Raw genomic sequence first — 144,179 nt, forward strand, 5'->3', positions numbered from 1 at the left:
TAAAAATGTTTTTGATGTTTTCCAAGTTTTATATAAAATTATTGACTTTTGCCAAATGTATATCTAGATTTGTGTAATGAAATATTTCAAGGATGAGATGACAGAATTTAAGAAGGGAAGGCATATTAATCATACTCTCACCACATTTTCTCAATCACACAGACCTGGAAACATTAGGGGATTCCTGGAGTCAGTTCCATCAGATACCATTAGAGCTGGGACTACAATCCAAACCTTTGGGTCCCTTTCCCATCTGTTTTCCACAGAGTCTAAAGATTAACAACAATCTTCATAAATTTGCACCACTCAAATTTTTTTTTTAGTTTTATGAAATAGTCTTTTAAAACTGGTATTTTATAATAAATTTATAAGAGGTATCTACTTGCCATTCCACAGCCTGCTGGCCTGCAGCCACACGCTCATCACCTGGACAGATTCCCTTAAGTATTCTGTCTAATGCCTGGGTTCCAAAGTAGACTTTCCCCTCTCCCAATTCCAGATTGCGTACCAGGTTCTAGATTCCCAGGTCTCCTGGGTCTCGCCTACTTGAGTGGTATATTTAACCTGCAGTCATAGATTTCTACCAGCATTCCTAGTATTCTTGCCTTGTTACTTAATCTGCTGTTGCCCATTGTCTGAGCACAAACATCTAAAAACCACCCTGTTCTTTCCAAGGGTGTGTGAAGACAGACTTCTGAAGCACTGAGTGAGAAACTGGGGCAAGACTCAAGTCATCTTCCCCCTCCCTCTTTGGAGCTATTGAGCTAGAATGAAAATGCCTAATGATTAATTCACTCAATCACATAAACGTCTCATCTACAAATAAAAGCGAAATACACATTTCTTAGTTTTTTTTGCATATATTTACAATATAAATACTAATGTTTCCAAAGTACATATTCTTTTAACAATCTGAGAAAATTATCTAGCATAGGACAGCAATTTAATGTAAAGACTCTATAGTAGTGATTAAGGAAAAATAGAACTGTTTTGGGGATAAGGAATCCTGGCTATGAATGGGCATGATGATCTGAACTTGCAAAGGGAATGTGAAGCAGCTTAATCCACATTGCACTGCTAATACAGTATGTTAAAGGGCTACTATGTGATATAGCAACCTGGATATGGTTTTATAAAAACTAAACTTGAGAGATATAAAAAGTACACATGCTTGCATAGTGCGTTAATTTTAAAGAAGCTCAACATTTCATTCTCATTTTCAATAACTTAAAGGAACAGCACTTAAAACACATCACACAAAATTAAAGACTTGTGCATATATTTCAGATTTCAACATTAATGTCAAAAATACATAGTATGATTTTACACAGGATTTGTGCTACATTAGAACACTAGAGACAAACATCACTTGAGTATTAAGGAAAACATTAAATATTAAATAACTGAGAAATAAAATGTGTAAACACTAATCTAACTGGGGGTTTTGCTATTGCAACACGTCCAATGAAGTGGTTTCAACAGTACAAAAAGGATTAGGACATGAGTTTTTCCAGTCTACATGGAAAATATGGATTTCATTTCAGGAATCCTTTCATAAAAACTGGTCCAGGATAACAGGAGAGGATCTACTCTCCTGATTGTTAATTTGGTACACTCCACTCTATGCTAATTTTTACTTGCAAACTTGGGTACTGAGTAAATACTTTATATCGTCACTCCTTATCAACATCTTGGTGAAAACTGAGGGTTTGTTGGCGATTCAGTGTAAGATTTGAGTTCATATGCAGCACCGCTATCAACCTCCATTGACTTTCTAGAGAACAGGAGCCGTACATCTCTATGGAGGTAGATCTTTCCAGATTTAGAACTCTGGAACCTAAACAAATAAACAAAAAGATAAAACATTTCAGGGAATGAGTATTTAAAACAAACTAGAATAATTAAAATTTGAAAGCAGGAAGAGCTATTCTTACTACAGTATTAGGTCAACACTAACTCTTTAACATGATATTTAAGACCTTTGTAACAACCAAAGCATATGCTTTTATTTAAATGTTGCTCTCCTACCATTCCCCAAATACCTCATATTCCTTTTTCTTCTTACAATGCCTGAGATGTTTCTTCCTATAAATATGAGTGTCAAAAACAATCTTACTTTTTCTCCCAGACTCCACAGTACATGCACCTTTCCTTGTCTGCAGGTTCATGAGGCAGTTCACATTACTCAGTAATATTACATTTGGGCTCTGTAGCCCTAGCATTTTCTGCCTACATAGACTGACCCATTTCACACAACGGCCTCCCATGATTTGGGGTAGATGATAATAAAATGCTATAATAAACAATGGCTAGGCTAAGCAGAACCCAGCCACCATCAAAGTCAAGAGAAAAGTTAGCAGTAACATGAAAATGGCTATCAAAACTGTATATGAAACTGTTTCGATCCACTGCTAATATCTGTAATACAGTACAGAGATTTGGAGTCCTCAGTCACATTAACTTACCTACTAAACAGATGAATGTACCCTGTAGTGCTAATTTCTGTTTTTCCCTCTGGGTTTGTGGATTTTACTCCTGAACTAGCTGAAAGATTTGGTGGTTACAGTTCTATATGTTAAAGCAGACTGGCTCTGACTGGCTCACTCTTCCTTCCTCTCTGAAGTTTTCCACCTTCCCAATCTGAAGGAGAAGATTCTTTGGGAAGTATACCATTTTCCCCAAAAAGGTTTCTTTAAAGTGTCCCGACCTTATGTGGGGATTATAAAAGCTAAGGTGGCTGATTTTTACTCTGGCCAATATTGGTTACAAATAGCTATGGTTGTTAAACTTCAAGAAGAATGGTGTCAAATGCAAGTTTAACCAGAGAGGGCTGAATCTTCTAGGCTGGGAGGTATTCTTATAGTCTGCTATTTCATACCATGTTATTTATTTATTTATTCATTCATTTGTTCATTCATTTATTTTTGAGACAGAGTCTTGCTCCCTTGCCCAGGCTGGAGTGCAGTTGTGCGATCTTGGCTCCCTACAACTTCTGCCTCCCAGGTTCAAGCAATTCTCCTGCCTTGGCCTCCCAAGGAGCTGGGATTACAGGTGCTTACCATCATGTCCAGCTAATTTTGTAGTTTTAGTGGAGATGGGTTTCACCAATTTGGCCAGGCTTTTCTTGAACTCCTGACCTCAGGTGATCTGCCCACCTTGGCCTGCCTAAGTGCTGGAATTATAGGTGTGAGCCACTGTGCCCCGACATACGATGTCTTTTAAAAAAAGTTTTCCAATTCTGTTTTTCATAGATTTTTATTCCCACAATCTGTGTAACATTTCCCATAAGGCTTACATCAGGTTTGGTTTAAATTGTGCTGGCTCAACATGTCTTTTGAGCCAGCACAATTTAAGACCAAGATGAAAGAACTAATTAAATAGTGCTTTGGGGGAGAATAATTAACAGACTTTCATGCATGGAATTTAAGTGTACAGCTTGCTGCTTATTCACTCCAGATCACCACTGCAATATCAATAAAGATAGCAGGTGGTCACCATCAGCAATAAGAGATTAAAGAAGTCTTCTGCCTGAACCCGAGATGAAAGGTGATTCCTCCTGATGAATAACACTCCTTATTACAACGAGTTAGACTAAGATAAATGTCACTGATGTGACTGACGACTCTCTATGGAAGGGACCAGAAAATTATTAGAAACAGAGTTATAGGCAAAAGTCTACTGAGCCCTCTGTTAACCATCACTTGCTCATTGATCCTAAGAGATAAACTAGGAGTTCAGGGCTGAAAACATTACCCTAGTAAACTGACAACTTTGACCTCAAGAGAAAACAGGTGGCTTCTCACAACCTTAAACTATGAGTTGGGTAGTAAAAGTTAGCAAGAAAGATATTTATAACAGAAGGACTAGAGTATAAGCTCTATGAGAGCAGAGATCTTGTTACTGCTGTTTTGCTAGTGTCTATAAGTATGCCTGGCCCATAAACATTAGTTGAAGAAATGAATAAAGTTTAAGAATTTCTCTTTCCAATACAGTAGCCATTAGCCATATGTGGCTATTGAGCATTTGAAATGTAGCTAGTTCAAATAAGTGTAAAATACATACTTTATTTCAAGGAGTCAGTGATATAAAATATCTCATTGATAATATTTATATCAGTTACATATTCAGATGATAAAATTTGGATAGGCTGGGCTAAATATATTAATTTACCTACATACTACTTTTTAAATGTGGTATTGAAAAATACAGAATGATCTATATGGCTCATATTATCACTATTGTTTTTTGAGATGGAGTCTCACTCTTGTCACCTAGGCTGGAGTGCAATGGCACGATCTCGGCTCAGTGCAAACTCCACCTCCCCGGTTCAGGAGATTCTCCTGCCTCAGCCTCCTGAATGGCTGGGATTACAGGTGCCCACCACCATACCCAGCTAATTTTTGTATTTTTAGTAGAGGCAGGGTTCACCATGTTGGCCAGGCTGGTCTAAAACTCCTGACCTCAGGTGATCCGCCCACCTCAGCCTCCCAAAGTGCTGGCATCAGAGGAGTGAGCCACCACACCCGGCCCTCATATTACATTTTTAAACAGCATTTGTTTAGAAAATGTGTTTCACTGCCCCACATGCATTTGTTTTGGCATAAAATATTTTACATTAAGCAGTTATAAATGAAAACCTCCCTAATTCAACAAGTAATAATGACAGGAAGGTATGCCATGTACTTTCTGCATCTTGGCACATCATCAAGACTTCCCAAGCTAAGCAAAGTCCCAAGGGACACTGGTCTAGTTAAAGTCACAGTTAAAAACAAAAACAAAAACAAACGAAAAAAAACAACTAAAAATTTTAGAGTTGTTCTAAAGTAACATTTTCCTATTAATCTGAAGAATTACCTCAGATGTATGAGGTAGCGTAATAACCGTTCTTCTGTGTGTCGGATGTTCTCCTTATTAACACTTCTCTTCATTTCTTGTTTAACAGGTACAGAAAAAGTTCTCTGTCGTAGGAATGTCTGATGATTGGCTGGCATATCTCGTAAATCATATATCACAACAAACATCTTCACCACAGTCTTATTAGGATTAAATAAGGTCTGAAGAAACAATGTAGAAATTATTCTTTAAAAATAATGATTCTTTGATGTGACTCAGAATGAATGTGTCAATAATCAAATAAGATTTTAAACAACAAGGTAATACCACTGAATATAATTCAGTTTCAGGGACTACAATTAACACAATTTCAAAAGTTTATAAAATAATATTCAGTATTTTTAAAAGGTTCAATTTGATTTTTTGTTTACAGTAATGTAAAGCCCTGTAACAAATCAAAATCTTTAGTCACAAATTCCATATATATAAATTTTACTCCTTGTTCAGAGGAGTAACTTTAAGGAATAATTCCACTAGCTTAAGCAAAATACATCTTTATTAGGTTAAAATATTCCAGTTCAATTATTTTAAACATATTAGCTTTGCTAAAGAGTATCAACTTCAAACTTCTCAAAATAGAATTTTAATTATTTCTCACATTTTAATAGCGAACAAATAGAATATTTCAAATAAAAATACAAGCTCAGTAAATTAGCATGTTTGATGTCTTAGGTACATATGATTACTATACAATTTAAAATAGGTGCTCAAAGAAGAGATCTTTTCATTTCTGGACATTTCCCCAAGTTTAGAAAACAAAGCTCAGTATTAACTAGATCTAAAGTGAGCTAATACTTCATTTACTCATACATAGAATCATTTCAAAAATTGCAGCAACACTAGGCTTTTTTAAAAAGAATCCTCAATATCATCATAGATCAAAATATGTATCCATGGTGAAGACTGAATTAAGTTCAATTGTTGCTTGGTTATGAATAATTGAAGGAATATTAAAGTATTAATTTTTAAACAAAACCCCAAGGTGCTGATCTGACTTTAACCAAATTACCAACACATCAATAGGTAACTTGGTGCCCATGCTTTCAGAAGCTCATCCGTGGCACTGGACATCACTGAATCAAAATGAGAAATATATCAATATCATAATCCAATTTTTGAAATCTAGTGAGTCTTAAGATTAAGGCGAATACATTCAACAACCACAACTCATAAGCCAGGAGTTCACGTTTATACACAGTTAAACTGTATACGGAATAGAAGACATACCCAAATTTCGTACTTATAATTAGCTACTAAAGTTGGCAGTCTCCAAACAAGAGGTGAATGTGTTGTCTCTGGGTTTATGCCTCATTATTATGTCAACTGACAGCTAGCTTTCCACTGACCCACACTTTCTCATGAGCTACACAGCCAAAGGCAAGAGATCACTGTCACTCCTTTAGTTCTAGAATTCAGTTTGATATAAAATACTTGTGGTATTCTTGTGGTAATTCTTCCTTAGCAAAAATTATATAAATATGAATTACTATATATATGTATACATCGACACACATATACACATATATTGCATAGTTCTGTTTCATTCCCGTGTGATATGAAACAAATGTACAGACTCTTTGCAGTATTGGAACAATGATGATGAGTAAAAGTGATCTGACAAAGTACTGAACACACTGAGGTCAAAAGTCATAAAAAGGCTTGTTGGATTAGACCAAATCTTGAGTATGAGGAGGAAGCCTAGGCTAGATTCTCAGCCTGCAAACTCTGTAACAGATTGGAGGGCTTGCAGGATTATGCTGGATGAGACCTAGAGTGAACTCAATTTCAAGCTAGACTTCATATTAAATTATTCTTCTGAGAACCCTGGACCAGGGATGATGAAAGACTGTTCTGGGATAGAAGGACTCTGCTGAGTCAAAAGGACATCAATGCCTAGACCAAAAGGAATGATGCCTTCTCTGCCCTGATATTTGTCAGACTACATTTCCGCTTTGTGTGATCATCTTATTAAATAATTTTAGAAATGATTACAGTAGAGATAAAATAATTTGGTTTTCAAGTTTTCCTGCCAAAGCAATACTAATATTCGGGGTCTCCTTTTAAACAGGTTCATCTCAATCTGGTTTATTAAAAAGAAGACACCAGTAATATTAAGTTCTAAATACACTGAAAAGAGCCCTATTGAAGTTATGCAAACTGTCATATGCTATTTTTCTTAAGTATTCACCTTGATTAGCTTATTAATGCTTTCCTTTTATGGAGGTCCCCAAGTGGTCATTCCTGGGGCAGAGCAGGGAAACTCCAAACAAGGCTGCAGCCCCACTGTTACTTACCAAAGTTGTTGCAGCAGCAGTAGCAGGAGAAAGGGCTAAGTTCTATATGTATGTGAGAGAATGATTATTGCAATTGTAGGCTATAAAACACATACCACTTGTATTGTTCCTGAAGGAGGTACTCGATAACCCCTTTTACCAAGGGACTCTAAAGTAATCACACCCTTGAAATAAAAGAAGACAAATTGAGTACAAACTGATACATATGTACATAAAAGACTAAAATAAGACTAACTCATGTAATTTACTAAAATTTCAGAATTTTATTTCCATGAAAAAACATTAGAATTGAATTAAGAGATATATTCTATGTTTCTACCCTTAAAGAAATACTTTACTGTTCTTCCTGGTGATATTGCTATAAAGAATATATAACATAAATAGCCACAACACTTGAAATTACTATTAAGATACAGGAATAAAAGTCAGAAGTTCCTAACTACAAAGGAAATAAAGGAAGGTAATAGGACCCTTTCCATGTATCTTGAGGGAGAGGAGAAGTGAAGAAGCAAATATTTTATTGATCTTTGGGCCTGTAAAAACTCACAGGTATAGGAAAATAAGTCATGGCCAAAAATAAAGTCAATTCTTCAGTCTGGGAGTTAAGTTACGTATCTGGATTTCAGAATAAAGACAGAAAAAAAAATAGAAAAGGAATTTGGAAGTCTGTAGTTCCTGCCTGGTACTACTTTATGGGATAAGAGATGTTTTAAGACAAAAAGTGAAAAATGAAGGTTAAATCAGCAACTTTCAGGCTGTGAAACGTTCTATAGTAAAGCTATAAAATCTCACTTTTATAAAGTTAAATATTTCTTCAGAAACAACCTTATATCATGTATCTTAATCCAGATGTTAAGATATTTTGCTTTTGTTTGGTTATTTACTTATTAAGGAATCTAAGAATCAATATTGATTCTGAATCAGAACACAATGGATTGAGGGCTGATTTGAGTCAAGGTTAAAGCTAAATTAAGGTCATTTCATTAGAGATGTCTAAAGGAGGATATTAAGAGTTCTCCAGTTAGTTCGCTGCTCAAGGAATGATCCTTAGACGAGCATGATCAGCACCACTTATGAACTCCTTAGGAATGAGAAATGTCTGGCTTCTTCCCAGACCTACGAAGTCAAATACACATTTTAAAAAGATTCTCCATATGATATCAATTTACATTAAAGTTGGGGAATCACTGCTCTAGTACATGAAGTAGTTTTTCTCATTATGCTTTCATTACTGCAAAAATCCAGACAATAGGGAAAAAGCGTAAGTTAAAACAAGGTAAGTTCAAATTGAATGTGCAACAGTTTCTCAATAACCAGGATGACCAGATAGCTATAGGCAGTAATTGTGATACCTAATTATTATTTTTGAGATGGAGTCTCATTCTGTCGCCCAAGCTGGAGTGCAGCGGTGCAATCTCGGCTCACTGCAACCTCTGCCTTCCAGGTTCAAGAGATTGTTCTGTCTCAGGCCCCCAAGTAGCTGGGACTACAGGCGTGCACCACGACACCCAGCTAATTTTTGTATTTTTAGTAGAAATGGAGTTTCACCATCTTGGCCAGGCTGCTCCCAAACTCCTGACCTCAGGTGATCTACCTTCCTTGGCCTCCCAAAGTGCTGGGATTACAGGTGTGAGCCACCGTGCCTGGCCTGTGGTACTTAATTCTTAAACAGCTTTAAAAAATGAATGCTGATTCATTTATTTTAACTGGGCTAATACTTATCTTTCAAGTAGTTACAGAAGTTAAGGATAACAGTATGTTTTATATTTTGTGATTCCATTATTATACATTATACATGCCAAACTTGTGTAAAACCAAATATAAAACAGGACTGTTCTCTCAGGTGACAACTCTCTGTTGGGTTTGGAAGTTGGACCAGGGTTAGGAAGTAAAAAGGAGTGGATAAAGGTAAAAGGGAAAGCCACATTCTGACATATGAATTCCTTAATTCCTCAACTTCAAGTGAACAACACTTGACAGTGGCTTATTAAATTAACACATTAAGGTTGGGAAATGTTCATGGAAATGGGCACTGAAAAGATATATATGATTCTCGTGAGAAATCAGATTTGTCACACGGTCATTTAAAACATGTGAAAAGCACATCAACAAACTGCAACTCTAACCAAAACAACAATAAAACTTTAACAATTTATCCCTTACAACCTGCTCTACATGCCTAATGAGGTACTCTGCATGCCACTCTTAATGAGCAGAGTGTGGCTATTTACCCTACATGAAAAAGGTATGGTATATTATACCCCTCTTCTTCCTAGTTTCAGAAAGAAAAAGTAAAATATACCTAAATAATAGCTCTCTTTAAAATCACATAACTACATGTAATAAATTATGTTTCTTCCTTGCCAGCCATCTGCCTCCCCAACAAATACATACAGTAAAACTGGTAAGACAACTACTAAGTTTATACTTGTTTCCTTTAATACATTCAATTACAATAGTTTTTAGAACACAATAACAGTAACTAAATCAATTTATTTTAAAAAATAGCTTTTTGAAAATAAAAATTTAAGGCAACAATTTAAAACAATTTCTAAGCAATGTTAAGACTAGTAGCATTGGCAAGTTAGGAATTTTAGAAAGGGACTGGGAAATTATTTGGAATTTTATTATTCATCATTGTAATAATTTAACCATTTTAATTGATCAGCATATTAATATTTATATCTACAAAAAGTTAACATATTTAAAACAAAAAACACATTTTCTTCTGGCATTTTTATTTTTATTTTTTTGAGATGAAGCCTTGCTCTGTCATACAGACTAGAGTGCAACGGCACGATCTCAGCTCAGTGTAACCTCTGCCTCCTGGGTTCAAGCAATTCTCATGCCTCAGCCTCCTGAGTAGCTGGGATTACAGGCACCCACCACCACACCCAGCTAATTTTTGTACTTTTAGTAGAGATGAGGTTTCACCATGTTGGCCAGGCTGGTCTCAAACTCCTGACCTCAAGTGATCCGCCCACCTTGGCCTCCCAAAGTGCTGGGATTACAGGCGTGAGCCACTGCGCTCGGCCTTTCTTCTGGGATTTTAACATGAAATAGTAGGGCTTAAATAAATATGGTCAAAATCTTATATAAAAACTCCTCAAATTATTATGTAATAAACAATATGCACAAAGAAGTGGAAAATTGAAATATATCTTGATCTGGTTAATCTCAAATGAAAGGAAATCGTACATGGCTCTGATAATATTATAATGCAAATCATACTCTAAATTTGCTACTGGCCCAACTGCCTTAGACATTTCTGCCTGGTTTCACTATGCAACAGTTTCTAAACAGGTAAGTGTTGTCATATAACACGTGGAGAACATTTTAACCACTGAATCCAACTGGAGAATGACATTATATAGCTTTGAGTTAATCTTTAAGAAATTATTTAATAAGAAGTCCTATCTCACCTCTATACCATAAAGACAGGATTTTCTGTGCTATAATTTTACCCTTGTGAGTCATTTGTATAATCTGTGATAAGAGGTTCCCAAATTATTATTACGGTAACAAGGTTATTATAAAAGTAACAAACGGGAGTTTTGTGTCTTTGCCCTGCTGGCCTGTGGTATGTATAATCTTATCAAAACATAATCAGTTCTTTGAAAACAGACTCAACTATAAAAATATAGAGACTATTTCCTGAGGAACAAAATTAATTCAAAGCAGGAAAGATTTGTGGTCTAAGATTTGGATTGGGTCAGTTGCAAAAAGAATGCATTCCTAAGTAAACATTTTATAGAAAAATATAGACTATTTTTCTATGAAAATACTCTAATATTTTCATAGGAAAAACATAAAAGGGATAGTTTGTTGAAGAATGTTATAAAAGAAAGTCAGAGATTCTCAAAAGTATAGATTAAACTCAGTAACTTAATTTATACCCTTGCCAGTATCTATTCAACAATATGCGATCATCTGTGTGTACGTTCCTAGTACTTTCTAGAGTGACAAAATCTTTTATCTCCCAGTCCTTCATTTTTTAGGTATCAACTAAGGTGAAAGATTAATATTGTTTTTCCTTTTGAGACAGTCTGGCTTTGTCACCAGGCGCCAGGCTGGACTGCAGTGGTGCGATCTCAGCTCACTGCAACCTCCACCTCCCAGGTTCAAGCAATTCTCCTGCCTCAGCCTCCCGAGTAGCTGGGACTACAGGCACATGCCACCACGCCCAGCTAATTTTTGAATTTTTAGTAGAGATGAGGTTTCACCATGTTGGCCAGGATGGTCTCCATCTCTTGACCTTGTGATCTGCCCGCCTCAGCCTCCCAGAGTGCTGGGATTACAGGCATGAGCCACCGCGCCCGGCGTTGTTTTGCTTTTTAAAAGTATAGTTCAAATTACCTCTTGCTCATTAATTTCCATCAAAGATATTTATATGAGCAATTTTCAGCCAGTTTACCCTTTCATCTTGTTTCCAAGCCAACCTAATGGCCAACAGGGACTCTGTTCACTAATGATAGATCACAGTATTTTATTTTATTTATTTATGTTGAAATGGAGTTTCACTCTTGTTGCCAAGGCTGGAGTGCAATGGCATGATCTCAGCTCACTGCAACCACCGTTCCAGCAATTGAATCCCAGGTTCAAGCAATTCTTCTGCCTTAGCCTCCTGAGTAGCTGGGATTACAGGTGTGTGCTACCACACCTGGCTAATTTTTTGTATTATTAGTAGAGATGGGGTTTTACCATGTTGGCCAGAATGGTCTTGAACTCCTGGCCTCAGGTGATCCACCTGCCTCAGCCTCCCCAAGTGCTGGGATTACAAGTGTGAGCCACTGCACCAGGCCAGTTCACAGTAGTTTAGACCTTATCTTTCCATCCTCTATTATTGTGTGCCAATAAAAGGTGTGAAACTGATGAGATTCTTGATGTCCTGGTAAGGCAAAACAGGCTGTTGCTATATTCTCATATTGTAAGCATTCGAGTATGATATGCATTTATTCTTGTTTTAAACTTATCTCAGTGGTAGTTTCCATTTTATTAATTGTCCAAAATTAGCAGTTATTTTTTCAAAATAACTCTGGAAAAGTGGGTGCATCTTTATGGTCAATGAACAGGCGGCATATGTAATAACCGGGCAGATTTGTGCAGTGGGGGGCCTCTGCTTTTGAATAATAACCTATGTTGGACATCTTCACACTTGTGACGCACAGATGTGAACGTTGTTTGGGAAAGAAAACTTTGAATAAATAAGCAGACACCACTATGCTCTTTCTATCAAGGCGTGAAACACTGATCAAGGTCTTCACTAAAAGCTTTACCCTTAGAATGGAGTAAACCTTCCTTGAGCAAACTGGGCCAATAATGAGTAGGCCATATACAGGTTCCTAAAAAAGTAGCTTCCTTTTGTCTCTGTTGTTTCTCAATTATATAGATGTATGTAGATGCCCCTTTTTACAGCTTTTATTAATAACAAGTCACTGTTGCTAATGTCCTTGAAAACCTAGAAGGATGGGGAGAGGGGTGTTTGGAGAGGAAGCAGTTGGGCCAGGTGGTAAGTTAGAAAATTCAAGCAGCAAGACTAGGCTGTAAAGTTCAGTGCCTGTAATATACATTTCTCAAAAGTAACACCTAACATGAAAATCCAGATTTGACTTCATATTTAAAACCATCTCTGTAAACTTTTTACAGAGCTGCATGGCAAGCTGCTTATCCCTCTTAGTCTTTTGGAAGAGGGTTGATACTAATCATATTCCAGCACTCATTATCATTTTACAAATGAAGACTAATATTATCCACAAACTATTGGAATAAAAAAAATGGGAAAGGTGAAATCTTAAGATTGATCTTAAGGCTCAACACTACACTCTATCTCAGAGGTGTCCAACCTTTTAGCTTCCCTGGGCCACGTTGACAGAAGAAGGACTGTCTTGGGCCACACATAAAATATACTAACACTAGCAGTATCTGATGAGGTAAAAATAAAAGAAGAAAAAAAAAAAATCACAAAAATATCTTGTAACATTTTAAGAATGTTTAGGAGTTTGTGTTAGGTTATACTCAAAGCCTTTCTGGGCTGCATGTGGGCCGCAGGCCAGACAAGCTTGCTCTAACTCCTCTCAGTTATCTTACTCTCCATTAAGACATTAGCATGAGTCTGAAGTAGCTAGTATTCTAAAGAACTCTAGGATTAGACCAGTTGTGGTGGCTCATGCCTCTAATCCCAACACTTGGAAGGTCAAAGGGAGCTCTGTTTGAGGCCAGGAGTTCAAGACCAGTCTGGGCAACACAGAGAGGCTGTGCTTCTACTAAAGATAAAAATTAGCTAGGCATGGTGGCACCTATCTGAAGGCCCAGCTACTTAGGAACTCTGAGGCAGGAGGATGGCTTGAGGCCAGAAGTTTGAGGCTGCAGTGAGCTATGACTACACCACTGCACTCAGCCTAGGCAACGGAGATCCTGTTAAACAAACAAAGAACCCTAGGATTAGAAAAGAATAGGCTCAAAGACAAACCAAACCAAACAGGAGAAAAGGGAGTGAAAGGACTGTACAGAAGCCTTAGGTCACCAAACCCTTGTAGTACTGGAGGGCACAGTAAGCATCTGAGAATGTGTGTGAACTCAGCAAGATGGAATTACAGTGTCACTAATCAATTTTTATCACTTTTTCAAGACAAAGAGAAACAAGTGAATTTTTTAGTACCATTCTTAAATGCAAAAGAGGTTATCTGTTGTGTGAACTAGCTTAGAAAGAAGTTGTGAGGTAATATTTTCGCATATTAGTTTGTATTTGGCTTTCAGTTTTCTCTTAGGAAATGATTTATACTTTCAAATATTATACCAAAATATTTAAAGAAATTTGTCATTAAGTTGGTTGATTTGTCAGGAAAACACACAATATAAAAAATACTTGCCATATAAGGAGAGGGAGCATTATCATCTGAAACACTGTAGAATGACACTTCAACTGGAAGGGTCAAATGTGTGGTGCAGAAAACACCACTTGCCCCTACCTCGGCAGTAAAGCCATCAACAATGCCAAGAGGATCTAAACGATAGTTCAAGACAGATTCCTGGAAGACAAAATGATTTTTAAAACTCAATTTAAAAAGCTAACACATAGATTTTTTTCTATTTAAAGAAATATACACTTAGCGAAAAGGCAGAGAAGCGATTAAAAGAAATATATTACTATGCTTTCTGGTACTAGAACAGTGGTTGTTACTATTGTCACGTCCTTATTTCTGCTTTTCGTCTGACTTGAAGTCAACTCCATTTCCCATCAGTCTTCTATCACCCTACAAAGGTTCGGTCTTCCCTAACTATTCCAACTTACACTCAACTCTCCTGCAACTTCAGCATCAGTTAGGCCTAATTGTTTACTATGTTGTTTTTATATCTGCAAATCTAAAAATATGCTCTATCAGAGCAGGTATTTATCCCTCGCAGTGCCTATTCATGGTCCTAGGCACAGAGAAACACTTGAAAACCTAACAGGTTATACATGGAAGCTCCATCAAAAGATGAACTCAAGCACTTATAATTTTAACTGAGCAATAATTGTTTCTTTTAAAAAGGGAGTACTATGTGACACATGTTTTATTAGTTTAATTTAAAACATAAAAAATGTGCATTTATAAAAAACTTAAAAGTACAGAAGCTCCTTATCCATCCCTCCCCCAAGGTCACTCACTGAGATAACTACTTTTAACAACTTAGTGGTTATCTTCCCAGTCATGACAAAATTTAAAACTTTTTACAAGCTTCATTTTATATACATTATATATTTTATATATATCAATACATATATGCATCTCTCATATAATGTGAGTAGCATTCCTTTAAGTAATTCTTTGAAAAGAAATGCTACAAAGCTTCATGATTCTAAAAGTTTATGTAGTCTAAATGAGAAACAGTGACATATCAGTAATTCTGGTCTCCTGATGAAAAAGACAAAGCCAAAAGATGTGGGTCATAATCAACCTTCTATAGCTCCTTCTTATCCAGTAATTAATCCAATCCATATCCTACTGATGTCACCTCATGGTCTCACGGCCTCATCTCTATCCCTACCGCCACCACTATCCTAGTGACCTAGGTGATCCTCATAAGCTCTCCTCTGAATAAATGCTACATCTTCTAATCAGTCTTTCCATCTGTAGTGTATCCCCTGTACTACCACCAGAATTCTTTTTTTAAAAAGCCTTATGGTATCACCCACCACTTAAAAACTTTGTTTCCTGCTGTCTATAGGATGTGGTCAACATTCATGCCACAGCCCTCGAACTCCACCATGCCTCTCCTGTTTCATCTCTCCCAACATGTAGGGAGTCCCACGCTCCAGCTCCAGTGGATCCTTTCCAACATCGCCATGCTCTTTTACAATTGCACACGTGCCTTTGCACATATACTTCCCTTTGTCTAGAGTCTCTGATTCCTGCACAAATTTACTTGGCAAATTTCTTCTCATCTTTTGTGACCAAGCTCAAATGACATTTCCTCAGTAAAGCTTTTCCCAATCCCTTTAGCAAAGATAGTAGATATACAAGTACTAGAAAACTTCTATTACAATGCTAATTACTTCAGTTTATAAATTATTTACCTGCCTGGGTAAATTATGTGCCCACCTTCTCTAATAGACTATAAATGTCTCTACAGCAGGAACTTTATCATTTAAACTTTGTATTCCTAGCACATAGTAAGTACTCAACACATGTTTCCTAAATTAGAGGTCTATTCTGAAGATGCAAAAAATTTTCATAGGAGGAGCACATACAAAAATGTTTCTGGATTAAGGCAAATGACCAATATTGCTTGCTGACTTTACCTGAGGTGATTTAGATTTGGATTTTTGTAAATTTAATATACAAGCACATATGCTAGGCCTTAGTGCAGTATGACAAGAAAAAAAAAATAAAAAGGCATATAAATAAAAAGCCAAAACTATCCCTATTTATAGATGACAGGACTGTCTATGTAGAAAAATCCCCAGGATTACTTTTTAAAATCTACTGAAATAAGTGAGTTGAGCAAGATCACTGATTTTTTTATGTATGTATATCTACACACACACAGACAAACTCACATTTAAACACACATGCATTCATTTAAAAATACTAGCAATGAACAGTTGACAATTTTAAAGTTTAAGTTACAATATCACCAGAAAACATGAAATAGGTAGACATACATCTACAAAAAGATATCCAAAATCTGGGCCAGGCGTGGTGGCTCAAACTTATAATCCCAACAGTTTGGGAGACTGAGGTGAGAGGATTGCTTGAGGCCAGGAGTTTACGAAAACCCTATGCAAACATAGCAAGGCCCCATTTTTACAAATTAAAAAAAAAAATTAGCTGGGTGTTGTGGCACAAGTGTGGAGTTCTAGCTACTCGGGAGGCAAGGTGGGATGAATGCTGCAGCCCAGGAGATCGAGGCTGCAATAACGTATGATCACGCAGCTACACTCCAGTGTGGGTGGCAGAGAAAGTCCCTACCCCTATTAAAAAAAAGAAGGTCTGAGATATGCATGCTAAAAACTATAAAACACTGATGAAATAAAAGAATATTAATAAACAGATTTCATGGGTCAATTTTCCTCAAATTGATCTGTATTAATATAATCCAAACAAAATCTCAGTATGCTATTTTGTGGAAATAGACAAGTTGATTCAAAAATTTATATGAAAACACAAATGAGCTTGTTTAAGCAATTATAAGAAAGAACAATAAAGTTAGGACTCACATTACCTGAATTTCAACAGTAGGAAATTGAACACCCATATGCATAAAAGGGAACCTTGACTGCACACCTCCTATTATGCAAAAATTAACTCAAAATAGATCACAGATCTAAACATATGAACTAAAACAAACTTTTAGAAGAAAACAGAAAAAAATCTTTGTGACCTTGGGTTGGGCCAGTGGTTCTCAACCAGGAGATATATGCTAATATATGAAGATATTTTTGGTTGCTAGAACTAGGCAGGGGGTTACTATTGGAATCAAGCGGGTAGAGGCCAGAGATTCTTAATCCTACAATGCACAAAGAGCCCTCCCGAAGAATGATCTAACTCACGTATCAACAGCACTAGTGTAAAAAAGCTTTGGGCTAGACAATTTTTTTTTTAAGATTCAACATCAAAAGTAAGATTCATTAAAGAAAATGTTAATAAATTAGAAATCAAAAAATTTAAAATCTTTTACTCTTGTAAAGATACTGTCACAAAAATGTACAGTCAAACTTCACACCTGAAAAAAATATTTGGAAAACAAATGTGTTTATTTGGCAAGTAAGTGCAGGAAAAGAGGGTTAACATCAATAGTCATCAGGGATATACAAATTAAAACCACAATAATTAAGATGAAAATGACTGATCACTGCAAACAATGGCAAGGATGTGGAAGAACTAGAACTCTCATACAATGATGATGCAAGTTAAAAATGGTATAATTGGAGGGACTCAAGATGGCACAGTGAGAACAACCCAGGATTGAAGCTCTCGGCGAATGCAAGGAGAGGGTGAGTCAGGGCCGCATTTCCAGACGGATCTTTGTTGCCCACAGAACGGGGAAATTCCCAGGTATAAAAGAGACGCGGGTCGCCAGGCAGAGGTTTTGGCTACTTCAGCGAGCAGCCGGTGCAGCTGGCGGCTGGCGCTGTAGTGCAGCAGCACTACACAGCGCTCCGCACAAAGCGTACTGGTCCGGGTGCACTGTTGAACCGGCAATCTGAGACTTGTGAGGGCCGAACTTGAGACTGAATGGGACTTGGACAGTGAGCCAGGCCAGGAGATTGCAGGGAAACAGCGTTTGGGAAAGCGCAGTGGGACAAACAAAACGGCGATTCCAAATGCTCCGGGTGCGGGCACAGCTGAAACCAGGAAGGTACAGCTCCGTGGGGGAGGGGCGTCCGCCATCACCGAGGCAATCCGCCCCTACTGAGGTATACGCCCATTGCTGACACAGCCTGCCGTTGCTGAGGCAACCCGCTACAACAGAGAGACTCCGCAGCAGGGCGTAGCCTGTGGCAGCAGGGCGGAGACCGTAGCAGCAGCAGGGAAGAGCCTGCAGCAAGAGAGCAAATCTCACACCAGCAGGGCAGAGGCTTGGCAGGCAAATAGTGACTAGACTGCCTCCTAGATGGGCAGGACAGCACAACGGACACTCACAAAGAAAGCACCAACCCCACCAGAGACAGAGCATCTGAGAAAAAAAAGCGTTTTTTTTATGAGTTCTGCTGCAGCAGAATTAAACGTAGCAGCCTAACAGCCCTGAATGAACAACAGAGCTCACAGCTCAGCACTTGAGCTCCTATAAAGTACAGACTGTCTCCTCAAGCAGCTCCCTGACCCCTCTATATCCAGAAGACTGACATTTGGCAGGCATCATTCTGGGACAAAGATAGCAGAAAAAGAAACTGGTAGCATCCCTCACTGTTCCACAGCTGCTATAGGTACACCCCAGACAAGCAGGGCCTGGAGTGGACCTCGGCAGTCGTACAGTGGAGGGGCTAGACTGGTAGAAGGAAAGCCAAGTAACAGAAATACTTCATCATCAACAATCTGGGCGTCCACTCAGAGACCCAATCGAAAAGTCAGCAACTACATAGACGACAGGTAGATAAATCCACAAAGATGGGAAGAAACCAGCGCAAAAAGGAGGAAAACACCAGAAACCAAAACAACTCGCCTCCTACAAAGGACCAAAACTCCTCACCAGCAAGGGAACAAAACTGGACGGAGAATGAGTATGACGAAATGACGGAATCAGACTTCAGAAAGTGGATAATGAGAAACTTCCATGAGCTAAAAGAAAATGTTCTAAATCAATGCAAAGAAACTAAGAACCTTGAAAAAAGATTCAAGGAAATGATAACAAGAATGGACAACTTAGAGAGGAATATGAATGAATTGAAGGAGCTGAAAAACACAATACGAGAACTTTGCGAAGCATGCATAAGTTTCAACAGCCGAACTGACCAAGCAGAAGAAAGAATATCAGAAGTCGAAGATCAACTCAATGAAATAAAACAAGAAACCAAGATCAGAGAAAAAAGCACAAAAAGGAATGAACAAAGTCTCCAAGAAATGTGGGACTATGTGAAGAGACCTAACCTATGTTTCATAGGTGTACCAGAATGTGACGAAGAGAATGAATCCAAGCTGGAAAATACTCTTCAGGACATAATCCAGGAAAATTTCCCCCACCTAACAAGACAGGCCAGCACTCAAATGCAGGAAATACAGAGAACACCACAAAGATATTCCACAAGAAGAGCAACCCCAAGGCACATAATCGTCAGATTCAACAAGGTTGAAATAAAGGAGAAAATACTAAGTGCAGCCAGGGAGAAAGGTCAGGTCACCCACAAAGGGAAGCCCATCAGACTCACAGCAGATCTCTTGGCAGAAACTCTACAAGCCAGAAGAGAGTGGGGGCCAATATTCAACATCCTTAAGAAAAGAACTTTCAACCCAGAATTTCATATCCAGCCAAACTGAGCTTCAGAAGTGAAGGAAAAATAAAATCCTTTGCAAACAAGCAAGTACTCAGAGATTCCGTCACCACCAGGCCTGCTTTACAAGAGCTCCTGAAAGAGGCACTACACATAGAAAGGAACAACCAGTACCAGCCATTCCAAAATCACACTAAATGCTAAAGAGCATCAACATAATGAAGAATCTACAACAACTAACGGGCAAAACAGCCAGCTAGCATCAAAATGGCAGTATCAAATTCACACATAACAATATTAACCCTAAATGTAAATGGACTAAATGCACCAATCAAAAGACACAGACTGGCAAATTGGATAAAAATCCAAAACCCATCAGTGTGCATCCAGGAAACCCATCTCACATGCAAGGATACACAAAGGCTCAAAATAAAGGGATGGAGGAAGATTTACCAAGCTAATGGAAAGCAAAAAAAAGCAGGAGTTGCAATTCTCATCTCTGATAAAATAGACTTTAAAGCAACAAAGATCAAAAGAGACAAAGAAGGCCATTACATAATGGTAAAAGGATCGATACAACAAGAAGAGCTAACAATCCTAAACATATATGGACACAATACAGGAGCACCCAGATACATAAGGCAAGTTCTTAATGACTTACAAAGAGACTTAGACTCCCACACAATAATAGTGGGAGACTTTAACACTCTACTGTCAATATTAGACAGATCAACCAGACAGAAAAATCAACAAGGATATCCAGGGCTTGAACTCAGACCTGGAGCAAGCAAACCTGATAGACATTTACAGAACTCTCCACCCCAAATCACAGAATATATTCTTCTCAGCACCACATCACACCTACTATAAAACTGACCACATAATTGGAAGTAAAGCACTCCTCAGCAAATGCAAAACAACTGAAATCATAACAAACAGTCTCTCAGACCATAGTGCAATCAAGTTAGAACTCAGAATTCAGAAACCAACTCAGAACCACACAGCTTCATGGAAACTGAGCAACTGGCTCCTGAATGTTGACTGGATAAACAATGAAATGAAGGCAGAAATAAAGAAGTTTTTTGAAACCAATGAGAACGAAGATACAACATGCCAGAATATCTGGGACACATTTAAAGCAGTCTCTAGAGGAAAGTATATAGCAATAAGTGCCCATATGAGGAGAATGGAGAGATCCAAAATCGACACCCTGTCATCAAAATTGAAAGAGCTAGAGGAGCAAGATTTAAAAAACTCAAAACCCAGCAGAAGACAAGAAATAACTAAGATCAGAGCTGAACTGAAGGAGATAGAGACACGAAAAACCCTTCAAAAAATCAATAAATCCAAGAGCTGGTTTTTTGAAAAGATCAACAAAATAGACAGACCACTAGCCAGATTGATTAAAAAGAAAAGAGAGAACAATCAAATAGATGTAATAAAAAATGATAAAGGGGAAATCACCACAGATTCCACAGAAATCCAAACCATCATCAGAGAATATTACAAACAACTCTATGCACATAAACTAGTAAACTTGGAAGAAATGGATAAATTCCTGGACTCCTGTGTCCTCACAAGCCTAAACCAGGAGGAAGCTGAAACTATGAATAGACCAATAACAAGGTCAGAAGTCAAGGCAGCAATTAAGAGCCTACCACACAAAAAAAGCCCAGGTCCAGAGGGGTTCACAGCCGAATTCTACCAGACACACAAAGAGGAGCTAGTACCGTTCCTTCTGAAACTATTCCAAATAATCCAAAAAGAGGGAATCCTTCCCAAATCATTTTATGAGACCAAGGCTTGTTCAACATACGCAAGTCTATAAATGTAATTTACCACATGAACAGAACCAAAAACAAAAACCACATGATTATCTCAATTGACGTAGAGAAGGCATTCGACAAAATGGGACCTCTTCAACGAAAACTACAAACCACTGCTCAACGAAATAACAGAGGACACAAACAGATGGAGAAACATTCCATGTTCATTGTTAGGAAGAATTAATATCGTGAAAATGGCTATACTGCCCAAAGTAATTTACAGAATCAATGCTATCCCCATCAAGCTATCATTGACTTTCTTCACAGAACTGGAAAAAACCACCATGAACGTCATATGGAACCAAAAGAGAGTCCGCATAGCCAAGTCAATTCTAAGCAAAAAGAACACAGCGGGGGGCATCACACTACCGGATTTCAAACTAAACTACAAGGCTACAGTAATCAAAACAGCATGGTACTGGTACCAAAACAGAGATATAGACCAATGGAACAAAACAGAGGCATCGGAGGCAACACAACATATCTACAACCATACAATCTTTCATAAACCTGACAAAAACAAGTAATGGGGAAAGGATTCCCTGTTTAACAAATGGTGTTGGGAAAACTGGCTAGCCATGAGCAGAAAGCAGAAACTGGACCCCTTCCTGACACCTTACACTAAGATTAACTCCAGATGGATTAAAGACTTAAAACATAAGACCTGGCACCATAAAAACCCTAGAAGGAAATCTAGGCAAAACCATCCAGGACATAGGAGTAGGCAAGGACTTCATGAACAAAACACCGAAAGCATTGGCAACAAAAGCCAAAATAGACAAATGGGACCTAATCAAACTCCACAGCTTCTGCACGGCAAAAGAAACAGTCACTAGAGTGAATCGGCAACCAACAGAATGGGAAAAAATTTTTGCAGTCTACCCATCTGACAAAGGGCTGATATCCAGAATTTACAAAGAACTCAAACAGATTTACAGGAAAAAAACAAACAAGCCCATTCAAAATTGGGCAAAGGATATGAACAGACACTTTATGAAAGAAGACATATATGAGGACAACAATCATATGAAAAAATGCTCATCGTCACTGGTCATCAGAGAGATGCAAATCAAACCACATTGAGATACCATCTCACGCCAGTTAGAATGGCGATCATTAAAAAATCTGGAGACAACAGATGCTGGAGAGGATGTGGAGAAAAAGGCACACTTTTACACTGTTGGTGGGAGTGTAAATTAGTTCAACCATTATGGAAGACAGTGTGGCGATTCCTCAAGGCCTTAGAAATAGAAATTCCATTTGACCCAGCAATCCCATTACTGGGTATATATCCAAAGGACTATAAATCGTTCTACTATAAGGACACATGCACACGAATGTTCATTGCAGCACTGTTCACAATAGCAAAGACCTGGCATCAACCCAAATGCCCATTGATGATAGACTGGATTGGGAAAATGTGGCACATATACACCATGGAATATTATGCAGCAATCAGAAATGATGAGTTTGTGTCATTTGTAGGGACATGGATGAATCTGGAGAACATCATTCTTAGCAAACTGACACAAGAACAGAAAATGAAATACCACATATTCTCACTCATAGGCGGGTGATGAAAAATGAGAACACATGGACATAGGGAGGGGAGTACTAAACACTGGATTCTATTGGGGGGAAAAGGGGAGGGCCAGCGGGATGGAGCTGGGGAGAGATAGCCTGGGGAGAAATGCCAAATGTGGGTGAAGGGGAGACAGGAAGCAGAACACACTGCTATCTGTGTACCTATGCAACTGTCTTGCATGTTCTGCACAGGTACCCCAAAACCTAAAATGCAATAAAAAATTAAAAAAAAAAAGGTATAATCACTTTGGAAAACAGCTTGACTGTTTCTTAACTGTTAAATAGACATCTATCCTATTACCTATTCTATCCTATTCTGGATAGTTACCCAAGTGAAATGAAAATGTGTGTCCACATAAAAATTCATACACAACTGTTTATAGCTGCTTTATTTTTAATAACCCCAAACTGGTTATAACCCACAAGTCTAAAATAAGGTGAATGAATAAACAAACTGTGGTATATCCATACAACAACAATAAAAAGGAATGAACTCTTGATATACAGGACAACATGGGTTATCTTAAAAACAGTGACACTGGGTTAAATAAATCCCCAAGCCACCTCCCTAAGAGTAAATACTGTGTGACTACATTTATATAAAATTCTAGAAGATACAAGGTATTTTATAGTGACAGAAAGCACTAAGATTCCCTCATAGAGGAAAAATAACTCATTTCTAATGGTTGTATTATGCTGGACTGAAATGACAGAAGAAAATCACAGGACAGACGAATTGAACAGATGATGACAAGGTTCTGCAGTAGAAAACTCTAAATCAGGTGTGTCCAATCATTTGGCCTCCCTGGGCCACACTGGAAGAAGAAGAACTGTCTTGAGCCATATGTAAAATATGAATTGTCTTGGCCACATGTAAAATATACTAACATTGGTTGGGCGCAGTGACTCATGCCTATAATCCCAGCACTTTGGGAGGCCAAGGCAGGTGGATCACCTGAGATCAGGAGTTGGAGACTAGCCTAACCAACATGGTGAAACCCCGTCTCTACTAAAAATACAAAAACTAGCTGGGTGTGGTGGCATGCACCTGTAATCCCAGCTACTCAGGAGGCTGAGGCAGGAGAATCACTTGAACCCAGGATGTGGAAGTTGCAATGAGCTAAGGTTGTGCCATTGCACTCAACCCTAGGTGACAGAATAAGACTCTGTCATAAAAAAAAAAATATATATATATATATATATATATATATATATATATATATATATATATAAAATATATATGTGTGTATATAGATATGTGTGTGTATATATAGATATATATGTGTGTGTGTATATATATATACTCTACATATGAGAGAGAGACATTAACACTAGCTGATGAGCTTTAAAAAATTGCAAAAAAAAAAAATCTAACAACATTTTAAGAAAGTTTACAAATATGTGTTGGGCTGCATTCAAAGCCGTCCTAGGCCACAGCTGGACAAGCTGGCTCTAAATGGTAGACAGAAAAGGTGACTATTAGGTATTAGACTATTTGGGTATTATTCTGTGCCCATGTGTTTCCAGACTTTAATTAATGCCCCATAAATAATGTCTAAAGATCATGATTTCCCCCATTACAGGGATAAGACTTTGCCCTGTTTCATTAAACAAATCTAATGTGTCTTTTTAGTGATTCAAGTCTAACCCCATCTTTTATTGCTGCAGAATATCAAATTCACTAAGCAGAGGAAATATCTTCTGTAATTTACTTAAAACATTAAATTCATTACAAATAAGACCTATGGGTTGAACAGTCTCAGAACATCTCTATTTCTTAAGTCACTTGAAAAATGTATCTATATCTGCACAAATAGAATCCTCTGAAAACTGTATACTAATCTTTTAAATATCTTCTGTGATATGGTTTGGATATGGATATGTTTGTCCCCTTCAAATCTCACGTTGTAATGTAATCCCCAACGTTGAAGGTGGAGCCTGGTAGGAGGTGTTTTGGTCATGGAGGTGGATCCGTCATGAATGGCTTGTTCTGTCCTTGCAATAGTAGGTTCTTAATGAAATCTGGTTGTTTAAAAGCATATGGTACCTCTCCCCTCACTCTCTTGCTCCTGCTGTCATCATAGGCTGTGTCTGCTCCCCCTTTGCCTACCACCGTAAGTAAAAGCTCCTGAAGGCCTCATCAGAAGTGGATGCCTGCACTATGCTTCATGTAAATTCTGCAGAACTGTGAGCCAACTAAACCTCTTTTCTTTATAAATTACCCAGTCTCTGGTATTTGTTTACAGCAATGCAAAAAACAGCCTTAATACATTCCCTTTTCTAAAGTTTTCACATATCAGACTGCTCTCTTTTTCACTTACACATTTTTTTTCTGGCTCCTTTGTAGTATACACCTCAAAAGGAGCAAAAAAAAAAAAAAAAGGTCTTGTAGTACAAAGGTTGCAGAGCACCTGACCCTCACAATGGCCTATGCAATTTTAATTTGATGACAAAGAAGAATAGAGAGCTTGACATCTCCAAACTGATACCTTCTCAAAGTGACATGAAAAGACTTCCCATAAAACATCTTTTCATTTCCACTAAAACTTAGAAAGATAGCTTCACTAGTGAAATAGTTACAAAGCATATGGTTAATATATTAAAACAAAACTCCCGTTAAACTACTTATCTTAAAAATACAAAATTTTAATTATTTTCCCCCAAAAAACTCACCAGTTAAAATCACTTTAAAAATGTTTATAGGTTCATGTTTAAGGTTAAACTCAATTCTAATTACAGATAACTGAAACAGATAACTGAAACCCATGGTTTCCACTTGACCCCAAGTAGAAATATTGGGAATAAACACATCAGAAATCTTATTTGAATTAAAAAAAAAAAAGCTTGTTGCTTTAGAATAGCCATAGATTTACAAAGAAGTTGCAAATAAAGTACACAGAACCGTTTGGTTTTGCAAATCAACTTCCCTGATTATGAAGGGGCTACTGATAGTCCACCATTATGCTCCCTGGGTCCTAGACCCAATTTTAACAAGTAAGAAGAAGACAAATATATCCTCCTGGCTAAAGTAATAGATTCCTCAATCCAACCTAATTTCACTAGTCTTCTATTCTCCATCAGCTACCCAATTCTAAGATGTCACTGCCAACAACTCTGACTTCCCTTCTTGTGAAAATAAACTAAAAAGGTAATTTCAATGCTTGAAAAAAAGACAATTCCTTTCACGACCAAAGTTAAAGACATAAAATGACACCCTGGAACCTAGGATAAGAAATTTCCATTTAAAAAACAGTTTCAAAGCACATTACCTCAAAATTTCCTAGGAGACTAAGACTTGTTATAGGTGGAGCACTAGAACTCAAAAATGGTTTTTCATGAATATCTGGATCATCTTCAATGTTTAAACATGGTCGAGGACTATTAAAAAAAAAACAACAAATCAGCAAAATAACACATTAGCCACAATACTTTTTTTTCTTTTTTTCTGGAGTCAGGGTCTTACTCTGTCATCCAGGCTAGAGTGCAGTGGTGCCATCATAGCTCGTTACAGCCTCAAACTCCTAGCTTCAGGCAATCCACCTGCCTCAGCCTCCCAAAGTGCTGGGATTACGGGCGTAAGCCACCAAGCCCAGCCACAATATTATTTACTTTGGTACAAAATTAGGAAAATCTGAACAATTCTACTCAAAGGACCATAATAAAACTGTTACCAAATTTTAAAATATAAAATTTCAAGTTTAAAATTCCCAGATTTTATTATCTTTGTTACAATATTTTATAAACACACATACACACATCCTAAAAGCACATACACACATCCTAAAAGGTTTCAGGATGGAATTTAGAACATATCAGATAGTGGCATCTACTGGAAATAAATAATAATGCAGACTTCTATATCAATCTTATTTTCAGTTAAGAATGAGAATACAAGGGCAAAATTGTGTGACTAAAGAAAATAATCAGAGTATTATTTGCCAACATGGAAAAAAATGGCCAAGGTTGTTTTTTCCCCCCCTGAAAGAGTAACAGGTAGTAGAGGTTAATGACTAGAAATATATAAAACCACTTAAATGTTAAAACCAATGTAAGAGTTTATGATGACCACTATATAGTTGCTACTCATTGACTTAATTTCTTCCACACTTAATAACTGTGTGTGTACATGGTATCATACTGTAAATAAGATTCCTGTTACAATTCTGATTTTTAGAATCAACATTATTTATTGTTAAAGACCACAATTTTGTGAAATTGTTTGATACACACAAATGAATTTTGAGATAAATACCTTCTAGATGAGAAGCTTTTCAGATGCAGTAATGAAGAGTCCAGATCAAAGCAACCCGATTGTGTTTTTCTTTGAGGAACCTAAGGTCAAAACGATCATTTGTGATATTAAAACAAAATTAATTTTTTCTTGAATTGATAACATACTTTTCAAATGAAAGTTAGGCATATCTTTGAAATACTACAACTTCTGTAATAGCTTATTTAAAATCATGCTGTTCATTACATATTGTTCTCATTTCTTATTTTATTAACTAGTGTTGAAAAAACAGATGATTAATAAAAGCACTTTTACTAGGTTTTGATTTTTCTAAGAAGCAGAACCAGTTTTTTCCAAAATCAAATCCTGCATAGAATTCCAATATATAATATAAATAGCATTTGGCTTTTTTGTATACGTCTCTATTATTTCTTTTGACGGGGGGATACTTCCAACTTTAAAATAAAGAAGAAAAAAACCAACAAAATAGAGATAGAAGCCTGAGGTCTCACCAGCACAACCCATCTTTTGCCCATTCCACTGACTGCAACATTTCCAAGAACTCTAATGCTTTACAGAGAATAGATTTGAAAAGTACTACTCTCCTAGGTTTTCAATCATCATTGTATGCTAGATTACTTTTAGGGCAAAACACCACCCAGCTCAAAATATCCTACAATGAAAGACCTACATGTTAATAAAGGTAAAATAATATACAACATACAAGTTAGATAGTTTTGTTTCTATAATATTAAAGATGTGTATCTGACTCATTGGTCTAATTGGTGACTGAAGAAATAGATGATACTGAAAGTCTAAACCACCTCAACATTTGGAGAGTTGTACAAGTGCACCATTTTATTTGCCGTAGTCAGAATTTACTGTGAAATTTTCAATCTAAACCCTCATGTCTTCAATTCTGGAAAGTTTTCTACCTTTACTTCTAATATTGCATTTTCCTAATCTATTCAGTCCTTCTTTTTAAATTTCTACTAGACTTATACTGAACATCTTATTTTCTTTTCTCTAGAGCTTTTTCATATTTTACTATTTCTCTTCCTTTTTGTGCTTCATTCTAGGTGCTCCCTAAATATTTGCCTACTCACTCACAAAATCTCTATTGAGCTGATCCTAGTCTGCTGTAAAATTCATCTGTATGTATATGCATCTCTGTGTATGGACTTCATATATTTTTCATATCTAGACTTTCTATTTAGTTCAAATCTATGATGTTTCATCTAAATTCCCAATCTTTGCCTTCATTTGTCTCCCAGAAACACTTTAAATAGTTATTTTTAACTCTCAATTTGCTCTGATAACAGAGTTCCTCTATGTACAACATCCCATTTCTTGCTCCTGCTGATTCTTTTAAGGTGCTTTGTAATTTTTTTTCCTCTAAGATCATCTTCAGTAAGAGATATTTCTATAAAAATAAATCCTTGCTACTCTGTGTTACAGATGTGGGATAGTTTCATGTTTCCTCTTCTAGTACTAAATGGATTTCAAAGGTTCCAATTTAGTTTTCATGGCTTTTTCTTAGCTAGACATCTCTGAATTTCATAGGTAGCATAAATTCAGAACCCCTACTATGTGTGGCTTAGATTTAGGCACAATTTCTTTCAGGTGCTTCCTTTTCTCCCACATACTCCACCCGATACACTTGTGAGTAAACAGATGAATATTTTTTCTCCTCCCTCATTTATAAAAAGCCAGTCTTCCCTGTTTCTGGCTTTATGAAGAATCTGGTCTCAGCTGAGACTGCTACAGACTTGTAGCCTGGACTCCTGTCTCAGCAGGGGCATTGAACCCTAGTAATATTTTAGTTCAAATATCCTAGGGGACCAGGTTACTCCTTGGGAATTTTTCTTTCTTGCTCTCACATTATGCATTTGGAAGTTATTATACTTCTTCCAGAATCTCTGTGTGGGGGAAGGGGCAAGTGTCTTCCTATACTGACTCAGTCCACCAGATTGACCAGAGAAGTCTGTGGTGCTTTTTATACCGGCATGATGCTGAAATTTCTTTCCCTAATCACTTAAGCATTTTAAATCACCTCATAGGTAGGTCATACATTTGGAGTTTTTATTTTAAAATGGACAAAAAATATCTGAACAGTCGTTTCTCAAAAGACAACATACAAATGGCCAATAGGTACATGAAAAAATGCTCAACACCACTAACCAGAGAAATGCAAATTAAAACCTTAATGAGATGTTGTCTCACTCCAGTTAAAATGACTTCTATCCAAAACACAGGCAATAATGGATGCTGGCAAGGAGGGAACAAAAGGGAAACCCTCATACACTGTTAGTGGAATGTAAATTAGTACAGCCACTGTGGAGAAGAACATGGAGGTTCCTCAAAAAATTAACAATAGAACTACCATATGATCCAGCAATCCCACTGCTGGGCACATATCTTAAGGGAAAAACAGGGAAATTCGTATACTAAAGAGATAGCTGCACTCCAATGTTTACTGCAGCACCATTTGCAACAACCAAGATACGGAAGCAACCTAAGTGTCCATCAATAGTTGAAGAAAGAAAACATAGTAGTATAGATACAATGGAGTATTATCCAGCCATAAAAAGGAATGAATTCCTGTCTTTTGCAACAATCTGAAAGAAATGGAAGGACATTATGCGAAAGAAATAAGCCTGGTAAGAAAGACAAATATTCCACGTTCTTACTCAAATGGGGGAGCTTAAAAAAATAATTGAACTAATGAAGACAAAGGGTGTTAACAATGGTTGCCAGAGGCTTGAAGAGTTGTGAGTAGAGAAGGATAAAGTGGGAATGGTTAATGGGTTCAAAAACACTGTTGAATACAATGAATAAGATCTAGTATTTGGGAGTATAACAGGGTGACCATAGTAAAAAATAATTTATTGTATATTTAAAAATAAGAGTGCAATTGGAAGGTTCCTAACCCAAAGAAATGATAAAGCCTTGAGGTGATGGGTAACCCATTTACCCCGATTTGATCATTACACATCACATGTACCCCATAAATATATACGACTATTATGTACCGATAAGAATTAAAAAAAAATCATTTGGAATTTTAAAAAGTTGTTTGGACTTCAACTTTTCTAAAATGGAACCCTGAAGTCCAACTTATACATTTAAATTCTACATCTATTGTTCAGTAATTATTTTTTGAACATATGCCAGATACTGTATTCTTTTAGTTACTAAAAAACACATACAACTAAAAATATTTGTAGCAAATTACATAGGCTTTTAGTTCTGCTACAAAATTTACTGCTTACCCCATGTTTAACTGAAATGGTAGCCATACCAACTATCGAGTGCTTACATGCAAGAGAAATGCTACTAATCCTCACAACACTAAGGTAGACATCATCCGCACATGAGGAAACTGAGACTCCAAGAGATTGTGTTGCATAACTAGGGTGAAGTCAGTGTGACTCCAAAGTGATGCTTTTAACTACTGTACTCAAATCTCTAAATTTACATGTAACTGAGGAGTGTAGAGATTTATATGTCTCAAAATAAGATGATTAAGTAAAGGGATTCCAAATAAAAAACAGCAATAGATTTAATTTGCAGATGACCCAGTTAGTGGTATCATTAAGATACAAATCTATAGCTTTTGTTTTCACATCTAGTAACAATGAAACTTTTAGGCAAAATAATTTCAGGGAAATTTTGTAACTCTAGTAAATTTCATTTTTATTCACATTTTTGTCTTTTCCTATTATATTATCACATAGCTGTTAAATGTATTGTCAAAAAATAAAATGCTTGATAACTGGAAATTTATTTTAAAGATAAAGTTTTTTCAATTAAAATCTGAATAAAATTATTTGTAAACCTTTCAGATAGGTGCAAATTCTCAGCATGAGATAACAAAAAAATGCTTACAGGGCTTGAAAGAAGAGGCAATCCAGTTTGAGGATGAAAGGCTCTGGTTGAAGTTCCATCCAAGGAATGAAAATTATGTTTTCGCCAGACATTTGAATGATTCAGTGTAGTCCTCTGTTAGGAAAATAATTATATTTTTATTATAATAATTTAATACCATTTAAAGAACTTGCACAGCTTTTTTGTTTTTTAGCCTCATTCTTAACACAATCTGAGGTACTGCTGGTGAAGCTGGTGATATAAAGGTTGAATATCCCTTATCCAAAATACTTGGGGTCTAAAAGTGTTTAGAAGTTTGAATTTTTTTCTTGATTTTGGAATATTTGCATCATACATACTTTACTGGTTAAGCACCCCAAATGCAAAAATCTCAAATCCGAAACATTCCAATGAAAATTTCCTTTGAGATCTCAGCAATCAAAAGTTTGAATTTTGGAACATTTCAAATTTGATATGCTCAAACTGTGTATCTGTATCTTATATCTACACATACATATATATTCTAATTAGAAAACAATGTCTAAAATGGTTTTTGTACTATGCTGAATAAACTAAGTTCTAAAGAAAATATCCCAGCACTTTGAGAGGCCAAGGCAGGCAGATCATGAAGTCAAGAGATTGAGACCATACTGGCCAATATGGTGAAACCCCATCTCTACTAAAAATACAAAAATTAGCTGGGCATGGTGGCGCGCACCTGTAGTCCCAGCTATTCAGGAAGCTGAGGTAGAAGAATTGCTTGAACCCAGGAGGTGGAGGTTGCAGTGAGCCGAGATGGCGCCACTGCATTCCAGCCTGGTGCCTGGTGATGGAGCAAGACTCTGTCTCAAAAAAAAAAAAAAAAAAAAAAAAAAAAAAGAGAGAAAATATGCCCAAATGTAAATGCCTTATATGGTCATGTTTGTTCATAATTTATCATCTAGCAAGCTAATATTTTGTTATTTCAATTTGTGAAAAAAGTGCTATGGTAGTTCCCCCAAATTCTCAGGGGATATATTCCATAAACCCCAGTGGATGCCTGAAATCACGCATAGTACCAAACACTATATATATTTTTTCCTATACATACCTATTGTAAAGTTCAATTTATAAATTAGGCACAATGAGATTAATGATAATAATAAAATATAATTATAACAATACACTGTAATAAAAGTGATGTGTCTCAAAAAACAAAAACAGAAAAAAACCAACCAAAAAAAAACAGAAGCACTCAGCTATTTAATATTTGACCTGTCATTTCAAGAGAAGGAATAGTATATAATATGTATAAAGTAACACTTGGATTTTGTATGTTGCTAGTACATAATGTTCAGCTATATTCCATAATAGGTTTGTGCAAAAGTAATTGAGGTTTTGGCCATTGAAAGTAATGGCAAATTGCAATTACTTTTGCACCAACTTAATAGAATACTTGGTTCTCTTGGTTTCATTATGGGACAGGTAGGACAGTTATGAGGAAACTGGGACTCAAAGAGAATAACGGACATACCAGTAGCTGTACAAAGTCCTTAGTGATTGAACTGACAACCCCACCCCAGTCTCGACTCCTAATATGGACTTCTACTACCTCGCAATAATCCAGGGCAAATCTGTGGACTACACAAGTCCTTGGTTCATTCCTCCTGTTGAGAAAATGAATGAATTCCTCTTGTTGTCTTTTTAATTTCAGTACTTATAAACAATTCTTGGAGAGTAAACAGGAGTCAGAAATTAAATTTGTATTAGCTTAATGTATTACTTGTTAGCAGGTCGGACCAAACACTAGCAGTGTGACTACTATGCTATGCCATTGGTCAATTAATGACTTTGAAAATATATACAGGGAAATCACTAAGCTACTGGTCCCAACACCTGAGTTATAGTCCAGGCCTCACAGTTTAGTCCTTGAGTAACAATGAATTACTTCTAAAAACCTGATTTTACAAGACTCATGATAAGTCTTTTTTGCCTATCTCAGAGTGGTAACAATCAAATAATTTGTAAGTATTTTGTAGACCTTAAAGTACTATATGAATAAAAGATATCTTGTTATTTACATTTCATTTTTTGAGACAGGATCTCACTTTGTTGCCCAGGCTGGAGTGTAGTGGCACAATCATAGCTCATTGCAATCTTCTGGTCTCAAGTGGTCCCCCCACCTCAGCCTCCCAAATAGCTAGGCCTACAGGTGTGTACCACCATGCCTGGCTAAATTTTAAATTTCTTTTTTTTTTTTGTAGAGACAGGGTCTCACTATGTTACCCAAGCTGGTCTCCACCTCCTGAGCTCAAGTGATCCTTCTGCCTCGGACTCCCAAATTGTTGAGAGCCTGGCACCATGCCTGGCCTGGGTGCTTCTAACTAGAAGAAAAATAGGCCTTTAAGATGGGAGAGCAGGGAGAGAACAGAGCTAAAAGACCCAAATAATAGACCCAACATGTCATGAAAACAATTACTGTTCTATTAATGGTTTTTTAAAAAAAGGTACCATTTTCTATTTTTTAAACCGCAAGATCTTCATTTCCTCCATTTACTTACCATTTGTTCTTAGGAGAATGGGTTATTTGCAAGGATGTTAATACTAGTTCTGTAGGTTTATTATTGTATCAGATGTGTGTCCCAAAGACAATGGAACCTTGGGCCTTTATAACTAGATCTCTTGCGAATAAAATTTAAACCATAACAAACATTTGAGAATCATATTTGACATATTAGATGCTACTTACCAATACCTCTGTATTTTTCGGTTGCTCACACGTAGACAAACAGTCTTTTAAACTTCTTCTCTGAGAACAGTTTTGGGATTTTTCATTAGTTGGATCTTCTTTCTTATCCTGTTCATTTTTTAATTGGTCTGACTTTTTACATTTGAAACCTTCATTATCTTTATTGAGATAATTCTCTATGCTATTAAGTTTAGCATTTTGCTTACATGTCTTAGGCCTTTTTGAGTCTTTATTTGGGCACATGCTTTCATGTTTGTTCAAATATTCAGACATTTCCAACATAGTAATTTTTGTTTTTGAGTCATTTTTTTTTGAATCATCACATTGAAGATTGCCAAAGGATTTTAGATGATCATTCTCATGTATTAATTTTTCCTTATACTTATTTACACAAATCTGTTTTTCAATACTATTGCAATACAAATACTGTTTATCAATTCCATTGCTCATTTCTTGCTCCTTAAATCTGCTTGTCAAATCTAAGTTATTTTCTTTGGACTGAGACATAATTGAGGAAGTCAATAAACTAGTACTTTTGTTCTGTGTCTCCTGATATGTATTTTGGATGATTTCACTAGGATTGTTTTGACACTGATTTCTTGTTTGAGGTATCAAAGAACACTTTTCTTTACTATTGTATTTAAAGGAGCTAAAAGATTTATTAGGTATTAAGTTTTTCCCATCACTGGAGTCTCCTAACAAGGAATATTTTGTGTGAGAAATGGAAACAGAGGATTCATCCTTATTTTTCTCCAACAAATTTTTGTCTTCATATGAACTCCTAAACACTTTAGATGCAACCGAACTGGAGTCATGCATGTTGAATGACTGCCGGGGGATATGTGATGCTGCTGGATCAATGTGCTCCAAGTGTTGAGCAATCCTTGCAATAACATCTTGCCGCTCCTGGAGTAAAGAGCCTATCAAAGGATTAGTCTCTCCAACAGACAGATGAGAATAAAAGCCATTAGAAATACAAGTTTCACTTCGAGGAGTTTCTGGTTTTAGTCGAATTTTCCCCTCATTGGTGTCTTCTGGGGAGGTAAACTCTGGACTACCAAAAGACATGGAGAAAGTTTCTTTACCTTTTCCCACATTCTCATTTTCTTGTGAAACCTGGAAAAATTTTGAATGGAGTGAGCTAGACTCTTGAGTATTAAATGGATGTCCAGAAATAGGTGAAGTGCTTGGATCACAATGAATCAAATGCTGGGCAATTCTTGCAATGATTTCTTTCCGCTCCTGAATTAAACAGCCTATTAAAGGATTAGTCTCACCAGCTGACTGCCAGAAACTCTGGCGGTTAGAGACACTGGAATCAATCACTGGAAATGATTTTAAAGTTCTCACTGATGTTTCACGTGATTTTATGTCGCCTAGACCACTAAAGCCCAGAATATTGGCTTGAGATGTCCCATGGTCAGATTTAATGCCAGTGCCTGGATATAGTCTGACATTTTTGACAGCTGCAGTATATTCTGGAGTTGGGCCATTTTTTGCATGTAATACACTTTCAGGTGCCATGGTCCAAGTTTGTTTGCTACACAGACGCTGTGAACTGTTTGTACCACACTGTTCTGCTTCATTCGAATGATGGTGCTGATGGGTTTTAAGTTTATGTTGTTGAATTCTTTTCTCATAAAGGCCAATATTAGTGTGAATACTACATGTCAAAACTGGATAATTAGATTGTCTGGGCAAGGACTGAACACTGACTTTCAAGGCAACACTGTGAGAAACATTGGGAACAGGAAACACGTGCTCAATCGGAGTCTGTGAAAAATTCCATTGTAGGTCTACGTCAGCAGCACTGATTCTAGAATCATATAGGAAAATACTGTGTGAATGGATTATAAAGGTTATACCCTTATTACTGCATATTATTTTAAAGGTAAAGCAGTCATACACTTATTTTTGTTTGCATTAATTACCACTGAAGCTTACTATTAGCTACTTTATCATGCACATCATTCTGATAAAACCAATGTAAGTGATATAATAGTTTATGCTTGGAAGAGATGATCTTTTAAGAATACCAGATCACTTAAACATTAAAGTTCAAGAATATTATAATTTAAAAATATTTGTTAAAACAGAAAAAAAGACCTTATATTTACTAGTAGATATATGGATTCAGCTATTTCTATTGTGCAGAGTGATTGAGACACCTAATCTCATGGCCATCTGCCTAAAAAGCCAATCAGCTGTTTAGTAGCCTATACATTTACATTATTCAAGATGCCAAAAATTTAGTAAAACTAACATAGAAATTCAGCAGCTCAGAAAACTTTTCTACTTTATAATAGTAGCGTTAAGTCTACTGGTTCTCTAAAGTATAAGTTCTCTTGATATTATTCCATACTAAATTTAACACAACAAAATTCATACTGATTCAATCTAAATTTCTCTAACTTGTTTTGAAAAACCTCAGTAAATTTTATCCATGTATATTTATAATTGAAGGAAATGATCTATTTAAAAGATAAGATACCATTTGGTTGCTAACCAATGTGGCCGAATACACACTGTCCTTTTTTTTGCCCTAGACATACCTGTAGAGAATATTTCGTGGAATAGCACCATGAGAAACACTCAGCCATGCACTTAACTGAGAAAAAAACACAAATGAGCGGACAGCCAACAGAAGCGTCTTCTCTTCAATAAATCGCTCACCATTCCTAAGGGAAGTAACAAAGCATAATTTAAATGTCAGCAAGTACAAAATGACTCAATTTTAGAATGGTAGAAGCTGACATATATAAACTTATCACTCAGGATGTGTGCTTTGAAGAGAATAGGAATGCACTTACGATGTCACTTGAAGTCACAATTAGCAAATGTAAGTATGATATTTACTTATATTTAGTGCCAAATATAAATATGATCTCAATTTTATTACATAGAGGAATTCAAAGATACACACTTAAATACTTTATCAGAATTAATAAAAAAAACTTGATTTACCAAGAACAACTTCGAACTACGTTCTACAACTTACTGTCGAGGAACTGGCTCCAAGATCCATCTTTCTAATAATAATGCATCTTGCTTAATTGCAGGATCATTTAGATCAATTCCTTCTGTGGTGGGCCCATCGTCGCTGTAGCAGCAGTCTGGGAGTAGCATCACTTCCACCATGATTGGAAGGTTATTCTTCCACAACAATGTGACCTCAGACCTAGTTCGTCTGGCTTGGCGGCACTTAGAGAAAATGAATATAAGCAAAATGTCTCAAAAACCCACCTAATTTTGTATTTAAAATAGAAAATTATAATTGTAAAGTAGACATCTGAATGAGAAATGAGTCATCTATTGCAGAGCTTTGCTCAGAATTGGCTAACTAGGTGTCCTCATTTAATAATCTATCTGTGCTAGTGAGCTCTAGAGTGCAAGAATTAGTACTGAGCATTTATTTTATTTTTTTTATTTGACACTAAGTCTCGCTCTGTTGCCCAGCCTGAAGTGCAGAGGTGTCATATCGGCTCGCTGCAACCTCCACCTCCTGGGTTCAAGCAATTCTCGTGCTTCAGCCTCTTGAGTAGCTGGGATTACAGGTGCCTGCCCCTGACACCAGGCTAATTTTTGTACTTTTAGTAAAGATGGGGCTTCTCCATGTTGGCCAGGCTAGTCTCAAACTCCTGACCTCAGGTGATCTGCCTGCCTCGGCCTCCCAAAGTGCTGGAATTAGAGTTGTGAGCCACTGCGCCTGGCCAGTATTGAACGTTATAATGCAAATTTTCTTGAGGATTTTATCTTTGCTCTACCTTGTGGAAAAAGAACTACTATATACAATGTCTGAGAGGCCTCTTAGTTGACCCAGCCTTGCCTACTTTATTAATTTCATCATTTCACAGGAAAGATTACTACTTAAATCTGAACACCAAAATATTAAAAACTCATTTTCACTAAACACTCAAAGATACATATTTTTTGAGATGGAGTCTCACTCTTGTCGCCCAGGTTGGAGTACAATGGCATGATCTCAGTTCACTGCAGTCTCTGCCTCCTGGGTTCAAGCAATTCTCTAGCCTCAGCCTCCCGAGTAGCTTGGATTACAGGCATGTGCCAACATGTCTGGCTAATAGTGTATTTTTTGTAGAGATGGGGTTTCACCATGTTGGCCAGGCTGGTCTTGAACTACTGACCTCAGGTGATCTGCTTGCCTCAGCCTCCCAAAGTTCTGAAATGACAGGCATGAGCCACTGTGCCCGGCCTCAAAATAGACAAGATTTTTAAAGTTTAAATATTTGGACCACACTTGAGAAACTAATAAGTGGAAGAAAAATTCTTAAAGCAAAGTATATGCTACCTGCACCAAAAGATGTCTAACAATGCTACACAAAAACGTTAACAAAAAATATCATCCCATTAAAAAAAACGAATACAAAGGGAAATTGGTTAATGTGGGGAAAATAATCAAAACAACATCAGTTTACCAAATGAATAAGAACACAAAGTGGATGAGCCGGGGCTGAGACTCTAAAAATAAAGAAAGCAAAATTCAACAGCAGAGATAGTCTGTAATCAAGCTTATGAGATTGCAGGTATGAAATTGGGTACCCATCTCCCCACTGATCAGCAAAGCTACCTATCATGCCTTTAAGAGCCTTATTTGAAAGCCAAGGTTATTATCTATGGTCCAGGATTCAGATTTTTTTTCCTTTATGATTATGACAAATTTTATATTGAAATGTGACAATTATAATTGTAATATAATAAAGATGATGATGGAACATAAACTAGTTTATATAAAAGATAAAAAGCATTCAACACAAGACTCTCACCTGGGCCAGCTTGTCACTACATTCATGTTTGGTAGTTACTGGATAACAAGACTGCGCTGGAGGGCAATGAAAGCTTTCTGTTCGACCTTTTATGGAACATTCAGGTGTTCGTCCTTCTGTTATTAGCAAGGCCAAAGACACCAAGAACTCCTCTGCATCATATTCAAAATATTCATCCAGAGTATCTGAAATAAAAAAAGGGACAAAAGGTCCTCAATTTAATGTACTCTTAATAAGAACTCATCTGGTATGCCTAGAATAATGTCACATTACACATTTTAGTATATTGATTAACCAGGAGTGAAAATAATAAAAATGAGACAATCAAACTATACTAAACTTTCAATTCACAAACTATTCAGAAGTGAGGAGATGATGGATAATTCCAAATTCTAGTTGAACTGGTTAAAATTATGGAATAAAATTGTTTTTATATGAACGTTAGTTATAGCACTGAAGGTTTAGAAATACATTTATTGTCCTATATTACATGTTTGGATGTCAGGTACAATAGTTTTTACACACAAATCATCACTAACAGCTAAAAGGTTAAAATGTCTTATGTCGTATTTTTAGTTAAGATGTTCTCTTGCTATGATTTACATATTAGAAAAAGACACAGATCCAACTGCATGTTTCTCCTTCTCTCCCCCGCCCTTCTTTAACTAGTTCCTTATGCTCATACTGCTAATCCTGTGACATGAAAATTCATAGTCATGGGGTGCTCTGTGCTTTTACTGTACAGTAATAACAGTTTCTAAGGAAGAAATGCTATAATTATCAAGCAGTGGTAGAAAGTGTGATTTGTAATATATGGAGTATGGTATTTTGGTTATTACAGTTTCAAACAATCCAATCTGTAGATTTTTTTTCATGTAGTTATGGTAATTTAAGTATTTCTCATGAGTACTGTTAGTTTTCTAACAGTTAATTTTAAAAACTGTTAACTTGCTATACAAGTTGAACATTCATACACAAAACTGCACACACTATTCAACTTTTTTGGATAATTTGTTGTACAAAAAGTTGCTCTTATCTCTGCCAATTAAGCAAAACATATTTCAAATGCCTATTATACCTTACCAGGTGAAAGGTGAACACAGAGTCGTATTTACATAGCTCCTAATTTTGAAACCTTTAGGATTCAGAGAATTTTTAAAACAAACAGAACAATGCAGCATGGAATGGGCAGAGAAAAGATACAATTTGAGCAGAGATTTCATGTAGATAAAGCATGCAAAAAGAAGGACTGGAGCCAGATTATGCATAGCTTTGAAGGGTATGATAAAGAATGGTCTTTTCTAGTTTCAGGAAGGCTTATCAGGAAAGAAGAAGCCTTGGGAGTAAACTTTATTGAACTGGTATTTTAAGACCATTCAGTAAAGTTTCTCTAAAGTGACCATTTACAACATAAAATATAGCCAACGTTTGCTAACTTATCACTGTCAGTTCTTAGTACTTTCTACACATCAACTCATTTAATCCTCAGAGCACTTCTAGAAGGTGAGGACTATTACTTCTATTTTTCAGATAAATGAAGCATGGAGAGGTTAAGTAACTTGCCCAAGATCACCCAGCTAGGAAGTAGCAAAGGTGAATTTTTGGAGCTGGACAGTTTAGCTACAGAATCTGGGCTCCAGTTCTAGTCTTAGTCAATTAATCCACTTTATCATACATCCCCAAAAGTTAAAAAATAAATGGATCATACACTTTAAAAATTCTCAGAGCAGTAGACACAACAAATACATATTATAATGTACTGTGATAACCACTAGTACAGAGGTTAGCAGTCTATATTATAAGAGCACAAACTGATGGTCAGTAGTTGAGCAGGGGTATGTGGTGGAAGACAGTGGTGAGGAAGGGTTCTATGGTAGTGATATGTTGCTTGAGACAGGCCACTTAATGTTTTCTCCTGTTAAATGAAAGTAACAGCTGCCTCGCTGTCTGAAAGAGCTTTAGGAAGATCACATAGAGCAAGGCTTTAACTGTAGCCACTGTCAAGAGTAGACACCGGCAGCCTTCAAGTTGTGTGACCCCAGATTGGAGGCTGAGGCAGAAGAATCCATTGAGCCTAGAAGTTCAAGACCAGCCTGGGCAACAGAGGGAGACCCTGTCTCTATTTATTTAAAAAAAACAAAAACAAAAACAGTATGACCCTGTTCCCCAACCCCACCAAAGCCAATTGATTCAGTGAGCACCTGACCCATCCCGGGTCAAAGTCTCTTTCCTAGGACACTGGAGTTAGGATTCAGAGATGTTAGTTTTTCTCTGTCTGCTATGACTTAAACTGAGGCAATATACACCCATGAGCTAAGCAATGACCATAGACTGCCATGGCATGGAACAGCAAAGAGGAGAACAAAGTAAGCTAGATAGTGAATAAGAGAGACAAGAGACTTTGTAGCCACAGAAAGCCAGAAAAGGTAGTAAAAGTAGGCTGGGTGCAGTGGCTCACACCTGTAATCCCAGCACTTTGGGAGGCCAAGGTGGGCAGATCACCTGAGGTAAGGAGTTCAAGACCAGCCTAACCAACACAGAAAAACCCCATCTCTATTTAAAAAATACAAAATTAGCTGGGTAGTGGCGCATGCCTGGAATCCCAACTACTCCGGAGGCTGAGGCATGAGAAGTGCTTGAACCTAGCACTAGGAGGAGGAAGTTGCAGTGAGCTGAGATTGCACCATTGCACTTCAGCCTGGGCAACAAGAGCGAAACTCTGTTTTTTTTTTAAAAAAAAAGAAACCACAAAAAAGTAGTTGCCTGATTCCTCACAATGTTCCAGTCCCTCATGAGACCTACTGAGAGAGAACTCTGTATCCCTAGTAATCAATTCCTTTAAGCTTGTTGAGTAAATTATTTGTAATCAAAAGCACCTTGACTAGTAACTAAAATATATTGTTATGAAATTAGAGAAGATACTCATAAAAAAATTGCTAGTCTGTAAAAGAGAATTTTGAGTGATGGACTAAATTGTAATTTGTATGTTGAAGCTGTAACTGCCCCTATGAAGCTATTTGAAAATAAGGCTTTTAGGAGGTAATTACAATTAAATGAGGTCATAAGGGTGATAATGCAGGTGGCTTTAAAAGAAGAGAAAGTGATCTCTCTCCCTGATTTCCCCCATCTCCCACAGCCTGCGAGTGTCTCCCTCTTGCTTTCTTTCTCTTCAAGGAAAGGCCACATAAGCGCACAGGGAGGAAGCAGCTATCTGTGAACCAGAAGAGCTCTCGCCACAACCTGAACATGTTGGCAACCCGATCTTGGACTTCCAGCCTTTGGAACTGTGAGAAAATAAATTTCTGTTGTTTAAGCCACCCAAGTCTATAGTATTTTACAGCAGTCTGACCACACTAAAACATAGGGAAAAATAAAACTTTTCAAAAATGTGACTATTTCAAAATTTAAATAATGATTTTCTAATTAAAAAGTAACATATTCACTGAGAAATTTATAAAATTCAGAATAAGACAAAGATAACTATTCAGAGATATCTATTGTTAACTTTATAGCCTTATTTTAAGCACGTATACAACTTTTAAAACAAACTTGGGGCCAGGTGAGGTGGCTCACACCTATAATGCCAGCACTTTGGGAGGCTGAGGTGGGTGGATCACGAGGTCAGAAGATTGAGACAATCCTGGCCAACATGGTGAAATCTCTACTAAAATACAAAAAACTAGCTGGGTGTGGCGGTGTGTGCCTATAGTCCCAGCTACTCAAGAGGCTGAGGCAGGTGAATCGCTTGAACCTGGGAGCTGGAGGTTGCAGTGAGCCCAGATCGTGCCACTGCACTTCAGCCTGGTGACAGAGCAAGTCTCTGTCTCAAAACAAAACAAACGAAAAACTTAGGTTAATACAATATAGCTTTTAATCTTATTTTTTTTTCATATAACATTATATAGTCGCTACTTTTAAGTCTCATTAAACAGTCTTTAAAGATGTAAAATTTGGCTGGGTGTGGTGGCTCATGGCCTCTAATCCCAGCACTTTGGGAGGCCGAGGAGGATGGATCATTTGAGGTTGGGAGTTTGAGACCAGCCTGACCAACGTGGAGAAACCCCATCTCTACTAAAAAAAATACAAAATTAGCTATGCATGGTGGCGAATGCCTGTAATCCCAGCTACTCAGGAGGCTGAGGCAGGAAAATTGCTTGAATCCAGGAGGCGGAGGTTGTGGTGAGCTGTGATCGTACCATTGCACTCCAGTCTGGAGCAACAAGAGCAAAACTTTGTCTCAAAAAAAGAAAAGGTGTAAAATTCACTTTGTAAGACAGCCCATAATTCTTTTAGATCCAAATCCACATAACTGTAACACATAATTGGCTGACTACCTCTGCATTATCACCTTGGAATCAACTGTAACTCATCTGTAGGCCTCTAACCAGAGCATAAATGTATATGATCTCTCCAGATACTGTGTACCAAAGCCTGGCTAAAAACTCATCATTTCCCTCATCATTTTTTCTTCACTTTTAACAAGGATGTCTCTTAAAACTACTTTTTAAACACTACTACTACCACCATACATATCCTAAAGATCACCTGATCATTTCTGCAAGTGACAAAACTATGGGAAACTAACAGGTCAGGTTAGGAAAGGACAAAAAAGTGGGGATGAGGTTGGGGAAAATGTAATGAGAGAGCAAAAGAAAGGTAAGTATCACCAGGACTCTAAGACTTGTTATCCTTGTGCCTGCAAAACTGTAACGTATCTCCAAAGCTCCTAGCAGGGAGTGGCTAACTCTTGCAGCAGGAATTATCAAGTTTGAAGTAATAAAAACTGAACAGCTACGAAAAAGTATTTTCTTCTTTTTAAATACACAGGGTCTTGCTTTGTTGCTCAGGCTGCAGTGCAGTGGCCTGATAATAGCTCACTGTAACCTCAAACTTCTGAGCAATTCTCCCACCTTGGCTTCCCAAAGTGCTGGGATTACAGGTGTGAGCCACTGCCCCAAGCCACTTTTATATTATGTAACATTGACTAAATTTTGGTTGTTTTGGCCATGATCTCTGTAGGGAGTCAACTAAACAAACCCATGATTGGAGTTTACAATCCCTCAGATGACTTGCTGAACTTAGGGTATTAAATGTTTAGATGGAAAATATGAAACAAAGATTAGAGATGATGCTAATTATCTATTAATTACCAATGTAACTATTACATAAGTATTGAAAGGAATTCTATGGGTTATATAATAGTATTTTGAAACATATAAAATACTAGTACCTGAGTACTAGTGATATGTGATGACAACTTTTAGAAATTTGTCAAGAAGAATGTCTAATTTTAATAAATAAGAATACTAAATCATAGTTCTCAGAAAAGTTACATAGTTATAGATTGTCCTTGAAAACTGGCAATTTTTTTAAAGAAAAGTCACATCATTAAAGTTTTTATAATGTCAACCTGTAAACACAACAGCAGAGTTTACTGAAGAAAATGACTAATAACTGAGAAATATGTCAGGCTAATTCAATAGATATAACTTGATATTTTGAGGACATAGAAATAAAGTCTGATTTTAGAACATCTGAAAAGGTCTACTTTTACAAAAACAAAATGTTTCAAATCTAGACAAATATGAACTGCTGGCCTTCTTACCAGTTACACGTTAGGAGAAATAAACTATTTGGCCAGGTACAGTGGCTCACTCCTGAAATCTCAGCACTTTGGGAAGCTGAGGCAGGTGCAACACCTGAGATCAGGGGTTTGAGACCAGCCTGACCAACATGGTGAAACCCCATCTCTACTAAGAATACAACAATTAGCAAGGCATGGTGGTGCACACTTGTAACCCCAGCTACTTGGGAGGCTGAGGTGGGAGGATCTCTTGAACCCAGGAGGTGGAGGTTGCAGTGAGCTGAGATAACTCCACTGCACTCCTGCCTGGGCAACAGAGCGAGACTGTCTCAAAAAAAAAAAAAAAAGAAAAGAAAAAAGAAAAATTATTTGACGTAAAATATTGAAGAGAACAGAAAGGATGTTATAAATTTTCATAGGCTATGAAGGACAGATCACTGGACAGTGGTGATTGGTAACCAATCAAAACACAGTTCTTGGGGTCCCTCTACCTAAGCCCCTCAATGAGGACTGTGCTTGCACAACGCTGTCTCAGAGCTATAATCAGACAGACTGCTTCTGATGCTCTTCTGGTTCTGAAGTTCAGCAACTTCTTAAAATTCCCAACTTGTTCTGTCCATCAAGAAATGTTAACAACTTTAGCCACTGGGAAAACATTGAACAACTGGAGTGTTCCACAGATGAAGTAGACTAAGAAGTAAATTCTTCATTGCTAGCGGCATTCAAGGAAAGTTTGATAAACACTTGGCAGGGTGTGGTTGAAGAGATTTATGTAAGTGAGTGGTTCAATTAGGCTTGTTCTCAGGTTTTTTCAACTCTGATAATTTAGGATTCTTTGTTCTTCAGAAAAAACACAGGAGAAAGACCAGAAGCACTACGTCCTTCTTGAGAGACTCTAACCAGGAGCCCAGCTGAATCACTACTCATCATACACACATATTTCTTGATTTAGGAAAAAAACCCAGGATGGCTCAGAGCTACTTCAAAGAGAGTGAAAGAAGAGTGTCTTTCCCATTGCTGGGCTGTTATATATTTGTTTATTTCTAAAGCCTGCCAGGGTAGGAGAAAGAGTCCAGGCATCTAATACCATGGATTAACATGGAAAAGAAGGCCTGGGAACAACCTAGGGAATTGCTACTAAGAAACTGTATCTAAAAATAATGTCCAGCGAGGCGCAGTGGCTCACACCTGTAATCCCAGCAATGTTGGGAGGCTGAGACAGGCAGATTGCTTGAGCTCAGGAATTTGAAACCAGCCTGGGCACATGGTGAAACCCCATCTCTACAAAAATTAGCCAGGTGTGGTGGCATACGCCTGCAGCCCCAGCTACTTGGGAGGCAGAGGAGAGAGGATCACTTGAGCCTAGAGGTTGAGGCTTTAGTGAGCTGGACTGTGCCACTCTAACCTGGGCAACAGTGTGAGACTCTATCTGAAAAAAAAATTAAAATAATGTCCTTTTAACTTCATGATGTACAACTGAGTATTGTGAATAAAAATTCTCCAAGAATTTATCCCCAGGAAATATCAGAACAAGTATACCAAGCCAAATGTTCAAGAACATTTATGAAAATATTTATGCCAACTTAAAAAAATTGGCATCAGCCTAAATATTCAACAATATGAGACTGGTTAAATATACTGTGGTCCAGTTATATCCAAAATACTGACATATATCTACTTTTGACAAGGAAACATGTCTACAACCTAAGTAAAAACACAATGCTTAAGAACAATGTGGCTGGGCGCGGTGGCCAGGCACCTGTAACCCCAGCACTTTGGGAGGCCGAGGCGGGTGGATCACAAGGTGAAGAGATCGAGACCATCCTGGACAACATGGTGAAACCTCATCTCTACTAAAAATACAAAAAATTAGCTGGGCATGGTGGCGCGTGCCTGTAATCCCAGCTATTCAGGAGGCTGAGGCAGGAGAATTGCCTGAACCCAGGAGGTGGAGGTTGCGGTGAGCCGAGATCGCGCCATTGCACACTCCAGCCTGGGTAACAAGAGCGAAACTCCGTCTCAAAAAAAAAAAAATAAAAAGAACAATAAGAACAATGTTATGATTATGTGTCTGTGGAATCACAGACACAACAAAATATTATCAGTCCTATAAAGCAAACACATAATCACATATATTAAATTGTAAATAAATCATGATTCTCTGGCTAGCATTAGATACATAACTCCAATTAACTGAAAAATAACATATAATAACAGCAGTTCCAGTGTCATATATTTTTAATTAAACAAAGTTACTACTTTTTGTAACCCCTACTGATATGGTTTGGCTCTGTGTCCCCACCCAAATCTCGCCTTGAATTGTAATAATCCCCATGTGTCATGGGAGGGTGCCAGTGACAGGTAATTGAATAATGGGGGTGGGTTTTTCCATTCTGTTATTGTGATAGTGAATAAGTCTCACGAGATCTGATGGTTTTATAAAGGGGAGTTCCTCTGCACACACTGTCTCTTGCCTGCTGCCACTTAAGATGTGCCTTTCACCTTCTGCCATGATTGTGAGGCCTCTCCAGCCATGTGGAATTGTGAGTCCATTAAACCTCTTTTTCTTTATAAATTACCCAGTCTTGGGTATGTCTTTATTAGCAGCATGAGAACGCACTAATACACTTCCTTTTGTTTTGTTTTTGTTTTTTTTTTGAGACAGAGTCTCACTCTATCACCCAGGCTGCTGTGCAGTGATGTGATCTTGGCTCACTGCAACCTCTGCCTCCAGGGTTCAACTCTTGTTTCAACCTCCTGAGTAGGAATCACAGGTGTGCTCCATCATGTCCAGCTAATTTTTATATTTTTAGTAGAGATGGGGTTTCACTATGTTGGCCAGGCTGGTCTTGAACTCCTGACTTCAAGTGATCTACCAACCTCAGCCTCCCAAAGTGCTGGGATTACAGGCATGAGTCATTGAGCCTGGCCTACTATTTCTTAAAGTAGGTCACAGTTTGGTTACTTATTACTGGCATTTGTGAAGACACCCATAGGTAACGCTGTTCTGGTATTAAGAAATTGGAACTCAGTATTTTAATCACTTTTTCTTTTTAAAAACAAACATTTAAAAAATTAGGTAAAAACTGGAATATCATACTGATAATATGAGAAACACATAAAAGTGAGTTGAGGCATCTGAGAAGGGATATTAAGAATGGATATAAGAATGGATATCAGTGGAAGAGGTTATGCTCAAAGAATGGGACTCTCAGTTAACATAACTATTATGTAGGTATTAAGACTTCATTTATTCAACAAATATAAAACTACCAAGTCCCGGGCACTTTTGTAGACACTGGGGCTTGGAGCGTATATAGTAGTGGTGGCAGAGAAAAACAAAAACAAATTAATAAAATATCAGATGCTAAGTACTACGTCATAATTATTGAAAGGGTGATGTGATATGAGAAGGACTATGGCCATGCTTTATATCAATCAGGTGGTTAGGAAGGGCTTTTTGAGGCAGATAACATTTCAGTTGAGATCTGAATGACAAGGAGCTAGTCGTTCAAAAATTAGGGGAAAGAGCATTTTGAGCAGTGTCAAAGGAACAGATGAGTCAAATCCCAGGAACTAGAAGGTGAATGAGGCTGAAATTGCAGTGCGGGGAGAGGGAAAGCGGTAAGAGATGGACATTTAGCCAGGCATGGTGGCTCACACCCGTAATCCCAACACTTTGGGAAGCCAGGTTGGGTGAATTGCTTAAGCCCAGGAGTTTGAGACCAGCCTGGGCAACACAATGAGACCCTGTTTCTATTTAAAAAAAAAAGCTGGGTATGGTGGCATATGCCTGTGGTTGGGAGGTTACTTGGGAGGCTGAGGCAGGAGGATTGCTTGAGCCCAGGAGTTCAAGGCTGCAGTGAACTATGATTGCACCACTCTACTCCAGCCTGGGCAACACAGCAAGACCCTGTCTCATAAAAAAAAAAGTTTAGAAAGGTGGTCAGGGACTAGGATTTTGTAAGTAGGGTAAAAACTTCAGATTTTATTCTAAATAGAATGGGGAGCCATTAGAGGGTTTTAACTAGAGAAACACATAATCTGACTTACATTTTAAAATAACCCTGGCTGCTATGTGGATAAAAGAGTAAGGGGAAAGAATGAAAATAGCTATACTAATTAGGAGGCTTATTATAGTTGTCCGGGGTTGTAGGTATAGATTTGGGGATCTGGCATTTGGATAGTATTTAGAATCAAGAGTTACCTAGAGGAGTATGGAGCTAGAGGACAGAAGGGAACTCATGACAGAGCTCTGGGGCACTCCAACAATTAGGGAAGAAGATGAATAGCAAAAGGAGCTGTCAGGTATAGTATAACAAAAGCTTCCAGAGGAAAAAAAAAATTCAAGGAATGCATGTTTAATGGTCTCAAACACTGGTGAAGTTTAATAAAATATAAACAAAGAAGTGACCATTGAATTTGACAATAAGGAAGTCATTGGTGACCTTGAAAATAGTGAGCTCAGTCGATGGTGATGATGGAAGATTAGACAGATGTGACATACATTGTCAATTATTCTGAAGAGTATAAATGATAAATACAAAAGCCTATTTTCTTAGTCCTCTCTTAACACAATGGTCATTCATTCAATACAATAGCCCTTTCTAGAAAAGTATTAAATATGCAATATCATCACTCAGAGAATTATTTCTAAATCTGAAAATGAGACTAAAAGAAGGTTTAACTGCTTCCCTTCTAAGTCTATGCCACAAGTGGTAGGAGATTCTTCTGTATAATCCTGAAATTACTAAATCTTAATTTGTTTTAAATTGTTATTGGAATTAAACTCTTCCTTTTTATCCCCCAAACAGTTACCTAATTAGGTTATTATTATTTTATACCTGAATTACTACAACAGTTTCCTAGCTATTGTCCAGGACTCTCCTTATCCATCTTGAACCCCAATGCAGATTAATCTTCCTGAAAAGCCATTCCATTATAATCCTCTCAAGTTTAAAGTTTCTTTTTTCCCCCAACCTATCAAGTATGACTTCCTCCTTTCCCTTCTACCAACCCAAAGCTTCCTGGACTCCGAATCTTTTCCATGAAAGAGCCCATTCCTAAGTCTTTTCCACGATCTTTCACTTACTTTGTACTCTTCCGCAGAATTTACAGAAGCCACCTAGGCTCTAAATGGTTACTGTAGGGTGTTGGCAAACCAACCTAAGGTCATGAATTTCACCTCTTTATGGGTAAATTTCACTCTGATCCATGGACATACTGTACTGCTAACTTGAGCCAAACTTCTCCAAAACTTAGGGCGTAATCACAAATGACCATGAAAAAGGAAAGGACGTTATCAGTGTAAATCAACCACTTCAGGAAAAAGTCAGCACTATTTGACAACTCTATGGTTATATCAACCTATTCATTTCTTTGGAATATTCTTAACATTTTACGGATGTATATCTACTAATGGGCTAAATTTCCACAATCACTGAAATGTTTTTGGCTTCTCATTTATGTGTTCCAATCTCAAAGGAATATGTTACGTTTATCTGTTTTTTTGTTTTGTTTTCAGACAGAGGTTTGCTCTGCTACCCGGGCTCGAGTGCAGTGGTGTGATCTCGGCTCACTGCAACCTCTGCCTCCTGGGTTCAAGTGATTTTCCTGCCTCAACCTCTGAGTAGCTGGGATTATAGGTACCTGCCACCATGCCCAACTAATTTTTTTGTTGTGTTTTTTTTTTTGAGACGGAGTCTCGCTCTGTTGCCCAGGCTGGAGTGCAATGGCATGCTCTCGACTCACCGCAACCTCCGCCTCCCAGGTTCAATCAATTCTCCTGCCTCAGCCTCCCAGGTAGCTGGGATTACAGGTGTGTGCCACCATACCTGGCTAATTTTTGTATTTTTAAGTACAGACGGGGTTTCACCATGTTGGTCAGGCTGGTCTCGAACCCCTGACCTCGTGATCCGCTCACCTCGGCCTCCCAAAGTGCTGTGATTACAGGCATGAGCCACCGCGCCCAGCTAATTTTTTGTATTTTTAGTAGAGACGGGGTTTTACCATGTTGGTCAGGCTGGTCTCAAACTCCTGACCTCAAGTAATCCACCCGTTTAGGCCTCCCAAAGTGCTGGGATTACAGGTGTGACCCACTGCACCCGGCCATATGTATCTGGTTTAAGTGCGAATTGTAAAGGATCTTAGAAATCATCCTAACCTAATCTACTTTACTTCCAGATAAGGAAAATAAGGCACAAAGACATCAACTTCCTTGCTTAAATAATATACTAGCATCCAGGAAATAGTAAACTAGAATTCGGGTTTCTCAATACCTAGTACAAGTTATTTTATATACCATGCAGTCTTCAAGCAGAAAATAAGAGGCAAAGTTAACATTAGCGGAAAAATAGTGGCCATGGCTATAAGTAAAAGAGCAATTTTAAGTGTACACTATTATTTTATTAATATTAGTTATACATATTCTTATCTGCAGAATAGCATTTTCTAGTATGAAAACAATCTTTATTTTCAGTCTTACTAATCTACAAAAAAACTTTATTTTAATCCTCAACACTCTATTATGAAAAAAGATAAGTGATCAACTTATTGACTATGATAAGTAACAAAATTATCATAGACTGACTTTTAAAAGCAACTTTCTGAACTTGAGTGTGGTTTAAATTCAAGTATCTCTGCTCTCTATCTACACAATAACCACCAAAGTTCAAAATTATGACTAAAACACTATAGTATCATAAGGTGCCATCTAAAAAACAAGTTGTATGTTTTTATAGTAATCTGGTTCTTTGGAAATTGGCTATAAAATTCATTTTCATGTAAAACCCAAACATTCAATTAAACAAAGATGATCTCCATCATTTGTGAAGTGTTGTGCCTCCTCATTTTAGTCCTCATGAAGCAGCATACAGCAGTAGCAAAGAGCTGAACTCTGAAGTCTGTCAACCAGTTCTGCTACTTGCTAGTTGTTTGGATTTACACAAGTTACACTCTTTCCTCAGTATTTTCACCTGATTAAATGGGGATAATAATAGTATCAACTTTCAGAGGGCAGTTACAAGGACTGAGTTACTATTTATATAACTTTTAGAATGCTGTATGGCTCATAGTGTACCACATGTGTTTGCTAAATTTAAAATAAAACTAAACACTGTAACATATGTCTTTCCCCATTTTACAGATGAGAATCCTAAATTTGTAAAATTATTTGCCCAAGGTCACACATTTTATCAGTAAGTAGAGAATCATCTTGAGGCCCACTGATAATTACATCAATTTGGACAGTTACTCCTTTTGTCTCCCCTTTTTAAGCTCTCAATTTAAGTACTATGGGAAAAGTCTCAATCATGATTCTATTTACATAAAAGTTTAAAAAACAAGCTAAACAACATAATTTATGGTTATATATATGATAAAATATTTTAAAAGAGATAAATTAACACCGAATTCAGAACAGTGGATATTTTGGGGATGTAACTTAGGAGAGGAACACAGGAATCAGCACATAATGTTCTGCTTCTTAAGCTGTGTAGCAACTATATGGAAGATCATTTTGCTGTTTTCTAAACCATCTTTAATATATATACTGTTTGTAGCTATGATATGCCTCATAATTTTAAAAAATTTACATTTTCTCACGTATGACAAAATAAACTTGTTTTTAAAATTTCAGCATGTATGTGGAAAACTGAAGCCTGGGAATTTTGCACTACATTTCACTCTTGCCTAGGTCTCACTGTCTGTAAGGCAGTACTAGTTACTGAAAAACAAGCACTACGCTGGATTTCATGAGATTCACATTCTCCCGTATTACCTTCTTTTGTTCTGGGTTTCTATAACTATCAAAGTATACCACTTCTTTAAAAAATCTTCCAACTTCAAGATTTTATGAGTTGATGAAAATATTAAGGTGAAGAATTATAATATAAAGGGAAAAAGGATAATATTCAACTTATAATATTAACTTTCCACAGGATACAAAGCTGATAAATCCAAGTAGTAACACAAACACCTAAGCCTCATTTGCCATATATATATATATATAATTTCTAGAATGCATTTTACATTTTTTAATATAAGAAACACGTTTTAAAGCAAGCAAAATTTCTCGAATTTAACACCCAAACTGAAAGTTAGATTTCCTTGTTGGCTGGACAAGTAACTAAAATGTTGTAAAACACAATGCTGACTCAAGAAATTGCAAGGCTCAAAATGTTTTTTTGAAATTGAATAGGCAGTCCTCTTTTACATTAGCACATTATTTACTTTGGGGATAAATGCCAATAAATATGCAACAGACCTATTCCACCATAAAGCTGTACAACTACCACTTGCTTCACTAGGGCGTTGCCTGAATTGTGTAATGTAGTTCTCCAGAAGTCATGAGCTTTTTTGTTTGTGGCAGAATTTAAATCAATTCTATCGGCAAGTGAATCCTTTTTACAAACTGTTATTACTTAGTTATTTAGTATGGTTATTACCCATCTGCTGCCTGCAAATTCCACAAGGGCAGAGATTTTGGTCAGTTCTGTTAACTGACACAGACCTAACAACTGGGAACTATGACTGGCACATAATAGGCACTTAGAAATGGAAGTGATTATTTAATTCTACATTGTGAAGATGCTAGTTATATAAACCAAGACTACACCTAGCCAAGAATAACTATGGTATTTCCTTTTTCTTTTCTTTTTTTCTTTTGGAGAAAATATCTTGCTCTGTTGCCTAGGCTGCAGTGCAGAACAATCATAGCTCATTGTAACCTCACACTCCTGGATTCAAGTGATCCTCCTGCCGCAGCCTCCCAAGTAGCTAGGACCACAGGCATGTGCCACCATGCCCAACTACTTTTTTAAATTTTTCTGTAGAGACTGAAGCCTTGCTATGTTGTCCAGGTTAGTCTCCAACTGCTGGCCTCAAGGGATCCTCCAGCTTCAGCCTCCCAAAGGGCTGAGATTACAGGTGTAGGCTGACAGTGCTGGGATTACACTGTACCTGGCCAGATAGTATTTCTTAAATAACTTTTCCTTCATTATAGGAAGGGAGCTGTATACCCATTAATTACATCTTAAAGTGGAAAAGACCAATTTCACCTGAATTTTAGTTCATGATACTAAAAGTTATAGTTCAAAAGTTATAGTGCCTTAATTTAGTGAGCATAAAATATTGACTATGCCTTAAGCAAGTAGGTCTCTTAATCTTTATTTCTCTAGTAAGAAATGATCTCTTGCTTGAGAACCATGTTGCTTATAATAATTTCTTCCACTGGTTTAAATAAGTAATAATGTAAAGGTTAATTTTACTAAGGGTTAAATAAGATTCTAAAGTCATAACTAATTTTAAACTTGAAATATTGAAATCTGATACTTTTCTATAGAACGGTCATAGTGAAACACTAGAGCATAACTGGGGGAAAAAAACAGGCTTTTTGATCAAGTAGACATAAATCCAAATGCTGATTAATGCTGAGAAAGGTGAAATAATAATTCTTATCCCTAAGAAATCTGTGGGAAAAAAGACTTTGCCCTTTTATTTTTGGCACACTTTGCTACAGTAGGAATTAGATTTGTTTTCTGTTAATATTTAACCTTTAAATAGTAAGCCCAGTATAGTTGACAAGTATTTATTTTAAAACTGCCTATAAACATATTGCTCCACACAGTCAGAAGATATTCTTAGTAAAGTTTTTATATAAAGGACCAGAATATAAATTAAGAACATTACTGATTTCATGAAGTATTTCATTCATAATATATTTTATTCAAGGAATGCCATGAAGCATACAATCTTCCCCCCTTAAGAAATGAGATGGGATTATATGTAATGTGACTGATGGCCAAGTTAAAGTAATAACTAGAATTCACAGAAAGATTTGAAAAGAAAATTATCATTTAGTAACTGTTTTGTAACTGCAGTAAGTAAAACATTCACTGTAGAATTCAATTTTACAAATAAGGGAGTAAATGCCAGTAAGTCCAATCTGAGCAAGTTCAGGCATGTTAGTTTGTTTCTTCATATATGAAATGGGAATGATACATTGGGGAGAAGGGAATTTTTTCTCTTTACTCAGGTTGGGCCTGTGTACACAGAGAGAACAGGACTTTACCATAAAAGCCTTATTTTCCTACTGGGTGATAGGCTGGAGGGAAAACCTGATTTCTATATTCACCCCTTTTATGAATTCTCCCATAAGGCTGGTGGGGTAGCTAACATGACTGTTGACTCTGATAATTACTGGGCTGTTTTCAGCCAGGACAGAGTAACAGATCTAATTTATTCTCATACCTTAAATCACTCAAAATACATAAAAGAATTGTTTTCAGATGTTGGCCAGCAGACAGGTCAGGATTGTTATCCCAGATGGGGAAATAAACAGGTGAACCCAACTGTCCCACTTTACTGTCTGGGGCAAGTTTCCAGGCTAAAGCACTGGAAAAGTCTCACAGAGGCCAGCAGGCTCCCTAAACTGGTGGCAAAAGAATGAGAAGGGAAGGTTCTAAGTAGTTAAAGCACCAAAGAGAAGAGAGTAGCACACAGGAAGAAAGCTCCAGAGAAATGAGAAGCAGTGAAAGAAAAAACATCAATTTAGAATTATTTAAAAAACCAAAGCAGAATGCTTTCATTAGATATCAAAACACTGAAAAAAATCACTATCAGCAGACCTGCACTACCAAAAATATTAAAGGAATTGCTTCTGACGGAAGGCAAATAACAGTCGGGAATCTGTATCTATACAAAGAGCACTGGAAATCACAAAATCATGTAGGTAAACATAAAGTAATTTTCTCTCAGTTTTAAAGTCACTTTTAAATATAATCGTAAAGGAAAAATAATCACAATGTATTGTGGGATTTATAACAGTCTGGATATAAAATGCCTAACAATTGCACAAAGGTCCAAAGAAGGTAATGGAAGGTTCTTAATACTATAAACGAAGTGGTATAATATTGCTTAGAAGTAGCCCATAACAAGTTAAAAACAGTGTGCACCTTAAAGTAACTAGTAGTGAAAAACAAAATAAAACCTAAGAGGTATAACTAATAAATTAACAGATGAGATAAAATAGAATTTTAAAAATTCCGAAGAGGTCAGAAAAACAGTAAAAAAGGGGCTGCGCATGGTGGCTCACACCTGTAATCCCAGCACTTGGAGAGGCTGGGCCGAGCGGATCACCTGAGGTCAGGAGTTTGAGACCAGCCTGGCAAACATGGTGAAATCCTGTCTCTATTAAAAATACAAATATTAGTCAGGTATGGTGGTATGGGCCTGTAATACCAGCTACTTGGGAGGCTGAGACAAAAGAATCACTTGCCAGGATCGCACCACTGTACTCCAACCTGGGCAAAAAAGCAAGAAAAAAAGAAGAGTAAAAAAGACACAAAGAAAGATGGGACAAATAAAATTTTAAGATAGTGGATTTATGCCCATCTACATCAACAATCACCTCAAATGTGAATAGTATCTCATTAAAAGGCAGAGGTTGTAAGATTAGATTTTTTTAAAGCAAGATACAACTATATACTACTTACAAGATGTCAATTTTTTTTTTTTTGAGACAGAGTATTGCTCTGTCAGCCAGGCTGGAGTACAGTGGCGCAATCTTGGCTCACTTTAACCTCTGCCTCCTGGGTTCAAGTGATTCTCCTGCCTCAGCCTTCTGAGTAGCTGGGACTACAGGTGTGCACCACCATACATGACTAATTTTTTGTATTTTTAGTAGAGATGGGGTTTCACAATCTTGGTCAGGCTGCTCTTGAGCTCCTGACATTAGGTGATCTGCCCCCTTGGCCTCCCAAAGTGCTGGTATTACAGGCATGAGCCACTGTGCCCAGTCAGAGGTTAATTTTGAATATAAAGAAATAATAGGTTAAACATTAAAGGTTAAAAAAAGATATATTATGCTAACACTAATTAAAAAAAGCTGGGGTGGTTATATCAATATCAGATTAAACAGATTTCAGAAAAAAATGATATTGCTAACGATGAGGTACATTTCATGATAAAAAAAACCAATCACCAAGAGTGTGTAACAGCCCTAAACATTTATGCACTTAACAACATAGCTTCAAAATATATGAAGCAAACAACAGTAGAATAAGGAGAAACAGAAATACAACTTTATTTGGAGACTTCAACATACCCTCTTTCAATAATAATCCATAGAACAATTAACAAAGTATCACTAAAAATACAGAAAACTTTACCTGACATTTATAAAACACTCCACCATCAAAAGCAGAATGTAGATCCTTACCAGATACACACGAAACATTTACCATGATAGATCATATTCTGGGTCATGAAACAAGTCGCAATAAATTCTAAGAGACTTAGACCAGGCACAGCAGCTCACACCTGTAATGCCAGCACTTTGGGAGGCTAAACCGGGAGGATCACTTGAGCCCAGGAGTTCAAGAACAACCTAGACAACAAAATAAGATCGCTGCCTCTATACATACACATACAAAATTAGCCAGGCTCAGGGATGTGAGCCTGTAGTCCAGCTACTTGGGAGACTGAGATGGGAGGATAGCTTGAGCCTGAGAGTCTGAGGATTCAGTGAGCTAGCATCGTACCTCTGCACTTCAGCCTGGGCAACACAGTGAGATCCTAGCTCTAAAAAAAAAATAAATAAAAATAAATTAATAAGAATTTAAATCATAAAGTGTGTTCTCCAACCACAATGGAATTAAATGAGAAATCAGTAAGAGATATCTGGAGAATCTCCAAATATTTGGAAACTAAGTAACTGGTGATTTTAATAGTCACTGGACTACGCTTTACTCTGAAATGAGGTTACCAAGTGCTATGAGCTAAATTGTATCCCTTCTCAAATTTGTATGTTGAAGCCCTAAACCTCAAGGAGACTGTACTTGGAGACAGGGTGTTTATGGAGGTAATTAAGAATAAATGGGTTTATACCAACAGGGTCCTACTCCCGTACAACTGATAATATACAGAAATATTATATTCTTTATATTCTCTTAAAAGATGAAGGTTCACACAGAGGCTATGCAAGCAAGCCAGGAAGAGTGCCTCAGCAGAAATAAAGTCAGCTGGCATCTTGATCTTCGGTTCCCAAACTCCAGAACTATGATAACATAAATTTCTGTTGCTTAAGTCACCCAGTCTATAGTATTTTGTTATGGCAGCCTGACTTGATTAATGTGCCAAAGCTAAATAAAAGCCAGGAATTTGACTCCATATTTCCTGTTCCTTCCTGAAACTCAGGGGAAGTAGTCTTGCACTTAGCTCTAGATTCCCAGATAAGGCATAGTGGGGTCTGCACCTACAGCTAGGTGTTCTCAGTTAATAAAGAGGGAGTTAAAGTGCCAGGAATAAACTGGGGCTTCCAGAAGTCTTACACTTGGGGAGTTAGGGAATGCATGCTCAGATTAATAGTGTGGTATTGTATTCCACTACCAGTTATTTTGTGTATATACTTCTGGTTTGTACTCCTCACTGCCAGTACCACTAAGGACATCATCACTTTTATTGGTCTCTCTGCATCTTGTCTCTTACCCTTCCCATCCATTTTCACCTCCCTTAATTAGAATTCTATAAAATGTAAATATGATTATGTTGGATTAAATCTCCATAATGGACCCCACTATTTACTAATAAGAGCCCAAATTTACACTTTTTAAAGCAGTTTAAAAGTCACTTAGGGCCAGGTGTGGTGGCTCACATCTATAATCCTAGTCCTCTGGTAGGCTGAGGCAGGCAGATAACCTGAAGTAAAGAGTTTGAGACCAGCCTGGCCAACATGGTGAAACCCTGTCTCTACTAAACATACAAAAATTAGCTGGCTGTGGTGGTGATCACCTGTAATCCCAGCTTACTTGGGAGGCGGAGGCAAGAGAATCACTTGAACAGGGAGGCAGAGGTTGCAGTAAGCCAAGATCGTGCTACTGCACTCCAGCCTGGGTGACAGAGTGAGACTCTGCCTTAAAAAAAGAAAAAAAAAAGTACCACTGGCTGGGGTGGGTGGATATCAGTAATGGGAAGGTTGTGTGCATGTGGAGACAGCAGATATATGGGAAGGTTCTGTACGGTTTTGCTGTGAACATAAAACTGCTCTAAAACCAAACCTTATTATTAAAAAAATTACCTCCTATAAAGGTCAGAAAAACATATACTTATTTTGTGCAGTTTTAAAAAATGAAAATAATTGATTCACTTATCGTAAAATTATATTTAAGAAGCCTCCCTTGGGAAGCATAGATTATGAAGAAAAAAACAAAAATTACTGAAGAAAGTGACTTCAAGCAAAAAAGGAAAATATCAAAGCTCAGATGAGTCTTTACAGTCCCAAGACAGACACACAAAAAAGGCTACTCGAATAGGCTTAAATTAAAAGTTTATCTTTTATATTAAGTATTTTACTGTCTGATAAGTATGAATATAATTACAAGTCTTCAAGTCCTGAAAATCAGACTAGATTAGTTACTAGAAGGGACAAGTGCTAATTCTATAATATCATCTGTTCCTGAACTTGTATTACAAGCAAAAATAATTGTTAAGTGGCTAAGGGAACCACAGTTCTCACAGTAACTGACATTCTCAAAGTCTATTGACAACAACCTTGTTTCTCATATAACCTCTGGTGCTGAGTTTCTTGGACAAAATTCCCCTGGAACAGACTACTGAATATTTATATCAGGTTTCTGTATTTTAGAGATATGCCAGAATAAGAGTCTCTAATGACTAGTACAATATACTGTACGATGACGGCTTTTAGCATTCTATACATACAACAGTCCAGGAAATGGCAATTTAGTGTCAAATTTTTGTTTGTAAAAGGTCTTATCCATAGAAAATAGCTGAAAAAAGGTTGAATTATTTCATTCACACTGAAGAAAAGAATGCTGGTAACTGCTTTCTGGTTTGTGACTGTGGATCAATTGTGCAGTTTTAACACTGTTACAATGTTATAATAATGGCTAACACTTCTTAGGCTCTGAATATGTGCCAGATTCTGTGAGAATTTTTTTTGAGACAGTCTTACTCTTGTAGCCCAGGTTGGAGTGCAATGGCATGATCTTGGCTCACGGCAACCTCTGCTTCTGGGTTCAAGTGATTCTCCTGCCTCAGGCTCCCATGTAGCTAGGATTACAAACACCTGCCACCACACCTGGCTAATTTATTTTTTTGTATTTTTAGTAGAGATGGGGTTTCGCCATGTTGGTCAGGCTGGTCTTGAACTCTTGATCTCATGATCCTCCTGCCTCGGCCTCCCAAAGTGCTAGGATTACATGTGTGAGTCACCGCACCTGGCTGATATTTTTCTTATTTAATCTTCACAAAATACTAAGAACACAGTAAAAGTTAAGTACTTGCCCAAAGCCCACATATTAACCATCATACTGTACTTCCAAGAATAGGTCCATCGTATACTTAACAGTCATTCATATACAATTACTATTGTTAACTAATCAAATCTAAAATGTCAATTTTAAGACATATTGCTCTTTTATCTTTCACTAACAAAAAAGCTTCCAATTAAACTACAGTGTTGGTCAGATGAGGCAGCTTATGACTGTAATCCCAGAACTTTGGGAGGCCAAGGCAGGCGGATCAGGAGTACAAGACCAGCCTGGCCAACATGGTGAAATCTGTCGCTACTAAAAATACAAAAAATTAGCTGTGCATGCTGGTGGGTGCCTGTAATTCCAACTACTCAGAAGACCAAAGTACAAGAATCACTTGAACCCTGGAGGTGGCGGTTGTGGAGATTGCCAAGATTGCACACTGCACTCCAGCCTGGGTGAGAGGGCGAGACTAGGTCTCAAAAAAAAAAAAAAAAAAAAGCAGCAATCTTAAATCAGAGATTTAAAATGTAGACTATGTACATTTAAAAATAAACCAAATATGATTATCTTAAAATTATAAGTTTTATCAGATTTTGACTTAAATGTAAAACATACAACTAGACCTGAAAACAAAGTGGGGAAACTATTTGAATGATTTTCAGCTTCTTTTAAATTTTTATTTATAACTGACATATAATTATACATATTTGTGGGGTAACAATGTGATGTTTCAATGCATTTATACACTGCATTTATATGGAAAACACTATGAAGGTTCTTCAAAAAATTAAAAATAGAACTACCATATGATCCAGCATACCATTATTGAATATATATTCAAAGGAAATGAAATCAGTATGTCAAAGGGATATCTGTACTCCCATGTTTACTGTAGCCCTTTTAAGCTTCTTTTGAAAAGATATCCAGTCTTTGAGAATAAAACCATTTACCACAAACCTCTTATTTGAAGAAAAAGTAAAAGAGATAGCTATAGGTACAGATGTGTAAGAACTGCATTCATAATTTATGCTTACTTATTTCTAGTCAAACAGTTTGTACATTAATCAAAGTAAAAATACTTCCATCAAAACGTATGTTTAATAAACATTGGTTAAGGTAAACATATATAATAAGAGGATGAATTAACACTGGATATTTTATGAGAAAGGCCACCAAAAGGCACTGTGCTGAAAGTTGTTTGACTACACTCTGTGTAACCAAGAGCCCACCTACAGTGCTATGGGATCCTTCTCCTCCTTTCCACTGCTCCCATCTTGATCAGCCCAGGTTATCTGTCATTTGACGGAGCAATGATGGGGAGGGTAGAGACCATGTTCCACAAAAATAGAAAACTGTCAATTCTAAAAAAGGGGGCAATGGACCAGAAGTGTACCAGAATGATAGCTTTCCAAAAAGAAAATGAGATGATGTAATCACATCAAGCAAGAATACCCACCAGTTCCTTCAGTCATTCAACCAGTTGAAGGAGGCAGGCAATGCCACCCTTGAGCGATTTCATTCATTGCCCTCTGTGCAAATATAGAAAGATCAATCATTTGGGATAGAAAATTAAATTGTAAATGGCAGTTGTAAAGATATCACCTTGCTATAAGGTTGGTAAGAACAGAAACAATATTTTTCTGATTTTTTTTCCCCACAAAATAAGTTTCATATTGCTCTGTTTTCTCTTTGAAATAGTAACTCTGCCAAAGGCAGTATCTTTTGATAAAGATAACAATCAAGTAGTGGGATTTAACACTAAAGTAATGTTTTAATTAACGTTTTATTGGATGACTCTGTGATCATTATCATTAACTTCAGGAAGCCAAGTATAGAATATTTCCCAGAGCCAGATTAAACTGGTTTTAGTTCAACCAATTCTCACACAATGAAAATTGTAGTCCACTAAGCACAGCTATTATGATTAAGCACTTATTCATTTTGAGTTATTCCAAAATCATCTGCTGAGATGATAAATTTGCCAATCTGCTTAAATTCCATATTTAACTTGGATCTTCCCCCCAGATTTTGATAGCTAAATAACAGACCTTAAAGATCAGTATTTATAGTTGTAAATATCCTGAAATTTGCAGATCTCTCAATAAAACAAAAATCAAATGAAAACAATGCTAAGCAACTTGCAAAAAATATGAAAACTGCTGTACTAGAAGCCAGAAGACCTGGATTCTAATTTCACTTTTGTAATACAAGAGGCCCTTTTCCCAAGGCCTTGAACACCTTGGGAAAAATCAAATGCTGTGAGCCTCAGCAAACTCACATGTAAAATGAAGGTATGTGAAATGAGATGTGCCCTTCCAATTCCAATTACCTAATTTTACTTAAGCCAAATTTTGAGGTTACAAAATACTACAATCCCGTTTATTGTTAGTATTAGTTTGTTCACAAACACAGACTAACCCTGTTACATCTAGCTTGTCACCAATAATAATCATGGGGGTGTTGGTCAAAGAACAAAACTTGTTCTAACCACAGCTGTTTTGCTTTTTGTGACTTGAAATCTTAGAATCACTTATGCCTCCTCCCTTTGTCTTATTCCCAATAAGCAATCAATGGTAAAGTCTGACTGCTATTTCAACAACCTCCCGTATCTGACTCCTCACATTCACAGAGAGGCCAGAGCACTGGATGCATAAAGGGGAGTAATAAGAAATGGATGAAAAAAGATCCTATTTATTTTTTTGAGACAAGGTCTCACTCTGTTACACAGGCTACAGTTCAGTCATAGCTCACTGTAACCTCAAACTCCTGAGCTCAAACAATCTTCCCGTCTTGGCCTCCCAAACTGATGGGATTACTGGTGTGAGCCTCCACACACAGTACGTATCTACCTTTCTTAACCTCACCTTCCATCACTCCCTTTTATGATCCCATCACAGCTGCCAAACTCATTCTCTCCCAGGGGCACCTCAAGATGCCTCACCCTCTGTATTCCACTAAATCACTAGAATTCCTCCTGTTTCCAGAACTCCCCCTCATGGTGGGCCTTATAAAGTTACACCATGGAAGAACTCTGTGGTCAGAAAGTGATTCATACTTAGCACATTAGGAGAGTACTCCAACTTTATTAACATACTTTCTACTTTTCCAATCTTCAGATTTAACAGTACTTCCCCAAAAATTATAATTAGTGACCCAAAAAACACTTGAACTTTTTTTTTTTTTTTTTTTAGTAATTGAGACAGCATCTTGCTCTGTAGCCCAGGCTGGAGTACAGTGGCACAATCATAGCTCACTGCAGCCTTGAACTCCTGTATTCAAGGGATCCTCCCACCTCAGCATCCTGAGTAGCTGGGACTGCAGGCATGCACCACCACACCTGGTTATTTCTTTTTTTTTTTTGTAGAGACAGCATCTCACTATGTTGCCCAGACTGGTTTGAACTCCTGGGCTCAAGTGATCCTCCTGCCTCAGCCTCACAAAGTGCTGAAGATACAGGTATGAGCCACAGTACCTGGCCTTGAACTAACTTTTTTTGTGGAACTAACTTTTTAAAAACTGGATTTTAAAGGTTTAGATCTCACCATTTATGAAAGTCTTTAAAAATATTCTTTGGTAGAGTTTTGAAATCTTTATAAAGTTCCTGAATATATATATCTGTTAAGTTTATTCAAAATAAAGATATTTGTTGCTCTTGTGAAAGGCTTTTTTTTTTTTAATTTAAATTTTTGGAAAGATGGTCTTGTTATGTTGCCAGACTGGTTTGGAACTCCTGGCCTCAAGCAATCCTCCAACCTCAGCCTCCCAAAGTGCTGGGATTACAGGCATGAGTCACTGTACCTGGCCTACATTTTCTAACATAATTTCTATTCTTATGGAAGAAAAATTTAACTTTACCTCTTCATCAGATTCTACAGATTAAAAAACTGGGGTAAGAAACAATCAGATGATCTGTTTCAGCTTACATACATAATTCTTCATTACATCCATCTCATCTAATCCCATTAACCTCTTTCATGGCTTTTTATCGTTAAGAGAAGAGACTATGACACCTTATACTTTTCCTTCTTAGAATTTAGCACAAATAAAATTAAGTCATTATTTGAGCTCTGTGAGAATAAGACCACCTCTCTTACTATTGCTTAGCACAGTGCTTGACATTAAGAGGCAGGCACTCAAATGGATGTTTAATGTTTCATAGTATTTTGTTTTCTTCTCAGTTTCAGCTTATTTCTGGTTAAAGTGATGAAAGCTAATTGTTCCCCTTCCCAGATAACTATCAGTTTATTCATCTCTTGGATTTCATATTTTAATTACCACTTGTTTTTCTATCTTATCAATGTAATTCTCTTAAATGAGATAAGGAAACGTTTGTTTTACAATAATGAAACTACATTAGGCAATCAATAAATCTCTACCTCAAGGGCAAAAATTGTCAAAAATAAAAAATAAAAGGAGAGAACACTTTGAGTTCGAATTTCTGTATTGATTACTAGAATTTCCAGGCCTCACAGTCATTTAAAAGATTATAGATTGATCACAGCAACCTACTGAATGCTTATGTGAGCAGTTGAGGGCAACTCAAGCTATATAAAGAAAACTGAATTCGAAGTAATTTGAAAGGCTGGAAGAGTGAGAAAAAAAGAAGTATTCAATATTTATGAGTTAAAACCTGTCAGTGAAATTCAGATCTTCTCCAGAAGCAATGGGAGAATAAGGTATTGTCACTACCTTCTAGTAGGGACAGTCACATGGAGAAAACACAGATAGGCCTAATTCATGGTGATATGATAAATGAGGTCAGGCACAGTGGCTCATGCCTGCGATCCCAGGACTCTGGGAGGCCAAGGAGGTCAGGAGTTCGAGACCAGCCTGGCAAATCTGGTGAAACCCCATCTCTATTAAAAATACAAAAATCATCTAGGCATGGTGGAACATTAGCTTAGCTAATCCCATCTACTTGGGAGGCTGAGGCGGTAGGACTGCTTGAACCTGGGAGGCGGAGGTTGAAGTGAGCCAAGATCATGCTATGCCACTGCACTCCAGCATGAGCAACAGAGCAACACTCCATCTCAAAAAAGTAAGTAATTAAAGAAAAAAAAAGATAAATGAAACAGATCAAGGTGGTATGGGAATATTTAGGAGGGAACTCAATCTTGGACATCAGATGAAGCTCCCAGTGGGTATGATATTTAAAATGTATGAATTAAAACTAGTCAGAATTGGGCACTGTGGCTAATGCCTATAATCCCAGCACTTTGTGAGGCCGAGGTGGGTGGATCACAAGGTCAGGAATTCGAGACCAGCCTGGCCAATATGGTGAAACCCTGTCTCTACTAAAAGTACAAAAATTAGCAGGGTGTGTGCGGGTGCCTGTAGTCCCAGCGACTTGGGAGGTTGAGGCGGGAAAATTGCTTGAACCCAGAACCCAGGAGGCGGAGGTTGCAGTGAGCCAAGATCGATCCACTGCACTCCAGCCTGGGTAACAAGAGCGAAACTCCATCTCAAAAATAAATAAATAAATATATATTTATAAAAAATATAAATATATATATAAATATATATTTATAAAAAATATAAATATATATATAAATATATATTTATAAAAAATATAAATATATATATAAATATATATATATCTTTTAATAAAAGAACTAGTTAGTATTATCAAGGAAACTTACTGGTTTCCTCAATTCATTTCTGTCTTACTTGCACTAACCTTATTTAATTTCATTTCTCTGTGCTCTGTGTAAACCATCAGACAGAATCCATCATAGTTTCAGGGACTGAAGACTCTCAAGTAGAAAACATTGTCCTTTTCATTATCCTTCGTGGGAATATTCCTGATTATATGGTGTTATCATTCCACATCCCATACAGAAAGAACTCTGAGACAAAGATCTGAGAAAACATTGTAACAGAAGGAAACAAACTCCTCTCTCAAAACCAAACTCTCAGTTTACTTATACTCTCACTAGAATGTTCTGTGTTAAAAAGGCAACAACCCACTATTCCAGTGCTGTTTTTTTTTCACAGCTTTGTTAATCCTAGATAAATGGCACATAAATTTCCAAAATTATCCTTAAACTGAACCTAGTTTAGTCTTAATTTTTACCTCATGGGAAAATGGTTACAACATAGGCTGGTCCCCCCAAAATACACTGAAGGAGGTGTCATTTCAACCTCCTTTCCCCCACCATATGAATGACCCCTACATCTAGGTACTCTCAACATCATATTTCCCACTGAATGTGTGTTATGTGTGAAATCTAAAAATCCTGAAGAAATAAAAAATGGACAGAAGACAGATGTCTTTTTAATTAAGAGGTGAGAAACTTGAGCACACACAGTAAGATCAGCTCTGTTTGATTCTCTTGAACAGAGATAGAACTGGGTGATATTCATAGCAGTGGACCTGTCATTTCTTGTGCAGAATGATCACTGGATGAGATTCCAGGTGGCAGCCTAAGGCCAAAAGAGGCGTTATTAGATCTTCTTTAATCAGCCTACAACTCAAGAGATGTGGCAGGTAGGTTCTCAAGACCTGAACACCACATTCCAGGCTGGTCCTTTTGTGCTAGGTTTTCTGTCAGAAGCCCATCTAGAATACAGCAGTTTGCAAAGGAATACTGGGTACTGTCCAGGGCAAACCCATCTACTACAAAGGTACTAATGTATGGAGTACATTTGGGAACATTTTACCATATCCCCTGAAACAAACAAACAAACAAACAACAACAAAAAACCCACCATGTGACACTTGGCTTATATACATCATTCTGAAAGTTGCATCCAGCTGTTTTAAGCCTCAATTTTTAAGCATTAATGCTTTTATACTCTGACTATAAACAAATTATGTTTAGCAAAATGTATTAACCTAAGGTAATGTATGATCCTCTTCAGTATTTTCCACTTTATGTGTACATAAACACATACATGTTTCCCCCAGCAAGGGGATAGGTAGCATTCACCAGATTCTCAAAAGGGTCAGGAGAAGACGCTGACATAGAGCAATCGTTCTTTTTGTACATGGATATTTTTGAGAGAAGCAATTTAAGGTATGCATGTATTACCCCAAAACTTACACACCAATGCAATGTCATGAGTTAAAATTAGGGTACCTCTTTCTAAAAGGATTCCCCTCTCCTTTTGTCAAATCCAAGTAGTTTCTGGGCCCAATGCAGAAGCTAATTGGTTAACATTACTGGATTTAGTGACGGTAATAAAACGAAGTATACTTGAAAAATACTTTTCACTTTGTTTTACATTTGTGTGTTCTCTCTCAGTAAGCTAACCTGCACCTTCAGCAAACTGGAGGGCTAAATAAATTTATGTAAAAAGATCACAAAAATTTTACCCTTGATGAAAATATGAAAAATAGAATAGAACCCAGATTAAACCTCACTCCCAAAGTAACATATGTCAGCTCAAAGCAATGAAAATACTGTGGTCAGTTAAAAGAAGCTGAAATTTTGTATAATTATGAAAATGACAAAAGAGCATTTCAGCTTTGAAGTTTGAGTTTTCAAAATACCACTATATTTCTAGTCTGAAATTTTAATATTTTGAGACAATTACACTCATATCTGTGATGATATTTAATTTCTGGCTTCCAGGCAGCTGGCTTATCCCTTGTCATTAAATGGAAGACAACTACAATGTCATCTTTAGCTCAGTTCTAGCTGAGGAATTCAAATGAAAAGTCAGAAACAAGTTACTTCCCAGTAAATAAATCACCAAGCGATTTAGCAAGTTTAGTCAATCAGATCAGCATTTGTGGTGGTCAGAGGCATGTGGGAAGTTGGGGGTGTTAGCACACAGGAGTACATACACATAGAACAGAAACAAAATAACACTACAATAATTAAACTGTATGTTATCAAAACACTACAATCAAACAGAATATTTCTTCTGCCTTCTCTATGTCTTTTTTCATTTTACTCATGCTTTCCTTACACTATTGACTATTACCTTTCTTCAGAGATTTAGTCATTTACTTCCCTATGAGCCCTGACTTCTCTTTCTACCCCAATCCCTGTATTTCCATGGCTTTCCAGTTAATGAAGTATCTCAGGAAACCGAGAACCTAGAAGTTTATCTTAGGGGAAGGTCTAAAAACTATACTTAAAATTCTCAAAATACTGAGAAAACTCGACATATTCACATTTTTAAATATAGAATAATTTTAAAGAAAAGGAGTTTTTATAAAATCTCACATTTCATTATAACAACTAATAACGAATCTAAGTAGTTTTGCACATTGTTTCATTTAATTCCCACAATCATCTTAACATCTCATGATACTGAGGGAGATACTAAGGACCAGAAGGTGAAACTATGCCCAATATTACAAAGCAAAATAATAAATCATACAAGCAATCCACCCAAAATTGTTTTTCTTTTTTATTTATTGATACACCATAGTTGTATGTATTTTGGGGGGTACATGTGATATTTTAACACATGTATAATCAGGGTAACTGGAATATCCATCACCTCAAACGTTTATATTTTCTTTGTGTTGGGCACATTACAATTCTTCTCTTCAGGTGTTTTGAAATACACGGGAATTATCAACTATCATTTCCTACTATACTACTGAATGATAGAACTGATTCCTTCCAACTTTATTTTTGTACCCACCATCCAAAATATTAACCTCAAGAAAAAAAAAACACCTTCAAAATATCAAGAAAACAGAAACCAACTTAAATTTTAATGGTAAATATTTAGCAATATTAAAGAATGGAAACATATGTAACTTATTGGTGTAGTATCCCTCTCACATGGCAGATGACAAGAAGCTTATAGCAAAATCTGAGGCCCAACCGTCTATGAGCCTTAGGGGCTGATTATTTTTTATACCCTATCTTGACTACTTCCTGAAATTAATAATTTTACTGTCCCTGGGCTTATTATAAACCTTCTCTTCAAGTCCTATGATGTCCAGAAGTCTTTGAATGAGTAAAACTGAGGAATCTAGTGAAGAAAAGAACAGAAAGCTATTTCTAGATTCGCAGTTAATAGTCCTCATCATGTCACTTTTATAACTGAGCCTCACCACAAAGGATTATATAGTAGATTCAAGTAATACTGAAAACAACTGTATTTTAAAAACTTAGATCTTTGATTTTTTGATACTATAACATCTGAAGATTAAAAAAAATTACTATAGTCCAGGCACCGTGGCTCACGCCTGTAATCCCAGCACTTTGGGACGCTGAGGCAGGCAGATCACGAGGTCAGGAGATCGAGACCATCCTGACCAACATGGTGAAATCCTGTCTCTACTGAAAATACAAAAATTAGCCAGGTGTGGTGGTGTGCACCTGTAGTCCCAGCTACTTGGGAGGCTGAGGCGGGAGAATCACTTGAACCCGGGAGGCAGAGGTTGCAGTGAGCTGAGATCGTGCCACTGTGTACTCCAGCCTGGCGACAGAACAAGACTCTGTCTCAAAAAAAAAAATTACTCCATACTTGCAAAAGCAATACAGTTTATGCAAAAACACTGTCGATATGTGAAAATGCCTGACAAAAAGTTGTCAAGAACAAACCTTGCCATGTTCACTACGAAAAGCAAGTATTTCTTTGATTCAGACTATGAACAAGTAATGACATTTCTGCAAGGAAGACTCAAAGAAATCTTTGTGTCATACAACACTTAAGGCATACATACAGAAATCAAACATTTGTGACAATACCTGAAGTAGAAACAATTTTAAAAAAGATTTTCACAGAACACTTAGAGAAAAGGAAAAACTCAGATTGTTACCTTTTCCTAATCTGAGTTTTTAAGTTATAGATATTTTTAAAAACTGTAAACCAAAACAGCATCTATATATTACTGCTTTATATAACTTATATATTTATAAATTATTTTCAAAATAAACAATCTGTTTTACCTTAAACCAATTGTAGGAATCACTACATCTAGTAAATACTAGCACTTTATAAGAAATTTGCTATTCCTTATAAAGAGGCAAAGACAAAAAAGAAATCACTGTTTTTGAGAACTAAAGTATTTTTCCATAAGCACAATAGCCAATTTAAAGCTTTGACACAAAGACAATAAAAATTATATTGTCAAATAGACAAATCCAAAAAATTGAAATATGCTAGCAATGTTATTATAATTGACCAGATTATAAACCTCAATTACCTTCAGTATATAAAACAATTTTAGGTGCTAAGCCCAGGAATAATGCCTGGAATTCTGCCAATAATATTCCTTCTAAACACAATGGCAAAGCCTCTGTGTGACACAGCAGTACATTCAACTTTCTTACAATTTCATCTTCCCCCATCTTTTGCAGAATATCAATGAGAAATAACCCTTCTTTCTCTTAAGTTTTATGAAATAAACCAACATAAAATGGGTAGCAAACTGACTGAAGCAAAACTTTGGTTTTTATGGTTCTATACCTAGAATATAAAATTAGTAATTCATGAGAGTGACAGCTCAAAAAATGAAAATTACCAGACTGACCTTCATGTGGTTAGAGTCATATTTAACAAACTTGAGTCCTCTCTGCCTATGTCTGCCTCTCACTCTAAACTCCCTTTCACACCCCTACCCCTTCTGCACACAGCTGCTCTTCTTGAAGTGAATGCTTTATATTGTGGAGGCCACCAAATCGAAATAATATAATTTTATTTTGCTGTAATTTTTATAACTTCTATCAAATACAAGTTTTTGGCTACACCTTACAAATCTGAAAATCTAAGAAATGCCAGTCTTTTAAAGTTCTGCCACATGTAGGTCTATGTAAAACACTTTTTTAATCTTTAAAGATTATTTTGTAAATTTTCACCTATTATTAGAAATCTTCTTAATACAAATATTATATACATAGTATTTTTAAAAAGGATCAGCAAAGGGCACAAAAGCATAAGATATATTTTGAGTTATTTTCAAAGAAAATAAATTTCTCTCCTTACCAGAAATGCTAACATTGATTGCTAAGACTTTCTAATGACAGGTACTTTTTGAAAAGAACAACAAAACTCATCCTATTCCAAACTATATAGTTTGTAGAGATCACAAAGCCCTAATAACTCTGAGCTTATACTAACTTAACTCATCAGACATAAATTGCTGAGTAAATTAAAAGCCACTTAGACAGTCATGTAAAACAAAAAAGTAAAACAAAAACTGGTTATTAGCTCAACACAGATTGTTCATAAAATGGGCAATATGCTAATTAGTCTGCTCTGCTTTAATTAAAACAATCATTAGCTAAATCACATTTGTAAACTTTAATTTCACAGTATTTAAGAAAGATACAAAAAGACCTTTTGTTTATCTAAAACATTTTAAAACTTTCCTATAATCTGTTGGACAGACTAATTTTTCCATTTCCTATATAAACAAATGATAATCTATATTCTGTTCAATTACCCCAGACATTCTATTAGTGTAGTTTAATAAGATCTGACTACATTTGAAGTATTAACTAAGTCAGATATGCAATTATTACATTTAGGAGGCTTACTTAAATTTTAAAACACTAGCTTAACCTTGTATGCTGCCTTCAAAATCCTTTATTCTTCAGTTTTCTATATAGATGTTTAATAGAACACTACACTGACTTTGCAGTTGAATTACGACTCTTTAACTGAACTGCACAGAACTAGTCAATCAATTAAATAATTAAGAGATTGCACAATTTGAGGTAGCATTTTCAGAAATGCTTTATAAAAACATTTTAGCACACCAATTCCTTAAACTATGTTAAAAATTTCACTTAGCTAAATTCTGACAATCTTTGTCAAATTCAGAAACAATAAATTCAATTAAAAATATGTAGTTTATTTAAAACACATCTGTCTTAACAGCTTGAATTTAAAAAATACCTCCTGCCCCCGCATACACTTAATGCTTCTGGCTAATACACATTCTCTTCCCTGTATTCTCATCATTTCTATCACATTTTTTCCCCATTAAAGTGAGCACATTGTATTTGGTTTCTTTTCTTCCTACTCATTGTTCAGTTCAGCATTTTAATAATCTTTTCAGTACTGCTGTTCAAAGAAAGCAGGATATATGAAGCTAAAGAAAATTCTCTAAGTTCAATGGTTTTCAAAGTGAGCTAATTTTCCTAGACCTATTTATTAAAAATCCATGCAAAGCAAGCACCACAACCAACTGGTAAGCAGCTACAGAAAATTGGAAGCTTAAAAATAAAGCCGTTAAAAACACTTCACTACACACCTTCTCTGTGAAGCCCTTTGTTTCCACTGAAAACCATACTGGAATCCTTGTATAAAAGAAGTTGCCTTCTGGCTATCAATAGCTATACTGTCAGTAACTGAGGGATCCAGATGTCTGCAGCAGTTAAAACAAATGTTCAGCGTTGGGTGCTGATTTCGCTTCCCTCCCTGTAAGGTTTTTCACAAAGGCAGCAGAGTAAGAGCGCACATAGCAACAGCACTCACAGCTGATTGGATGGAGGGTGTGCTCAACCTCCGCAGCTCGCTAGGTCCACTACAGCTTCCTGTCTACTTGGCAGCACTGTCATGTTTTCTTTGCTCCTCTTACGAACTCAGCTGTGTTTAGGCAACTCGAAAGGAAAGAATAGTAGACTCATAATGGCAAAGCATTCTAGCGTAAGCCCCTGAAATGCCTCTCTTTAGCTGCTTTTAAAACAGAGAGGAATTTGTAAGACAAAAATTTATTTCAGTTAGTGATTCACCTAAAACCAAAGACAAAAAAGGGTTGTGGAGGGAATCAATTACTTCACATTTGAATTAAATCAGGTTCTAACGAGTGAAACCCTATGAAAAATGTGTAAATACAAAAATTTACAACAATCAGAATAAAGCATCAACCTTCATATACCTAGAACTATAAAGTATTTTACAACTAACTTTAATTCCTAGAAAAGCACAACCTGTTACATATTTAAAATGGGATAGGTCCTGAAATGGTCTCTCCTCAAATGCATACAGTGCCTTTTAAGAGGGCTAAGAAAAACAGGTTACCAGACTGACCAGAAAAAGATTCAGAAAGGAAAAATTATCAGTTCCTTAGGAATCTCTGACAATACCATATTTAACTAGGTATTTACAATAAAATGTCTTCTGATACATAGAACAATGACATTTAGCTTAAATTCATTTACTTTTCCTCATCATAAAATTACCCAGAGATATAAAACTACAGACTTTTTTCCGGTTTCAAGTACTGGGCTTCAGTTTACCAGTTCATACTGTCTCCACGAACTTTAGCAAAAATCCCTCCCCAGCTTACAAAGTTGTTTGGGAGAGTGAATGAAGGTAGCAGGGGATGAAGAGACATGATGAATTACAAAATTTTCTCATTTTAGAAATATTTCTCCTGAATGTCCCATCAACTAGGATGATGGTTTTCAAACTTTTAAAGCAATGGAACTCTTTATTTGCTTTCTTCCTATAAAATGCATTACCAGTGGTGGCTCTAGGATTTCTTTGCAGGAAAGGTTTGTGGGAAGAGGCTGAGGCTGCAGCAGAAGCAAGCGGTTTATTACTCAGAGCTTTATCTTGAGTGTCTTGGGATTAGGGAGTGGAGGTTGATGGAAATGCTGGAGTTACTAAAGTGCCCCATGAGCACTATGAGGCTATTTTTAAGTGAGAAGCCACAAATAGCACGCAATTTCCTATCAGTCCCAGAATCTACAAGATTGCTACCCCTGAAGAAGCTTCTAGGATTCCTGGAGTTCTATAGTACACAAGAAATAAAACCTGGAAGAGGTTTATTGCTTTATAGAAATCTCATTACTTTTAAAAAAAAGAATCTGATCACTGGCTCCACATTTAGCCAGAGGGAGAACTGCTAAGCCCCCTGAGAAATAACAATTCGAGTCTGGAAACACAGTAAGCCTGAGGTAGGTATCTCAGAGAAAGAATGGCATGGTAGAGAGAGCAAGGATTTTGGAGGTAGGCCAACCTGTGTTCAAAACATGAATCTAACATTTACTAACAGTGAGACCACCTATAAGATTATTAAACCACTATGAGCTTCAGTTTCCTCATCTGTCCAACTTCCTAATCCAAGACTAGCAACAAGACTAGTCAAAGTACCTTTTCCTTAATAATTAGCTCATAGAATGTAGGCTGTTTACAAATGACTGGTTTAATGACAGTCTCCTATATCATACTATAAGTGCTTTAAAGGTAGGTACTATGTCTACTCAATTGTCTACCTAGCACCAGGCCTGATTTTTATCTTATACAGTATTTGATTTGATTTCACAATCGTGGGAGGTGACAAGTAGAACATCTTATTTGACCATCTTCATTGTTCTAATAAGGAAGTTAGATCTAAAATTTACAAGTCACAACTAGAAGTTAAAGAAATCAAATTAAAAAATTTTTTTGATTAATAAATTTATATTACAAAACTAACCTTTTCCTATCTCCTATAATATATAGTCCCAAGGTTGTTTTGGAATATTTCCTTTCAGTTATAATCCTTAAACTTTAAAATTAAAGGCCAGTAATAGCATATATCTATAATATAAAACTATTGACTGATGTCATACAAAAAGAACTTATAAAAAAAAAACATTAAATGTATTTAGTCACAACATGGAATTATAAATGGTTAAAGACACTCCAAGTAGATGTGCCATCTTAAAAACTTAAAAGTCAAGTGAAACAGAATTTTATTCAGTGAAATGCTCCCCTCTATGCTGCTAGTTTTCCAATACATTTCAGAACATCACTTCATATATTTTTGAAAAAATCTTGGTTTTCCCCAATTTGCTCATCCTGGTACACAAAATTAAATAATGGGTATGCTATAAAATGATGGCATATTGTTTACTTTGTAAATCTCAAGGCTACAAACTAAGAATCTGAATAACATGAAATTCTACACAAGTGCTAGTCCCAGATTCTCAATTCTCAATCCCCAACCAGGACAAGCCTCCTTTCCCCACCAGAACCCACCTAGCATGGTTGTTAAGTATGTTCTCTAAATGACCAGTTCAGGAAATGTACTAAGCTCCTGTAAGGAAACAAATATAATAGTAGATCTTTTATAAAAGTGTTTAAAACTATATATTCCAAATATAAAATGGAAAAATTTAAAATAACTATTTCAGATCATCTATGCTTTCTGTTAGCAGAAATAATTGAGATCTACTGATAGTAAGATATTTTAAGAGATAATTATGCCATATTTGAGACTTTCTAAACAAAAAAACATATTGTGGGTAGAAAAAGGAACCCTTCAAAGGTAATGATTAAATAGCTACTATACATATATGTATGTTAAATAATTATTGCATGTTTTATATATATACACCCACACATATTAAATAGCCACTACTTACTGGCCCATGGGCCAGGCATGATGCTAATCCCTTTACATACTCTTCTTGGATTCTTGGGTAGTTGTTACGCTCACAGATGAGGAAACTGGCTTGTTACTAACCCAAGTAAACAGAACCAAGTGGATAAAGCCAGGATTCAAACTTATGTCTTTATGAATCTAATATATGTGCTCTTAACCACTAGTAACCTTTCCTTAACAATTATTTCTTACATATGTTTCCATAAGGCAAATATGGCATTACACAAAAATAAAGTTTAAATACAGAAATCTCATGTAAGCATTTTCCATTTATTATTCATTCAATAGCCACAACTACGGCCTTATTATACCTCAAAATGCCATGAATACACTGCTTCTAACACAGAAAAATAGGAATTGACTGCTAAACAGCCCAGTTGTAGCTGTAGTGTGATCACAAAGGCGAAATAAAACGTTCAGTCTGTAAAACTTCACTACTTCATGATCACAGATCACCTAATGCAGAGAAAGTGAAAGGAACTCGAAAAGGACACTGAATTAGGAACCACAGATGTGGGTTCTGGCCCAAATCCTACCTCTGATCTTAAGCACTTCTTTGAAACTCTTCATTCTTTGCCTGCAATGTTGATATGTTTAAGGATCAAATAGGTCAGGATAAAATTATTTTGAAAGTAGCAAATGTGCTACACAAATGGGATACTTCTATCCCTAATAATCTTTGAAGGATAGAGGAAAATGTTCAGATGTGGCAGTTTAAACATGTTTTACAAAATCCAACCTCATTATTGGAAAGACCCCTTAAAGCAGCAAGACATAATGGAGGAAAGCCACAAATTCAAGCTCTTTCCACTTAACAGGATGTGTTACCAAATTATTTAACCTGTCTGAATCTATTTCTTTATTTGTAAAGTGGGAATAATAATTTTTCTAAGCACTATAAACCACCTAGGTCAGTACTTGGCTCTGAATTTTAAGTTTCCTCTTTCCCTTTGCAGACACCAGGTCTACAGATGTGATATCTGCATACACACACACACACACAAATAATGGCACTACATTAGCATACATTAGTCATATACTGTATTAATAACAATGGGAATGACACAAATCTTGACCAAAGAGAGATTTCCATAACGTTGATTTTTAAAAAGTTTCTTAAATAATGTCACATCTAACAACACATTTAACAGCTGAATAATTTGTAATGAAGATTGAACAATAGTTAAGATTTAACATTATTAACAGTTGTGAATAGAGAAATTGATGATCTAAGTAAATCAGTTTTTATTAACAAAATGTGATGTCAGTTCAGGGCTAAATTAAGCCATACATTATATTGACTTCTACTTACAGGAGATTCCTGGCAATCATATTTGCTGCAATGATTATCCACTGACTTGCATTCATAATAACAAGGCACAAACAAACCAAATGGCCAAAAAGCAATGCAAATATACTGTTTTGAGTTAAACATATTCTTAAAATTAAAATACTAAGAAATACCTAAGAGACTTAATTGGAGCTTTCATCTTTAAAAAAATTTTGGGTTATGATGACCTAGATTCGTTCCAGGAGCAGAGCCTTGTTTACAAAATCTAAGATCTTGAAAGAAGAAAATGTTCTAGCCTGTTTTTTTGGCATCATTCATACTACATTGTTTAAAATGAGCTAGAACAGGGGTTATTTATAAGCTAAGCTACTGGACAAACACTTCATCTAATAATATCTCGTACACACATTAGTCAGATTTTAAAAGAATCAAGATCAGGTATTAAGAATTTGGTTTTAACATCCTACATACTTTGTAAATGAATATCATCATTATTACATAAAATGTGTGCAAAGGTGCATATGGATTCTTTATCCATACTTCTTTTAAAGACATATTCTAGGATATTATTAATCTCCTGCTATTACAAAGAATGCTATGCTTGATTCAATCTTAATCTGAAAACCGATCTTACATTTTTTAATTTGATAAAATAACATTTCACTAAACATTTTTCCAGGGATACCACATTTACTTGTCCCTTTGACAATTGCAATTTTGTGAGATAATATTTTGTAGATGAAGAAACTGAATCATAGAAATTAAGGTAGTTGGTGGGTTACTTTGTAAGAATCATCTACTCTAGGTTTAATTCCAAGTCCTGTATTATTTTCCCATAACTACCTATCACTGATACATGTCATATCTCTGCTAATAGAGACAAACAGTCATATAAATGACTGATTCTGCAGTTTACATTCTGGAGAATGTTAACAGAAATCTGGTAGAGTGAAACAGTTGTATGTGTATTTAATCAATCTTCGGTAGCTTTAAGAAGACTCAATCATTAAGTCTCCAAAGATTTAATACTGTTTGGTTTGCATTTAACATTTTTTAAAAATTTGTTTATTTTAAACTATTTTACATTGGTTTGCTTCAAAGTGATATGACTAAACTCTAGCATGTCTAAACGGAATTGGTTTTCCTCTGAATAAGTGTCACCACTGTTATCAGTGGCATCCTCCCAATTCCCTAAGCTAACAAACTTCGGAGAGAACATACCCATTGACTATGAGTTTAGTTAAGTGCCTGGAACAACCACTTCACTCAGGTTATGTCATTCTAAGTTATAACATGGTGCAAAATACTATTATTATCCCAGTTTTAATCAATAAAATGGAAACTCAGAAAAGTTAGTAACTTGAAGCTTACACAGAGAAGGTAATAAAATCAAATCTTGAACACTTTTAGTTCTAAGTGCTAAAACAATCTGTAAAATTAATGTGCTGTAACATTAACGTAAGGGGTTGAGACTATCATTTCCTAAAGTAGGAAAAAGAAAACAAATCAGTCATCGTTGCTTATAGCAAGATTGATAAATAACTTGTTTTTGGGTGGGGGTGGATAGGATGTTGTCATGGGGCAGCAATGTGAAATGTCTAACTGTGGATTGCAGTCAAAAAAATTGTAAAGCCTGTAATCCCAGCACTTTGGGAGGCCGAGGCGGGTGGATCACGACGTCAAGAGATCGAGACCATCCTGGTCAACATGGTGAAACCCTGTCTCTACTAAAAATACAAAAAATTAGCTGGGCATGGTGGCGCGTGCCTGTAATCCCAGCTACTCAGGAGGCTGAGGCAGAAGAATTGCCTGAACCCAGCAGGCGGAGGTTGCAGTGAGCCGAGATTGCGCCATTGCACTCCAGCCTGGGTAATGAGAACAAAACTCCGTCTCAAAAAAGAAAAAAAAAAAAAAATTGTAAAGCCATTGCTCCATCTGACACTGTCTCTCAATTACTACCATCCCCTCCACTGTCTCCAAATAAGTATTTGGTTTTTACCATATCATATTCAACAAGCATGGACTTTGCTTTGGAAGCACATATTAACAACTGAAATTAAGTATAATTTTACTAAATAGAGTTGGAGAAAATAGTCACTAGAGATTTGCAGGCAAAATTCACATACATACATCACAGGCTGCCACCACTCAATTCTATAGGCCCTCTACTACTAGAGGTGATACTACTTCTAAAGACACAGATGTTTAGAGATCCCTCAGAATTCACAACGTACAAATCCTGTAACTACTAAATATAGCTTTCTGTGTAGAGGGAGACTAAAGTTGTCTTTTTCCTTATATAAATGCCAGGGTCAACCTTTCTATCAGAGCTCTCCATTTTCAATGCAATCTCAGTTCATGAAGTACTTATCATTTGAATACCTCAATAGTTTTTACCATTTTAGACCAGGAAGATTTTAATTGCAGTGCCTAGAGAGGAAGCATCAGTAAGACCTCATAAACTGAGTGCTTCACTTAAAGCTTGCACTTACTGGGAATAAATTTTCATTTTCATTCACAAAAACAAAACAAGCCGTCAAATATACATGCCCCCCTCCCATTCAAACTCAAAATATTTGAGACCACCACAAATAGAAAGGGATAGTGGAGGCCAGGCATGGTGGCTCATGCTTGTAATTTCAGCACTATAGGAGGTTGAGACAGGAGGATCACTTGAGGACAGGAATTTAAGACAAGCCTAGGCAACAGAGTGAGATGTCATCTACACACACAAACACACACACACACACACACACACACACACACACACACACATGCACGCACACACACTGTAGTCCCAGCTTCTCAGGAATTGAGGCAGGAGAATTGCTTGAGCCCAGGAATTCGAGGCTGCAGTAAGCCACGATCAAGCCACTGTACTCCAGCCTGGGCAACAGAGAGAGAACCTGCTCAAAAAACCAAAAAAGAAAAGGAGAGTAGAGTGTACAATTTCTGTAAGTCTGTATAGGCCATCTGATATTCTCTTCTTCCTCTGGGCTAGCTCCCCTACTCCCAACAACCCCCATCTTTTCTAAAACATCATAGGGTAACCTCAGCTTCTGATTCACCTGTTGTCCCAGGAAGAAAGGACTTTCTTTTTTTTTAAACTACAAGTTTCTGAGGGCAGAAGCCATGTTCTTGCTCATTATAGTACTTCCAGCACACATGTGCCAGGCACATTGAAATGTGAATACTTGTTTCAGTGAAGGAGAGGGAGAATGGTCCAAATGTCTAAAGTTCTGCTATTTCTAACAGTAAATTCTGAAAAAGTTGTCATATTTAACCAGTATGACTATATAATCACAACTATTTATCGCAGAACGAAACATTCGTAAGAATTCATATCACTTTGAAAAAAATTTTGTCAAAATATGGGTGTTCGGTAGAAACATTTTAGAAATAGAGTATTTCTAAAACAAAATCCAAGTATTTTGTACTAAATCAAAACAAGCATCCCATGTTGTCAATCCCTTGATTTCATACAAGGGCCCATGTAAATTATAAAATATTAGATGCAATATCCTACAAAACACAGCTGGGGCAAATCAGCTATTTAATCTATATTTAAGCTATCTAAGTACAGAATGAAATACCAGTTAATGAAAGACAAGAGTTGAGTGCACTAGCAGAATAGTACAACAACTATTAGGGTTATCATAAAATTCACTGTCCACTGAGGGGGAGGTTTGCTTGAGGCCAGGAGTTCAAAACCATCCTGGCCAGCGTAGCAAGACCTTGTCTCTCAAAAGAAAAAAATTCATATTAAAAAATAAAAAAGTAAAATTCATGATCCAAACAGCAGTAACACATTTAGAGTGAAAGGAGACCATTATGAAATAGGATTGAACACAGGGACAACAGGAATAAACCAGGACCCTCCTACATAACATTTAACCCATCCTATCAAAGTAGCTTGAACTTAACGGTACAGTTAGAGATATAAAACAGCTAAATATTTTAAATTTTTTAAGCGTGACTTTTGTATTTTATGAAACTCACTGATATAAGCCCAAATATAAAATTATGATATCTTAGAATTTATTGGAATACTTTACACATGTATGTCCATTTCTTCAAATGACTGTTTTTGTTTTTTTTTTTGAGACAGAGTCTCGCTGTTGCTACCTAGACTGGAGTGCAGTGGCACGATCTCAGCTCACTGCAACCTCCACCTCCTGGGTTCAAGCAATTCTCCTGCCTCAGCCTCCCGAGTAGCTGGGACTACAGGCGCGCACCACCATGCCCAGCTAATTTTTGTATTTTTAGTAGAGACAAGGTTTCACCTTGTTGACCAGGATGGTCTCGATCTCTTGACCTCATGATCCACCCACCTCGGCCGACTTTTTTTTTTAATTAAAACGTTACCATATGCAGCTTATAGCATCTTAGTTTATTCTTATATGAAGAGAGAAGAAAGAAAGAAAAATCTTTACCCATAAGGCACTCTAATAGTTATTAAGCAAGCAATAAGCACTTCATTTTTTTATCAAGCATCTAATAAATACTAATTCTGTGCCAAACTGTGACAGGTGTGAAGAAAACATCTGGGAAGAAGTCAGATGTCATCATTGCCCTTGAAGAGCAACTATTCTAGTGAAGTAGACAGTATAAAATGAAGAAATGAGGGAAGAACAAACTATCATATAGTTCCTGGCCTTCTTTTCAGAAAGAGGCCTAAAGCATCATAGCCTCTTTCTAAATTCAGGACCTTTGCACATACTACCCCTTTGGCCTGGAATGTTTTTCCCCCTTACACAGCTGGTACCTTCTCATCCTCTGCTCATTTTCTCAGGGGCCTTAACCTAACCATTCTAACAAAGGAGGACTTCTCCTTGCTCTCAGTCACTCTCTTAGCCTTTGTGTATTTCCTTCAGCTCACTTGGAATGTGTTTATCTTACTTATTGAAGAGATGCTAATTTATTAATAATAACAACAGGCAAATTTATTTAGTATTCAGAATCAAATACTATTTTCTAAGCACCTTATATGAATTACCTCACTTAATCATTACAATAGCCCTTTTAAGAAGGTACTATCACCAGCCTCATTTTTTACATATTTAAATTAAAAATAAAAATATTGTCCTCTATATTTCTAAAAAATTAGTTTATACTATTTCCTAATTTTAAACTTTTTTGAAAATTATCTCTAATTTATTTCTTTATATTTATCTCTTTCTTAGCTTCCTAGTTTCAAGGATGAAATGCATTATTCACTTTGAGTCTACTTATTACTAGTTGACTTACTTCTGAGAGTCTGTAGGTATTACTTTGAGAACAATGTCAAAATATAGTCACCTAGCCTGTTTCTTTCCAGTTCCCTGATAAAAGCCAGATATCATTATTTCATTTCTGGTGCCAAAACCTAGAGGCAATTGTGCTCTGCTAGGGTAAATACAAAATACAGAAAATAAGCAACTAGCAGGAAATTTGAGTTTTACTTTTTCAGTTGGACAGGATACTTTTCTTCGGGTCTTATGTTTTCTCAACTGTAAAAATGAAAGAAACTCTCACTCTCCAAGGATCTTTCCAACTGTAGTTTCTAGAGACAGAGTGATTTTGGGAGTAATTTCAGAATAACGAAAGTATTTTCACATCTTGAACTTTATAAAATGGAATTTAATATGTACCACTATGTAACCTGAATTTTGTTGCTGTTGTTAGGCACTTAAAATACACTCATAAATACCTGAATTCCGCAACAAAAGGTACAGGCCAGGATTAGACTACAGCCTCCTGGACCACAGAAGCGTGCCTGCAGAATCAGCCTTCAATGAACACAATAATTACTCAAAGGCATAGATATGTTCTTTACCTCAATTTCTGAATAGCTAGTATGCCAACTTACGAAAGACACATGCTTAGAGAAACAATATTTAAGAAAGGAGTTATGCCAGCAGAAATCTTACAAGCCAGACAAAAAAATTAAAAAAAGGAGTAATGAATGATGGAATCTTAGACCTAGAAGGAACCTCCAAATTTATCAAATCTAATCTCTTATCAGATGAGGCAACTGGTGGTCAAAGAGGTTGGTGATTATTCACACAGATGGTGGCAAGCTAAGACTAAGAAACTGAGATTGGTTCTTAGTGCTCTTTCTACCACAATATACTGAACAAACCTCACTCTTACATGACCACAATTTTTTTTAAAGCGTTAGTGTGAAAGTTTCTGTCTGGGGAGAGAAGGAGATACATCCCTACTCTTTTTAACACAACTAGGAAAGCTTATCAGTATCATGGGGACTTCATTCTCAGATCTTATATGAAGCTGACTGGTATGAAAGTCTCTAATCCCATAGAAGTTAAGCTTCTGCCGGCAATTATCAGGAATGAGAGATGGAATCTCCAGTTTTACTATGCATTTTTCTTCCATTTCTTATAACACACAGCTATTTAAAAATAGTTAGTGCAGCTTACCACTCTGACAAAAAGAGTTTTATAAGACAATAGACATAGTATTGTTAGTATTCTGTGCCATGTTAACATTTCCAATAATTTTTGTAAAACAAAGCACAAATCCTTCATATATTATAAATAAAGAATGGTGGCAAAGGGAAAACAATTAGCTAACAGTAGATGCATGTTGGTAATTTTTATAACAGCAAGCCATAATGTAATTTTGAGAGCTAAAAACTGATTTTAAGACTGTCAGATACTAGCAAATGAATGACGCTCAAGCTCCTTATAGCTTAACATTCAAAACTCTAATCTCTCCTTATTCCAAAGAAACCCTTCCCATTTACATTAGTCTGTCTGCCATCTGTTAAACATTGGAATTCTATCTTCACATCTTAAGTCATTCCCTCTGATTAGAATGTCCTTCCTTCCATTCCCTTCCCTGCCCCAATCTCCATAAATTTTTTATCTATCCAAGTCATGCAGTTTTTGAAGGATCAACTCAACTGATGTCTCTGCCAGGACAGTCCCAGCCCTAAATTAATTTCTCTAGCTAGAATTAATCATTCCCTATGACCTTTGATAATAAACATTACTTTTACCATTAATTCAGTTCTCAAATGTCCTGCATTATACTTATCTTCTTTCTTGGATTATATTTTCTATAGTAAAGAGAATACAATACACATCTCAGAGGTCATACCACAGAATAGCCCATCAATAAATACTACTGAATGAAAAGAAAAAATTTAGCCCAATGATCATGTGCACAAACCATCAATTTTTTCAGATTACCTGATTGTTGGAAGGTAAATTAAAAATAAGAGTTGTACATATTAAGATGACATGTATTACATGAATTTAACTATTTAATCAAAACTTTTTCTGAGACAAGGTTCCACTCTGTTGCCCAGGCATTATAGGCATATGAGATATGACATTATCATAGCTCACTACAGTATCAAATCTCAGCTTAAGTGATCCTCCCATCTCAGCATTCCAAGAGCTGGGACTATAGGTGTGCACTACCAAGCCCAGTTAATTTTTTTTTATAGTTTTTTTTGTAGAGATGGGGTCTCCCTATGTTATCCATGCTGGTCTCAAACTCCTGGGCTCAAGCAATCCTCCCACCTTGGTAATCAAAATTTTCCTTACTATTTTAAAATTTGGAGAATATTATGGTTCAAATAGATATATAAAGCTACCCAAAATGAGCGACATCCAAATTCACTCCAGAGCAAATCTGAATTCTATCCATCTAGAGTAGGCATAAGTTTCCCTTATCCAAAATCAGAGTAAGCTGAAATACTGTTGAATCAACAAAGAAGATTCCAGAGTTTAACTTCACAGAAGACCACTCTGCCTTGTGCTCAGTCCTTGCTAAAGTAGGAAACCATGGACTGAAAGAATCTGCAGTTGAGCACAACTGTCATGACAGCAAATTCTCATATAATTACACAGCCCTAACGACTTTAGATATTATCCCCCACAGATTTTCTAGACGTAAGTACTACCATTAGTAAACTTTATTATAATTACAGTTCCAGAATCCTAGTTTGAATAAGTAGACTTAGGGGATACTGGCCCTGTATCCTCAGGATGGCAGCTTGTTTTCATAGAGAGCTGGTGCCCATCTTGTGCCCAGGCATTGAGATGGATGCTAACATGTACTGTTTCTTTCAATCCTTGCAGAAACCTTTGAGAAAAGAATTGCTATTCCCACTTTTACAGATTTCCGGGCAATTAAGACATAGAGAGTTTAACTTTACTAAACTCACCCACCTAGTAGGTAATGATGTTGATGTTTGAACGATGAGTTGTCCAGCTCAAAACCCATGTTCTTTCCACTGCACTAGCTGCCACACAGTAATTCCTGAAAGTCAAATCAAGAATACCAGCTAGAGTGCAGGCATAGTGGCTCACGCCTGTCATCTCAGCACTTAGGGACACTGAGGTGGGAGGATTGCTCAAGGACAGGAGTTCCAGATTTGGGCAACATAGCGAGACCCACCTCTACAAAAAATTTAAAAGTTACCTGGGCAGGGTGGTGTGCGCCTATAGTCCTAGCTGCTTGGGAGGCTGAGACAGAAGGAGTACTTGAGCCCAGGAGTTCAAGGCTGTAGTGACCTATGATCATGCCACTGCATTCCAGCTTGGGCAACAGAATGAAATCCTATTTTGGTGGAGGGGAGAGGGGAAGAGAGAGGAATACCAGCTAGAAATTGACCAAAAGAAAAAAACTATTGGAACAGAAAACCAAATATTGCATGTTCCAAGGTAAAAGTGAAAGTAAACACTGAGTATGTATGGACATAAAAGTGGGAACAATAGACACTGGGGACTACAAGGGGAATGGAGAGAGTTAAGCAGGTACATACTGAAAAAATACCTGTGGTACTATGCTCACCACCTGGGAACATCAAGTTAAGCAAGTGCAGACTGAAAAAATACCTGTGGTACTATGCTCACCTGGGTGATGGGATCATCTGTATCCTAAAACCCAAGCATCACAAAATACACTCATGTAATGAACCTGCATGTGTGCCCTGTGAATCTAAAATAAAAGCTGAAATTATGGGGGTGAGGGGAGACTGAAGATTTCAGTTAGAATTTGGGTTGGGTGTATAATGCTGGAGAAATGAAAACATGTCTACTATTTGTACAAATCAGACAGTAATCATTTTCTTTCAAGAATATCTACAAGAATCTGAATCAAATTTACAATCATTAATGTGAGTTCTGCCTGTGGACATTAAAGCTAACAAGAGTGTCAGGTAGGGGAAAAACTATTTTTATTCTCATATACTGTTGGTAGGACCAAAAATTGGCACTTTTTTTTTTACAATCAAAAAGTGTGATTTTACAATAATAAAAAAATGTTTGTACATATTTTAATCAAGCAATTCTACTTTTAAAACTTCTTCTGGAAAAAATAAGTAAATATACCAGGATGTAAGTTACAGGAATATTCATTACAGTGCTGTTTATATTAGTCAAAACTTGGAACTTAATTATCCAACAAAAAGACTGTACACATGAAAATGGTTAGGACGATAAATTTTATGTTATGTACCTTTTACCTCAGTTTATTAAAACATTATGAAGTATAAATTGGCTAAATGACATAAGCATTCAAAAGTTAGCTATATGGCTGGGCGTGGAGGCCCATGCCTGTAATCCCAGCACTTTGGGAAGCTGAGGTGGGTGGATCACCTGAGATCAGGAGTTTGAGACCAGCCTGACCAAGGTGGAAAAACCGTGTCTCTCCTAAAAGTACAAAAAATTAGCCAGGCACCTGTCTGTGTACAGGGAAATGTAGCAGTGAACAAGTGCCACTAAGTCCCTTCCCTGCCCTCATGAAGCTTATATTTCTATTGGGGAGAGAAGCAAAAAACAAAATAAACACAGAACATCAGGTTAAGCAGTGTAAGGACTTTGAACAAAAGTAATGCAGAGTAAAGTGAGAATAAATTAGCTGTACTCTTTGAAGGATGATCTGAGAAGGCTTCTTTGATGGCAGAAAGCCAAGATTAAAAAAAAAAAAGACCCATGAGACTTATATTCTAAGAAAAGACATCAATATAAAGACCCCAAGGTGTCAAATGTGCTTATAGTGACTGAAGAATAACAAGACCAATATGGCTAGACTGCAGGGAACCTTGGCAATTACTAAGAAATGAGGTTAGTCAGTCTGAGACTTTAGGTTTAAAAATATAACTCTTTAATGTGTTATCAGTGGGAAAAAATCTGGAATTTCAACAATATGCACCTTTCTCTTAAATCCATTTTGTCTACATAATATTTAAAAGCTAGAGGAAAAATCTACTAAAATATTAATTAGCTGTTCTATTTACATGATCTAATTTTTAAAATCATATTCTTATGGTATACTCCAAAACTTTTGGAAATGTTGTCTAACATCAGGGTCTAACTCAACTTCTGTAAAAGGAAGCAATGTACAACTCTAAAAGGCAATGTGAACAGAAATGCTGTTGGAACAACTCAGAAACTATGAGTATAAATTGTACACAAGATATTAGTACTATGTGAGTATTAGATTTCTTGAATGTAGTAACTATATTGCAGGTATGCAGAATAATATTTTTATTTTTAGAAGACATGTAGTGTTATGATGGTAAATGTTTAAAAACTGGCTCACAGAGGAAAAAAAAGCCTTGGTTTATAGCACTGCCAGTTTCCATGGTATAAATACTGTTACCATGGCTGATTTCAAGTAACCAACTAGGTGCAGAGTTGAAAAGAAACATACATAATCAGCTTTTGCAAGCTGGTATCTGTCAATTCTAGCATTCTACTCAATTAACGTTTGAAGTATGTGGGGCTGAAGTGTCAGGATGTCGGCAACTTATACAAATGGCCAACAGGCATATGAAAAACATGTTCAACATTACTAATAACTGGAGAAACACAAATCAAAACCGCAGTGAGATACAACCTTAATCCAATTAGAATGGCTGAAGACAAAAGAAAACAAGTGTTGGCAAGGATGTGGAGAAAAGGGAACAGTTACACATGGTTGAGACTGTTAAGTTATTATAGCCATTATGGAAAACAGTATAGACAGAACTACTGTATCATCCAGCAATTCCACTACTGGGAATATACATCCAAAGGAAATGAAATCAGCATGTTGAAGAGATATCTGTACTGCCAGGTTTAGTGCAGTATTATTCACAACAGCCAAGATATGGAATCAACCTAATCAACCTAAGTGTCCGTAAAGAAAATGTGGCACACACACACACACATACACACACACACACACGCACGAATACTATAGAGCCATAAAAGGAATAAAATCCTGTCATTTGTAACAACATGGATGAACCTGGAGGACACTGTTGAGTGAAATCAGCCAGACACAGAAAGACAAATACTGCATGATCTCACTCATGTGGAATCTCAAAAAAAGTTGTATCATAGAAGCAGCCAGTGGAACAGTAGTGGTTTCCAGAAACTGGGGAAGGGGAAGGAGAGAACAGGGAGAGGTTGATCAACAGATACAAAGTTACAATTAGATAGGAGGAATAAGTTCTGGTTGTCTATTGCATAGGATGACTAAGGATAACCCTAAAGTATTATATATTATAAAATAGCTAGAAGAGTCCTTCGAATGTTCCCACCAAAAGGAAATGATAAATGCACCAGGTGAAAGATATGCTAGATACCCTAATTTAATTATACAACATATATATATAGGAACATCATATTGGACCTCATAAATATATACAATTACAATGTGTCAACTGAAAAAAGTAGCAGTTTGAAATAAACAAAAATGTACTGTCTTAAAAATAGAAAAATAGACAACAAAATTCCATATCTATCCATCCCACCCACCCATCCTACCCACTTATATAAAGATAAAAGCTCTAAAATCTTCATAATTAATCTATGAAAAGGTAAATGGATGTTAATTGTAGTATTTCAACTTTTCTGTGGGTTTGAAATTTTTAATTACATTTTTAATTATAATAATTAGTAGAGCAAGCAGAGTAGGGTAATTTAGAGAAATCCTATGGTCAATTCTTTTTTAACATGAATAGTAATTTCTTTTGTATAACAGCATTCTTCTGTCAAATATACTAAATATGATATAGACCTTTAAGTTATTTTAAGACCAAAACAAACAACAAGAAGTTTGCCAATATCAAGGGCTAAAATTATACATTCTCTTACTGTTTTAAATTTAAGTGAAAATGGCCAAATAATGATCTCTCTCACAAACTATCATCTCTCTTCACAAAAGAAAATTGCTAATTTGATGAAAAATGTAAATGCATTTTCTAGACGTTAGGATAAACTTTTATAAATAGCCTAATTTCAGACAGTGATGCTAACTTAATTCCATTCAGCAATATATGTTTGGTAAGTGGGAAAACAAAATATGAAAACTTTAAATATTAATTAAAAATGTTTATTTCCAAATACAGATTGGTCATGTTCCATATATTGCTGAATGGAATTAAGTTAGCATCACTGTTTTTTTCTGTGTGGTTGTACATTTCAGAAGACAAGGTTGACATAATAAACGTCTATTGATCTTTTATGCTTGTTACAACTAGTTTTCAAAACAGAATACCGAAACGCTCATTTCCTCAGTGCAGCTGTTCCAAGTTGTATATTCTTGTTAGTAAAGGAAACCACTTACCAATTCCTACCCAGTGCTAGGCCTATGTTAAATGCCAAACCATATGTTCTCAGTTTACCTTTCCCACAAGGCTTAAAGTTGATGGTATTAGAGAAAAAAAAAAAAAAACCAACATGTTCAGAAAGGCTATGTAATTCTTTTTCAAGCTTCTGAAGTTAGAATTTCAATCTAAATTTGATCCTAAAGACTACGTTTTCTTGCATTATAGTATGCTGCTAAAAAGAAACCATTTAAACTAAAATATGACCATCATTTCAACAGTCTTTGAAAAATGTATAACTAAATACACATTCGTTAATCCAAGTGAATCTCTAGTCGGTATAATTTGTCAGGATAACAAGATGAAACTAAAAATAATAAAATTCTCATGCTGTGTTAATAGATATTTTTAGACAGAATAGCACTAAGATGCAGCTGGCTGTATTTGGGAACACCTAGCCCTTTGCTCATCTATACAAATAATCTTGCCTACAGAGTAAACTGGTCCACATTTACATAGCATTTCATGGCTTACTATGTTCTTTGACATATTACCTTAGTTGAAGCTCAGAACCAACCCCCTTAGCCAGCTACATCCTACAGATGAGAAAACAGGTTTGGGACTTAATCCAAGAATGGGTCCCAAATCTAAACTCTGTATCCTTTGAGTTTTATCCCTATGATTCTACCCGACTTGTACTTTCTTACACTCATAAACCTGAGATTTGCCAATTTGAACATATAGACATTTTGTCTCTCTCAGAAACAGCAACAAGAGAAATTCAGCACAGGGGGTGGATGTCAGAGTGCTTACAGCAAATGTTTGCATATGAATCATTTGTTAGATGTGTATAAACTGGAAACCATTGTCACCAAATGGCTATTGCCTATGTTTATTTTATAGTATTTTAATTCAATAAGATATTATTAAGAAATATAACCCTTATTTAACTATGGACAGTATCTTTAAATGTATTTCAAAAAAGTTGGGTATAAACTTGTGATAATAGCCTAACAGTCATTAATTCAAACCAATCCCTAAATTGGCAGAATTTCAGCTGGTGTCTGTAAACAATCAAAGACTGCTACCCAGCTGCTCCTATTCCTATTTACTCCACAAACACGGAGACATACAAGTCACTCTTTCACTTAACAAATATGTATTAAACAGGTACGCACCCACCATGTACAAAACTGCCTGCTAAAAGTTGGGAATACAGGTGTGAATAAGAGACAAGTTTTCTGGACTCACAAAACTTAATAACTAGCTGTAGAGACAGACAAAAGAAATTACAAAATGTGGTCAATGCTATGAAGGAAATACAGGCTGCTCAGACACAGAACAACAAGGGACATCTCATTTAATAAACGGTAACAGCAATTAACACTTACTGAGCACTTTAGTTAGAGTAGTGAGAGCAAACCTCTTCAAAAAAAATGACAGTTCTATAACGAAAGAATGACAAGGAGCCACCGATGTGATGAATGGGGAGAAGGGCTTTTTAGGCAAGATCCTGAGTGGTAATCAAAAACCTAAAAGGCAGCCAGAGGGACTGGATATGGTAAACAAGGGGAAGAGATGAGTTTCTTTTACATGGAAATGAAAATATGAGAAAGCTCAATTCAGATTCTTGCTAGGAGTTGTGATATTACACATGGGCTCTTAGTCTAATATTTTGATTAGCTACTGGCACTTTTTAAACTATTCCATTTAATAAGAGTCTAGGCCAGGTACAATACCTCACACCTATAATCCCAGCACTTTGAGAGGCTGAGGCAGGATTGCTTGAGCCCAGGAGAGTGAGACCACCCTGGGCAACAAAGTGAAACCCTATCTCTCTCTCAAAAAAAAAAAAAAAAAGACAGTTAGCTAGGCATGGTGGCATGCACCTGTAGTCCCAGCTACTCTGGAGGCTTAAGCAGGATGATCTCTTGATCCCAGGAGTTGAAGGCTACAGAGTCATTATTGCATCACTGTACTCCAGCCTGAGTGACATAGTAAGACCCTGTCTCATAAGAAAGTAATAGAAAAAGAAAGTCTGACATGAAGAACTGTTCTGATTTTTCACCTGTTTGAGCAAAGATTGCATTAACTATTAACAAATTGACTTCGGTTTACTTACTAAGTACTGTTTCCAACTACTAAAATTTTGCTTTTCATTATCGAAAAAAAAAATTCAGTAGTCTGAGTTTATCATTTCCAGTTTTTAAACTCCCCAGCCTCAAAGTGAAAGCATTTTCATAATTAGATGCAGAGAAAGGCAAAATAAATATATTCTTTGTTCAACAACTAATTTTTTTCTGTATTTGTTCAAAATGCAGAATACTCAGTTCTTGAAGAGAAAATCCATTTTTAAGTCACTCTTCTTACATACACATTAGCCTCTCAGTTCTGCCTTCCAATTACCTTTTTTTCTCATTCTTCAAAGAAATGACAGGGTTTAGTCCACTGAATCATTTCCTTCTTACTGGATGACAGGCAAAAACACAGGCGGGGGATCTCTATGTCAAGCTCTTTAGTATCTGAATCTCAGAAGTTGTATCAAGCCAGTGATTATTTGACAGCTAGTGATCTCAAGACTCATCAACATAAATGGGTGAAAGACCAACAGTAGCCAGCTTTTAACTTGAGATTGCAGTGAATATACAAAACATGCAGCTGAATTAGACCCCTTCTTTTGTCTTCCTCAGCTTTCACTAACTGATTGGCTTCTTCTTTAGAAATTGTCCAAAGATAACAGCAGTTTACATTTGAATGCTAAGTGCCAGCCACTGTTTTAAGCACATTACATACAATAATTTGTTTAATCCTCGAAATAGCCATAAGCCAAGGTACTATTACTTCCCCCATTGTAAAGATAAAGCTGATAAGCAGCTTTCCAAGATCACAATACTTATCAAATACGTGTTTTGAGTTTTCCTCAAGTATTTTTAAACCACTTTGGTCCCCATATCTTACGGTATTTTAACATTACTTACTGCTACCAGTCAGGGAGCTAAAGAGCATATGCTCAAGTTCACTTCGTATTTGAGCTTGCCCTTTTATTAGCTGTGTAACCTCAGGTAAGTTACCAAACTTCTGTGACTCAGTTTCATTTATCCATAAAACAGAGATGACAGCAGCATCTACTTCCTTGAGTATCTGTGAGGATTAAATGAGTTACATATGGGAAGTACTTAAGACAGCACCTGGCACATAGTAAGAACAAGTATTAGCTGTTGTTATTAATACTATCACCACCACCTCCACCTGGGAATTTAGCAAAAGGCTGCTTTATTTAATCTAGTGAATATTTTTTCTCCTCCAACATCTGCCATTTCTTTTGTTTGATTTTCATCAACTAACAATCAACTATTCTTAGTAAGCAATGCACCTAATTGCCTTGCTATGTTTTTCTAGTCCTTAACTGGCCTTTCCTCCTAATTCACCTGCCCAGGAAGAAATTGTTTGAGGTTAACAGGGTTGCATTATGCTATAGTTAAGTTCATAAGCCACTGGAATTCTAAGGCTAATGTCTATATTTGTAATATAGCCAAAATGGAGGAAAAAACTAAGCACTTCTCTGTTTTAACCTCAAAACCAAACCCCAAAATAGTGTGGTGTTTTGTTTGTGGAACAGATTTTGCACTAATAGTTGCAACTTAAAGATCAATGGCCTATGATGTGTTTAAGTATGAATGGAAACAGATTTAAATTACTAATTTACTGATGATTTATTTTATAGGTCTTAATCTTTCATAGCAGTTTTGATAAGCTCAAATATTAAAAATACAAAATTAGAAACATATTTAGAACATAATCTGGAATGTTTTTAATTGCCTCTACACTAAGACCACACTTTATTTATTTATTTATTTATTTTTTGAGACGGAGTTTCGCTCCTTACCCAGGCTGGAGTGCATGGCGCGATCGAGGCTCACCGCAACCTCCTCCTGGGTTCAGGCAATTCTCCTGCCTCAGACTCCCGAGTAGCTGGGATTACAGGCACGCGCCACCATGCCCAGCTAATTTTCTGTATTTTTAGTAGAGACGAGGTTTCACCATGTTGACCAGGATGGTCTCGATCTGTTGACCTTGTGATCCACCCGCCTCGGCCTCCCATAGTGCTGGGATTACAGGTAGGAGACATAGCAACAGGCTGTGGACAGCCCATTAGACTTCTCTTGAAACACCAGGCATTCAATATACACAAAGATCTGGAGCCAGGTCCAAACTTCCAAACTTGTACATCCTTGAGTCTAAGGCAGAATAATATTAAGTTCTCCAGCTGCCCAGCTCTAGTCAGCTGTTAACATCACTTAAAGACCTAATTATTCCAGAAAGCTTAGTCCACCCATGTCATCCTCTACATATAGAAGCCATAATAGCAAATGACAATACAAAGACATTATACATATACTACAAGTATCCTTCTGTAGCTTTTATATTTTCTCAGATAACTAGATATTTAAAAATTATTAATTTGCTGGAGCCTTGGCAGGTTGAACACTATCAATGCAAAACAAAACAAAATAGTGTTGTTATTAAACATTTGATTATTTCCTTACCTCTGTTGAGTCTATCTTGTAACTACCAGTATATAAGCATCTGTCACGTCTTATTTAACATGATAAATGTTATTTATTTAATACCTGCTACATGTTAGACACTGTCATTTTTCATTCTAACTGCGAGACACTGGGATTATTCCCATTTTATAGATAAGGAAATTGAGACTCTTAGAGATTAAGTAATGTGCTGAAGATTAGAGAGCAAGCAAGTAACGAACAAGTATAAAAACACAGTCCGATTCTAAAGCCTGTGCTAATGACAACATATAAGACTTACCTTTGTCAGTGTTACCCAAGTAATGTTATATTATTGCTTAAAATTAATTTTTTTACCATAATGTACAGTAAAATACTATTGACTACTGTGAAATGTAGCTGTCAGCTATACCATAACATCTTATTTGAAAGTAGAGTAGAAACTTCTGACCTTCAGATAATTTTTTTCTACTGGCTATCAGTTTGTTTTTATGGAGGGTATGGGGAGCAGAATTGACCAATGCTCCCCATACCCTCCATAAAAACAGATAGCCAATAGAAAAAGAAATAAGACATTTTTCCTGACTCCCACCTTAAACTTTTACTATTAGTCAACCAACTACCACACCCAATCATGTAGGATTAAGAGTTATTTAGAAACTTTAACTCTTTGAAGCACAGCTGTTTCCCGTAAAACTAGCATCTGCGTCTCTACATTAAAATCCACACTTTACTCACATTCTGAATGATTATCTGAGAAGTTCTCCAATTTATGTTCATCTTAAGTATGATTATATAATTCTCCAGCTCAGAGACTAAAAGCAGGAAAATTAAAAGGTGGCAAGGATAAGCATTTTAACAACAAAAACTGTACACAGCAAGGGAACATAAAAATCAGATTTAAAAAGACATGCTGAAATGGTTTCAACTAGAGACAAAACAATCTCAACCAGAAACATGAATATTTAAAAAATTTCTCCATATATCATGATTACAAGTGAAAATATTTTGACGTTTAAAAAGTTTCAATTATCCAGAAAATTCATTTATATAGTTCTTTAGACACTAATGTAGTTAAAAAAAAAAAAAAGAAAGAAAGAAAAAAAGTGTAACTGTTTTCTTGCTAAGAGTTGTCCATAACTGTGCCTTTCAAATTGCAGGTCATCATGACCCATTAATTGGTGAAGAAATCAACTCAGTGGGTTGTGACAGCAATTTTTCAAAACGTGAAAAAGAATAGAACGTATAATACTACATTGCACACATTTAGGATAAGTACGCTTGTGAAAAGCTTATTTCAGTATTTCTGTATAGTTTGCTAAGTAAAAGATTACTTACACTGAGTCTTAGTAAAAAAAAAAAAAAAAAAAAGAGCCATGTGTCTAAAGGTTTATGTTATAATGGAATATAATCACAATACTAAACTCACAATCCCATCATCTTCACCTGAGAATGCTAAAGAAAGCTACAATTCTTAAGGGGAAAACTTTGGAAATCTTGATGAATAAATTTGTTTTCCCTAAAAATCCGTTTCAGTACATAACTAAATATTTTACGATGTTTAACACTAGTTTTCGTTGCAAATAGTATTTTAAAAACTGCTTATTACTGTAAAGCAACATTTAACAACAATCCAAAACAAACAGTGACTTTGATTTTATTTGCTTGTTTATTCTGAGATTCAATTACTGACCTTGGTGCCATTTTTCCAAAGCCACTGATGTAATCTAAAAATCTAAACTTGGCATTCCACACAAGCAACGTGCTCAGGAGCAATACACTTGCTAATACTTGAAATATACATAGCTGTTGCCTGATTTTATGCAATAGCGAAACACCTAAAACTAATTTAAAAATTGAGTGTGGTTTTCTCCAGTTCCTTCTGGTGCATTTCAATATACCTATTTTACATAGAGAATCTGTATAATCACTTTGAAAAATATATAGAAAACAACCTGTTTAATACATATACATTTTAAAATAAGCATCGACTTTGTAGGATATATTAATTTTCCAATTCTAAAATCTTGGACTTGGAAGGAAATCTGTCATCTAGTCCAGCTCCCTATCAAATAATTCCCACTTCACAATGTTCCCTGGAATCAGACTCCTATCTGAAAAGCTTTCACTACCAACCACCACTACATTAACATCTTCTAAAATCGGTTCTTGTCATTCATCAGAAGACTGATAAACAATTACTTTGAGATCCTTGAAAAGCAGTGTATACATATTCTTAGAAATCCTGAAAACACAGGTTTAGAAAGGAAGTGACATCTACTTATCACTAGGGGTTTCAGTGGCCCAAACTGTTCATATGCTGATATATTGAATACTAGAGTACTCTGCAAACTTTTGGAGTTTGCTTAAAGCACAATAATCAACTAATCAAAGTAATAATAATAAAATAATAGTTATCAACTCAACCTTAAGTTTTCTCTTCATTTTATCAAGTTCACATTCAAGTTTAAAATGCTTATGAACTTGTTTGAGGTTAGACTGACTACCTAAAAACAAGCAAGTACAACTCTAAGATGATACGTGTATTGTGGCAACAGATAGAAATACTGTTCTTTACTTTCATTTTGAGATGCACTAGAATCTCTCTTGAAGCTACTGCTTCAAAAGCACTTTTGAAAAAAACGCTTAACCTTCTCTTCCATATGCCTTTCTCTACCTCACCAGCTGGAATCTGTCACAAAATCAGATAATCACATATGATACAGAAATAGTTGATCCTACTGCAGAATTAGGTTAACACTTCTAAATTGAGGCACAGAAAAGAAGGAGGTGGGGGAACAAGCCCTACTTAAACAAATCATTTACCTCGGTCTGGCTTCATTTTCACATCCAATTTTCACCCAGAGTGCTGTGAAACGCACGTGTGGGTTCTTTCAACAGGCTCGCTGCTGATTCTACGGCTTCTGCTTCGTTTTCAAAAAGCTGAAAGAGATAAAAATAAAATTAATCTGGCCCTATTCTGATACTCGGACCTTGCAAGTAAACTACTGTTAAGTTAGGCCTCTTCCTGGCACCAACTGCGGTGACAGCACCCTCGGCTGGTCTGAAAAAAGCAAAACTCTCTCTGCACTGCCTCCCCCATCTCCTCTGGATCGAGCACCCTCTTCCCTGCCTCTGTGCTCTCCAGGCCAATGTGTCCTTTTCTGACACACAGTCTCTGAACCAAACAAGATCTATTTATAACCTGGAGGTACAGGCAAGAAGAAGAAAAAGATACGAGCAACATAAACTAACCCTTTCCTACAAAAACGCCTCTGGAATCAGTGGCACCTACGCAAGGGCTGGTATGGAAATTCTCCCACCTGGTGCCCGGGCGCAGCCAAGTCTTCCAGTCCCGGGTGCCTCCCAAGCGCTCCGCCCGCCCCGCCGGGCCTCACCTGTGTAATTACCCTCTGGCTAGCCTTCCTGCGGCACCGCCGCCAAGTTTACACCGAAACCCAAGCCACCTCCTCCTGCCCAGCCCCCAGCCCCAAACAAACTGTTCCGGGCTGTCCCGGAGCGACCCTACCAACTCCCAGCCAGTCCTCCTCGACCGGCTCCAAGGGAGGTGTTTACAGCCGGGGGCTCGCCCCCTGCTCTGCGCAGCCCCTTCCGTCCCGCGGCGACCCCGGATTTCCTTCAGCCCCGCTGCACCGAGCGCTGCGCCTGCCCCTCTCCGCGCGGGAGAGTTGTTTTCATGGCGCTCTCAGGCTGGCCGGCTCCTCGGCCCCCTTGGCCGACCTCAGCTGACTAACTCGCTCTCCTCTCCCGTCCCGAACCCGCCTCCTCTTGGCACTTCTCTCCGCCGCTCGCCCAGCGGCTCACATCACACTCCCACCTCAGACCCCAGGCTCCGAGAGACGCAGGGCCGGCGGGAGCGGAATGTGCAGCGCAGCGGCCCCCGGGGCTGCCTCAGGGGACAGTGGGGGCCGGAGACGACCAGCCCGAAGCGGCTCCCCGGCGCCCCTGTGGCCATCCACCCGCGCCTTAGCCACCGCCTCGCTCGTTCCCTGCGCTGAGCCCTTCGCCCTGCCTGCCTGGCACCCGAGCCCGCGCCCCCCGGGCTTCCCCCGCCCGTCGCTCCGGCCGGCCCGCTTGCCCAGCGCCGCTGCCAGCTCCTTGCCCGCCCGCTGTCTCTAGCTCTGGCGCCCGGGCTCCCCGTCCCCCTCGCTCGGCCAGTTCTTTCTCTGCTGTTTGCCCTGTCAAAACACTGCCTGGGTCACGTGCCTCAACAACAGCCAACCCACCCAGCTCGTCACTTCCTCCCCGGCGGCCTCCGCGGCCCTGCAGCCCGGTTGCTGTGGCAACGCCGCCACTCGCCCTGGGGCGCTAGTTTGGGGTCGGATTTTCGGTGCAGGTGCCCGGCGGGTGCGAGGGTGTTGGAGGCACCGGCGAAGCCCGGGAAGCCCAAGAGGCCCCAGGCACTTCGGTTGCACTCCTAGCGGGCCGAGGCGGGCCTGGATTCTGAGACCGGGAATTGGAGCTGCGCTATTAGAGCGCAGGGTAACTGGGGAGGTGTCATCCAAGGGCCTGCCCCAGACGTGGAGGATAATTATAGCCTCCTCCTCCTCCTCCTCCTCCTCCTCCTCCTCCTCCTCCTCCACACGGGATGTTGGCGCAGAGTTGTGATCGAGCCCCAAGTGTATTGCAGCGCAAAATGGAGCCAGGTTTAATGTGGCCGGCACAGGAGGGTGGGCAGCTATGCGGGTCAGGGAGTGGGAGAATTTAAGAACCCGGAAGCCCACCCCCATCCTAGATTTTCCCAAATCACTAGGGATTTTAGTAGGATTCAGAACCCAAGCTTCCAAGATATTCGCTGTGCTAAAAATAACCTTCATAACTTCTAAAACACTGACTCATGGGCAGGACACTTTGACAGCATGTTATTGTTAGGGAGCTGTAATTGTGCTGTTGTGCTATAGCAATGTGACATGATGACATTTCGTGTTGTGATGTTGTCGTCATTTAAACACAAACAGATGACAAGAATCTGCTGTGCTTAAAAAAAGCAATCCTAACAAGCGCTGCAGCTATTAGCTACTCAGTTTATAGACAAAGTACAAATGGTGGCAAGCAAAAATTTGCAAGGCTGTTTAGTTTCGTTAGAAAAAGGTTTTTTAAGATGTAATTTTGCATAAAAGGATCACAACAGGAAAGTACTAGGACAAGTCTAAAGACGGTTTTTTTAAATTTGTGCTCTTCTGTTTCAAACATTTTTACAATGAGTATGTACTGTTTTCACATTAGAAGAGTTTTATCAAGTGCAAGATTGGCAAGTCTATTTTTTTGGCCTCAGATAAAGTTCTTATGAAAAAAACATTATGAAATATTTTAAAAGTGGCCGGGCGTGGTGGCTCAAGCCTGTAATCCCAGCACTTTGGGAGGCCGAGATGGGTGGATCACAAGGTCAAGAGATCGAGACCATCCTGGTCAACATGGTGAAACCCCGTCTCTACTAAAAATACAAAAAATTAGCTGGGCATGGTGGTGCATGCCTGTAATCCCAGCTACTCGGGAGGCTGAGGCAGGAGAATTGCCTGAACCCAGGAGGCGGAGGTTGCTGTGAGCCGAGATCGCGCCATTGCACTCCAGCCTGGGTAACAAGAGCGAAACTCCGTCTCAAAAAAAAAAAAGTATTATTTTCTAGTGTTTAGATATATACAGTAAAATAACATGTACAACTGAAATCATTACCCTTAACTCCATGATTATATCTAATTAGAGCAGAGAGGACATTCAGGAGGGTAACATTTCATTTTCTTTGAAATGTTCTGGCACCATGAAGATGAAACTGACAAATGGCAATAGTTCTTTAATCTATAAAATGCTACAAATGTTAAATCCCAGTGGATTTGACTTCGATATTATTGAATACTGTGTTTTGTAGTTTTAAAAAAATGAACAGAAGTTTTACTAGTTCTACAATCACTTTGCAATTAACCTTCGTAATGGGAGACAGAACAGTTATAGATAAGCCAAAAACCTAAATTTAGCACAACAGCTGGGACCAAATAACAGCTATTGTAAAAGGCTTACTGGGTGAACAGGCAGTGAAATCTGGTTCAGCTTCTTTCTTCCTCTATTGAATGCAAAAGAGGTGTAAAGACCAGAAAGTATTGAGAGCAGAAGCCAAGACTATTAGTCTGGAGCACAAACTATTCTCTTTTAAACCATTTTTAACAGCACATGGGTAAATGATGTCAACATTTGTTAGACTAACCTGAATTTTTTTAAAATTTAGAATCTTAAACCTGTTCAAAAATTTCAAATTATTATGGCAGTAGAAAAATATTTAAATGGTGTATTTCTGACTCATTATTTAAATTGTTTCATTCTATAATATGCATTTACTGGATATTACCTGCTAGCCACATACAAGTATCTGAAAATATAAAGGTCATCTAAGCCAGATAGGGTTAGTACTCTCAGGATACTTATAGTACTATTACAGTTATATGGCCCTAATCAAGTCACATTCTAAAACCTTTGTTTCACCTATAAAAGCGAGGTATTTAGACTCTGACAATAGTTATTATCTCTTTCTTTTATCCTATGATTATGTAACATTTTCAGAGTGTTTGGAAATAATGACTTGAAATGGCAACTTGCTCTAAGGTGCTCTGTTCACACCTCAGAGCACATAAGCAGAACAAATGCCTCTAGTTCCTAGCTCGTGAGGGGTAAGGGTGACCAAGGGAATCAAGATAGCAGGCAGGAACCTTACCCTCTTTTCATCTGATTTGTTTTTCATTTTGCTTTCCTCTAGGGTTCTAATGCCATATATGAGTAATTAACTTCAAAAAAAGTTAACTCATCTTCATTCCCTCAGCTTTGACAGATTTTGTTGAAATGGGTAGTGTATGATCAATCTGTAATGACTGTCTCTAAGTTCTTTTACTGATTGAGGTGATGAGGATAACTGGTTTGCTCACTTTATGAATACAAGGCTGTTACTGTGCCCAAAGTCATGGAACCAGTCCAGGCTACCAGAATGAGCTCCACAAGAACAGGGTTGGTACCTTTTTCTTTGTTCTAGCCTTAGCACTTAGCAAAGAACTGGATATAAAGTAGGGGCTAAATACATGTTAACCTTTGTATTGACTAATATGCTTTTCTTGCAAGCCTGTAGCGTGCACGCCTAATACTGGCTGGCATTTTCTTGCTAGTGGGATAAAGCTAGAGTTGAGAAATTGGTGGGTGGCACAAATTTCATTTTCAAGGATATATTTTCATTTATACTTTGGGGGCAATGTATACATTTTACATTGTCTCATCAGAGTAGGAACCCTTAAAAAAAAAAAAAGATATGTTGTAGTCCTACTCCCATCCCCCATCTGTGAATGTGAACTTAGATAAGTAGACGAATGAAGTTAAGATGAGGTAGACCATTTGGGTAGGTTCCAAATCCAGTGACTAGAGTTCTGGAGGTTCTGAATGATTACTCAAACATGAAGATCTTTAATTCTGTAAAAATTACACTAAGTGAGTGAAAAATGTTAAGATCTCTCTAGTATCTTAAAAGAACAACTCTATGACCCACAGCTAGAGGATAATCATGAATAAGTGGTTGAGAATCAAATGAAGATACATTATTTTAAAGATGTCAATCAGTACAACTTATTCACCATGAAATATTGTAGAAATAAGGATGAGAAGTAAAATGTATAGATAAATCTGTTCTTACAAAGTTAAAAAAATCAAGCTGTGTACGTTTAGTACTTGTTGAAACAAGATGAAATATAAGCTATCTTTTCCATATCTAAATCATTTCTGATTATCCATTTAAATTCACTACAGTTCATTTCTGAGAAAGATCATGACGTCATTGCTAAGGCACTGACTTCTGTAAACAACCATCTACCTTCACTTAAGTTGGTTGTCTGGTTTATTCTTTTTTGAGGTTCCTGTTTGTCCACCCTCTAAAACCACAGGTATAAGGAAATAAAAATGTATTCTTTCTGGTCCCAGCCTGCATAAGTGCCTTAGGGCTTAGAAATACAAGGGCCTCTAAACTTCAAGGTGGATAAACCTTTAATTAATCTGAAAATTTTGCTGAGTTACTGGAAGTCTCTAAGCCACCAAGCCTTAAGGTATTTTTAAGGAATAATAATGGCCATTTTTTGTGACAGTAACTGTGCTCAGCATTTTACATATATATTTGATCCAAAGAAGATGATAACTATTTCTCAGATTAAGAAATTGAAGCTCAGAGAAACAGGTAACTTTCCCAAAGCTACACTTAATAAGTAGAAGCCAACTGCTTCCTGAATGGGCTCATTTAATTTCTACTACAATATTCTGAAGTAAGTTAAATAATTTTTAAAATTTCAGGTGGGGAAACTATGGCTCAGAAATGTTGAGAATGGTTCTGCATTTAGAATTTAAATTGGTTGATATAAACTCAGGCTTAATGCTTTAAGATACAAGTTCTAAATAAAATAGCACTGGTTGGTTTGTTATATGTACACCCCAAAGAGCAAATGGTCATGCTCAGATAATAGCAGCTGAAATTTCTTCAGCACTTGAGTCGTAAGCACTACTCTGAATTATTTATATATTTGTTAGTTCACTTAATACAGCATCCATATGAAATATTATTATCCCTGTTTTATAACCAAATAAACAGGAAAGGGGAAGTTAAATGATTTGCCCAAGGTTAAGCAGTTAGGTAGTAGCAGTGTCAGGATTCACACCCAGTGAGCATGACTTGAGAGCATGTTTTTTTTCTTTTTTTGTTTTTTGAGATGTAGTCTCTGTCTCCCAGGCTGGAGTGCAGTGACATGATCTCTGCTCACTGCAACCTCCACCTCCCAGATTCAAGTGATTATTCTGCCTCAAGCCTCCCGAGTATCTGGGACTACAGGGGTGCACCACCACACCTGGCTAATTTTTTATTTTTAGTAGAGACAGGGTTTTACCATGTTGGCTAAGCTGGTCTCTAACTCCTGACCTCAGGTGATCCACCTGCCTCAGCCTCCCAAAGTGCTGAGATTACAGGCGTGAGCCACTGCGCCCACCCAGAGAGCATATGTTCTTATCCGTTATCTGTTATTGGTCTCTTAGGTTGATTTTCCACCCAAACCCTGTACCTTCCAGACACAGGGCTTCTACCCTACGTGGGATCCCTCCCCAACTGCTATGGAAACCCTTCTGGACTTTCAGGTCTCAAAGTCTCACCTCACAATGTCTTTTAGAACCCATACACTCATACACACCATCTGTGTTTTTTCTGAACACATATTTATGATCTTAAAACCACATATTCCTTTATCTTTTAAGGGCAGATGGACTGACTTCCTTTGTCTTTCTGTGTTGAATGGCATCAGCCTGGGCACAAAGTTTCAAGTGATTGATTACTGAAGATCCAAGGCCATCACTATTCTCTAGAACTGCTCTGGCTAGTACAGTAGCTACCTCATCTGTGGCTGTTAAGTGCTTGAAATGTGGCTAGTAAAACTGAGAAACTGAATCATTAACTTTAAGTATAAATTTTGAGCTGGGCATGGTAGCACATGACTGTAATTCTGGTACTTTAGGAGGTTCAGATGGGAGGCTTTCTTGTGGTCAGGAATTTGAGACCATCCTGGGCAGCAAAGGGAGACCGCTTTCTCTACAAAAAAAGTTAAAAAATTAGTCAGGCATGATGGCATGAGCCTGTAGTCCTAGCTACTCGGGAGGCTGAGGCAGGAGGATCATTTGAACCAAGGAGTTCAAGGCTGCAGTGAGCTATGTTTGTGCCACTGCACTCCAACCTAGACGACACTGCAAGATATTGTCTCTAAAATCCAACAAAGAAGTAAATAAATTTTCAATAATTGAATTCATTTTTAAAACTAAGTATGTTTAGAAAAACTGAATATATAAATCTAATTTTTTTACACTTGTTCTTAGCCAAAAGGCCAAGGAGTGAATCTAATTTTTTAACTGCAGATTTTAGGAAATCTAAATGCAGATCAATTTTTTTTATTTTTTCAAATTTTTCATTTTTTAAAAAAGAGACAGGGTCTTGCTCTGTCACTCAGGCTGGAGTACAGTGGTGTGATCCTAGCTCAAGCAGTCCTCCTTCCTCAGCCTCCCAACATGTTGGGGTGACAGCATGAACCACTGCGCCTGGCTCCATATCAAGTTTTTTTTTGAGACACCGTTTTGCTCTTATTGCCCAGACTGGAGTGCAATGGCATAATCTTGGCTCACCACAACCTCTGCCTCCCAGGTTCAAGAAATTCTCCTGCCTCAGCCTCCCGAGTAGCTGGGATTACAGGCATACGCCACCACACCCAGCTAATTTTGTATTTTTAGTAGAGATGGGGTTTCCCTGTGTCAGTCAGGCTGGTCTCAAACTCCCGACCTCAAGTGATCCACCCACCTTGGCCTCCCAAATTGCTGGGATTAGAGGCATGAGCCACCACACCCGGCCCCACATCAGGTATTTCCGATGAGAATTTAGCCTACAAATTGAAATGTGCTGTAAATATGAAATATATAGCAGATTTCAAAGACAGTTTGAAAAAAATGTACAGTATCTTTATTGATACTTTTAAAATATTTCTCACATGTTGAAACAGTAGTATGTTTAGATATGTCGGGTTTATTTTTAAATTTTCAAAATGTGGCTAATGGAAAATTTAAAGTTACACATGTGGCTTACATAATATTTCTATTTACTGTAGGACTCAGTGGCTTACTCAACACCTCAAAGGACATTTAAAAATCATCTGTGTTTCTCGACCAAGTGTTTACCCCAAAAAGTTCTATCAATCTAGAAGGGAGACAGCCATGTTATAAAGAATTGCAATTTGGCTTTATAACAGCAAAAATATTGAAAGGCATGATATGCCTTTTAGCAGTGCAAATTCTGGGCTAAGGGAACTTGCACTTGCCTAATCTTTTTTTTTTTTTTTTAATGTGTCATGTGGTATTTAATTGCCCTGATCTTATCAAGGGTTCAGTGCACCCTAATGAGACTTGAATGCATCACAAAGTGGTAAGGGCACAACCTAGATATAGTAGGAACAATGGTGAACAACTCTTCTGACAACAGGCTAGATTCAGTAGAGTTTTTTGGTTTTTTGTTTTTTCTAAGAAAGGGTCTTGCTCGGTCACCCAGCTTCACCTTCCTGGCTCAAATGATCCCCCTGCCTCAGCCTCCTGAGTCGCTGGGACTAAAGGTACATACCACCATACCCAGCTAATTTTTATAAATTTTGTTGAGAAGGGGTTTTGTCATGTTATCCAGGCTGGTCTTGAACTGCTGGACTCAAGTGATCTGCCTGGCCTCAGCCTCCCAAAGTGCTGGAATTACAGGCATTTGTTTTTTAGAGACAGGGTCTCACTCTGTCATCCAGGCTGGAGTGCAGTAGAGTATCTTAGCTCATTGTAAACTTGCACTCCTGTGGGCAAATTATCCTTCTGCCTCAGCCTCTGAAGTAGGTAGGACTATAGCTGCCCACCATCATCACCACCATGCCTCGCTAATTTTTTAACTTATTTGCCAGGGTGGGGTGGAGGAGTTCTCGCTCTGTTGCCCAGGCTGGTCTCAAACTCTCGGACTCACTCAAGTGATCTTCCCACCACAGCCTCCCTCTGGGATTACACACATGAGCCACAGCACCCATATTAGATTCAGTAGAGTTTTCATAGAAATTATTTTTCTCTTCATGCTTGTTAGAGGGTGACACACAGAACTACCTACCAAACAGTGTGAGCTATTTTCAGAAGCAGTGATGGGTAGACTTCACTAAACAGCTTCACTCTTCATGAGCTAGTAGAGATATTGTTTATTATAAATGAAGTTACCAATTCTTTACATCTTTTCATCAGAATATATCAATTCATTGCATCCTAATGAGAATTCTGCAATAGTACTTTTCATGGTTAAAAAGATTTAATACATTGAACTTGAAAAGTAGATATAAACAGTGCTGTGATCTCCATTTCAAAATGTGCAATATAAAATGATCAGGTATTTCAGAAAAGCATTTTTGAACAGAGTTCTGCCCTTCAAAAAGATTTGTAAGAGATATCTTTTCTAAGGTTGTTGTCTCAATTTAAGAAAGAGAAAAGTTTGGAAGAATGCATAAAAACTACAGAAATTCCCTAACCCATTTTCACAAATGGGAAACTAATAATTGAGATTAAATTCTTCACATATAGTAGAAAGAGCATGATAAAACAACTTGTAATACCTTTTGGATAAATCCAGTTTCTGCTGCATCTATTAGAACCCCAGAGCTCAATTAGGCATAGAGAATTCTAAGAGATATTCCTTTATTTGCTGACAGTACAATATCTCAGTTTTTCTTTGCATTTTCAGATGGGGTCTTGCAATGTTTCCCAGACTGTTCTCCAACTCCTGGGAGCTCAAGTGGTCCTTCTGCCTCAGCCTCCCTAGTAGCCATGACTGAAGGCATGCCCTACTGTGCCTGGCTCCAATAATTTCATGTTGCCATGCTTCTGAGAGAACATTAACCTTCTTGTTTCAAATTGCACAGGCAAATTCTGTATCTGCAATCCCAAATAATTGGTCTTTACTTCCAAAATGTCATTTCTGTCTAATATAAGTTTAATTCAATTCCATATTCATTGAACTTTGTATGCCAAATACCTTGCTGGGCCTAGAAAAGCAAGTGTTTACCCCAAAAAGTTCTATCAATCTAGAAGGGAGACAGCCATGTTATAAAGAATTGCAATTTGGCTTTATAACAGCAAAAATATTTGTGCACAAGCAAAACACATGGCACAAAGAAGGAAAAGTTAATTCTCTCTAGGAGAGGGGGTTGCTAAGGAAAGAAAAGGATTTATTAGCTGTATTTTGGAGGATAAAGAGTGAGGTTAAACAGGCAAAGCGGGGTAGGATGGAGGAAGTTATTCTTCTCAGATGAAACAGCATGTCACTGAGGCATGTTAGAACATATCAAGATGCCATTTTGGAAGGTCAGTTTCAAGGAGGTTAAACATAAACAATAGGTATAGCATTAGACAGAGGTTTTGTTTCTGTTTTTTTTTTTTTTTTTTTTTTTTTTTTGCCATTTGCCCCAGTCTTCATTCCTCCCAAACATCCATGCCATTGGCAGGTAACTGCAGTCCCTCCAACTAATCCCACTGGTAGGTCAGAGTATATGTCCCAGCTTGATTCAGCCACATAACTTGCTTTAATGATGAGAATGAGGCCAAAGGGAAAGTTTACTAGTTCTGAGCTAAACCTTAAGAAACCTTGCCTATTTCCTCTGTTGTTGTCTCTGCCATTACCATGACAAACAGATGCCTGGGCTAACCTCCTGTTTCCAGGAGGATGAGAGACAAGTGGAATTGACTGGAGCTGACTCACATATCAACCCAAATTTGATTAGCAGAACCATCACAGCTGATCCATAGATCCATAAGAATAAGTTATTGTTTAACGCTGCTAATTTCTGGAATGGAATGTTAATTATTGCTGCAACAGCAAACCAAAGTAACTGTACTAGTGAATTTGGAATTTCTTGTAGATGACAGAAAACTATACAAAGTTGCAATAAATTGTTTCAGAAAGATGGCTTCAACAACAGAAGATGGAGATGGGAAGAGAATGGTGGGGGAGGCGATATCAAAGAAGTAATTCCACTGCGGGTCACGGTGGCTCATGCCTGTAATCCCAGCACTTTGGGAGGCCGAGGCGGGTGGATCATGAGGTCAAGAGATCGAGACCATCCTGGTCAACATGGTGAAACCCTGTCTCTACTAAAAATACAAAAAATTAGCTGGGCATGGTGGCGCGTGCCTGTAATCCCAGCTACTCGGGAGGCTGAGGCAGGAGAATTGCCTGAATCCAGAAGGTGGAGGTTGCGGTGAGCCAAGATCGCGCCATTGCACTCCAGCCTGGGTAACAAGAGCGAAACTCCGCCTCAAAAAAAAAAAAAAAAAAAAAGAAGAAGTAATTCCAATGATCCAACCTCAAGATCATGCAATTGTGAACTAAAGCAACGGCAGGCAGCAGGACGGAGCAGAGAAGACAGACTTGAGAGACTTTTAGGAGGTCGAATTGATAGAACTATGGTGGTGACTGGCTGTAGGGAAAGATAGGTCAATCATCCATCCTCCTCAGAATAGTTGGCAGGCCACCGTGTATTTTAAGATAGGAAATACAAGAGAAAGAGGAGAAAAAGTACTTAGTTTCAGACATACGATGTTTGAAAAACCCATAAGCATCTAGACAGACATTCTGAAGACAGAAAAACATTCTGCTGGGACTTCAGGAAGAGGTCTTATCAGAATATATAGGACTCGGAAGCCATCAGCCTGTAAATGGTGGCTGCTCCATGGGAGTAGATGAACATATTGGTGTCATGGGCTATCAGGAAGGAAATGGAGTTTAGCTATGTTGGCTGCTGTGGAAAGTCGAATAAGATAAGAACTGAGAAATATCTTTTTGATCTGACAATCATGTCACCCATAAGAGGAGGAAGAATTTTGAAACTTTTGTTACAGACGGGGAAAGGTAGCCTGGGCCCAAATGAACTCACTGTGTATTCAGAAAATAGCCCACAGTTGGGAAATTCACAGCGCCATTGCTTTAAATCAAATCCTTACTTCATACCAGGTCAGTATGGTATAATTCTGAGAATGGTTAGTAGCTTTATCCCAGGCACATATTTTGGGAATTTAACATCATTTGTACTATATCCAAAAAACAAAGAGAAAAACATTATCCATGGTCTTGGTGTGTGCCAGCAAAATCCAATATGCAGAGAATTTCCAGAAGTTGTTTTCTGAGAGTAATATACTTCAGAAATGTTTGATTTATAGGCAGCCACATATGAAAAACTAAGAAATGTCTCTACCTCTTATTCATAAATATCCATGTGTTGAATTTCCATGCAGTGTGCTATATATGTGACATTTTCCTCTCAGTAAATTATGGCTCATTTCTGTTTCTTCATCAGGATATACCATGATTCTTGGAAACGTGACTGGGTATTGATGTCTTGTCTAGCCAATGAAATCCATATAGCAAAGATGTTATGCAGACATGGAATCATGAATATGAAATAAAATCAGTATAGCTATTTGGATGATTAGATATTGACACAAGACAGTCCCTGGTTATTGCCTTTAATTGTTAAGTAGCACTAGGCCATGAAATTTGCCTCTGTACCTGCCTCATTTGCTCTCATTCGGCCATGTGAGCCTAACTCCCTTGGCCACAAGTGGCGGAACCAGCAATCAATACCTGACCTGAAGGCAACCCTCTATAGGCGGACAAGCAGCCCACGAAGTTGCTTAGGGCTAGAGTCCAACAGAAGTATTCTAATGGTTAGTGATTGGCCAGTCGTATTCTTTATGATGGTGCTGGTAGGAGGGTAGTTATGTGCGTCAGACATGCAGAATTAGTAGCTGCTGGAGCACATACAGAAGCCTCCCGAACAATAGGCAATGGAGAAAGGAGCAACCAACAGTTTTGAATGAGTACCAAGTACTCCTAAGCCAAAAGCTACAGTTAGGTTGCTAGAGGTACTTCCAGTCCTGAATGATGGCAATGATGGCCCATTTTTCTGTGAAACTTGACTGTATACCTGTTGAAATTTTTTGTGTGTTCCTTTTAAGCCTCCATGAATCTTTCCAATAATCAAGTTTGTAACAAAGGCAACCTGAACACCTCTGATACTTGAAACTTGAAAATGTCTAATACAATTTTACATCACATTCAAATCATGAGTAGTTAATCCATTAGAATTAGATTCTTTTTACATATGTCAGTTACTTATTCAATCAGTAATAGGTACTGATAACCTACTATGTGCCAGACCTGTAATAGCATTAGGAATTCAGTAGTGAACAAGATTGACGTGACTCCTGTCTGGATTGTGCTATTGTCTAGTCTGGAATATTTAGACTCCTTGAGTCTTAATCTGTACCGTATGGAGAAACCTAAACTTAATGTATGTCAGAAGCATGTGATCTATATTTGCTTGCTTTTGTTTTAAATATTCATAGTTTCAGAATATATTACATCAATAAGGATGTAACATTAAAATCCATGTGTTAACATTTTAATCTAAGGATACTTATATTAAAATACAGCTTAGTTCAGAGCTTTCTAAAATTTAGCACATCTGAAACAAAGTGAACAACAGAAGGTTAACAAAACCATAAACTATTAAGTAGAACACAGCCCTTAAGTAGAGCCAGAAGTATAGTACTGCAACAAGACGAGACTTGCAGAATCCAACAGAGGAAGAGAATAAAATAATGACATTTATATGCCAGCATTTTGCAACAGTGGTAATGTGCCATCTATAATGAAGTGAATCCTGGAAATAAAAAGGCTAGCCATTCGTCCTCATCCTAAGTAAAAGATAAACTGAAAAGTAATGGCATGGATTGCCCAAGATAACAGACTGAAAATAAAGATACAGGTGATTCATTAAACTAGATGAAGAAAAATGGAGAAGATAGAATCTGATGCTTGGTGAAATTGAAATGTCAGGGAATTGACATTGATGCATTCTGTGATGGTCCTGCTAGTAACTCAGTAGTCAAACAAAGGATTTTAGATCAACTAAAATTAAGAATGCATGTCTTTCCCAGTGGAGATAAGATGGCCCAGGGGGAGTGGAGAGTTGATGGAACCCTGTTAAGTGCTTCTGTTTCTAGGGCTTTTTAAAATTTTCCTAGTCAGTCTCTGCTTATCCACTAGGACTCTTTAGCTATTATTTTAGTGGAGCATCAAGAGACTCAAAATGCTCTTCTATTTTATCATTCAAACTTTTACAGGCTTTCTTTCCAAGATACTCAAACCCCTAAACACCTGAACTTCTAACTGCTGTACGAGACTTAGTCTCGTTGGTTGCTATAGTACTGCTGTGGAAATTCTCTACTTGTCTTAAATAGGTTGCAGTTTAAATGTCTGCAACTCTCTGAGAACACAACATTAGAAATTAGAAAGATAATATAACTGTGGCTACAGCAGGTAACATTTAATTATCAGATTTATATGTAATTTTATACATTCAAATTTGAAAACTAAAATGAATGGCTGACCTTAAGGACACTATAAACCATTAAATGGAATCAAGAAAAGGTAGAGAACCCAAATAGATTGATCATCATCTAAGAAACTGAAAAGATTTGGGAGGCTGAGATGGGAGAGTAGCTTGAGCCCAGGGTTTCAAGACCAGACTGGACAACATATTGAGAACCCGTCTCTACAAAAAGTTAAAAAACTAGGCAGGCATGGTGGTGCATACTTGTAGTCCCAGCTACTCAGGAAGCTGAGGTGGGAGGATCACTTCAGCCCGGGTGGTCAAGGCTGCAGTGAGACTTAATCATGCCACTGTACTCCAGGCTAGGAGGCAGAGCAAGCTCTGTCTCAAAAATAAATAAATAAATAAATTGAAAAGTGAGTCAAAGATCTACTCCAAAAAGAGATACCAGGCCCAGAAAAGTTTGAGAAAGTTCTAATAAACCATCAAAGAACAGATCATGCCTTTTTTTTTAAAAAAAAATAAACTGACCAGAGCAAAGGAAAAGGATAAAAAGTTTCCCATTTCATTTAGACCAACATAATTCTAACAAACCAAAATTAAAAGTAGTCCTCCACCTCCCAAAAACATAAGAAATAAATCTCAACTATAAACATAGAAGCAAAAATTCCAAATATTAGCACAGAATCCAGCAGTGCATCAAAGGAATATTACGTAATGACCAAGAGTTTATCCTAGGAATATAGGACTGCTTCAACATTATAAGATTTATTAATATGAATTGCCATACTATCTGATTAAAGAAAATAGAAAGCAAATGATTGTCTTATGCCAAAATCCACACTTGACAAAATTTAATATTCATTCCTATTAAAATGTCTTTGAGAGCTATGAAGAGAAGAAAACATTTTTTTTTGACACAGGGTTTTGCTCCATTGCCCAGGCTGGAGTCCATGGCTTGATCACAACTCGCTGCAACCTCTGCTTCCCAGGTTCAGGCAACCCTCCCGCCTCAGCCTCCTGAGTAACTGGGATTATAGGTACGAACAACCACGTCCAGCTAATGGTTGTATTTTTTTTATAGAGATGGGGTTTCACCATATTGCCCAGGCTGGTCTCAGACTCCTGAGCTCAAGCCATCCTCCTGCCTTGGCCTCCCAAAGTGCTGGAATTATAGGCATAAGCCACTGCACCCAACCTGAAAACTTTCTCTTTTTTTTCCTTCTTAGACATGGGGTCTCACTCTGTTGACCAGGCTGCAATGCAGTGGTTCAGTCAGGCTCACTGCAGTGTGGAACCCCTGAACTCAAGCAATCCTCCTGTCTTTGCCTCCTGATTAGGTGAGTCTACAGGCATGAGCTACCACACAGGGCAACTTTTTTTTTTTGGTAGAGTTAAAGTCTTACTCTGTTGACCAGGCTGGCCTCAAAATCCTGGCCTCAAGTGATCCTTACACCTTGGCCTCCCAAAACCTTGGAATTACAAACATGAGCCACCATTCCTGGTTCAAAATTTTCTTATAGAGCATTTACCAAACCGTATAGTAAGCTTCACACCAAACAGTGAAACATTCAAAGCAAGCACTCCTTGAAAGTCAAGAACAAGAATATCTTTTGCCATTTTAAGTTTTAGTCAATATGCTAAAACAGGAAAAGAGAAAAAATACAAACAGAAAGATTGAAACAACACTATTTTGGGCCAGGCATGGTGGCTCATGCCTGTAATCCCAGCATTTTGGGAGGCTGAGGCAGGTGGATCACTTGAGGTCAGGAGTTCATGACCAGCCTGGCCAACATGGTGAAACCCTGTCTCTACTAAAAATACAAAAATTAGCCAGGTGTGGTGGTAAATGCATGTAATCTCAGCTACTCAGGAGGCTGAGGCAGGAGGAGATCACTTGAAGCTAGGAGGAGGAGGTTGCAGTGAGCCCAGATCACACTGCTTTACTCCAGCCTGGGTGACCGAGTGAGACTCCATCTCAAAAAAAAAAAAAAAAAAAAAAAAGAAAGAAAGAAAAAGAAAAATAAGTATTTCAGAGAATATAGTTAAATTAGCAGAACTAACAGAATTTAGTACCGTGGTTGGATATGTGATCAACATTTTAAAAATTAATAGCTTCTAGTACATCAACACTGGGTAGAAAATGTTAAGGGATAGAGATTCATTCACAATAATAAAACCGTACTATCACTTAGAAATAAATCTAATAAAAAAAATTAAAGACCTGTGGGAAATGACATAAAAGAAGATCTAAATAAATGAAAAGACAGATCTTGTCTATCCTTTCTCCATCTGTAAAGTCAATGCAATCTCAGTCAAGATTTCCAAAATATTTTCTAATGGAGTTTAACATATTAATTCCAAAAGTTTATGTGGATCAATACAATTATACTTGGCACAGTGAAATGCTTACTCTAAAAGAGACATATAAAAATGAACACCAACTTAATAGAAAAACCTCTTGTAGCCTTCCCTCTCATATTTATATAGAAGACAGTAGCTGAATGGAATGGCAGATATGCGTGTCTGCACTACTTAAATTGTTCTCTCTCATACCTTGCTCTCTTTCCTCTTTCGTTCAAGTTCTCTAAATGAATGGGTTAAGTGCATCATATGGTGTGACTGCTGTGCATGTGGATACGTTTCCTCCAGATATACAACATAGAATTTTGTAACTTTTCATGTCAATCTTTTTATATAGCCCGCTTAATCCCTCAGCTGAGTATATTTTAATATATGATTGCTCAGAATTAAGGCAAATAATTACCATTTCTACTTTGAGACTCAAGAATTCCTGAAAATGTGCTGGGTATGGTGGCTCACAATTGTAATTCCAGCACTTTGTGAGGCTGAGGTGAGAGGACTGCTTGAGCCCAGGAGTTCGAATATAGCAAAACCCCATCTCTATATTTTTAATTTAAAAAAAGGAACTCATGAAAATTTGACCTCACACCTTATTATCAGATGAGCTAGAAAATACAAAATACACACAATGACACAATAGAACGTTTGTGATGTACATAGAACCCCACTATTTTACAACAGCACTGCTGCCAGAGTACTAAAAAAATCTATTATACATTAAAAAAAATTTAATTTCAAAATGTTTTTTCTCACTGACTTCCCAGAGACAATCACTATACTTTCCCCCACTATTCTTTGGGTTTTTTTTTCTGTTTTTTTTGTGTGTGATGGGGTCTCTGTTGCCCAGGCTGGGGTGCAGCGGCGTGATCTTGGCTCACTGCAACCTCTACCTCTTGGGTTCAGGCAATTCTCATGCCCATGCCTCCCAAGAAGCTGGGATTACAGACGTGCATCACCATGCCTGGCTAAGTTTTGTGTTTTTAGTAGAGCTGGGGTTTTACACCATTGGCCAGGCTGGTCTTAAACTCCTGGTCTCAAGCAATCCACCCACCTTAGTCTCCTAAAGTGCTGGGATTACCAATGTGAGCCACTATGCCTGGTCCTGACTACTTTTTAAACATTAGTTTTACCACCAAATTGCTCAGGCTAAAGTACTCTCTGAACAAGTCCATGCTTTATCTATCTGTGTTGCGCCAATCAGCTTCCAAATCTACATTTCTAGTAGGAACCATCCTTTCCTGACCTCCAGGCTACCCAGCTGTCTACATCTACAGGATGACCCACAGATCCTTCCAAATCAATACTAAATCAACAACATCCTCTTTCTTCCCTGAAAGCTTCTACTTCTCTCCTCCCTTTTCTTCGTGATTAAGATCCTCCCTATTCATTCTGACAATATCTACTAAGCACCTGCTATGCACCAGTCACTGTTGTTGATGTTTGAAACAGTGAACAAAAAGAATCTTGTCCTCATGCACCTATGAGCCTCATGTGCAGGGACTCATATTTGCCATGTGGACGGACAGAGACAATAAATGAATAAATGGTATGAGATATAAGAGGCAGGAAAAAAATTGAGCAGAGTAAATGGGATTTGGGAAGAGGCATTTACAAATAGGGTTGTCAGGGTAGGCATCATTGGAAGGAGTTAAGGGAGCAAAGCCTTGAAGAGGTTGAGCAAAGACATGAAGGAGTTCAGGGAGTTAGCATGTGGCTATCTAGAGGAAGACTGTTCAGGCCCAGGGACAGTCAGTACAAAGGCTCAAGGCAGGAGCATTCCCTTATGTGCTTGTGAAGAGCAATGGCAGCTGGAGGCCAATGAATGTGGGTAGGCAGACAGTAGAAAATGAAGTTGGAGAGGGGATGGAGGCCTAGATTACATGGGGTTTTAGGGACTATTGTAAGGACTGGTCAGCTTCCAGGGCTTTGTGCAGACATCATGTGGTCTTATTTGTGTTTTAAACGTTCACTCTGACTGCTCTGTTGAAATTAGATGATAGTGGGGCAAGGGCAGACACATGGAAACTAACAGTAAGCTATTCCTGCAACCCAGGTAAGAGCTAGTGTGGCTGGGTCTACCATTCTCTCTCACCCAAGCTAGAAACCTCGGTGAACTGTGGCCATTCCTCCCTCCTTCTTCCCCACCCATTCCCCTACACACCTGGCAATATACACACCTGGATTCTCTATCCAAATACCAGCCACTGCCCTCTACTCTACCCAACCACAAGAGCCTCCATTCAGTCTTATCTTGATCACTGAAACAGTCTCCTAAATGGCCCTCCCTGCCTTTCACTTACCCCTGCTTCCAGTCTATCCTATCAGCTGGGGTACCCTTCTCATTACAGAGGGTCTTAGCTTGGGATATATGCACAGAATTGACTGGGTCTGTGAACTAGTGAATTCTAGAAAAGTTTGTTACTTTCATTTATATGTAACTGAAATTTAGCATTTCCTTTTTGGTTATGAACATAAGCAACAAACCACAGTACCTGTGACTGTCACCAACAGAAATTAGGTATTTTTGTAGCATAATTAAAGTCAACATACATCTCAAGATGTCATTTATGTGCATTACCACTTTGAAATTATGATATTAGATCTACCACTAGATTTTTTAATATGTGCTAATAATGGAGCAAATATCACAATTAAGAACTGTTTTGTATTTCAATATTATTGGATTCCTTTTAATTCCTATATATTTTAATTTATACAAGGATTAAATTTATACTATTTAATCGAATATAAATTATATTCTGAGGAATTCATGGGCTTTTTTCAAGGCCAGAAAAGATTAAAAACTCATGTTCAAATCATATTTAATCTATTCAGACCCGATTTTATTACTTCCATAATTTGAAAATCCTGAGGTGTCTGCCTAGCCTACAGGATCAAGTCCCAAGTTCTAACAGTGCTAACAAGGTTCTCTCATTTTCACTTGGCTAACTTTTTCTGCTTTATTACAAATCATTCCTTCTTTCTCCTGTCCTATGTTCTGACCATCCCAGACCCTGCTGTTCCTTGGCACATGGCCCTTTCATTCCTCTGGGCATTTGTTTTTTAAGTTCCCTTTTCCTGCAAAGCCTACACAACCATGGAAACTCCTGCTCCATCTTCGAAGACTTACCTTCCTCTAATAATGCCTCCTCAGGCCAAATGAGTTTCTCCCTCATTCTTACCCTCATAGCGTGTTGTATGCCGTTTTCCACATCCTACATATCTTTCACATCCTTTTTACATCTTGGTTGCCCACTTGCCTCTCTTGCTCCACAGTAACAATTCACAGGAAAAGCTATCTTACATATCTCGGAATCCTTGGAGGATGTGATCAGATGCTTCATAAATGGCTAACTGAAATGAACTAAATACTTTTCAAAAAGAATTTATCTGAAAAAATGCTCATTATCACTGGTCATTAGAGAAATGCAAATCAAAACTGCATTGAGATACCATCTCACACAAGTTAGAATGGCAATCATTGAAAAATCTGGAGACAACAGATGCTGGAGAGGATGTGGAGAAATAGGAACACTTTTACACTGCTGGTGGGAGTGTAAATTAGTTCAACCATTGTGGAAGACAGTGTGGCGATTCCTCAAGGACCTAGACATAGAAATTCCATTTGACCCAGCAATCCCATTACTGGGTATATATCCAAAGGACTATAAATCATTCTACTTTAAGGACACATGCACACAAATGTTCATTACAGCACTGTTTACAATAGCAAAGACCTGGAACCAACACAAATGCCCATCAATGATAGACTGGACAGGGAAAATGTGGCACATATACACATGGAATACTATGCAGCCATAAAAAACGATGAGTTCGTGTCCTTTGTAGGGACATGGATGAACCTGGAAACCATCATTCTCAGCAAACTGACCCAAGAACAGAAAATCAAACACCGCATGTTCTCACTCATAGGTGGATATTGAACAATGAGAACCCATGGACACAGGGAGGGGAGCATCACACACTGGGGTCTGTAGAAGGGAAATAGGGGAGGTACAGCAGTGGGTGGGGAGTTGGGGAGAGATAGCATGGGAAGAAATGCCAGATATAGGTGAAGGGGAGGAAGGCAGCAAATCACACTGCCATGTGTGTACCTATCCAACAATCTTGCACGTTCTTCACATGTACCCGAAAACCTAAAATGCAATTTTAAAAATCCATAAAAAATAAAATAATTTATCTGAATCATGACTCACTTCTTTAACACATAGGAATATGACAAAATATGCCTTAGAATTTTTCCCCAGTCTTATTACAACCTTTAGGTTAAGAAAGTGCTATATTTGCTTATAAACAAATGTTTGCAAACCAGACTAGAGGATACTTGCAATATATGTATCCAACAAACAATTTTTAACTACCATTAAAAAAAATTTCTACAAATTATTAAGCTCAATAAAAAATTGGACAAAGACTTGAATAGAAACTTGGAAAAGATAGCTATCCAAATGGTCAAAAATGTGAAATAAAGTTCATGAGAGCTTTATATGACTTGTCAGGGGAACACAAAAATCACCACAAGAAACCACTTCTACCACCTCAGAAAGGCTAGAATTTAAAAGACTGACAAACTGAAGTATTTTCAAGGATGTAGAATTCTTATTCATGACTGGGGAACATGCACAATGATACAATTGTTTTGAAAACCCACCCAGTTTCTACTAGAGATAGCAGGCATCTGCTTTATGATCCAGCAATTCCATTCTTCATACTCAAAAGAAATTAGTACTATGTTCTCTCATTTGTACATTACATTCATAGCAGCTTTGTTCATAACATCCAAAAGATGAAACAATCCAAATGCTCAAATTGTGATAGATTTACATAATGGAATATTGCACATTAAAAAAGAAATAATCAGCTCCAACAAGTTGAAGAAATCACACAGAAATACTGTGCTGAGTGAAAGAAGTCAGACACAAGTTCTGGTATGAGATTCATTTATACAAAGTTTAAGAAGGAGCACAACTAAAAGATGTTTACAGAAGTCAGAATAGGGATTAACCTTTCAAGGAACAGACTGAAAAGTACACAAGAAAATTTCATGCAGTACAGAAAATGTTGTAGAAGGAGGTTATCCAGATGTATACATAAGTAAAAATTCAAACTACACACAAGATTACTGTACTGTCTTCATTTTACTATGTGTATGTCGTTACTCACTAAACAAAATAAATAAACTTGGCCAAATCTGCCTAAGTAAGTGGTGGTGATTTTGGAAACTCGAGCCATGGTAAAACTTCGGAAAATGGTTTTAATATAGTCCAGAACATACTGTGAGTTTACTCAGTGAAAATAAGAATGTTATTCTTGGATGAATAAAAAGGAGAATGAAAATAGAAGTACAGATACTGGAAATAAAAGCACTGCATAAACGCACAGTACTAGCATAAGTTTGCCCCAGCCTTGGACCAATAAAAACCTAGGTTAGGCCGGGCACCGTGGCTCATGCCTGTAATCCCAACACTTTGGGAGGCCAAGGTGGGTGAATCACGAGGTCAGGTGTTTGAGACCAGCCTGGCCAACATAGTGAAACCCCATCTCTACTAAAAATACAAAAATTAGCCGGGTGTGGTGGCAGGCACCTGTTATCCCAGTTACTTGGGAGGCTGAGGCAGGAGAATCACTTGAACCTGGGGTGCAGAGGTTACAGTGAGCCGAGATGGTGCCACCATACTCCAGCCCGGATGACAGTGCGAGACTCTGTCTCAAAAAAACCAAAAGAAAAAAAGAAACCCTGGGCGAAGCCATTAATGGCTCAGAAATCACTGAGCACCATGACAAGGTTAGCCTCCTAACCATCAGTACCTGTTGGGTTTACTGTCAACTTTCTACTACCTCCCCTGTTTCTTGTCTGTGCCGTCACAGTGGTGGCAGTTGGGACTGAAGAATATTTTATTCCTGTTGTAGTCAGGCAGGATATGGAAAAATGTCTTTGAGGGAGATTAGTTGGCCTGAAAGAAAAGGACCTCCAGGTCCAGCATTCCCACATCCTTGTTAAGTATATATTGTCATCCTTAATGGGTCCTCCTCCTGGTCCAATCTCCAGATCTTTTTAATCTTACCTTGTGCCTGCATGGCCTTTTAAGGACCTCACTGTTGTTCTTGTACAGCCTCCTGAGTAAGTTTTCTTGCCTTAGAAGGCCTCTTCAACCCTCCAGTGTTACTCTCCAACAGAGTAACTCATTCAAAAAAACAGATCTTATCATTGCCATTCCATTTGAGTGGTTCCTTTTGTCTCAGAGTAAAATCTAAACTCTATGGTGGTAAACAGGGCCTTTTATAACATGTCTGTGGGTATCACCCTCTCCAGCCTTATCTCCCCAGCAGGCATCCTGTGCAAGTCCTTAGAATATGTTATCAATAGCCTGCAGAGGATCATCATGCTAGAGAATTCCATGAGTGTCTTACTGTTGCCCCTTACTATAGCATTTGGATTTAGTGTTTGAGGGAATCTGAAGGATACTAGTGGCATCAGCAGCAATTCAGTGTTCTGCCTTTTTGCCTTTATCTCTTAGAATTTTAAGCTCTAGAGTGAGATTTCCAAACCTAAGGATTAATCACTAGACATGGGGCATCCTAAAACACAGCTTCCTATTCCTTAATGCTCAGAATATGTATGGGTATGTCATTAACTACTTTATTTTCAATGTATACATTTTTCAAATCTAAAGTTTAGATTCTTAACATGCAATTAACTGAAAAGATTGACCATGAGTGGAGGACGAAGGTTGATGCTTATTCTCTTTTCTACTACTTTTTTTTTCTTTATAGGAACAGCTCTATGATCTTCTTGGTGAGACTTTACATACCAAATTAAAATTTGATTATAAACAAATTTAGTTTATAAACGCCTCAAAATAAATAGGGAGGCATGAATAGTATGTATTCTTGTCTGTGTGTAAAGTCCCTAAACCCAGATATTGCCTTCCTCTTTCTAGTTTTGTAAGACTAATATATAATCCACAGTGCAGCAGTTCAAAACTAGTATCTAAGTATTGGCTTCGGGGAGTTCTCTGTCTCCTTTGCATCCCTGTGAAAAATGTTGCAAGCTTATGTATTTTGAGGGAAAGAGCCCATAGCTTTCAGGTTCTCAAAAGGATCCAAGACTACTTGAAAAAAAAAAAACATTATTGTGACTAGGCTTTTCATACCTAGAAGCAACTACCCTTCATATTTATCTAGACCACTCTCAGGGAAATGCTGTCTAGCAAACTTGAATGCTGCAGACCAAGATGCCTGTAATTCCTCAGCACAATTAAAGATAATTAAGCAGTATGGTATTATTGTTTTTAAGTTGCCATTTTCCTTTATTGGAAAGCAAGCAAAATACACTTCTTGTTTTTTACCACTCTCATGTAACTAATTTCTGGTTCAGTTTTTAAATATATTTACCTCAATGTTATATTTAACAAAAGAAGACTTTAACAAATGGAAGGATATCCTTTGTTCTTGATTAGAACATCTAATCAGCCAAATGTCAGTTCTCTGTAAGTTAACTTATACATTTAACACGATCCCAATAAAAATACTAACAAGCTGTTTTATCTGGAGCCAGACAGGTTGATAAAATTAATGTAGAGAAACAAACATACAAGAATAGCTAGAAAATGTGAAAGGAAAATTAGTTGAGGGGAAGGGAAAGAGACTAGTTCTACCACTTAATTAAAATATACAACAAAGCCTCCATACTTAAAACAAGGTTGTACTAAAACATGAATTAGACCGACTGATGAAATAGAATAGAAAAAGAACATACAGAAATATGGCACATGGCCAGGACTTGTGGCTCACACCTGTAATCCCAGTACTTCAGGAGGCCAAGGTGGGAGGATAGCTTGAGCCCAGGAGTTCAAGACAAGCCTGGGCAATATAGTGAGACCCTGTTTCTACAAAGTATAAAAATATTAGCCAGGCATGGAGGCATAAACCTGTAATCCCAACTATCAGGAAGCTAAGGCAGGAGGATCATTTGAGCCAAGTAGTTCGAGGTTGCAGTTAGCCATAATGGTGCCTGCACTCCAGCATGGGCAACAGAATGAGACCCTGTCTCCAGTATGTATGTATATAGGTATGTAAATGACAGAGGTGATTTCTTCAATCACTAGGACAAAAATAAACGTTTGAGATCTCAGTACAACTAGTTAGCCATCTAGAAAGGATAAATTAGTTCTACCAGTACAACTGGTTAGCCATTTAGAAAGGATAAATTTTCTTCATAACACACACAATAAACTTCAAACGATCAGAAATCTAAATGTAAAAAGTAAAACTATACTAACAGAAGAAAACATAGGCAAATTTCTCCATAATGTGGGCACAAGAAAAGGATTCCTAACTATGATTCAAAATTCAGATACTATTAAGAATAATACATTTGCCATCATAAGAATTTTAAATTGCGCATAGAAACACTTTAAGAAAAATTAATATGCAAATGACAAATTGGAGGAGAATATCTGTAACAGTTTAAGATAAAGATCTAATGTTCCTAATATAGAAAGAGCTTTAAAAAGAAAAGACCAGGGCCACAGTGGGAGGATCACTTGAGGCCAGGAGTTTGAGAGCAGCTTGGGCAACACAGCAAGACCCCACCTCAACGAAAAAAATAAATTTCAAAAAAGAGAAGACCAAAAATCTTATAGAAAAATGGGCAAACAACAAACACATGAAAAAACGCTCCACATCACTAATCAGAGAAATGTAAGTCAAAATCACAAGATTTTTGTATGAGATACCATTTCACATCAGTCTGAATGGCTACTATTAAAGAGTCAAAGAACGACAGACGCTGGCAAGGCTGCAGAGAAAGGGGAATGCGTATACACCATCGGTGGGAATGCAAATTAGTTCTCAAAGAACTTAGAACTACCATTCCACCCAGAAATCCCCTTATAGGGCATATGTCTAAATGAAAAATCTTTCTACCAAAAAGACACATGCATGCACATGTTTATCACAGGACTATTCACAATACCAAGGACACAGAAGCAACCTAGGTGCCCAACGACATGTGAGTTGGATGAAGAAAATGTGGTGCATAGACACCACGGAATACCACACAGCCATAAAAAGAGAAGAAAATCATGTCCTTTGCAGCAACATGGATACAGCTGGAGGCCATTATCCTAAGCAAATTAATACAGGAACAGAAAACCAAATACCACATGTTCTTACTTATAAGTGGGAGCCAAAGATTGGGTACTCATGGACACAGAGATGGCAGCAGTAGAAACTGGGAACTACTGGGGGCCAGAGAGGGAGGAGGACAGGATTTGAAAAAGTGACTATTGGATACTATGCTCAGTACCTGGGTAGCAGGATCAATTGTACCCCACACCTCAGTATCATGCAATAGACCCAGGTAACAAAGTTGTGCATGTACCCCCTGAATCTAAAAGTTGAAAAAAAAAAGTATTTCAAAAAAAAAAAAGGAAAATGGGCAAAACACATGATTGGATAATTACAAATCACAAAATGACATTTAAAAGGTGCTCAGTTTCACCCGTAATAAGCCATTCTGTCAGATACTTACCCAGGGAAACAAAAACCTATGTCCACACAACAACTTGTACACAAATTTTCATAGTAACTTTATTTGCAATAGTCCCAAACTAGAAAGAGCCTAAATGTCCATTATCAGATACAGAGATAAACAAAATGTAGTACATCCACACAATGGATACTATTCAGCGATAAAAAAGAACAGCCTACTGATACACATTAACAATGTGGGTGAATCTCAGAATCACTATGCTGAAAGAAACCAGACAAAAAGTACACATGGTTTTATTTTTACACACAAATTTAGAAAGTGCAAATGAATCCACAATAACAAAAAGCAAATCAGTGGTTGCTTGGGCACAGGAGGAAGAAATTTATTTTAAAAAGAAACAGGAAAAATTTTTAGGGGTGACAGAAATGTTTTATACTGATTTTATACTGATTAAATTTTATACAGTTCACAGGATTTCAACTATACTTAAAGTTCATAAAATGGCCTTTAAAAGATCAATTTCATTCATAATAAGCAAGTTACAAATTAAATTACCCTAAGATACTATTTCTAGCCTATCAGTTTGACAAACTGATGCATTCTGTTAGCAAGGCTGTGGAGAAACCCAACCCATATGAAGGGAATTAGCTATACCTAACAAAACGACCTGATGGTTGCTTAACCATCAACGAGCAATTTTACTCCTAGAAATCTAGTAAAGATATGCCTTCAAGTATCTGAAAATACATATACACAAGGTTATTCATTGTAGAATAGGAGATTAGTTTACTAAAATAGGGTACGTATACACAATGGAGTGTATCGCTGTGTAAAAATGGGGGATGAGAATGTCTTCTGAACTAATTTGGTGTGACTTCCAGGATATACTAATAAGAGAAAAAAGGCAAAAAAGTCAAAGAATATCTATACTATCCTTCTACAGGTAATATATGGACGAAAGAAAACACACATAGATCCATTATTTTGCAAAAAAGAAATATAGGAAGGACACATCAGAAAATAAAGAAATTGGTTAGCTTCAAGGCATGCAAAAGGAATGGGTTAGGGGAGACAGGTCAGAGAATTACTTCTGTGAGTATGCACACTTTATTAGTTTTCACTTTTGTAAGCCTATTAATGTTCTACACAGTAAAAATTGAACTAAGGCAAGATGGAGTAAAAACTGTAACAATACAAACAAACCAGTAAACCCAAGGTTCTCTAAAATGAGTGAGAAAACCACAGTGAAGGGGGAAGAAAGAATTAATCCAACCAATTTGTGAACACAGTTCCTCGACTAGCCTTAGTCTATGGAGAAAAGAACTACAAACAGATCTTTTACTCTGATTACTAGATTAGCTTTCCATAGGGGCGTGGCTGTAGCAATTGAGAAATTATTTTATACGTATTACAGGACTGAACAAATGAATGCAATGTTGTTGTTGGGAGCCAAGATTTTCAATAGGAAGAAGAGAGACAAAAATGTCCATCAGACCAGTCTGTCTTATAAGAAAAAACAACAAAAAGAAAAATGTTCCAAAAAAGTGATAGAGACATATCAAAAGGAAACAAAAACTAGCTTCAAAGACCCAAATCTGGGAAAGTTGAGCATCAAAAATAAATAAGGACAATAATTATTATTACTCACTGCCTAAAAATAGGAATTCATAAGTCTATACAGAGAATAACAATTTAGCAATAAAAGGAAGAAATGTATTGGTGCACACCGCAACTTGGACGAACACTGAAAACATCATGCCAAGTAAAAGAAGCCAGATCACACACTGTATGATTCCACTGATACAAGATACTCAGAATAGGCAAGTCTGGAGAGAGAGAAGGTAGATTAGTGTTTCCCTAGGACTGGGGGAAATGGGGGTAACTGCTAGCAGATATGGGGTTTCTTTCTGGGGTGCTGAAATGTTCTAAAATTGATTGTGGTGGTGGCTACACAACTCTGACTATACTAAAAACCACTGAGTTGCACACTTTGAAAGAGAATTGTATGGTGTGTGAAATATATTAATTAAGCTATAAACAAATGGCGTTAAAGACTTCCTTACAACAGAATGTCATTTGATAAATGTAGAGGCAGTAGTGATATAATTGGAAGGTTACCATTTTACAACCATCATTGTAAACATTAGTTTGAACAAGAATGGATGCTAAATCTAGAGGGAAATGTTTGATGAGGAGCAGGGTATTTACTTACATGGTCTCATTGTCTTTCCACAAATTGTTTATTGATCACAAAGGAACAAGGAGTAAATATATAGTGGGAAAAACAGGCAGCAAATAGGTAATTAAAATTTACACCACTCAATAGAGACAGATATCACGTGTCTCCAGAAATGATATTCTGAGAAAAGCACAAAATCGCCTATGAAAAAACCCAGCTGGGGATGCAGACCAGATAAATCCATCAAGAACATAAAACAACTGGCCTACATTCTTCACTCTTTCACGCCATTGCCATGAAAGACAAAGACAGGGTGAGGAGCTATTCCAGATTAAAGGAGATGAAAGAGACATGATTTAATCCTATGTTGGTGGGAGAAAAATGTTATTGTTCGGACAAGTGAAACTGAAATAGTAGGTTAGATAAAAATAATGAGGCTGGGCGCGGTGGCTCACGCCTGTAATCCCAGCATTTTAGGAGGCCCAGGTGGGTAGATCACGAGATCAAGAGATGGAGACCATCCTGGCCAACATGGTTAAACCCCGTCTCTACTAAAAATACAAAAATTAGCTGGGCGTGGTGGCACCTGCCTGTAATCTCAGCTGCTTGGGAGGCTGAGGTAAGAGAATCACTTGAACTGGCAGGTGGAGATTGCAGTGAGCCGAGATTGCACCACTGCACTCCAGCCTGGGCTACAGAGCGAGACTCCGTCTCAAAATAATAATCAATATTAAGTGTCTGGAATTTATGATTTTGTGGTTACATAAAAGGGTATCCTTGGTCACGGCCGGGCGCGGTGGCTCACACCTGTAATTCCAGCACTTTGGGAGGCCGATGCGGGTGGATCGCGAGATCAAGAGATAGAGACCATCCTGGTCAACATGGTGAAACCCCGTCTCTACTAAAAATACAAAAAATTAGCTGGGCATGGTGGCGCGTGCCTGTAATTCCAGCTACTCAGGAGGCTGAGGCAGGAGAACTGCCTGAACCCAGGAGGCGGAGATTGTGGTGAGCCGAGATTGCGCCATTGCACTCCAGCCTGGGTTACAAGAGCGAAACTCCGTCTCAAAAAAAAAAAAAAAAAAAAAAAAAAAAGAATATCCTTGGTCTTAAAAAATATTCACTGAAGGAACATGATATTTGCCACCTACTCTCAAATGGTTCAGAAAAAAAACAGTAAAACTGTGGAAAAGGGGAGAGAAGGAGGAAGAGAGTATATTAAAGCAAAAGTTTAATAAAAATATGCTTGTAAGAATGAGAAATGCTCAGATACAAAATGGCATGTTAAATGCCTTTCCTATGTGAGCCCCTGAATGCTGCTTTGCTTTGGACAGCCAGGAAAATCCCAGTCTCAAATCCACACCATTCCTATGTCATAGAAACCTCCTTAGCAGGGGCTGAAACTTCAGGAGGCTTAGGGAGGTTTTCCCAGATTTCAAGAAAGCACTTTCTGACTGCACCTGGGGAAAACCGCACTGAATATTAAATTAGAACTGTAGTACATAGGACAAAATGAAAAATGAACAAAGCCCAGGGAAGGAGGTTGGGCAAGGCTGGGGTCAACCACACTTTGAGCACCTTGGGAGACTGATTGCACAACCAGACAGCTTAGTCCTTCCAGAGCCACCGTCCCCTCTGACTGACATGTCCCCACACTCCTGTCTCTCTCAGCAGAAAAGGGAGGGAGAAGAGGACTTTCCTTCAGATTCCAAAAGCACTTTTGGATCTAGCCCGAGTGTAAAGGCTGCTTCTGGATTCCCACTCCCTACCCTATGATTCTTAGGGCACCTAAATGCTTGATGGGATCATCGTTCTTAAACTGTAGGACACAAACTCTCCTGCTTGTGTGATTTATGAAGATGCGTTTGCTTATCAGACTGACTTTATAATGGAGTTCAAGGTTTTGGGCATGATTTTTGAATCAAGGTATGGTTACAGAATTAAGGCATTCTCCATTGCCTCTTTTTCAGACGGAGTCTCTCCGGGTCGGCCAGGCTGGAGTGCGGTGGACCGATCTCAGCACATTCCAACTTCCTCCTCTGGGGTTCAAGTGATTCTCCTGCGTCAGCCTCCTGAGTAGCTGGGACTACAGGCATGCGCCACCATCCACGCCCAGCTAGGGTTTTTTTTTTTTTTTTTTGTATCTTTACTAGAGACAGGGTTTCACCATGTTGGTCAGTATGGTTTGATCTCTTGACCTCATGATCCGCCCACCTCAGTCTCCAAAAGTGCTGAAATTACAGGCATGAGCCACCACACCTGGCCTGTTTTTTCCATCCATAAAGTGAGAATAACTGCATTTGTAAAATCTACCTTGCAAAATCGTTGGCACCGAAGAAACAGTTTCTGCTAAACCACATTGGGAAAGTAAAAATCCAGCATCCTTTTAAAATTGCGTACTTTTTTTTCTGTTCCAGTTGGTCAAAAACAAATTTTCCTTAGAGCCTCTCACTGAATGCTTAAGTCACTCACCATAGCATTATCCAGTTGTTTACAGATGGCTAACTGTGTTAGTAACATAGCTTGGAGGTTATCTCCCTTCCTTCCTGACAGAATGAGGTTTATATACTAGTTGTTTTGCTAGCACACTGTGGGAATCATCTCTCTTCCTCGCTGGTAGGATAAAGTTTCTGACTTAACCAGAGGTCACAAACCCAAATGCCTCCAGGGCCCAATCAGGTAACACAATTCCAAGAAGCGGGCTGATGTGAAGGTGAGTGATGAAGGGGTGGGAAGGACTGCACCCATGGGAGAGCACTCCCTGTCTGCAAGCCTTCATGTTAAAAAAAAGAAAGAAGAAAGGTGAACCTCGGTAGATCAAACAAAGCACATCCAGGCAAGTGGGTCGGTTTTGCCCCCTCTTTATTAGAAGATGTCTACATTTCCTTTCACCTCCCAAAACCCACGATTGATTATTTTGAAGTCTTACATTTGTCGTGGAAACTGGCCCGGAGCCTCTTTCCTAGTATTTATTAACCTGGATGACGCTTGCTGGTCACCTATCACTGCAAAATCATTGGCTTTAATGTAGTAGAATGATCACTGCTGAATGAGAAGTGTACATAAATGTTTCTCATATTTGTTGAACTTTACCCCAAAGGTCTAATTCTACCATTTCTCTTAAAGGACCACACTATTGGTTAAAAAACTACAAGGCACAGATTATTTTTCACACTGAGCTTTTAACATAAAATGCATACAAGTCCCTTTCACTTGTGTGTTCCCAAGACTGCATGCAGCTTCCACCTCATGACCCTTGAATGCTCCAGATGGCTCTCCCACCCCTCCCAGTTGCTAGCCCCTTCACCCTCTTCACTCCCCACCACACACCACCACTTCCCATCTCTCATCTCCTTACTCCCATCACCCCTTTCCATTCCCCCCTTTCTCCGGACACATACCTCTTGGGTTGTGTCCTCACCAGCCAGGAGCTTTCCCTGATAAAGAGAGAGATAAGGATTTGAGCATTTAAAGGCAGCGCAGCAGAAGCAGCAGTAGCAGCAGTAGACTCTGTTCACTGCGCCTACTGTAAATAGAGCAAGGTAGAGGGTGGAGTCTGGGGGAGGGAGGAGCCCTGAGGGAAGCTAATTAGAGAGACTCATCCATAGGGAAGCCCAGCTTGTTGATGGAGGAGGGCCTTGGACTGTTACAGTCTGGCTAACTCAACGTCATCTTGCTGTTAAGGCCTGGTTCCCAATACTGCAGCCTTGTTCCTCTCAGGATGCTTTTCTATTGTTATAATCATGTTGAACCTAATACCCTGACATTTGTGTTGAGTAGTTGATCTCTGCCCTGCAAGAACTCAGAACCACAACTGTCTAGAGCAAGTGAGATGCTGACTAGTCCCTGCTGGGTTGTATTGCTGGCAGCTGATCCCAAAGAAAGGCAGAGGAAGGTCAGGTGTCCCAAAGTTGAGAGGCCTGGTGGGTGGGTGTGAGAGTTAGCAACTGGAAGATGGCAGCTGTTAGCAGTCAAATTTCTGTTCCTCTTGTTTGTATATTTATGTGATTTTAGGTCCCTGAAACCGTCTGGGACCTACCAGCTCCTTGGACTCTTAATACAGTCTGCTGCTGTGTACCTCCTGGAATCCAGTTTCTCTCCTGGCTACAAGGCTCTCTCCCTGCTCTGCCCCTGCCAACCTCTTAGCTTCCTCCCTACCATGTGACCCTCTTTCATTATATTCCTGCCACACTGTCTTCTCAATGTGTCATGTAGCTTAAATAGGCCAAATGAGATCTGCCTCAGGGCCTTAGCACTGGCTATTTCTGCTACTGGAACATTCATTTCACTGCCCTCCCTGCTCTTTACTTAAATATCTGACTCCCCCTCATTTAGCAAACAGGGTCACAGTCTTTCTAAGGTTCCCCCAACTCTCCCCTCTATCACAATAGACAGTTTTGTTTTCTTCGTAGCTTTCAACACTACCTGACACTATTGAGCGTTTTTATTTACTTGGTCTCCATTACCCTCTCCCCACTAGATTGTAAATGCCATGAGTTGGGTCTGTATTGCTCATGACATTATCCACACTTCTAGAATCAGTACCTGAAACATAGGTGTTTAATGTGTGTAGTGACTAAATGAATGGACACCATTCATTCACTGACTAAATGTCATTGCATACTTGGTGTGCACCATGCACTGACTGGGTACTGGAGATATAAGACAGGCAAGGGCTCCCCCGAGGAGGCTTCTCGTCCAGAGTGAAGAGGACCACTACATTAATCATCAGTTGAAATTACAGTTTAAAAGAAATAAATAAGAAACCACATGTTTGTTCACAGATTGAAATGAATGCATATACCAGAAGTTTTGGTGGGGGGCGGTGAATACCCAGTCATAGTGTCCATAATTCTTAGGAATCTGAGCCAAGCTTATGAATTGATGAAGGCATTTTATTCCTGGAAACATGATGGGACCCCATGAAGCAAGGTCCCTATTTGTAGCTCTCAGACTCACTTTCTGCAGAGGAGTGTAATCAAGACTGCCCTGTAGCACCACAGATTTATCAGGTCCTGTGTGTTTTACTTGAGAATAACCTTGAATCAACATTTTAACCTTCAAAGAATACAAGTTCTAGGGATGTCCTAGGGCTCTGAGTGTTTTTGGGAGCCTATAAGAGAGATCTGCCATGAGGCTGGGCCTGTACTAGGCCAATGGGGCTTCCTTTAATGTTTCAGAGGAGGATTGAGACCAGGTCATTTCCCTCTGGGAAATTTCACTTCAATAATCTTGTTGGAATCCTCTGGGACCCCAAATCTCCACTTGACTCATTTTTATTACCTGTCTGGCCCCTGAAGGCATTTGATTTCGTGGGCCCTGCTTTGAGACATTGTTTCTGGCATCCTGAGAGTTTTAGGATTCTGAAATACCTGGAAATTTTTTGCTAAAAAAATAAACTATTATTCAGGTCCTGAATCTCCTGGAAAAATTCAGATGTTAAAATGCTGACAACTAGGGTACCAACCCAGAAATCTTTAATACACAGAGGTCTAAGATTCTAGTATTATAAATCTCAATCCTAAAGATTCATAAAATAAAATTTTTGGGAACATTCTTTTGAATTTCCTCGACAGGAGCATTTTTTTTTTTAAACACAGGGTCTCACTCTGTCACCAAGGCTGGAGTACAGTTGGTACAATCTCAGCTCACTCCAACCAACAGGGCAAATTTTGCCCTTTGCTGTTTGTTTACTTATTATTGCTGCCTAACAAATCACTCCAAAACTTAGGGGCATAAAATACTCATTTTATTGTGCTCCAAGTTTCTGTGGGTTAGGAATTCTGACAGGGTAGAGAAGGTACAGCTTGAGTCTGCTCTGTGATGTCTGGGCCTCAACTGGAAAGAAGGCAGGGGTGACTCAGTGGCTAAGGTTAGAATCAGATGGAGACATCCTCGCTCAGATGTCTGGTGGTTCATGTGGACTACTGGGTAGGCAACTTTCATATGGCTTCTCAATGGGGTAGATGCACAGGCTGGTTGGGCTTCCTTATAGCATGGCATCTGGGTTCCAAGAACAAGTATTTCAAGACAGTAAGGCATAAGTGCATGGCATTTTTATGATCTGGCTCAAGGTCTCATGGTAAGAAGATAATGTGGGATGGGATTGTTACAGCATTTTTGGAAAATACAATTTGCCACAGTAATAGATTTGACTTTTAAAAATAGCTAAAAGTCATTAGGAGTCAAGCTTGATGAATAATGTGAATGAAGCTATTTCAATTAAAAATTCAGGAGTATGACCATTAAATAATAAGAACATTTTCTTCTGTGGATCACATTTAGTCCAGAATGTATTTTTGAAAGAGCACTTCTAGAACTTTTCAAACAACCTGCATCATTCTACCAATTACCATGGTTGATTTGATTGGGCATTGCATAAAGTATACCATCTTTCAAGGAAGTATTTGAAGAAGAACTGCCATGCAGACAGGTACCTTCGTGACTTTTTATTGAAGGTGAACAAATAACCTCATCATCTTATATCACATTTAGTGCACACAGCCACCTTCACAAGCTACACTTTTGGGATAAACTCTGAGATACTAGCAACAACAGTGGGTCTGAAATGCTTTGTACTGTGTTTCCAAAACCTGTGTTCTGACAAGCACTAATTCCCGGAAGAGGGACATTCTCTTCCCAGAAATTAATAATTATCAATTCATATGAGTATGAAAGAATCTCCGCAAAAGAAACTTGTTTGGCACTGTTAACCTAGTGACCAGAAAACTCCTTTTTCAAGGAGATCCTATTAATATCTCTTGGAACTAGCATACTGTGGAAAATACTGCCCTGTGGGTTTGTCCTTAAAACATGTTTGGAAAAAGCAACAACAAAAACATAGAGTTGGTTTGCCATTTTGTCTCCAGTGTTCATTTTTAGCTTCTGATTAAACTGGTGCCAGTTAATCTGATTAACTTGGGATGGAGGACGCCTGGGGCCATTTGATAAAAAGCTCATTAATACAACATGTATTGTGTTGCCTGGGTTTCAAGGCTGCTTTCACAAATGTGAAAAGCAATCTGGGGTATAGACTGTAAAAGAACCACAGAGCTGAAGGAAAGCTTAGAGATTGTCTACTTTGACTACTTTATCTTAAAAATGGAAACTGAGGCTTAACTTCTGTTGAACTTCCCCAAGAAACATTGGTCAATGCCAAATCAGAACTGGAAGCCACATGTACTTTCCTAAGGTAGCTTTTCCAAATATTAAAAAGTGCATCTGTATATCTTAGAATAAGTCTGGATCCTGAGTCTCTTAGAAACAAGAATTTGGAATCAGGCCCTTATGAGGGACTTTTCCATTTATTAGCTGTATATTTTTAGGTAACTTACTAACCCACTCACCTCCTCCAAGCCTCTGCTTTCTCATATATAAATTGAGAATGATATTGTACCCTAGCTGCCTTATGGTGTAGTTGTGAGGGTCAAATGAGGTAATGTTTTTGGAAGCACTTTGAAGGCACTTTGTGTGGAGCATTATGCAAATATAGGCAATTGATTGCTGTCTGCTAATACGCAGCCCTCTCAGCCCATAGAACCATGACTCTGGGCTCCTTAGTAATTTGATTGGCTTGAGATGTTGATGGATTCCCTAGTGCAATTAGTCATTTAAACCAGCCACTGTCTTTTTTTTTTTTAACCTCTCCTTTTTACCTATTTTATCAAAATGAATCATTGAGGACAAAACCTCAAAGCACATTTCCAAAGATTCTTAGAGATAAAACCTAAGATACAACAGATGTCTTCTCATTGCACTTAGGAGTTGGAAAATCTAATGTTTGTCTTGAAAAATTCTGGGCATTGGGAGTCTTGTTAGGCAGGCTGACCACTAAGATTTGTAGGGCTCGGGGCAAGAATACTGAGGCCCATACACCCTATGTCTACATATTTAAAAGCTGTAAATAAGGCTTACCAAGTGTTAAAAAAATTCTATTTTTTTTTTTTTTTGAGATGGAGACTTGCTCTGTCACCTAGGCTGGAGTGGAGTGGTGCAATCTTGGCTCACTGCAACCTCGTCCTCCTGGGTTCAAGTGATTCTCCTGCCTCAGCCTCCTGAGTAGCTGGGATTACAGGTGTGTACCACCACGCCTGGCTAATTTTTGTATTTTTTTGTTGAGATGGGGTTTCACTATGTTGGCCAGGCTGGTCTTGAACTCTTGACCTCAAGTGATCCACCTGCCTGGGCTTCCCAAAGTGCTGGGATTACAGGCGTGAGCCACTGTGCCTGGCTTGTGAATAAGCATTTTTAAGCAAAAGTGTTCATATATTTCATACTTTGGGGTGGTTGCCAACTATTTGGGACTACAGGTGCATGCAGAGCCCAGCTTCTGGCTTTGAAGGAAAATTTCTTAGAATTGTACACAAAATGTAGCATCACAGACAGAGATGAACCTGGCTCCAAGACCCTGTCACTATGCCCATAGCTCACTCCCTTCTCTTCCCTGGACACCATCTAGCACCATGAAGTCTTCTCTCGGATATGGGAGGTGAACTCCTGCATCCGAATTGCATAACCACATTCTCTTCAAACAGCCACCCAGGCTACCCTTTAGACCTAAGGATTTGCAACATTCATTGCCAGCATGCCGGTACCCAGGAAAAAGCCTGCATAGCCTCTGGAAGCAGGCTGAGGACTGTTTGGGCAAGGACTTTCAGAGTCCAAACAATGGTGTTCCAGTCATGGTCTAGAAATAGGTGCTTAGACTCCAAGAGGCATGTCCCTCATCACTGTAGTATCCTCGCTTTGCCAAGAGAGGTAATGCCAGAGTACAGCCAGGAATGGGTCTGCTCTTGCCTGAGTCTAAGAAGGGCACTGCAGTTAGAAGCCTCTTGCGAAAGTCTCAGTGAATGGCGACAAGGCTGTGACCAAAGAGGCAAAAGGGGTCAGCAATAGGGAAGGTCACATAGGGATTTCATGGTACTTAGAAACTACCAAGCCATGAGAGAACAAAACAGGAAGGAGGCAACAGAAGGCACCCAGTTTCCAATCCTGGGTTATTGGTGGGGCTGGGGAAAATCCTCTAACAGGAAAATCTTCTAAGGTTTCTGTTAGCATTGTGATTTGTTCCCGACTGAGCAACACTGTTTTCCAAATAGTTTTAAACAGACTTGTTACCCATTCACATGTTTTCACAATCGTGCATATGTTTAAGCATTTTCTTCATGCATGAAATATGAGTACCTTTTTGTTGAGAAATGCATATTCAGGCCGGGTGTCATGGCTCATAGCTGTAATCCCAGCTATTTAGGAAACTGAGGTCAAAGGATATATCTTGAGGCCAGGAGTTTGAGACCAGCCTGAGCAACGTAATGAGACCCCCCCCGCATTTCTAAAATAAAAAAGTAAAAATAAAATAAAAATAATAAAAAGAAGGAAATGTTTATTCACAGCAATATCATACAGCTATATACTTTAGAAAGATGTGTGATTTCTATTTAAATATTTTGTCACCTTAAGTCATACAAATGGACTTGATTCTATAGCCCGTATGGCTAAGAATTCAATCAGCTGCAAAATAGGGCTACTGAAATTGCTTTATCACTAATTTTATTTTTTATTTAATTAATTTTATTTTTTGAAATAGAGTGTCACTCTGTCATCCAGGCTGGAGTGCAATGGTGTGATCTCAGCTCACTGCAACCTCTGCCACCCAGGTTCAGGTGATTCTCGTGCCTCAGCCTCCTGAGTAGCTGGGATTACAGGCACACACCACCACGTCCAACTGACTTTTGTATTTTTTATAAAGATGGGGTTTCGCCATGTTGGCCAGGTTGGTCTCAAACTCCTGACCTCAAGTGATGCGACTGCCTCAGCCTCCCAAAGTGCTGGGATTATAGGGGTGAGCCACTGTGCCTATTCTATCACTAATTTTTAAAGTCCACTTTTAGAGTGTAATGGGTAAGATTTTACTAAGCCTGAGTCCTCAAAAGTATGAGATATGGCTTTTTCTATTACAGGTTAATCCATCTGGGTCATAGGAAAGAAATATGTAAATGGACTGTAAGTATTGTGGTTGAAACACAGCCATGACAGCTAGCTGACAATCCAGTCAGAAAAACAGGGTTTTGCTTTGTTTGTTTCATTGCTTTTGTGAGACATCAGTTTGTGCCAGACAGCTCTGAGAATGTAACTGAAATCTAGACTTATTGTTCTAAACTCACTTATGACAAATAAAAACATGTCTTTCTTTGAAAGTAATCCATTAAATGTTTGCTTGAAAGATAAAAATATTTATTTAGTCTTATGAAAGTTTCCACTGATAAATAATAAATTGTAGAATTCCCAAGATGGTTTTTCCTCAGTAAAGATTTTTAAAACGTTTTACTCTTTCTCTTAATATTGATAACTATACCAGGTAAACCACATAGAATTAAGTGCAGCTTGGGTTGAAGGCCCTTAGAGCATTCCAGATACCCACAGTGTACCCCAAATTGGAGTCCAAGAGACACTGAGAGGGACTGGAGCAGGACACAACTGTGGGTTATAAGATCTTCTTCTCCAACTTCATGTGCTTTGCAGCTCACAGAATGAATTTGGTAAGCCCAAGGTCTCAAATGGGGGTGATAAAAGCTAGGGGTAGGGGTCGGGAGCGATGTGGCTACTAAGAAAATGTATGGCAGGCATGGGGTTCATGCCTGTAATTCCAGCACTTTGGGACGCCAAGGTGGGTGAATTGCTTGAAGTCAGGAGTTCGAGACCAGCCTGGCCAACATGGTGAAACCCCGTCTTTCTAAAATATAAAAATTAGATGGGCATGGTGGTGGATGCCTGTAATCCTATGTACTCGGGAGGCTGAGGTGGGAGAATTGCTTGAACCTGGGAAGCAGAGGTTGCAGTGAGCTGGAATCATGGCACTACACTCCAGTCTGGGAGTATAGTGAGACTCTGTCAAACAAAAAAAAGAAAAAAGAAAGAAAAGAAAGAAAAAAAAAGTATCACAGTAGATTCAGAGGGCACGGAGAAGCACAGGAGTTGAATTCCTCGCTGAGTCATTCCCCTCAATCTTTGTTGACATCTTAGGAATGCCAGGCAATCACATGCTTCCTCTTCTCTGGTTCTGAATCAGTTGAGAAATAGGCATACAAGTGTAATGAAAATCAAAATACATCTTTACTCAGGGTAAAGCTGTACCAGAGAACATAGCTTGCACCGTGGCTGGATAGGGGCCACTACCCACCAAGTCTGGTCTGTCATTTCTACCTATGTGTAGAGAGAGTTCTCTTCAGAGCACACTTGACCTGCCTGTGCCGGGAAGGGAATCTCTGCTCTCATTCCCTGTTAACACAGAGAAGAGAGCCGTGGGACATCAGCCTCCAGAAGGTAGGCCCTGAGCCCTCATCTTGCTCTGCTGGATGCAAGGGAACAAAATTAGAGAGGACTGCATGCGGGCAGGTCTCAGCCGGGAAAGACAGCAGGCCTCTTGACCCTCATTCCCATCTGCCTGACGGTATCGGTCACTCCACCCCACAGGGCGGAGCTGGAAGCAGTTTTCTTACTTCTCTGAGAGGACAAAGTGTGGACAAAAGGCACTATTTTAGGGCCCAATGATGTAACACAAGAAGAAAGGGAGAAGTGTTCCCTTGGATGTCATGTGACTCAGTGTTATCCTCTCAGAACATTCCAGAATAGGTGGCTTCTGGAAGTTAGATTTTGAAATGAGCTCAAGTTGTAATCAGGGTAGCTCTGGCTAATAACCACTCCCTGCTGCTCACCGGGAGGCAGATATAATTTGTGGTTTGAGCACTTGTAACTGCAACGCTGAGATCAATCCCGGAAAGGAGCCAGCGATTCCCTCCTAGAACTGCACAGGACATGTATGGAGGAGTAAAGTAGTTTATATTTAATTTTATTTGAAACTGTGCTTAGGAGTAAAAGGTGTCTCCCTTCTAAGGCTGTCAGTCAGGAGGAGAACAGCCTTGGTGAGGAGTGGGAGTATCTGGCTATGCGTTTGAGGGCAAGGTTGAGTTTTAATGGTGTCTTCATTCTGCTCTCCATTTAAGCAAAGCCCTACCTTATCTTCAAGATGACCCTTGCTTCCACCTAAACCCGTCAAAACAGGCATTCCTTCATTCCTTTAAGTATGGCTCATAGGTAGATGGTAGACGAAAAATACGTTAATTAAAATAATTAACAATGAATTGTGAATCTTAGATCTCTTTAGCCACCTCAGATGCGTTTGTATTTTAAAAGAACAGTGAGTCTACAGGAATAAATATCTCATTGGTTTAAATTTTAAGCAGAATTCTGAAGCTATTTGTTTGGGAATTGGTGATAGATAGAATTGTTCCTGGCACCATGGAGACAATATAGCCTTCTACGAACGTAGAATGAGTAAGGACCAGGCACAGATTCAGCAGACGGCAAGGAGGATGAAGACACAGAAATGACCATTGATTGGCATAGAATGAGGTCATTGGTCACTCAAAGGAATTGGGGAGTGGTAGTGATTATGGAAGATAATGCAGGTAGTATAGTTCAATCCATCTAGTAGTAACATTGGGGTATTATCTACCAAGCTCTGGGCAGAACACAACCAAAGCTTGAGGACAAGAACACACTCACCTGGAAGAATGGGACAATGCTTGGGAGAACGAATAGAATGAAACAACTTAATAGTCCGGATGTTTGAACTGGTGAGTAGACTTCTCTTTTTCTAAGCAAAACCCTTGCCTTGAACAAAGGGAATGCCAGCCTCTTTCTTTCTGGCTGCAGAACTCATGCCCATGCTCCACCTAGATGGTGTGCCCTGGCCAGTCTTTTTATCCCTCTAAATATGCATTCTGTTCCTCCCCTAGGCAATCCCTCTCCTCAGCCAAGCGGGCACCCTGTTGATGCCTCACACCTTTCACACATCTCTCCTTGCCTCTGCCCTAGCTATTCTCCCTTCCAGCTTCCAAGACCGGGCTCTTTATGCCCCTGTTGAATTCTGCACCTGCTTTGAAGCTGGCCCGAGTACTCAGGTACTTCCTTGTCTGGGCCGGCTTCCCTGAGTACCAGGATCCTTCTCTTCTCTGAACTCCAGATATTATCTGAATAATCATCCGGCAATGATCACAGCAGTCATGATAACGCCTTATATTTCAATAGGTACTAAGAACTTTTCAAAGTGCTGCCACATACTTCATTACACTTGTGGATCGTAGGATGATTCAAAGGATGGTAAGAGATTATTTCTGCCTAAAAACAAAATAAAAAATTCAACAAGGAGGCCAGGCACACTGGTTCATGCCTTTAATCCCAGCACTTTAGGAGGGTGAGGCAGGAGGATCGCTTAAGCCTGGGAGTTCAAGATTACAGTGAGCTGTGATTATGCCACTACATTCTAGCTTGGGCAACAGAGCAAGACTCTGTTTCAAAAAAAAAAAAAAAAAAAAATCCAGCAAGGAAACTGAGGTCCATAAAGAGAAAATACTTTTCTATGTTTCACAGGGCCATATACTCCAGGGTGTATTGCATCTGTCATTTGGGTCTGACTTAATGTACAGTTTCTGATTAAACATTGTTTTACACTGATTTCAAATAATTTCAAGTTGCCAGTCTTGGCTTTCTAATAAGACTATACTTTCTTTCAGGGCAGGAAAAATCTCTTGTGTTTTTGGCATTTTCCTAGCACTCAGAATTACACTGAGTACACCACGGGGGCTTAAGAGATGCTTTAATGATGATGTTCATGGCCACAGGTTTACGTTCCTGCACATTGTATTAGCGTGAATACTTGAGTTTGCTGGGAGGTACCAAGGCACCATAATTCCATTTGACCCTATTTCAAGTGTTTGAGATCATGGGACATCAGGAGATCATGGGGCACATATAGACTGACGCGTAAGTAGCTCTCTGAGATGAAGTTCTTTCAGATTGGGAATGGTAGCATGGTCTACTGCATCAGCAGATGGTGATGTACTACTGATGAGTGATGGTTCAAAAGGTCAGGGCACATACTTCCAAATTAAACGTAATATTGTAGGGGCTATGGAGGAAAGAAACACTTTAAACTAAGATATTTTATTCCTCCCCCTCTGTATGCCCATGAGGAAGTTCTCTGAGACTGGGAATGGTAGCATTGTCTACTACATCAGTAGAAAATGATGTAATACTGACGCGGGAGCATGCAGTTCGTCCCTTGTGGTCAGCTGTCTCCCCATGGTGACCCCGTAGAACTACCCAATTTCCTGTCTGCTGAGGCCCATACATTCACTTCCTTGTTGCCATGTATTTATGATCAGTTCATCAGTAGACAATGATGTACTACTGATGTAGTAGATGATGCTACCACTGCTAATCTAAACTTCCTCATGGGTGTACAGATGGGGAGGAATAAAATATCTTAAAGTGTCACCTCCATAGCCCCTGCAATATTATGTTTGATTTGGAAGTATGTGCCCTGACCTTTTGAACCATCTGATGTGAAAGTCCATGCCTCCCTCTCTCCTATCAGTTGTGGCATTTTCGCCTGTGCCTGGTTTGGTGGGGAAGAGGGAAATCACTTGATTCTATGGCATGGCGATAATGCTCATAGACAGAATGTCCTGGAAGGCTGGCCATCCTGCTGGTGCCTTTGGCCATCTGAAAGGGAAACTGGGGAGGTATGAGATGGTTTTTTCTCTCCTGGGGCTTTGGGAAGGAAGGATGGTCTATGGATCACTTCCCTGGCTCCATGGGTGACCCCTCAAGGAGAGGAGTGGAGCTCTGCACAGGTTCTAAACCCAAGTCCTTGAGGGTAAAGTTATTGAAGATAATTGAGGTGACAGGGTAAGGACAATCTGGGGTTCAGCTCAGGGATGGGCTGACTGCATGTCCCAGGAGTGATGGAGCCACTGCTTGATGTATCGATTGGCTTGTTGCCATGTAGATTAATGTCCCACAATTATGGTATGCCGTCTCAAAATATGATGACATCATGAAGGTTTGCTTATACATTAACATTATAGTTTCAATGCTTACAGAAAACCCTACCAACTATTGATTACTGTATAAAAATTAATTGGAACCAGCATTCAAACTCAAGCATGTAGGCATGCCAGCAAGATTATTGAGGTAAAACATGTCAATGTGTGCCTCTCAGTTTCTGAATCACTCTTGTGGATCACTTTTAACAAACATGTAACACCGACCTCATTTCTAAATAATGACATCAAATGTTCCAGAGAACTTGATCTTTTCCGAGGGAAATCAATCAAACTGTGACAATGTAACAAACATCCTGAGACAAACATACAGCAAGGGAAGTAAAAAGAATATTAATTCTGCTAAGAATTATTTCCTTTTCCAGAATCCTTATCTTTGGGTTTATCACACTGGGAAGTCCTAGAATTGGCTGTGAGATGAAAACAAAGGAAGTAGTTCAAAATTCTGAGTAAGAAAATATTTATTTTATACATATTAAAGTATAAACCTTATGAAAGTAGAAAATCTTATTGCAGAGCCAACACTAGCAGCAAGAAACAATTTTAAAACAGTGCAAGATGAGATTAAATTAGAAACCATAAATCAGAGAAACCAGGACGGATATAATGCACGGGCTGGTATCTAGTTGTTTGACTCATGACTGAAAGGTGGTGCTGATTACATGCCAGGTACTATTCTAAGTGATTTAAATATGCTAACTGACTTAACTCTCATAACAACCTGATAAGACAGGTCTTATGATACTCATTTTATAGATGAGGAAACCGTGGCACAGATCAGTTAAGTAATTTTCCCAAGGTCATACACCCAGTAAGCGACAGTGCTGGGGATATGACCCCAGGGAGTCTAATTCCAAGTCTGTGATCTTAACCACATAGCATCTCATATGTCTACTGCTAATGGTAGTAATAATAACCCTTTTGTTATTATCGTTACGTCAATACCTGAAATAAACCTTCATGTATTAAATGAAATGCATACATGCATGTAACTGACCATTGTTGTATAACAAGCCACATCCAGAATACCCTGTCTTCACTTATCCAGACTATAATGGGCACTGTACAAGTGTCCTGATCCTTACCCAGCTCATTTATGTGGAGCTGTGAATGGTTTGCCCGCCCACAGCCCATCCCCTATATGCAGGTCACCATACTTGTGCCATGGAGGCATGACCACACAGGCCACACATGGACACCTGCTCCAAAGGCAGCCATCTGCAGACTGGGCAGTGACCTGTGGCTGGCCTCAGCTGAGCCCTTGGACTAACATGGTGGTGATGGGACCCGTTATAACTCTCTCTCTGAGGCTTTTCACACGAGGCCATAGAGCAGATGCTGAATGAGTGAACTGGTGTTGAATTAGAGAGAGACCCAGAGAAAGCGCTGGAGAGAAGTCATGGGGCAGTAGAGGCTGTGAACAAAAGGGAGGTGTGGGGTAGACAGGGAGAGAGCACGAGTCAGTCAGCTGCCAGTAGGAGGGAAAACAGCAGCCAAGAGCAGGCTGTGATGAATGGAGTCACAAACTTACTTGCTGATGGAGGATGCGGGTGAGCTCTGGGTTGACACTGGGTGACCAGAGCTATGTGGCATCTTGGAATGTCATGAGTGACACTTTCTGAGAAGCCAGCAATACAGTTCTGGAGATGGTTTCTTATCCCTCTTAGGTTATAAATAACCTCCCATTTACAGAAGTATTTTGAATTTTTTTTCCCGTCTTGCAACATGAAAGAACCTAACCCAGTGACTTAACAATCCTAGCTTTTGCCTTCTCTTTGTTTCTTCAACTAAGATCTGCAAGGAGTTGTTGAATACCCCACCTCTCTTGCCCGTTAGGCAGGAAAACTGAGAATTCTCCCCCTGGGTCCCAGGTTTCCTCAGTAGGATTAAGCTCTAGTTGCCAATGGTGGCGACTTGCTTGATAATGAACCGTTTTTGGCTTCCTTTCCTTTTTCCTCCCTCACTTTCCTACTTGCCTACAACTATTTCCTGAGATCGCCTCGCAAGTAAAATACTTGCACTCAAATCAGAGCGTGTTATTTGGAGGAAACCCAAACTAAAACAAGATTCTTTATAAGTTCCCTTAGTGCAGGTCCATTGGTGGTAAATTCCACTTTTGTTTATCTGAAAACATTTTCATTTCATTCTTGTTCTTGGAAAATAGTTTTGATAGATGTACAGTCCTAGGTTGTCAGGTGTTTTCTCTCAAACTTTTGAAGTATAATTCTGCTGTCTATTGTCATACATCTTTATAGGTGATTTGTCTTTTCTCTTTGACAAAGATCTTCCCTTTGTCTCTGGTGCTCTGTAAATTTTATGATATATCTAGGCTTATTTATTATTATTTTTTTTGAGACAGAGTCTTGCTCTGCCACCAGGCTGGAGTGCAGTGGCACGATCTTGGCTCACTGCAACCTCTGCCTTCCGGGTTCAAGCAATTCTCCTGCCTCAGCCTCCCGGGTAGCTGGGACTGCAGGCGCACGCTACCATGCCCAGCTAATTTTTGTAGTTTTAGTAGAGACAGGGTTTCACCATGTTGGCCAGGATGGTCTCGATCTCTTGGCCTCATGATCTGCCCGCCTCAGCCTCCCAAAGTGCTGGGATTACAGGTGTGAGCCACTGTGCCCGGCCGGTTTAGATTTTTAAGAAATTTATTTTTCTTGGTGGGGATTGCTCTTACTGGATCTGTGGATTCTTATCTTTCATCATTCTGAAATGTTCTTAGCAATGATCTCTTCAAATATTGCCTCTCTCGCAGTCTTTCTGATCTCTCCTTCTGAGACTCTAGTTAGACATATGCTGAACATTTTCTCATGTCTAAACATTTTAAGATCTCACTTCCAGTTAGCAAATTTTTGCTTCAACTGTTTCTAATCTATTTAATCCCTACATTGAGTTTTTAAAAAATTCATACACACACACACACACACACACACACACACACACACATATATATACACACACACACACACACACATAGTAGATATCTTCAGAGTATATTATTTCAGTGGCTTCTATATTTATATTTTTATTTTTAAAGTTCTATGTGAATCTTTTTTCAATCAGGTCTATCTTTTTAAAATTTTTTATTTTGTAGAGATGGGATCTTATTATGTTGTCCAGGCTGGTCTTAAACTCCTGGGCTTAAGCAATCCTCCTGCCTTGGCCTCCCAAAGTGCTGGGACTACAGGTGTGAACCACTGTGCCTGGCTACCGTCATCATTTTTGATTGTCTCTTTTTTCTTTGTATGTGATTCTAATTTCTATTTCTTTAGACATTTCATACAGTATTATTTTATACTCTTTATCTGATAATTCTAGTATTTAAAGTTTTGGGAGGGTTCTCTGTTTGTTTTTTTTTCTGATGTGCACTCATGGTTTCTCTTCCCACTATTTTTGTTTTGTTTTGAGACAGGGTCTTGCTCTGCTGCCCAGGCTGCAGTACAGTGGCTCGATCACAGCTCACTGTAGCCTCAACCTCCTGGGCTCAAGCCAACCTCCTGCCTCAGCCTCCTGAGTAGCTGAGACCATAGGTACGTGCCACCATACCTGGCTAATTTTTATTTTTTTGTAGAGACCAGGTCACACCCTACGTTTCCCAGGCTGGGCTCAAGTGATCCTCCCTCCATGGCATCTCAAAGTGCTGGGATAACAGGCATGAGCCACTGAGCCAGGCTTCCTCTTCCCCCTGTTGATCTTTAGTAGTGATTGTATATTCGTTTGATCGTAATCTGTAGGAGACCTCAGGGTCTAAACTGAGACTGCTTTCTTTCAGAGGAAATTTTCATTTGCATCTGCACACAGGAGGCACTACCCACCTGGCAACCTCTGACCTCGTCATGGTCCTTGGCTTACTCTGAGGGCTAGTGTTCAGCCCCTTCACTTTGCTGCTGACCCAAGTCTTAGGTTCTGTTATAGCCTGAATTATGTCCTTTTCAAATTCATGTGTTAAAGTCCCAACCACCAGTACCTAAGAATGCAACCATTTTAAGTTAAGGCCTTTAAAGAAGTGATTAACTTAAAATGAGGCCCTAAGGGTTGGGCTGTAATTCAGTATGATTGGTGTCCTTATAGAGGAAGAGACACCAGGGAGGTGCGCCCATGGAGATGACCCTGGGAAGAGGCAGAAAGAGGGCCACCATCTGCAGACCCAGGAGAGCCGCCTCAGAAGAACCCAACCCTACCAGGATCTCGATTTTGTACCACTAGCCTCCAGAACTGTAAGAAAATAAAATTCTACTGTGTCAGCCACGCAGTCTATGGTACTTTGTTATGGCAATTCAAGCAGACTAATACAGGCTCCATAGGGCAGTTCGCTAGGGTTTGCCCTTAGGGTAACTGCAGCTTTCCTGTGTACCTACTATTCATCACTTGGATTCAGCTCATATTTTGATCCCTCACCCTGGGAAATTTCCCTTACTTCCTACAAGCTCACTGATGCAAAGAGAAGTATGTGTCAGTGCAGGTCTGGTTGTTGTGCAGGAACCTATTCGGAGTATCTGTCCTGCCACATCGCCTGAAGTGCCTGAGTCCACCGCTTCCTTAAGTGCTGATTCCACTGTTCTTTCTTCTGTGATATCTTCCTGAGAAATCTTTTCCCATGAGTGCTTCCCTCCCTGAACTCTTAGCACTTATATATGAATTATTTATTGCCACTTAGGCTTCCATAGAATTAGTCACCGGCACACCTATAAACCCAGCACTTTGGGAGGTCCAGGTGGGTGGATCACCTGGGGTCAGGAGTTCTAGACTGCCATGGTGAAACCCCAGCTCTACAAAAATACAAAAATTATCCCTGATGATGGGTGCCTGTAATCCCAGCTACTGGGAAGCTGAGGCAGGAGAATTGCTTGAACCCAGGAGGCAGAAGTTGCAGTAAACTGAGATCACGCCACTGAACTCTAGCCTGGGTGACACAGCAAGACTAAAAAAAAAAAAAAAAAAAAAAAGAATTAGTCTGTCCAAAAAAAAAAAAAAAAAGGAAAGAAAAAGAATTAGTCACCAACTGTTTTCTTGAAAACAGAGGTTAGATCTTATACCTTTTCTCTCACGCAGCTCACAGGAGAATCCCAGACACAGTATGTGCTGATTTCACATTTCTGGAATGAGGGAATA

At 38.0% G+C, this 144,179-nt stretch overlaps 1 protein-coding gene across 14 annotated transcripts; it reads right to left on the reverse strand.

Annotated features, from left to right (window-relative positions):
- Positions 1-1,262: 1,262 nt before the first annotated feature.
- Positions 1,263-97,661, reverse strand: ATOSA (atos homolog A). 14 transcript variants are annotated; one of them, XM_054239663.2, is made up of 15 exons: positions 97,237-97,314; positions 95,964-96,080; positions 84,495-84,632; positions 84,242-84,332; positions 38,620-38,804; positions 36,834-37,036; positions 36,388-36,513; positions 33,836-35,651; positions 31,129-31,242; positions 27,262-27,341; positions 26,279-26,387; positions 14,057-14,215; positions 7,283-7,351; positions 4,855-5,054; positions 1,263-1,837 (listed from the first exon to the last, which is right to left on the reverse strand). In XM_054239663.2, the coding sequence occupies exons 4-15, from the start codon at positions 84,294-84,296 to the stop codon at positions 1,684-1,686; spliced, it is 3,270 nt and encodes a 1,089-aa protein (XP_054095638.1). In that variant the 5' UTR covers positions 84,297-84,332; positions 84,495-84,632; positions 95,964-96,080; positions 97,237-97,314; the 3' UTR covers positions 1,263-1,683. The 14 variants fall into 14 exon arrangements, 8 of the variants coding, with proteins under 8 accessions (XP_054095638.1, XP_078190378.1, XP_078190380.1 ...); XR_013521009.1 differs by lacking the exons at positions 84,242-84,332; positions 84,495-84,632 and adding an exon at positions 93,876-93,952 and having other exon boundaries at positions 7,188-7,351; XM_078334252.1 differs by lacking the exon at positions 84,495-84,632.
- Between the last annotated feature and the right edge of the window lie 46,518 nt (positions 97,662-144,179).

The sequence above is a fragment of the Callithrix jacchus genome, chromosome 8 (genome assembly GCF_049354715.1).
Source record: "Callithrix jacchus isolate 240 chromosome 8, calJac240_pri, whole genome shotgun sequence".
NCBI lineage: Eukaryota > Metazoa > Chordata > Mammalia > Primates > Cebidae > Callithrix > Callithrix jacchus.

Bases quoted from the DNA above. Each gene is read 5' to 3' on its own strand.
- ATOSA (XM_078334252.1), bottom strand. From the start codon at position 84,296: ATGGGTTTTGAGCTGGACAACTCATCGTTCAAACATCAACATCATTAC. The intron at 38,805-84,241 runs GTGGGTGAGTTT...TTTTTATTTCAG, and splicing joins TCAACATCATTACCTACTAG to ATACTCTGGATGAATATTTT. The intron at 35,652-36,387 runs GTATGTCTAGGG...ATATGATTCTAG, and splicing joins CCACGAAATATTCTCTACAG to AATCAGTGCTGCTGACGTAG.